This window comes from Apodemus sylvaticus, chromosome 10 (assembly GCF_947179515.1).
Source record: "Apodemus sylvaticus chromosome 10, mApoSyl1.1, whole genome shotgun sequence".
Taxonomy (NCBI): Eukaryota; Metazoa; Chordata; class Mammalia; order Rodentia; family Muridae; genus Apodemus; species Apodemus sylvaticus.
In genome coordinates, this window is record NC_067481.1 from 78,869,020 (window position 1) to 78,996,175 (window position 127,156).

Here is a 127,156-nt window from a genome sequence, read left to right on the forward strand (position 1 = left end):
TACCACCTACAGCATTTCAATTGAAAAAAGTCTCTTTATATCTTTAGTTAAACCTCTTAAGACTGTCTGAGAGAAAATAAACTAATATATGATGCTACTTACTAAATAAAAGGAAAAAAAGGAATACTCTTCATGGCCTTTCATTCATTTCATCAATTAGCACACATAAGGCAGCATCTTTTTCTATAATCTGGTCTCTTCTGTGACCTGAACTTTCTCTTTGTTGTTCATTCTGTCCAGGACAATTGCTGTTATCATCAGTATCCATCGGCTCAGCTTTAACTCTCATCCCTGCTTCTGAATGGGGCAAATCATCAGGCAAAGAAGCCAAACAATTTTGAATCATTTCAATTACTCGTTCCAGATGTTTCTGAAACCTCTCAGCTGTTTCAAGGCGCTGGCGTTTCTGGACCTCCATCATGACTCTCAAAGTCTCTCTTGCTTGGTGGGGTCGATATTCATTTATAAGATGATGCACATGTACAAAAAGCAGCTTAAGATCTTCTAGCTTTTCTTCTCGTTTTATACTCCCAGGACTCCTTATTAAGATGTCTAAAAGGTCTAAAAAATTAATCAGTATAGACATGTTGAGTTTTCTCAGTTCTTTCTTATGATCAAATTGCATGGGATGAAGCCGTTCAATGCCCTGACTTTCTAAAGGGCGAATGATAAGATCATCACATTGGAACTGGTTGCCAAACATCATGTAACTGTCTTTAATTGGAGGGGGAGGCTTGGGAGCCAACCCTTCCTGAATATTTTCATCTGTATATTCCTTGATGTACTGCATTGGAGGCGGTGGAAGTGCACTCACTTGCTGTGGTTCACCCATTGTAGAAAATCAAGAACCTAAAGAAACAGAACATGATTCAGAAAAGAATCATCAACACCATCTCCCCACTGCTGCCCCCAATTAGTGACTTCAGAATATGTTCTTCCTTGTTCTGACAGTATAGGGTCCAAGACAAGATGATCTTAGAAATTAACATTTACAACAGGGAATAGCTAGCAATTCTTTTCTAACTATCCCATATATTTTCCTTTATCGCCTCAGTGCTTTCAACAGCAGTTACTAAAACAAAAGCTATACCTTTTCCAGCTATAAAGAAAATCTGAGGGAACTGGAAACTGGGGCAGCCCACATCAGCTAGGTAACTACTAGGGCATAAGAAAAAAACCTTCAGATGGAGGCCACATTTCAGTGGAAAGCAGGCACCCACAATAACAGTAATGGCAAAAACAAAACAAAACAAACAAGCCTTCCAGAGCACAGAAGATCTATCAATTTCTCAAAAATAGACCTGAGCAAATACTGAAAAGGGGGGGAGGGGATTAGGGCAAGGTGGGAGGGGGAGGATCTTGTGACATTTGTCACAGTATCATGAAACTACACTAATGAGAGAAAAAAGTACCAACCTAAGACCAGAGCAGTCTGATCAACACAACTACGATGTTCAGAAGTTCGCTGTGGGTTCAAACCATATTATCTTCAAGCTTCCTGATGGGAAATATGCCTTGAAAACTGAGAACTTGTTGAACAGCCAAGACAACCGGTATGCTAATTTCACCCTAGAGGGACAGATGATCCTGGCAAAGAAGGAGGAAGCAAAGAGAAAAATAAAGCAAAACTATGGCTTCATGAAGATCTGATTTAAAAAAAAAAAAAAAAAACTTTAAAAAAACCTTCCTTATATAGATAATGGGATAGAGCAGGAAAGGTGCAGAAAGTTGCACACCAAAAACTCTGCCTTCCAAAAACGTCTGCCCTATGTCCACTGTGTGATAGCACCACAGTTGTAATTCCAACATTCTAGTATAAAGGCAGGTTCTGTAACTGATAGTGGACAAAGGCAAGTTCTTTTACTGTTGAATCACCATTTAATCCTACTTAGTCATTGACTCCTAAGTACCATGTCTTCTTCACAATACTTGCTCTGGTCCTACGGCCTGCTGCATCCTGGCTCTTACCTCTATTCACCCAAGACTGCAGATCAGGCTTTCATCAGATAGTTTGTTGCTTAACTGAATCAGACTCAGAAATGCTGAATTGCCATGCTCACTGCAGCGGAGATAACAGAAACAAGGACCATGAAACAATGTCTAATATCTAACTATACGCCCAAGTTGAGGTATGCAAACTTTGTCTACGAAGGAAATTCTGAGAATATGAAACAGCATCACTTGGAAATCCTACAATTATTTTTAATTCCTTCAAGTCCTTCTCACCTGTAAAAGAGCACTCTGTTTGTCAGACTTTATGTGATCATTAAGGAAGAGCTGTTCTGCTTATCTAGAAAAGGATGCATTAGGAACTCACATATTCTAGGAAATCTGACAAATGTAAAGCATAGAGTGGGAAAATAAGCAGCAGAGTCCAGCACAGGTTTGGCAGAGGACTTTATTTACTGTTATTTTTAAACAGGCCTAAACTGCCCTAGGCATGATGGCTCACACTGTAGTCCTAGTGATTGAGAAGCAGGATAGCTGTGAGTCCAAGGCCAGTTTGGACTACGTAGTGTGTTTTGGGCCAACCTGTGCAAAGACCCATCTTTGAAAACTAAGTAAATATTTTAAAAATATATGAAGTTGGGAGTAAGATATGGAAGTGGCCTTCAAGGTATCAGAGCAGTGGGGAAGAGGGCATCATCAAAACACATATGTGTTGGTGTGTGTGTTTGTGTGTGTGTGTGTGTATAAAATTCTCAGAGAACAAACATTCTAAGCTAAGAAAAAAGGGTCTGTTTTGGGGTGCTTTTATATGGTACATGATAGACTATTTCTCATGTCTGACTCCTTTTGGTAGGCATATGTTGGAACCTACTCTGGGAAAGAACATTTATATCCAAATGTCACCAATCTCATATCATTCACTTTGCTTTTTACTGTACAGTGGTTCCCGAAACCAAACACGTAAAAATTCTATATACATCTTGACAAAAATCATCGTCGTTAAATTTCATATTTCTAGTATTTTCCAATGTTACCCTATCTTAAGAGTATAGTGGTTTTATTAACACGTTAGTGTTTTTACATCTTTTCTACATAAATTTAAAACCTAAATGCCAACACTTCAACAGATATGGTCAAAATAACATCTGCTTTTCCCAATTTGAGTTAAGTACATTATACAATGAGAAGATTCTTGAGTGCTGTTTCACACGATCTGAGTGAGATTCAAGGTAACACTACTGTCGACTACAGGGGCAAGTAACACACAGGTTCTGTGCTACTGGAATACGTTATTAAGTATGAGGGAAGCCACTTCAAATTCCTCTGATTGTCCAACTGAACTATTTCAGGGTGTATAGACCTAAAATACTACTGTCTGTTTGCAGCCACATCAAGTCAACACCCGACCTAGATTTCATCCCTAAGGGCTTTTCCAGTTGGGGATCTGCGCTTCGCTTCCCTTGGCCACACCCACACCAAACCCGCAGTTTCCCAAAGGTTTCTAATAAGTGACTGGTTTCCTCACGTCAATCTTCATAACGGCATGACTATTCCCAATTTGATTGTAGAGACAAGAATTCCCAACGTGAACAAGTGGGTAAATTGTACAACGAGAATCTGTATTTTTTTTTTCCGGCTGTTTTGTTGCGCCGAAGTGCAAACTCCCATAACTTAAGCATCCCGTGTTAGAGCCCGCTACCTTACAAAAACCGCCCATCACCGGTTTAAACTGAACTTCTCAAGGCCGCTGGAGGTCGTAACTCGCTTGCACTGACAAAATTTAGTTTCTAGTGTGTGCTTTTGCGGGGAAAGGGTTGCAAGCTCGGACACTTAGGGCTCATTGTCCCCGTGACTGGGACCCCTCGGAAACTCTGGTCCGGGACGAATCCGGGTCCGCCCGAGGTCCGCCCTCCCCTCCCCCAGCCCCCGCGCTCCCAGGGGCTACCATCTTTTCACCAATGGCGACAGGGCAGGCTAAGGCCAGGGCACTTTAAAAAGCCCGTGGCGTGGGGACGAGAACTCGGACCTTCCACCCTCCAGTCTGGCTCCTCGACGGGAGCGAGCGGTACTCGGCGTACCTTCGGCCGGCCGCCTGCCTCAGGCCCCGGGGAGCTCCGCGGAGGAACGTGGGAGGACGGCGAGCCTGGGCTTCCCAGGCTGTCCCGCGCCGGACTTCAGCGCTCCACACCGAGAGAGACGCAACCGCGGGGGCGGAGAGACAAACTCCGACTGCGGTCGCCAACCGCCGCCGCCCGCTCACCTCAGCTCTTTCTTGCTTTTCCGGTAGCGACTTTTCCTCAGCGCAGCGGAAGCACAAGTTCCGGTTGCCTTCTCAGGAAGAAGCCTCCGACGCCGGCCTTTAATTGGCTACCGAGGCTGTCCTATAGCAGGTCCTACTCCCGCCCTAAAGATACTGCGCATGCGCACTTCCTCATCTCCCGCGTCTCCCGGGAAAGAGCTCCTGTCTGCTTTCTTGGTCAGGTCAGGAGAGGACTTCTTCATACTTTTTGTTAGTAGAAGAAAGTACTCTCTAGTAATTCTATTCCTCGCAGGCCCCACGTTTATACAAGACTCTTAAAATTAAATACTTGCCTTATGTAAAAGTCAGAAAATACACATAAGCAATATATTTAAAAATTAAATCAATGCTAACCTCATCAAAAAATTTTTTTCTAAAAAACAAGATTTTACTCTATTATATATTCAGATATGCGGAGATATTTGTGAGCATGGTTAGGAATAACATCCTAAACCTTCCTTTTTACCCCTTCCATTCACTTTTAGTTTCATTTAGGAATTCAAAGATGTCTATGACAATTCTTCCACAAATTGACAAGGGAAAAAAAAACTTAATGTGATTTTTATAAAATGGAGGGAGTGGGCAGTTTCACCGTGTAGCCCAGGCTGGCTTCAAATGTCTCTTCCCAGCCTCATGAAAGCCAGAGGTACAGAAATGAGCCATCTGTACCAAGAAGAAAACTTTCCTTTGAGGCCTTTCCCCACCCCACCCCACCCCACCCCACCCCACCCCCACACACACAGAGAAGAATTGTTAACAGATATGGGAGTCTTAAGATGCAGTGTTGCAAATTAAAAGTAAGATAAGAATGTTCTGATAGAACAGCTCTGCTTCACAAACAAGAATGTCCCAGTTTCTTCCTTTTAAATATGTGGAGAATTGCAGACATAAACGCAAAAGAACAGTCTACTCACTGTACCAACTTCCACAACTATATGTACTCCACCATTTCGTCTCTAGTCCAGTATGAACCTCTAAAAGGTAAGGGTTCTTTTTATCCTATGCGCACGGAATTGTTATCTTACTGAAAGTATGCTAGGGGTTATTAAAGGAACAAAACTGGGAGAACGAATGTGTGTATACATATGGATATAATGTGTATATGACTTGATAGAGTGGCTTACAAGATGCAGTTCAAGTAGTCCAAAGAGGGCTCGCTCACTCGCTCGTTCGCTCGCTCAGACCTGATAGGCTGAGAATCCTGTAGTGGCTCAGTCTAAGAGGATGGATGTGTCAGCAGACCCCACCGGTTGTTGGAGGCCTGGAGGGTTCCTGGAGAGCCGCTTGCTGGTCTTCAGTCCATGTTGGAATCCCAAAGGAGTTTGGTTCTAATACTGGCAGAGGAATGGCACAGCAGTGAAACAGATGAAGTTGCCAGTGAGAGAGAGTGCAAGCAAACAAACAGCAGTTTCCTTTCTTCTTGTCCTTTTATCTGGGCAGCTACAAGAAAATGCCATTCAGTCTTTTTGCTTCTAAGGATTAACTCTGTTGGTAGAGGGCTTATAAAACATGCCCAGTAGTACATAGGGGATAGCCGTGTCATGACAGTTAAAAACATGGGTGTAATGAACACTTAATTTTGCCTTATTGACTGTACTTGCAAGATCTGAATGTTAAAAGGGCCATCTGTGGCCTTGGTGCATAGGGGGTAAAAACAGAAGGATCTGAAGTTCAGAAACTCAAGGTCATTTCAACCCCATAGTTTAAAGTCAGCCTAGGTTGTGAGAATTTGGAGGGGGGAAAGGGAGGACTTTCTAGCTTTTAAATCAACTGCCTTATCAATATTCGAATTCAGATCGTCTCTGGTTCCAATTAAGAGCTACCCTTTCTAACTACCAGTGCCTTTTAATTGGCTTGTAATCTTTGCATTCTTCCCCCCACCCCATAATTGATCTTTTTTAATAAATTCATTCATTTTTAATGTGCCTGGATCAAGTGTTCCCCTGACTCCTATGTGTTCTACACGAGAGACTGGTTATTTCCAATCCTCATTGTACTCAATCTGGCTCAGTACTTGGCATATTTGGTTAAGGATCACCCCAGGGACTTAGAGCTGTGAAACCACTTTTCAGTAAGAAGCCATCCACGTGACATAGATAATACCATCCAGATCCTGGAGGCCCCTCATCTCTGTACACCAGGTCCTAACCCTGTTTCAGCTTTACCCAAATGCACTGTGTCCATTTGCAAAAAGTTAGTGTCCCCCTTCCTCTGTACTCTGCTGAGTCCACCACACCAACCTCTTGCATTGGTTTTATTTTATAGTGTTTCAGATATGAGAAATTGCCACCACACCCATTGTCTTAGTTAGGGTTTTACCGCTGTAAACAGACACCATGACCAAGGTAACTCTTAGAAGGACAGCATTTAATTGGGGCTGCCCTACAGGTTCAGAAATTCAGTCCAGTATCATCAAGGCAGAAGCATGGCAGCATCTAGGCAGGCATAGTACAGGAGGAGCTGAGAGTTCTATATCTTCATCTGAAGGCTGCTAGTGGAAGACTCTCTTCCAGGCAGCTAGGATGATGGTCTTAAAGCCTGCACCCACAGTGACACACCTACTCCAACAAAGCCTCCTAATAGTTCCACTTCCAGGGCCAAGCAATACAAACCATCATACCCATGACTGTTGTCATTCGTACTTACCTCAATTTCTGCAATAGCCTCCCAAATGGTTTCTTTGTTTCTACTTTTGTCCCCGTAATCTTCTTCCCAAGCTATTCTGCCATAGAAGATCGGACTCTGTTCAAAATTCTCCAAGGCAGTTTTTGTTTCATATAAAATAAAATCTAATGCCCCTACTATGGACTATAGAAAGCTTTACAAAGTAATGGTTTCCCAAGCCTTTTAATATGTACAAAACTACCTTCATAGGGTTTGCCTACAACTGAAATCATCTTGACGTAGCATGTTTACTCTATTGTATTCTCCATCAGATACAGGTTGATTAGCATAGAAGCATTTTCCATTTCATCCACTGTTGTATTGTCAGCACCTAGAACAATGTCTGAGATGGGCAAGTGTTCAAGAACTATTTAATGAGTGAATAACAAAATGAATCTAACTGTCTCCTGTAATTTGAGAGGATATATTTCCTAATCCCTAGTGAATATCTGAAAGCACAGATAGTTCCTAACCCTGTAGATAATAATTTTTATTACACCCACCTATAATCAAATTTAATTTATAAATACAGAAAAATGAGCCACTATAACTAATAACAAAATAGAATAATTATGAAAAGATATTGTAATAAAATTTTGTAAGTGTGGTCTCTGTCTTTAAGTATTGTATCACTAATTCACTTAAAGGAAAATACTTCATGACTTCCCATTGACATATTCAAATAACCAGATTGATTCCTCTTGCACTTTGGGGTCACTATTAAGTAAAAGAAAGATTGCTTGGGCACAAACACAGCAGTAATGTAACAAAATCTGATAATTTACAGTGTCTATTAAGAGGCTACGGGGCAGGTAGCATATAATAGAATCCGTACTCTGGTCAAGGGGGTAATTCACACCTTTGACAAGCCAGACTGGATACTCTATACCCTTCTCTTCAAACTGATGGACCCTTCAAAATGCAATATGAGTTTATGTATGCCATTTCAACTTAGTACCTTTATGTCACATTTGGCCATGAGCAATTGAAAACAAACCCTTAGATAAATGAGGACTAGTATGTGGTCATCAGTTTCAAATGAAGCTATCGTGTGACTTAAATAGAGAGGCCACATCTACGTAGCCATAGCTCCACAGTGTGACTGAATTTCCTCTCAGCGTTTGCTGTCACAGTCACTGGATTGTGAGCATCTCAGTCCACACTTGAGTTTTTGCTCTTGTTTTTGCGCTCATTTTTTTCATCCTGGGATAAAATTCTGGATGTGGCCCGAAATGTCAATGTCTGGCAGCTAGTGACATCATCAAGGTAGAATGTCTGCCTCTTGAGTCTCATTTTGGTGTTCCTTTCAGTAACATACAAAGGATCAGTGCCTAAGAAATCCGTATCTTGATAGGAGCTGGTGAAAATATGGCTGTGATAAACACTTATTTTTATGCAAAATTTAAACCTTACATCTAACAAGGAATACATCTATTTAATACATTTTTATGGTGTCTCTATCATGCCAGGTAGTGTTTTAGAAGGGTAAAGACATATATCCAGCCTTCCAACAGAGAAACACAGACAAACAGGATGCAAATATGAGAACCTCGAATAGTGATAAGAGCTCAGGCGACAAAATAATGCACATGTGTGACGATGGCGTGGGCTAAGACCAGCTGCTACTCAGGGGGGTGACAGATGGTGGCTTTGGCAGTCAGCTGTGAATATGGAAAGAGGTGAATGTGGCAGGGGTGATGGAAACAGCAATTGGAACAACACCAAGGTCCCCATGATGGTCTTGAGTTGGAGTCTGAAAGGAACTAGGGCACCCCCTGTAACATGCACACCATGCCCTCTCCGGGAGCACTGGAGCGAGTGCTGTAATGTTATGTTGTGTAATGTTAAAGCCTTTGGGTTGTAATGGCTCTGCATCTCAACCTGCCCTGGTTAACTGTGGTTTTACTTTGCCATCCCAATAAATGAGCAGCAGTTGAATTCATCATTATTTAGTATTATTTTCTGTATGCATCTTGAAAAACTGCTTGAGTTTTTTCACTCAACTTGAAAAAGTGGCTTGCCTTCTCTATTGAGTTGTGTGAGCACACACACACACACAAACACACACATACATTCTAGATGTAATGACTTATTTAATGAATATATGTGTCATAAATATTACTTATAACTTATGACTGATCTTTTAACTTTTCCTAATAGTATCTTTTAAACAGCAAGGGTTTTTAGCTTCAGTGAAGTCCTATCAATTCTTTTTTTTAAGATTTATTGTTTTATTATTTATGTGTATACTTGAGTGTTTGCCTACATGGATGTATGCATACCTCATGCACGCCTGGGACCCACAGAGGCCAGAAGAGGGTTTCGAATCCCCTGGGACTAGAGATACAGATGGTTGTGAGCCACCACATGGGAATCAAACCTAGGTCATCTGCAGGAACAACGTGTGCTCTTAACCCCTGAGCTTCTCTCCAGCTGATTGTTTAGTTTCTCTTATGGTTCCGACTCCATGCATCCTATCCAAGAACCTATGCTTATCTGAACATTGTAAAGGGTTTTTATGATTTTAAGCTTTGCATTGGGATTTCTAACTTTGGGCAGATTTATTTCCATGCATAGTTTAAGTAAGACTCAAGGTTCCATTTGTTTGTTTGGTTGGTTGGTTTTTTCTTATGTAGGAATCTAATTTTTCTCAGCACCTCAGAATCTTACCAATTCTGCTGGTATTGTGGTACCAATAAATAATAATCTATGGGTTGTTTGTCAATTATATTGCAGTTTTGGCCTGTTAATTGATCTCAGAAGAAGAATTAGAAGCTAGCAGATGAAAACAGTTGCAGCCAGCATCTGCTTATTCATATCTTACTATATACATAACATATAGTGTGTGTTTATGTGTGTGTGCATTTTATTTATACATACACATACATTCATATATATGTATATATAGTCTATATACAATATAAATAAAAATATAATATAAAAATAAAAATTATATATATATATATATATATATATATATATATATATATATATATATATATATATATATAATCTGAAGGATGCACTTCCAGTGAAAATTGTTGTTAATGAGTTTTCCTATTAAATATACAGTATAGTTTCAATCCATGATAATCATTTTTGTTGTTGTTGTTGCTGATGCTTTATTGGTGTAAACAAACTTATCACTACTAACAAAGGAGACCTGGTACAGCCTGATAGAGAGGGGCAGTTTGCTTTGCTCCTTGCATTTTCTTACCAGCAGGGGGCAGCAGTAACTAGACAGGCTAAGTTAAGGCTCTGTGGCTTCGTGCTCATCTCCCCCACGCAATCCCACTTTCCATCTGTCCCGCACAGCCCTGCCAGGCTGCTGTGTGCTTAGTGTTGATGTGTTATTTCTCACCTTCTATTCGGATAACTAGGCTCTCCGGGTCTCTCCACTGTCTATCCAATAATAGACTTCAGGCGCCCATCTCACAAAGAAGTCATTTTCTAGGGGTTTTTTTGGTTCCAAATGCAGGAACTGGAAAGTGCTAGATGCTTCTGTGCCCGTCGTGGCTGCCTGTGTTGTCTTTTCACCTCGCTCCCCTGTTTCTTATGAGGCTGTAATTGCAGTTGTGCACCGTAGCCACTGTAGAATATTTCCTAGTGAGAGATGAATTTCGGATAAAGGGGAACGCAAGAGGAAAACACTTCCATGTGTCCTGAATATCAGGTGTGTATAAAGGCGAGCTACCTGGCCTCGGTATCACTCTACATCAGGATCCATCTTGCCTCTGATTAGGGAAGGGACAATGGAGATGGAGCTTGTGGCACTGTTGGCCACCTTGAGGTTCTGAGTTTACTCTCCAGCACAACTAACGAGGGGGACCAGGGGCAACACGCAATAATCAAGGCAAGCCATATTTTAATTAAAAATTCAAACAATAAAATTTAAAACAAGAAAAATCTGCAATAGACAAAATATGACCATTTTAAACAAGGAAGGGTTCCATGTTTAGTTCGATGCCACCACTAAAGGCAGTCCACACAGCCCTTTACATTTGAAGATTAGAGCTGTTTTCCAGACTAAACGGGTGACGGGGCTCTCAGGCTTTTAGAGTTTCATAATATACACTGATCTTCCAGTGTTGGTTCCTCGAGGATTTATAGGTGTTTCAGAGACAGTGCCCCAGGCTCTACAAGCCAGTAACATTTTTACTGTCTGAATGAATTTTTAAAAAGTTGTATTTATTTATTATGTGCACAGTGTTGTCTGCTTATATGCCTGAACACCAGAAGAGGGCGCCAGATCTCCTTATACATGGTTGTGAGCCACCATGTGGTTGCTGGGAATTGAACTCAGACCTCTGAAAGAGGAGTCAGTGCTCTTAACTTCTGAGCCATCTCTCCAGCCCCTGTCTGCATGATTTGGCCATTACTAAAATATTATATAGTTGGAGTCCTATATGATGTTTTCTTCTACTTCATTTAGGACTCTTCCACTTCTTTTGTAACTTCGTATCTTCCTTTTTGCCATTTAATAACATTCCATCATGTGAACACACTTCCTCATCCATTCACCTGGGGAAGTGCATCCCAGTTGCTTCCAGGTTTTAGAACCTGTGGATAAAACTTCTGTAAATCTCAGTCCCTGCGTTGTTATGTCAGTGTATGTTTTCACTTTGAGACTGATGGGTGTGACTGTTGAACCTCATGGCAAGAGGATTCTTAGCTTTGTTAAAAAACAAAACAAAGCAAAACAAAAACCAAAAACAACTACCTGAACTGTTCCAGAGTAACTGTACAGCTCCATTCCCCACACAGGGAACAAAAGCTCCCGTTGTGTTTGCTGGCAATGTTTAGAATTTTAGCAACTCCAGCAGATCTACAGTTGCATCTCCATATCCTAACTTGGTAACATCCTAAGATGCTCACCGTCTTTTCCTGTGCCCACTCGTCACATTTCTGTGCACTACAGGGGGTGAACTCAGGCCAGCAAATTTGCACAGCAAGCACCTTTACCACTGAGCGGTCTCCCCCACACTTGCTGTCTGTCTTTGAGTCCTTTAATATTGTGGGTAATAACCTTTATCAGATGTGCCTTCTTCAAGTTATTTCTCCCACTCTGTAGCTTGCCTCATCATGTTTTGGAAACTATCTCTCACAGAGCAGATTCCTTCTGTTGCTCTAACAGAGACTGGCTTGTGTTTTCACAGGTTATGTGTTTGGTGGTAATGCAGTTTCACATTTTACAGGCAGGTGTATGGCTTGGGTTTTGTTCATTTTTATGTTGAGTTAAGGTCTTTGGGTGCCTAGTTGCTTCTGTTATAAGACTCTCCTGCCTCCAGTGAGTTGCTTTTGCTTCTTTACCAAAATCTAGGCTCTTCCCAGGCTTTCTCTGCTCCCATTGGTTTGTCTAGTGTCTGGACAATGATAGACTATTACAGCAATTTGTGATAATCTTAAAATCCAGTACTGTTCATTGTTTGGCTTTGTTTTCTCCAAGTATTGCACTGGGTTCATTCAAGATTTCTTGTCTTTCCTTATAAACTTCATAATCAGCTTGTCAGTATCCACACTGTAACCTATAAATAAACTAGTTATGAAAATTGGAGATGATTATAGGTAATTGCATGAAGTGAAGCAATAAGGTCCCTTGTATGCCTAGTCCAGTTTATCCTGATGGTTCATCTTTCAGATTGATAGTAGAGCACATTTATTATGGCCACGATATATTACAGTCAAGGTCCCTTTCCATCACCTCTCATGGTCCCTTTTCATATACCCATTTCCATCATAGCTCCTGGCAACCACCAGCCTGTTGTCCATTCTGTAACATTTTAATTCTGAGAACATTGCATAAGTGGAACCCATCAGTATGTAATTAGAGCTAGCTTTCCAATTAGAGCAGTTCTCTGGAGAGGCACGCAGGCTGTTTCATAGATAGCCTGTTTTTTTTCCTCTCTGAGTATTATTCTATGTCATGGTTGTGCGAGGCCATTTTAACCACATTTGTCAAAAGCTACCATAAACATTCATGTTGAGATTTTTATATAGAGATATGCCTTCACTTCTCAGGGATAAATACTCAGGAGTGAAATTGCTATATATTTCTCTGTTTGGTATTTAAGCAACTACTTAATGTTTTCCACAGTGGCTGTGCCTCTTTACATGCCCACTATTGATATATGACAGATAAGTGACATAATTTCTCCTGCATACTCTTTTGTGTTTTCCCTATTTATGTATAATTTTTAACTATTTTAATAGATACATGGAATTATAACATTGCAATTTTTTCTTCTTTTTTATTTTATATATTCTTTATTTATATTTCAAATGATTTCCCCTTTCCTGGATCCTCCCTCACCGAAAGTCCCATAAGCCCTCTTCCCTCCCCCTGTTCCCCAGTCGGCCCCTTCCCACTTCCCTGTCCTGGTATTCCCCTACACTGCTGCACTGAGCCTTTCCAGGACCAGGGGCCACTCCTTCCTTCTTCTTGGGCACCATTTCATATGTGAATTGTGTCTTGGGTATTCCAAGATTCTAGGCTAATATCTGCTTATCAATGAGTGTTCTTTTGAGACTGGGTTAGCTCACTTAGGATGATATTCTCCACTTCCATCCATTTGTCTAAGAATTTCATGAATTCATTGTTTCTAATGGCTGAATAGTACTCGATTATGTATATATACCACAATTTCTGTATCCATTCCTCTGTTGAGGGACATCTGGGTTCTTCCCAGCTTCTGGCTATTATAAATAGGGTTGTTATGACCATAGTGGAGCATGTATCCTTATTACATGCTAGGGAATCCTCAGGGTATATGCCCAAGAGTAGTATACCAGGGTCCTCTGGAAGTATCATTCCAAGTTTTCTGAGGAACCTTCAGACTGATTTCCAGAGTGGTAGTGCCAGCTTGCAACCCCACCAGCAGTGGAGGAGTGTTCCTCTTTCTCCACATCCTCTCCAGAACCTGTTTTCTCCTGAGTTTTTGATCTTAGCCATTTTGACTGGTGTGAGGTGAAATCTCAGATTTGTTTTGTTTTGCATTTCCCTGATTACTAAGGATGTTGAACATTTCTTTAGGTGCTTCTCAGCCATTTGATATTCCACAGGTGAAAATTCTTTGTTTAGCTCTGTACCCCATTTTTAAGGGGGTTATTTGGCTCTCTGGAGTCTACCTTCTTGAGTTCTTTGTATATCTTGGATATAAGCTCTCTGTGGGATGTAGTGTTGGTAAAGATCTTTTCCCAATTTATTGGTTGCTGTTTTTGTCCTTTTGACAATGTCCTTTGCCTTACAGAAGCTTTGTAATTTTATGAGGTTCCATTTGTCAATTCAGGAACTTTTCCCCTGTGCCCATTTCCTCAAGGGTCTTCCCCAGTTTCTTTTCTAATAGTTTCAGTGTGTCTGGTTTTATATGGAGGTTCTTGATCCATTTGGACTTGAGCTTAGTACAAGAAGATAAGAATGGATTGATTTGCATTCTTCTGCATGCTGACCTCCAGTTGAACCAGCACCATTTTTTGAAAAGTCTATCTTTCCCCCCCCCCCCCACTGGATGGTTGTAGCTCTCTTGTCAAAGATCAAGTGACCATAGGTGTGTGGGTTCATTTCTGGTTCTTCAATCCTATTCCATTGATCTACCTGCCTGTTACTGTACCAATACCTTGCAGTTTTTAACACTATTTCTCTGTAGTTCTGCTTGAGGTCCAAGATACTGATTCCCCTGGAAGTTCTTTTACTGTTGAGGATAGTTTTAGCTATCCTGGGTTTTTTGTTATTCCAGATGAATTTGAGAATTACTTTTTCTAAGTCTATGAAGAATTGAGCTGGGATTTTGATGGGGATTGCATTGAATCTGTATATTGCTTTTGGCAAGATGGCCATTTTTACTATATTAATCCTGCCAATCCAAGAGCATGGAAGATTTTTTCCATCTTCTGAGGTCTTCATCGATTTCTTTCTTTAAAGACTTGAAGTTCCTGTCATACAGATCTTTCACTTGTTTGGTTAGACTCACACCAAGATACTTTATATTGTTGTTTGTGGCTATTGTGAAGGGTGTCATTTCCCTTTCTTTCTCAGCTTGTTTATCCTTTGAGTATAGGAAGGCTACTGATTTGCTTGAGTTAATTTTCTATCCAGCCACTTTGCTGAAGTTGCTTATCAGCTGTAGGAGTTCTCTGGTGGAGTATTTTTGGGTCACTTAAGTAGACTATCGTATCATCTGCAAATAGTGATAGTTTGACTTCTTCCTTTCCAATTTGTATCCCTTTGACCTCCTTTTGTTATCTAATTGCTCTGGCTAGAACTTCAAGTACTATATTGAATAAATATGGAGCAAAAGGTCAGCCTTGTCTAGTCCCTGATTTTAGTGGATTGCTTCAATTTTCTCTCCATTTAGTTTGATGTTGGCTACTGGTTTGCTGTATATTGCTTTTATTATGTTTAGCTATGGGCCTTGAATTCCTGTTGTTTCCAAGACCTTTAACATGAAAGGATGTTGAATTTTATCAAATGCCTTTTCAACATCTAATGAAATGATTATGTGGGTTTTTTTTTCTTTGAGTTTGTTTATGTAGTGGATTACATTGATGGATTTCCGTATATTGAACCATCCCTGCATCCCTGGGATGAAATCTACTTGATCATTTTGATGTGTTCTTGAATTTGGTTGGCAAGAATTTTATTGAGTATTTTTACATCAATATTCATAAGGGAAATTGGTCTAAGGTTCTCTTTTTTTTTTTTTATTGGATCTTTGTGAAGTTTTGGTATCAGCGTAATTGTAGCTTCATAGAGCTACATGAGAGTTGGGTAATGTTCTGTTTCTATTTTGTGGAATAGTTTGAAGAGTATTGGCATTAGGTCTCCTTTGAATGTCTGATGGAATTCTGCACTAAAGCCATCTGGTCCTGTGCTTTTTTTTTTTTTTTTTTTTTTTTTTTTTTTTGGTTGGGAGACTGTCAGTGGGTTATGGGACCATTTAGATGGTCTATCTGATCCTGATTAGATTTTGGTAATTGGTATCTGTCCAGATAATTGTCCATTTCACCCAGATTTTCCAGTTGTGTTTGTTGAGTATAGGCTTTCGTAGTAGGATATGATTTTTTTTTTAATTTCCTCAGTTTCTGTTGTTATTTCACCCTTTTCATTTCTTATTTTGTTAATTTGGATACTGTCTCTGTGCCCTCTGGTTAGTCTGGCTAAGGGTGTATCTATCTTGTTGATTTTCTCAAAGAACCAGCTCCTGCTTTTGTTGATTCTTTGTATAGGTTTTTTTTTTTTTTATTTCAACTTGGTTGATTTCAGCCCTGAGTTTGATGATTTCCTGACTTGTACTCCTCTTGGGTGTATTAGCTTCTTTTTGTTCTAAAGCTTTCAGGTGTGCTGTTAAACTGCTAGTGTAAGCTCTCTCCAGCTTCTTTTTGTAGGCACTCAGAGCTATGAGTTTTCCTCTTAGCACTGCTTTCATTGTGTCCCATAAATTTGGATATGTTGTGCCTTCATTTTCATTAAATTCTAAAAAGTCTTTGATTTCGTTCCTTAATTCTTCCTTGGCCAAGGGATTACTGAGTAGAGCATTGTTCAGCTTCCATGTGTATGTGGGCTTTCTGTTGTTTTTGTTGCTTTTGAAGACCACGCTTATTCCATAGTGATCTGATAGGAGGCATGGAATTAGTTCAATCGTCTTATATCTGTTGAGGTCTGTCTTGTGACCAGTTATATGGCCAATTTTGGAGAAGGTACCATGAGGTGCTGAGATGAAGGTATATTCTTTTGATTTAGGATGAAATGTTCTATAGATATCTATTAAATCCATTTAGTCCAAAATTTCTGTTAGTTTCACTGTGACTCTGTTTAGTTTGTTTCCCTGATCTGTCCATTGAAAAGAGTGGGGTGTTTAAGTCCCCCACATTTATTGTGTGGTGTGTGATGTGTGCTTTAAGCTTTAGTAAGGTTTCCTTTACAAATGCTGATGCCCCTATATTTGGGCTATAGATGTTCAAAATTGAGAGTTCTTCCTGGTAGACTTTTCCTTTGATGAGTATAAAGTGTCCTTCTGTGTCTTTTTTGATGACTTTTGATTGAAAGTCTATTTTATTGACTGTTAGAATGGCTACTCCAGCTTGTTTCCTGGGACCATTTGCTTGGAGAACTGTTTTCCAGCCTTTTACTCTGACAGTAAAAGGCAGTGTTTGTCTTTGACACTGAGATGAGTTTCTTGTATGCAGCAAAATGTTGGGTCTTGTTTATGAATCCAGTCTGTTAGTCTATGTCTTTGTATTGGGGAATTGATGTTAAGAGATATTAAGGAATAGTGATTGTGGCTTCCTGCTATTTTTGATGTAATTTTTATGTTTGTGTAGTTATCTTCTTTTGAGTTTGTTGAAGGAAGATTACTTTCTTGCTTTTTCTTGTGTGTAGTTTCCCTCCCTTTATTGGTGTTTTCCATTCATTATCCTTTGAAGGGCTGGATTTGTGGAAAGATACTGTGTAAATTTGTTTTTGTCATGAAAAACCTTGGTTTCTCCATCTATGGTAATTGAGAGATTTGTTGGGTATAGCAGTTTGGGTTGGCATTTGTGTTTTCTTAGGGTCTCCATGACATCTGCCTAGGTTCTTCTGGCTTTCACAGTCTCTGGTGAGAAATTCAGTGTAATTCTGATAGGTCTGCCTTTATATGTAACTAGACTTTTTCCCTTACTGCTTTTAAAATTCTTTCTTTGTTAATTACATTTGGTGTTTTAATTATTTTATGATGGGATGAATTTCTTTTCTGGTCAAATCTATTTGGAGTTCTGTAGGCTCCTTGTATGTTTATGGGCATCTCTTTCTTTAGGTTAGGAAAATTTTCTTCTATAATTTTGTTGAAGACATTTACTGGCCCGTTAAGTTGGAAATCTTCACTCTCTTCTATACCTATAATCCTTAGGCTTGGTCTTCTCATTTTGCCCTGGATTTCCTGGATATTTTGGGTCAGGAGCTTTTTGCATTTTTCATTGTCTTTGACTATTGTATCAGTGCTTTCTATGGTATCCTCTGCGTCTGAGATTCTCTCTTCTATCTCTTGTATTCCGTTGCTGATGCTTGGAGCCATGACTCCTGACTTCTTTCCTAGGTTTTCCATGTCTCCCTTTGTGATTTCATTATTGTTTCTACCTCCTTCTTTAGATCCTGGATGGCTTTGTTTAATTCCTTCACCTGTTTTGTTGTGTTTTCCCTTAATTCTTCAAGGGCTTCTCCCTGTTTACTTGTGTTCTCCTGTATTTCTTAAAGGGGGTTATTTATGTCCTTCTTGAAGCCCTCCATGATACCCTCCATCAGCATCATGACCTGTGATTTTAAATCCAAATTTTGCTTTCCTGGTGTGTTGGGGTATCCAGGACTTGCTGTTGTGGGAGAATTGGGTTCGGATGGTGCCATATTACTTTGATTTCTGTTAGCAATGTTCCCACATTTGCCTTTTGCCATCTGGTTATCTCTGGTGTTAGTTGGGCCTGCTGTCACTGGCTGGTTCTTGCCCCTCCTGTGTGGCTGCAGGCCTATCTCAGCAACCCTGGGTGACCTGCTTTCCCCTGGCACAAATTACTGTGGTGCTACCGAGTTCCTGGGTGCAGGTGGAGTCCTGGTGGGGTGTGTCCCAAGCAATCCTCTACTCTGGTGAAACCTGCCTACCAATCTGTTACAGTCACAGAAGCAAAGATGGCGGCCGAGACCCACTCTCTTGTATTTGGGTATGTAGCCCTGTGGCCCGATCAACTCTGAATGCAGGCTGTGCTGGCTCTCTCTTCCGTGCTGGCTGCTGGGTGTATAGCTGGTTTGACATTGCAATTTTAATTATCATTTCCCTAAAGAGTTTTATAGATTTATTTACATTTATTTTTGGTGAATTTTTTGTTTTTATCTTTTACCCATGTTTTATTGGATAGTTTGTTTTATTTTTAAAAATATTTTATTTTTATTTTTGGGTAAGTTTGGGTAAGGGGATTGTGCAGGTGAATACTGCACAGCAGCCAGCAGAGGGCCTCAGAACCCTTGAAGCTGGAGTTGGTGGTGGTTGTGAGCCCCGTGAAGTGAGCACTGGGAACAACATTCAGACTCTCTGATCAGTATGGGATCTTAACTGATGAGCCATCTCTACAACCCCAGATGGCTTTCTTAATGTCGATATCTGACAATTTTAAAATATAGAAACTATTCCTTTGTGGGCTATTTGATTTAAAAATAGTAATATTTTTCAAGTTTTCAACTTGCTTTTATTTGCTTACTAAGGTCATTCAAGACTAGTGTTTTTGAAGAAGTACAAATGATCAATGTGTTTTCCTTTATGGGCTGCATTTTCAACATCTCCTATGTTGCTTTTTTCTTGTAAAATTACAATTTCTTGTAATTTTATGTTTTATTTGAGTATATCTTGAATGAGTTTTTGACTAACTTTGGGGGCCTTTTAACAAGCTCTGAAACTAAATCAAAAATGAATGTTTTCTTTGTTGCCATCTAGTACCACATGTCGAAAAGGCTTTCTCTCATTGAATTGCTTTTGCACCTTCATAAGGAGCATGCCAGCCGTCTCTACACTCATGTCCTTCAGAGTTCCCCATTGTGTTCCTTCAACACTGTGTGTAAGCCACACAGTCTTAGTGACTACCACTGTACAGTGTCTTAAGCCACATAATCTTGGTGACTACCAGTGTCTTGAAATTGGGTCGGCTTGGCCTGGAGAGATGGCTCAGTAGTTAAGAGCACTAACTGCTCTTCCAAAGGTCCTGAGTTCAAGTCCCAACAACAACATGATGGCTCACAACCATCTGTACAGCTACAGTGTACTCTATACATAAAAATGAATAAGTAAATCTTAAAAAAAAAAACAAACAAACAGGAACCTTATAAGAAAGGAAGGAAGGAATAAAGGAAAGAAGGAAATAAAGAAAAGAAGGAAATGAAAAGAAAAGATAGGAAGGAAGGAAGGAAAAGAAAGAAAGGAAGGAAGAAAAGAAAGAAAGAAAGAAAGAAAGAAAGAAAGAAAGAAAGAAAGAAAGAAAGAAAGAAAGGAAGGAAGGAAGGAAGGAAGGAAGGAAGGAAGGAAGGAAGGAAGGAAGGAAGGAAGGAAGGAAGGAGGGAGGGAGGGAGGGAGGGAGGGAGGAAGGAAAGAAAGAGGGTAGGTTTATCCCTACTTAGTTATTTTTTTTTTATGTTTTTTCTGGGTGGTTGTATTTATTTCTCATTTGCATAAATTTTATGTAATTTTATACATGCAAAATATCTTGTTAAGGTTTTAACTGATAGCATATCACACCTATAAAACACTTTGGGAAAGACAGAAATTCTAAAGCTTTGAATTCATGAACTGGATGTATCTCTTCACTGGCTGAGATTTCTTGATTTCTTCCCTCAGTGCTGTGTCCAGTGTTTTAGATTCACGCGTAAGTACCTGTATTTTGTATTCTGTGAACTGGTGAGCTCTCTTCTCACTTCTTGGAACTTCATTGTGAATACCTGTGGAGTCCCTATATGGCACTCGGGTTATCTCCACCTGAGGATGCTGTGTTCTTGCCTAGGGCGCTGCCCACAGCTCCAGGCACTCTGTCAAGGGAGGGAGTGTGGACATTCTTCCTTGGCTTTGATCCTAGAAAAGCATGGGCCTTCCTCACTAAGTAGAGTGTTAGCTCAAGTGTTTATGTGTTGTTTCATATTGAAGTTCTATTTCTGTTATATGAGAGTTCATCGTGAACAGGTGTTGAATTCTGTCATTTACAATGGTTGATGTGATTGTGTGATATATTTTTTCTGTGTCTATGTAGTGAATTTAGCAATTGATTTCAGACATTTCTAGAGTAAAGCCCACTTGGTCATAGTATAATTGCTGTGTATGTTGTTGAGCCCTATTTGCTAATAGTTTGCTGGGGACCTGTGTCTGCTGTACTCATGAAGGACATTAGTCCATTGTTCTCTTCTTTCTCCTCCTTTTTTCATCTCTAGAAAACTGATTTACCTGCTTAGATTTTTTTAAAAAAAATTATGTGTATGAGTGTTGTACCTACTTGTATGTGTACCACATGCATGTCCGGTGCCTAAAGAGGTCAGAAGAAGTTTCAGATACCATGGTGCTGGAATTACAGATGGTAGTGAGCAGTCACATGGATGCAGAGAACCATCCACAGGTCTTCTACAAGAACAGCATGGGCTTTGACCCACGAGCCATCTCTCCAACTCCTTTTCTACTTTGTTGAAACAAGGTCTCACTGTGTATCTCTGGCCTTTAACTCAACGTCTTGAAACCTCAGTCCCCTTGATGCTGGGAGGGCATATGTGTGAAACCATACCTAGCCCTTCTTTTTATTGCTCTCTTTGAGATAAATGAACAGGTATTTTACCTCCTAGAAAGCACCTTGTTAAGATGGTCTCCCTCCACATTTCCCCTCCCTACCTCAGCCTCCAGAGCGCTAGAATTACAGGCGGCTGGCGACTCTGTCCTATGCTTATTTCTTTAAACTGGTTGTAGAATTGTCCATCGAAACAATCTTGGTCAGGTTCATTTTCGAGAGCATTGAATTGAAACGACAGTTTAGTATCTATTTTGTGGATGTGCACACGTGGCAGGTCTTGTTGTCTCACTTTTGGCTTCACTGACTTTGCTTTCGTCACACTGCATCTTCTATGTCTGCGCTTGACTTTATTTGACTTCCTTGGGTTTTCTCTTGAGGTTTTCATCTTGGGATGAGAACATAAGTCATTTATTCGAGCCTTCTGTCTTCTATTGTATACAGATGATGTGTATATTTGTCTCCACACTGATTGGGCTATATTCCATAAACTTCAATGTTATTTTTATTTCAAGTCTTTGCATTTCTTATTTCCCTGCGGGCTTTATAAAGACTGAGGAGGCAATAGCTCCATGATAGAATAAACTCAGTCTCCAACACTGAAAACACATGAAACCTTAGACTTCATGATCAAGGATAGTTAGAATTGTGCTGTTGAGATTTTGAATGTATGGGATGTTTGGTTCCTGTTATTTTTCTGTTATTGATCTCTAGCTTGGTTTCATTGCAGTCAGGTAATATACAGCATAATTTCAACTCTATTAGGTTTCTTGAGCTTGTCTCTATTGCTTAGAATCTGAATGTCTTATCCATGCTTTGTAACACCTTTAAAATAATGCATTTCAGCCAATGGTGAGTGGAGTGATCTGAAAACACTGCCTGGATCCTTGTGGTAGATAGTATTGTTGATGTATTCTACATGCATGCCAATCTTTGTCTAGTTGTTCATTATGTTGTCGAGAGGGGACTGTCGAACTACAAATCAAAATCCAACTTCAACTGTAAATTTGTTTCTCTCAGTTCAGTCAAATTTTGCTTCCCATATTTTATGGCTTTCTTTTTGATGACTACAATGGTAAGATTGTTATTTTCTTAGTCCCTTTAATGTCCCTCTGCCTTTCTCCCCCTCCCACGTGTCTCACATTACATAACCCAATTTATAATTGGCTTGTGGCTTACCTTACATGGATCTCAAAGTTTTACATTTCCTGTCACCTGCTTCTCTCCCCCTCCCCCCAGCATCTCTCTCACCACGCTCACTCTGATAGCCACCTTGCCTTGCCTTCAGTGCCTTGCCTGTGCAGTGCTTTCAGCTTTAGGCATCCGTTCCATGGCCAATATGGTACAACATGCTTAAAATTTCCACCTTTAAGAAGCTTAGATGACAGGTCCATGACTTCCCAGCTACTCTGAACTACATTCATAACAAGTTCCAGACCAGCTTTGTCTATGCAATAAGAACTGTCACAAAGAAGCCACACACACACACACAAGTAAAGATACCCTCCAACATTACCTCCTGTGAGTGGTCTTACTGCTCTTGGTAAAAGACCCTCTGGCCTTGTGGAATTTCTGTGAGTCTGCACCTTAAGTTTGGAACACTGGTTGGTAATCAGCTACCTGTTGCTTCACTGCCTTTGCAGCAGAACTGTTGCCATGGTGATAAATATTGCTGTTAAGAAAATCAGCCTTTATCTGATGAGGATCTAACTTGATAGCCCGATTGATATCTCTCTCTCCAGAGGAAGAGACCTGTTGCTTTGAAATACATAGACATTTGTGCGTGTTTCCTGTGATGACTTATCAAGATAGAAGACACTGGGAGGACACAGAGCAGAACATGCTGTGGTGAGCAAGTCTCCTGCCTCCACTTGCCTTTAGTGATTTGTGTGTTACTTGTGTGTCTGCTTGGCATCCCTGCATACTGGATAAAGTAGAGCCAGGTTTTTAAAAGCCCTATCGAAAGGCAAGAGTGCCAAAACCAGACTAGGAGAAGGAGAAAAGATGAACTCAAGAGACAAAACTGTTTATAGCTGAGACAGTTTAGCCTCTGTAGATCTGGATTATGGACTGAAGCCTTGGGAAAGGCTCCACTTTATCTTCTCCTTCCCCCTCCATACCCACTTCTCTTACTCCCAAAGACTTCTCCAAAGCCCCGCTCAGACCTTTAAAGTACACCTCTCTCATTCCATCTGTACCCACTGATGAAGGATCAATTCCACAACCATCTAGGTTTCCAGTATTGTTGACCTTTGAATGTTAAAAATCACAAGGTTACATTTTTTTTGCAAGAACCTCCCCCATGCAGCTGCTGAAGTCTTGTTACTGCACATCCACCATTGCCCTCCAAATACGTTTCTCTCTCTCCACCTCTGCAAACACATTTGTTCTTTTTTTTAAAATTTAGATTTATTTTTGTTGCTACTTCATGACTATAATTTTGCTACTGTTATGAATCATAATGCAAATATTTGTGTTTTCTGATGGCCTTAAGCAGCCCCTGTGAGATGGTCATTTGACCAATGGGGGTATGACCCTCAGATTCAGAAATGCTGCTTTTGTACAATTATGTGTTTGTACCACGTGGTGCCCTGGAAGCCAGAAGAGGGTTTTGGCTCTGCTGAAACTGGAGTTGCAAATGGTTGTGAGCTGCTATGTGGGTGCTAGGAATCAAACCCAGGTCCACTTCAAGAACGAGTGCTCTTAAAGCCATCCCCCTGCCTCGACACATTCACTCTTCAGAGAAGGTCCCCAGGTTTCCCTGGAAACCCAACTTCACCGTGCAAACAATATGAGCATGTGTTTGTTTTAAACTTTGTATTATGCAGTTTGAAAATTAAATAAGGCAGTGTATACTAAAGGTTTTTAAATTTTCTAATTTCATGTATAATATAGCCTACTTTTGGAATTACTTGTGTTACCTGTGTGGTATACATAATTTATATACTTAATTAGTATGCATTACTGTGGAGTATTCAGTTTCCTTTAGAAGGGGAGCACCGTGTACTGATCACTGGACTTCACTCTTGCTAGGCAAGAGCTATATACCTCTGAGCTCTACTCCCAGGCCTATCTTGTCACTTATAAATATATTATCGCAGTTACAAATTATGACCATTCCTTTGTAATGCCACTTAAAATTTTAATTTTATATTTATGAAAGACACTTCAAACTAATGTGGTTTGTCATAAAGCTCTCTTCTCTCTAATCAACAGGGATAAGTTTTGTTGTTTATTTGTTCGTTGTTATTCCGTTTTCAAGACAGGGTTTTTCTGTGTCAGGGAGCCCTGGCTGCCCTGGACGCCCTGCACTTCACCCCGTCTCCGACATCCCGCACCCCTTCTTTTCACCCTGTAACTCATTTCCATTCTGAGTTTTGTGTTCACCATCCCTTTGTTTCTCTATGGGATCCCAGCAGAAAGTGTCCTCCAGGCACGGAACGCTCTCATTTATTTTTCACTCTAAAATGTCTTTTATATGTACGGTGTTTCGCATACATGCATATCTGTGTCACATGCATGTCTGGTGCCTGCAAAGGTCACCTGGAACTGGAGTTACAGATGGTTACGACGGGACGCGTGGCTGCTTGGCGTTGAACCTGAGGCGACAGAAAGAGCAGCCAGTGACCTGAACAGCTGGGCCATCTCCGCAGCCTCTGTTTCTGTTTTGGTCTGCTCTACAAATGGAATGCCATGGAATCATCCTGTCTGAATTTTATTAGTCTCCGTTATATAAAATTCACTCGTGCGAGCACGAGTAGCAGCTGTTTGTTTTCACTGTCGAATAATAGGGCCCTGCAGGCCATAGATCACAGTTTATGAATTCTCCTGTCTGATGAATATTTGGTCTGTGTCCAGGCTCTTGTTACTACAGATTGTTTTTTTTCTACAAACCTTTTTTTTCTGGCTGGATCCTGATAAGTGTTTCTCAGAGTTTCTCCAGGGCATGTATACATCAGAGGAAGGAGAATCATTAGCATATCCTAGATCAGGGGGACAACAAACTTTTCTCTGAAGGGCAAGATAGTAAATACTTAAACGAGGAAGGCTGTAGAATATACAGCAACTCGAATCTTCCATTTTAACATGAAAACATCCGTAGACAACACTGACTACAGTTGTATCCAATAAAACATTATTCAGGACCAGGGAGGTGACCCAGTAAAGTGCTGCCGCTCACGCGGGGAGGACCTGAATTTGGATTCAGTGAACATACTAAAAGCCAGGTGCAGAGACAGGGAAGCCCCTCAGGCTCCCTGGCCAGCTAGTCTCTATACAGATGGGCTTCAGTTTCAATGAGACTCTGTCCCAAAAGTAAGGTGGAGGAAGATTGAAGAAGACACCTGACCTCAACCTGTGGCCTACATGCACACACACGCACACATATGTAGGTACTTATTAAACACGTGTACATATAAACTTGGTTCACCTTAATCAAAAATCCAAGTGCTCTGTATTAAGCCTCAAACTCAGGACATATGGCTAACCCAGGTGCCTATTTAACATATCAATGTGGACCTGGCTGCCAGGTTCTCCCTGCATCCCTCAGTTCCTTCCTGTTACAGGGTATGGCTGACATAACCTGTCCCCCATCCTAAAATTCTCCAGCCCAGGACCTGAGCTGCCATCCCCCAGCTGCTCTTTCCTATATAACCCAGCCATTTTGGTCCGCAGGCCCTTTTTGTTCCTGTCCTTTACCTTCCTGGCCTCTTAGCCTCCTGGTCTGCTGGTCTCCCGGTCTCCCCTCGCCCCTCTCCTCACATGACCCCCGCTCAAGGTCATGTTCACTCTGCTCCCTCTTGAATGTCTCTGCCTCTGACTATATCTACAATAAACCTTCTCCCTTCCCATACCTAAGAGCAGTCATGTCCTTTCTTTTCTTATTTTTAGTTTTTCATTCAATCTGCGAGATTTGGTCATCTTAAACATGGCCCGCCAATCCTAATCTAGATGAAGCCTTATTAACTCTTTCTGCCTTTTTACCAGGAAATTCTTATGAGACTCCAATTAAATAGGTGTTGAAAATAGGTGTGTATGTAAAATTATTGCCAAAAATAATTCAATTAGTTGTGAGTAGGTATGGTGCATTGATGGGGAAACTTCTCTCAAAGGCACGCGCATTTGAACATCTGGTCTCTTGTTGGTACTGTCGTTTGAGAAGGTCATGGAACCTTTCAGAAGATGGAGGCTTGCTAGAGAGAGAGAACATCAGTAGCAGCGGGCTTTTGAGATTGTCTAATCTCACCTCACTTCTCCCTCACACTGCTTCCTGCTGTGGCTGAAAGATGTGATCAGCCAGCTTCCTGCTCCGGCTTCTGCTCGTCCAGCCCCAATCTGTGCCTTCCCTGCCTCTAGAGACCCTCCCTCCGGAAGGGCAAGCCACAATAAACTCTGCTTTCTCTAAGTTGATTCTAGTCCTGACATTTCATCACAGACTCAAGAAAGTAACCAATACAGTGTGCTAACCAAAACCCAGGATGTAGGAAAAGCCTTACGGAAAACCTATGCGTTATTAAGCTAATTTCAATATATAACTTTATAAAGCATTAATGGAATTGCCCTGCCTTGGTAGACAATTTGCTTCTAGAAGACAAAGGGTTTCTGAATGCAAAACACAGCACAAGGCATAAGAATATCTCCCTTCAGGTTGCTGGTCAAGAAAGTCCGTCCCAGAAGTCTCTAAGTGACACAGACGATTGCCATCAGCTTTATTTGTCTTTCCTAACTATACGGTGAAGCCCTACTGCTGAAGACTCCATGCTGTGGCTACAGGACAGAGAAAAACCATTCCCGAACTGACTGAGAAGCTTCCTCTGTGCTGGCTGGCTAGCTAGCTGAATGGCAGCAGAAGGTGCTATTCAGGCTGCTGGGAGAGAAAACACACTAGTGGCCTCACCCGGCACTGGACTCTATGCCCCTCACTCACCAGGCAAGATGTACCCACTGCTACCGTAGTTACACATTTGTGATGGAGTGACTGGTTGCTTTTTGACTGGATTTGAGGCCTGACCCACAGGAGAGATGTGATAGCTTGAATGAGAACAGCCTCCACAGGCTCACCCACAGGAGAGATGTGATAGCTTGAATGAGAACAGCCTCCACAGGCTCATCTGTTTGAACACTTGGCTCCATGGTCCCAGAGATCTGGGCCGCTATCAACCTTGGACAGAGAAGCTTCTTTATGCCATGGGCAGTAGTCAATGGAGAAATGCCGGACTAGTTAATGTGTTCAGAATAAGATTCTGAGTGCTCAGTCCCATATGGGGCATACATACCACATACCCCACCATGAATGCTCAGGGAATCTGTGTACGAAGAGGCAGAAGCATAAGAGCTGCAGGATGGGGAAAAGCACTGTGGAATGCAGTCTTCTAAGCACGGCACAGTGATTCCGTCTGTAAACCCGCAGCAGCTGTGGTTCCCTGCACACGGTCACGCCACATACTCAAGGCCTAGGTGCAGTGAATGATCTCCCGGCCCCCGCTCCTAGCTGAAGAGCTACTGACAGTTGATAGCTGCTTGGAGAAGGGGAGTTGTTACTTTCGGAGGATTATACTTTCGTTATGGAATGACTGATTGCTCTTTCATAGGCTTTGAGGCATGGTCTACAGGAGAGATGTGGTCCTTTGAATGAGAATGGCGCCCAAAGACTCAGGTGTGTCACCTGGTAGGAGCATTCCATGCACCAGTGGATGGCCCCACACCCTTGCAGATGTGGGCAGCACTAACTAAACTTACTAGATTATTTTTTAAAAAGAGATAAAATTGAGAAAGTGACCTGTTGGGAAAGATATGGGGGGAGTTGGAGGAGAAAATAGGCAATAGATGTCCCATTTCATCATATACAAGTAGGAAATTCTCAAACGAAAAATTAAAACCTTTTTAAAGAGTTCATTGGAGCCCCCACCCAGTGCCCCAAAGCCAGGCGAGCAGAGCAAGCCAGAGGCCACCCCCATCCCATGCCGTATGGCTCAAGCAAGTGGAGATGCCCGAGAAAACCCTCACCGGGTACCACATGGTACAGGCAGGGAGGGCATAGCACTCCTGAGATGACTCCAGACACCCAGAGGTCCTGGGTACCTCTAAGATAAGCAAGTAATTGGGGGAGAGATGGAAGAGAAAGAGAAGCAGGATATGTATAGTCCTGCAGTTGAAGGTCTGTTATCACCAAAGGCCAAGGGGACATCCCTGGTCTGAGCTGCTGCCTGGGGCTGTGTTGATGTCTGAGGGCTGTGCAGAACTGGCCCCACCCATCACCAGTCATCTGGCAGCATGGGGTCACTGGAGTGATGCCCCCCTCACCTTCATCCCTTGAGACCCCTGCAGCAGACTGGAGAGCTGGCCCCACCCCTCACCAGCTGCAGTACTTCAGAGAGTGGACTCTGTACCCCAACTGAGCAGCACAGCCCTGGTGGCAAGGGTAGATCAAGAGAGCTGGCCTTCTGCTTTTGATCAGCTAGCTGGGGCAGCGCAGGAGAGCTCAGTCTGGTGGTGTGGGTGTGGGAGAGCTAAAGGACTGGCCAGCTTAGCTACCACCCAGGACTCTAAGTTGACCTGTCCCAACATCTACCCCATGGACGAACTGCTGGAGCACATGAAGCAGGCGGTCCTGCGGATCCAGGCTGCAGAATCTCCATGACACAGGGCAATAGCAGGAGATCTGAGAGAAGTCCTGGTGAGGATCCAGTATTGATAGTGTAGCAGAAACCAGAGGCCTCGAACCAGACCAATGACTCGTTGAAACGCACATTTGCAAGTCAAGATGTGTGAACAAAGGGGTGTACTGTGTGACACACTGCACCTTCCACGATGGGATGTTTTTTGGTTGGGTTGAGTTTTTTGATATTTATTTTTCTTTTATTATTTGGAGAAGGTTGCAAGGGTGGAGGGTAGAATGGAGAGATGAGTGGGACTGGGGTGCAGGATGTGAAATTTGCAAAGAATCCATGAAAAGTTCTTTGGAATACATTTAATTATATTGTTTATCAGAAAGTAAAACAAATTTGCATATGAATGAGATTCTTTTTTTTTATAGAAATCAAATACTGGGTCTGGAGAGATGGCACAGTGATTAGGCACTTCCTGCTACCCAGAGGGCCTGTGTTTAGACCCCAGCACTCATGATGGGTAGCTCCCAACGGCCTGAAACCCCAGCTCCAGCTCCATGAGGATCTCACCTCTAGTCCCCAGGACACCTGCACACACATGCACATACCACCCACCCACCCCCCAACACACACACACACACACACACACACACACACACACACACGCATGATTTAAAATAATGAAAAGAAATCTCTAAAACGTCAAGTCTTGACTGACCCTGTGATACTTCAAGAAGGAACGTCTTCACTTTTCAGACTTGACCTGTCCTTTGATTCAGTGATTATCATTGTCAGATTGACACCTGGTATAAGTATATACTGCAAAATGACATGACTAACTCCAGGGCTTTTTCAGAAAGTATGAGGAATTGGTCCCTGATCTCAAGCCCACATGCATTTGCCAATATTTTCTAAATCTCTTATCAGCATCTCAAATAGTGCCTTTCCAAGCCAACCACGTTCACAGAATACAGTCAGCAATATTCACATACTAAAGGGAGGGAGAGAAAACAATTAAAGGTCTTCTTTTTTCTGTAATTTCTTTTTTTTAATGACAACAGAAAACTGCTATGAAAACGCTGCAGCTCCTAACGTGCAGTGCCCTTCGCTCTGGCGTTGCAGGCACCTTCCATTGGTGAACGCTGTGACAGCGTGTCCAATGAGAAGTGTGCCGGGTGTCCAGACTCAAAGCTGCTCTGCAAAGTTATCTCAGGTTCATTCATTTTGATTTCGCATTCTTTGTCTTTACAAATTCAGAAAGCTTTAGCTGTTGCCAGATTGTTGTTGTTGTTGTTGTTGTTGTTTGTCTATTTGCCATTCTACATTTAGGATTTGCACCTACCATTTAAGAGGCATTGATTTATATCACAGACTTCCCTATGACAATTGCATGGTAAGGCTACAGCATCTTCTTGCCCCATATCCCCTCAAAGACAGATGAGACTCACCTTTCCCACTCATGAATGACCATTTGGGAAGGAAGGGAGAATGGGTACACAGTTCCCCCAGTGACCCATGACCAAAGATAGAAGGGGCTAAAACGCTCTTACCTCGGCACTGGCTTACCTCACTGGAGCAGTTAATGTCACAGAAGCTACTGTGAAGTCACTGACAGGGTGTGTGACACAGAAATGTAAACAGAAGACAGAATTCTTTTGGAGTTATGTAACCTTTATTATTGAAACTGCCATTTCGGAAGCTGGAACTGGCTCACGGGTGTTTCTCTGAGGCCTGGTCTCTGTCGCTGCTTCCTGCTCTGGATCTTATTTAAATGGATTTGGCCTCAAGGATGATCTTCTCCATTGTATCAGAAATTATGGTATCACTGAACTCTAAATCCTTGCTTTTCTCCACCGTTGTCTCTACGTCATGCTTCTCCACCAACTTCGTCACAATGTCTACCCCTCCTCTATCACACGAGATGTCCCCTGGTTTTGAAGTAGGCCTTACTAGGAAACTCCTGAAAAAAGATCTAATCTTAGTAGCTCTCTTACTCACAGTCCCCGTGCTAGGTGGTGATCGGTTCTTCCTGGATTTGTGACCACTCCTGGACTCACTTTTGTAAGAGGAGCTGTGTCTCTTGCCCCTTAAGCTGCCGTGCCCTTTCCCCTTTTTGTCCTCTCTTGTTTTCCCATGGCTAGATGCAGACCTTTTGTCCTCTCTTGGTTTCCCATGGCTAGATGCAGACCGGTAGGAAGATGGCTTCCGGTTCTTGTCCTTGCCTGAACTGTGGTGACTCGCTCCTGTTCCTGGCCTGCGGTGATGGGAACTTTTCCTACTGCTACCCTTTCTGTCCTTTTCTCCCCGTCTCTCTCTCTTTTCCTTCTGTGTTTCGGAGCTGGTGTGGGAAACCTTCTGGCTCCCATCCCTTTCACACATGTAGCCTTCACTCTGCAAGGTTGACACGAGGGGAGCTTCAGGTTTATCCTCAGCAGGCCCCTTTGTCTTCATGCTGCCTGCAAATGCCACATTCAGGCTGGTGTCTGGGTAGCCACTAGCATCACCCTTTGCAGAAGGGGACTCTGAAGTAGAACTGGCAACTCCTGCCAAGACCACATCTATTCCTCCCGAGGTGATACTTGTAGCAACTGCTATGGTCTTGCTGGATTCACTTCCTACTTGTTCTTTGCCAGCTGTTCCTGCCATGGCTACCTGGCCTGAACCTGGAGACTTGGTTGTTGTTGCTGCCATGCTTATGACACCTGAGGTCGGTCTTGTAGCTGTCCCCGCTTTTGCCATACCTGCCGAGGGGGCTGTTACTGCTGCCGCTATGGTGCCACCTGCTGCCCTTGCCGCCCCTGCTGTCCCTGCTGTCCCTGCTGCCCCTGCTGCAACCATTGTGCCACCTGCTGCCCCTGCTGCCCCTGCTGTCCCTGCTGTCCCTGCTGTCCCTGCTGCAGCCATTGTGCTACCTGTTGCCCTTGCTGCCCCTGCTGCCCCTGCTGTTCCTGCTGTCCCTGCTGCTGCCATTGTGCCACCTGCTGCTCCTGCTGCCCCTGCTGCCCCTGCTGCCCCTCCAGCCTCTGCTGCCTCTGCTGTCCTTGGTTTGGCAGGTCCTGGGGTAAGAGCGACTGCGGCAGCCGGTTGTGTTCTCTCTCCTCCTGCAAATGCAGCAGAAGTGGCTTCTGACACTTCTTGGGATGTTTGAAACCTAGAATCCTGATCTCCTTCTTTTTGGCTCTCTGAGACCTGTGCCAAAGGGAGAAGAAACAGTAAGACAGTGGTAACAGGGAGGCCAGAGTGCTCAGTTCTTCTCTCATGCTGGAGCTCAAACCCAGGGGCTTCTTATTAAAACTGTATCTGAATTCCCATGACAAGATCTCTCCCACTGCACTGCAGTCAATGGCCACTTAGACTCAGCTGTGCAATTCTAGGGCAAAAGGAAACACTGTTGCAGAATGTATTTTCCATATTTGTGTTTGTCTTTGCAGGACACATTTCTACAAATGGAATTGTTGGCTCAAGGGAATACACTTGACATATTGAAGGCCTTGAAACTAGTTGTCCATGTGCACACATGGGATTGTGCTTATTGAAACACACACACACACACACACACACACACACACACACACACGGTACAGGGTAGTAGATCCTGGCTCAAGGAAGGGAAGCAGAAAGTGTTCCACACTAAAAAACTGATTTCAGAAATAGATTAGTGGCTACCAGGATCTGGGCAGGCTACTGGGAACCAGGAACATAGAGAATATAACTAATAGATAAGAGGAATAACTTCCTATTTCCTATATTCTATAGATGTCTATGTTTGACAGTCATTAATCTTATCTAAATAACAAGAGGATTTTGAATATTCTCAGCACAAGGAAAGAACCAATATCTGGGGTGATAAACATAACCAATCACCCAAATTTGATCATTACATATTAGATACCAGTATCAATGCCACACTATATCATATTAATATGTATAATTAAATACATTAATCAAAATTAAAAATCATTTTGGTCAGCTGTGGAGGCACCTGCCAGCAACCTCTACATTTGAGAGACTAAGTCAGGAGGATGGCTAATCCAAGGCCAGCCTCAGCTACATAGTGAGTTGAGTTTCAGGCCAGGCTGGACTACATCTTAAGAACTTGCACCCAACAGAAGAGAATACATATATCTGCTTCATTTTATATATTACATAATATATAATACTATTCCATAACGGTGGTAACACATTTCCCAGGTGGGCCTACGAACGCCCTACCTAACTCTCTGTGGGGCCTGCTGAGATGCTCCCCAAAGCTCCCCACACTGAGTCGTTAGAAACTTACGAGTGTGCTTTTGGTGTCAGTGCTTGTGTCGCCAGTGGGAAGCGTTGGGTTACTGGTGCAATTGTTCACCGGTGGCCTCAGGAGATAGACGAGCTTTTCCCAATAACAAAAGAGGTCTTCTCGGGCGTCAGAAGAGGGACACAGCTGCAGGTAAAAAGTACGGCCGGTGGCAAGCTTCAGACGCAGCTGCTGTTTCTCGTGATCATGAATGGAGATCTTGACAAACTTCAAAGGAAGCAGCCTGGTGAGCTCTAAATTCTTCAAAGGCTTGCAGCCTCTCCCCTTGATGAACCGGGCCCGTTTGGTATGTTCTTCACAGACTTTAGCTGGTCGGGCCAGCAACATGACATCAGGTAGTGGAAGGACAGGGCTGGTAGATGCGATGCACACAGTCACCATTCGGACACGGTTGTGAACATCAATCACCTCTCCTTTTTTGCTAATCTGGATAAAGTCGCTCTCAAACATCGGTGCATACTTGAAAATGTCATACTCTCCTCCCTTGTACAGCTGTCGTTGTAGGTTTCCCATGGAGGTGTTGAACACGCCCATGGATCGGTAACTGTGGGCAGTGTAGTAAGGTAGCAAACAATCACTGCTCCCGGTTCTCTTCATCCCAGGCATCTCTGCCAGCCGCAAATCGTGTTCCCAAGAAAGGGAGGGAGTGAGGGCAATTGCCCATCTCCCAGCAAGGTTTCTGCCCACATGCGCTCACACAGGCACAGTTATCCTCTGCCGTCCTTTGTGACCTGTCACCAGCACACACACAACCCTTTGTCCAGCCCTCTAAGCAGTCACCCCTCAAATCAGACCCACAGCCTCCTCCATACCCCAGCCAGCTGCCAGAGTACAGGTGTGGGTGTTCTGGGCATTTCGGAAACCAGACTGTTGGAATGCCTAAGTTATGAGCCGTTCTGCTCTTGTCAGCATCTAAGACGGGTACTTCAGCTCTATTGTTAGTCCGATTACAGATGCTCTTCCCAGGACTGTCTTCCTTTTCGCTTCACCTGAACGACATCCTGGGGATAGAATTCTCGTGGTGGGGGTGTGGTTCGCTAGTGGCAGGACCCCATGTGGATTCTCCTCCGCCAAGACCTCAGTGTGTAACAGCACAGTCTGGGCAGGCTTTCCACGGTTGTTAAAGGAATGGTCCCCAGCAGTTCCTGTGACGTATCAAGGCTGGAGTTTTATCAATACAGTTGGGATCTCTTCAGCCTTTCTTGGTCACTTTTCCATCTGGAGAAAGTTAATTTTTCTCAAAGCAGTAAGTTACAACAGGAAACCAAGGCTGCAGATTCTTGCTTGGGGTCAGGGTTCAGCGCCAGATCCTAAGCCAGTCTTGGGGGCTGCTGCCAGAGCTTTTCTCCGTGCCGGGCTGTGGACTGTCCAACCCCAGCTCTTCACACATAGAGGAGCAGCTTGAGGGTCAACAGCGTGTGGGCTTGGGTGTTACTAGGAACAGCATGGACTCAGAGGTGACTGAACCACTGTAGGATTCCCCGCATTTCGTGCCTTCTACCTCAGCCCCGTGCCTACCTCATAAACCACTGACGTTTGGGTTCTTGGAATAGTTTTTCAGAGATATTGTAGCAAATGTATCTTTCTTCCCTTGGCAGAAGGTCATAAAGCTGAAATCCCCCTCCTCCAGTTAGAAAAGTACTTCTGAAGTAAACCTGCACCCACCTACCCGCCACCCTACCCCTCAGTAATGACTGTGTAGTGATCTTGAAATAAACTCCAGCCACAGAATGAGTTATGTTCTGCCCTCACGGTCACCTTAGTATGGAGTGCTCCAGAGCTTCTCAGTAAACGTGGACCTGGACCCACTGAGGCTGACTCTCCCACGCGGTTATGCCACGAAGATCTCACCAACAAGCACTTTGTTCATTACCAATAAGGGAAGGGAATGGAAAGGAAAAAGCAAAGTTGTTTACCACAGAAGAACTAAAATATTTTTCCTAGGGATATTGAGTTACTTCTCCAGAAAGAGTGGCAAAGTGACTTGTAAGGGGCTAATGATTAGGATTCCATAATATCAGATATTATTGCCTAAGAAATAAGTCACTAGATTCTCTTTCACTCCTTATTCACTTTCTGTTGTTTAACCCTGTCTCCATATAGTGTACATTATAGATTCTACCATTCATATTATAAAGTATATATTCTCCCAAGTCCATCACAGATGTATTACTAAAATGGGAGATTTGCCTAGCATGTATGAAACTGAGTTGGATCTCTAGCACTGAACATTTTTATTATTTCCTTTTTGATTGAGACATGGCTGGTCAGACAACGCAGTAGATAAAGGCTGCTGTTGCTAAAACTGGTGACCTGAGTCAGATCCCAGGAACCCACATGATGGAAGGAGAGAACTATCTGGTAGAGGTTGCCCTCTGACCTCCACACATTCATCATGGTGTATACACACACACACCACATATCACACACACACACACACCACATACCACACACACACTCACACACACCACATACCACACACACACACACATACACACACACCACATACCACACACACACACACTCACACACACCACATACCACACACACACACACCACATACCACACACACACACTCACACACACCACATACCACATACACACACACCACATACCACACACACACACACCACATACCACACACACTCACACACACCACATACCATACACACATACACAGACACACACCACATACCATACACAGACATACACCACATACCATACACACACACCACATACCACACACACACACACACACACATACCACATACCATACACACACACACCACATACCACACACACACACACACACCACATACCATACACAGACACACACACACACCACATGCCACACACACATCACATATCATACACACATACACACACCACATACCACACACACACACACACACCACATACCACACACACACACACACCACATATCACACACACACACACACACATACACACACACATACCACATACCACACACACACCACATACCACACACACACACACACCACATACCACACATACACATACCATATACCACACACACACACACTACATACCACACACACACACACACACACAACATACCACACAACATACACACACACACACACACACACCACATACCACACAATACACACACACACACTCTAAAGACTTTAAAACTGAGATAAATCATAGTAATATTGAGAGTTTAACTGTGAACCAAGCATGGTCAAAATCAGTTTATGTTAAGAAAAGATTTTTCTTCATAATATTCTTATAAAATGTAGGTCTAACTATCATTCTTATTGTATGGGGGTGGGGATGGGGTGACATCAAGGCTCAGAGAAATTTAGACAACTTCACTAAGATCACAAGGGAATGAAAGAAATGAAAGTCCCCAGTCATACAATGGTTAAAATTATACCAGATTTGGTCGTACTGGTGAAAGGTTAAATATAAGCAGTATGCAGCATAAATGTCCCTAGGAGTGCTACCAGGGAGAACTGAAGACAGCTCAGCAAGACCTGGCTTTGGGTTTCTATGGGATTCCTGAGTGTGCAGAAATTAGTGTTTCAGCATCTATGTGTACTTCTTGGGCTTTTTCCCCCTTTGGATCTTTTCCTTGTTTGGTTGTTTTGCCATACTTTAATCTGTTCATTTTTATTTATCTTATTTTATCATTCTTTACATGTCTATTTATTTTTTAATGAGGGACAGAAAGAGCTGATCTGAATGGGAGGGGAGGGGGCAGGGGCTGGGAGGGATGGGAAACCATAATCAGAATATATCGTATGAATAAAATCTATCTTCAATAAAAGAAAAAAGAAGGATAAGAAGGTCGAGGAAAGGGAGGATAGGAGGAGAAGGAGGAGGGGGAAGAAGAGAAGGCGAGGGAGGAGAAAGAGGAAGAGGAAAAAACCTTTGAGCAAAGGGATAAAGAGGGTCAAGGGAAAGCCAGGCAGGAGCCAAGCTTGAGGAAGAACTTCCTGGAGGCACAGTGAGAAACCACAGCCACACAGAAGAACGTGCTTGGCATGCTTAAGGAAACTCCGAGGAGCCTGGGGCCAGGAATGGAGCATAGCTGGGACACGGGGTTGGAGTTGAAGTCAGGAGTCAGATAGTCATAGGACTGCCAGACTGCCAGGAAGGACGGCCTGCATCTGCTGCAGCCTCAGCATGTTCCTTCCTACGCAGGCAAAGCTGGGTCACTGTATGCTGCAGAAGGCCTTCAGGATGAGCCGTCGTGAAGCCAGTGAGTGGGTTTACTAAGTAGTTAGGAAGTCACATAGGAAAAGGGCAGTGGACAAACCACTGCCCGGGTGTAGACCCTCTGGCTTTTCAAGATTGAGCCCTGCTTGGGTGAGCATTATAATCATCATGTCTGGGGTCCTGCGGCTTTCTAAGTTTAATTCCCAAGGCACACAATTACACGAGTTAATAATTAAGCAAAGACTAATACTTAAGCAAAGCTTAATATCTATTGAAATTCTAAAAATACGTGAGCTGGTAAGCATCTTTTACAAAAACTCTTACGTGTGTGTGGGCCAGTTTGCCACACTGTGTGTAGAGGCCAAGGACAACTTGCAGAACTCGGCTTTTTCCTTGTATCCTGCTAGGTGGACGTATTTTGTTTCACTGTGCCTAGAACCTACACAAAAAGCAGTAATAGTTCTGGTTTTCAAATGTTCAAGACCTGTAAAACAGCATCCTTAGAACAACAGTGACTCAAGCATAGATACAAGAAATAGCTTCATTCAGACCTCACGCTTGCACAAAATTCCATAGCGTGAGAATGAAAATCCAAATTCATACTTAAATTAACTCCCTGAATTTTAAAGCTGTGTGAAAATGTCCTCTCTCTTGCAGAGCTGAAAATCAAACAGTTGGCCCAGCATTGAGGTACATGTGTTGATTGCCCACCGTGTTGTGCCCGTCACTCTGCCAAGAGCGTACAGGTTGTCAAAACACATTTCAGGAAGTGTGAACCATGACTCTCAGGCAAGCATAGGCATCAGTGTAATTCACTAATGGGGGAACGTTCTGGATGTTGAAGCTGGTTCAGGTGAGAATTAGAAAAAGACACCAGCATTAGAGAAAAGAATTTAGAGTGCTGTTGCTAGGTTAGAGAGAAAAACCAGTTGATTGTCTCCAGCGCACTGAAACCATGAGCCTTGAGGTTGCCATTTCTGCTGAGTGAAAATCATTTGTGTCTCTTGAATGAAGGTCTACAGGTTATTAAGGAACTTCACAGAACTGAAGCTTCAGTCAGTAATGTATAGCCTTCACAGAAGGTTGAAGTGTGAAGGCTTGGACAAGTTATAAATATGACACAGATTATTGGGTTGTACATTTTCACTGGTTCAACTTTTTGGCATGTGAGACATATTGTACTAATGTGTTAAAAATAATAGCTGCTGGTATATGTTTTTACCTTAACTAAATAATTTATACCTGTAGTCCCTAAACTTAGTGTGTCTTTCCAATCCCACCCGTCTGTGTGAATGTGTGTGTGTTTTGTATCTGCACATATGTCCATATACGATATGTGTACTTAGGGTATATGTGCACTCATGTAAGTAAATGTGGGCACACATATGTTCTTGCATCCATGTGGAGGTCATAGGACAACCCAGCTCCCCCAGTTTACACAGAAAGCACCTTTCCCTGCTGAGCCCTCTCCCTGGCCACTAATGTTATTCTTAATAAATCATGTTATTCTAAAAAAGGGTAATAGAATTCAATCCTTAAGTAATCAGTGCAATACCATCATTTTCATCCATTCTATGGGATAATATAAGCTTCAGGGTGGGAGTGTTAAATAACAGTTTAATAAGTTACAGTAAGTGCACACTGTCTACTCTGCATGTTTTTAATGTACTTTTTCTTTAAAAGGAACCTGGTGGCACACATACGGGTTATAATCTATCCTCAGAGTCTATAAGCTGCAGAACATTCACAAAAAAAAAAAAAAAAAAAAAAAAAAAAACAAGAAAAAGAGGGAGGCAGATAGACAAATGACAGAGTAATCGTGGATGATTGAGCAGATGTATCTAATATTTATCACTGCTTAAAACCAACAATAACTTTTTGTAAGGAAATTCCTTGTCTAAAATCCCTTATCCATATGTTTTAAATTTGGCTAAGGTATAAGCAAGGTGAAGAAAGGGAGACAAAACCGTACGTAGCATGTTGAGTATGGACATGCATAGCTATAGACAACTGGATTCTGAACATTGACTGTGCAAAGAGGTTACAGATCAATAGAGCTTATTCCCCATTAGTATTTTGAACAGTGGGTAGAGAGGCTGCTATATATAGCCTTTTCAATGAGTCTGCAGCCTGGGGAGGAGGGAGGAGATGTTGTGGGCTAGGCAGGATGTGAAGGTGGGGAGATTTCCATACTATACACAATGCACACCTACTGGGTAAACCCCAGGCCTAAAATATAATCCACAGTACTTTCATCGTGGGCGCTGCAGGGTGGGGTAGGGTGAGCAGCACTTTGCCTGGGCACTAGGACTTGAGGAAGCCGGCTTGATTCTGCATAGCCTTTGTGCTGTCTGGAAAGACCACGGGGTACCTAAATCTTCCCCCAGGGTCAGCATGCAAATCAGCTCGCTCCCGTCATGCCCGGCTGAGAGGAAAGAAGCTGGTATACCAGAGCAGGCAGCTGATGGAAAGAATTGTAATGCTCAATATTATGTCTCCCTCCTCTTCCTTCCTTCTGCCCTGCTAGTCTTACTCAGCTGTCCTCTCAACCAAAACTCTTCCCTGATCATGAGTTTTAGGACTAGTCCCTGAATTTCTTACTGTGCTCTATTTAGGCAATGTAAGATAGTCCATCCAAAGTCATACATCTGTCTACTTGGCATTAAAACTGAAGAAGACTGCAGATAAATACACACACACACACACACACACACACACACACCATATCACATTAGAGACTGTTGTGTCAAGAAGCGTTCATGAACCCCAAAAGACCACCAAGGAGTCGTTTCTGATGCATTCATATTAGGGTCTCTCTATTACAAAGCTCTGGCTTGGGGTCTCTTCCAACCTAGCCCTGACACACAACAGGATCAGAAGGTGGAGCAGCCTCAAGCCCTCATCAGGACAAGGTTTTATAGGAAATGGAAGCCAGTGAAGGGGGGGTCTAGCCTGGCAAGCCTCTAACAGAATGACTATTGTAAACTGGCAGGTGAGTGCCCGGAAGCAAGGCTGTGAACAGTCCCAAGCGGCTGGAAAGGACATCTGAAACAATCAGACTGAACTTTGATTAACTCTTGCTAGGCAATGGCTAGGGAGTAACTCTGGGGTACGGGCCAAGGACAAGGACAAGGTCCTTCCTGGTACTTGGGTGCAGCTTGGGTGCAGCTGCAGGTCAAGTTCTCAGGGTTTTTCATTTTAGATGGAGGCCAGCCAGGCGGTGATGGCACATGCCTTTAATCCCAGCACTTGGGAGGCAGAAGCAGGCCGGATTTCTGAGTTCGAGGCCAGCCTGGTCTACAGAGTGAATTCCAGGACAGCCAGGGCTACACAAAGAAACCCTGTCACAAAAAACAAACAACAACAACAAACAAAAACAAAAACAAACAAAAAAACAAAAAGAAAATGGACAGTCCCAAGATGGAGTAAATTTGTCCTCTCAAGATAAAATAAGCTATCAAGAGGTTAGAGATGTGACCAAGTAAATAACTCTGGAAAAAAAAAATCAGAAAATGTAAAACATTATCTCTGAAAAGTGAGGCTAGAAGTGACTTTAAATTTCATTTACTGACTTGATTATTATATCAGAAATATGAAACACTTGTAACTATATTTGTATTTAGATTTTGTTTTCCATCTTTATTTTTAATTTACATGTATAGGTGTTTTACCTCTACGTATGTCTATGCACTACATGCATGCAATACCCTCAGACACCAGTAGAGGAAACTGAATTTCCTGGGACTGTAGTAACAGACTGCTGTGAGCCACCATTGAATGAAACCAGGGAACTGAACCTGGGCTCTCCGAAAAAGCAGCCATTGCTCTTCATAGATAAGCTAGCTCTCCCGCTCCACTTAGATTTATATGGTGGGCACAGTTTTAATCCCAGCATTATGGAGGCAAAAGCTGAAGCATTGCTGTGACTTCCCAGCTTTGTCAACATAGTGAGTTCTAAACCAGCCAGGATTCCATACTGAGATTCTGTCTCAGAAAATAGAATAAAATAAATAGTTTTAACTTAAAAAAAAAACAACCCTTAATTCTAAGCTTCCTGGTCATTTCAGCTATCACTAACAACAACTTCTCTACCGTCTGAATCTCCTTTTCCACTTCTTCCTCCCTCTTCTCCTTCTCCTTCTCCTCCTTCTCCTTTTTCTTCGTCCTCCTCCTCCTCGTCCTCCTCTTCTCTCTCCTCCTCCACCTCCTTCTCTTCTTCTTTATTCTATTCATATGTCTGCATACCTATATGAAAATATGCCATATGTGTGTGAATGCTCGTGGAGGCTGAAAGAGGTATTGGATCCCCTGGAGGTGGGGTTACCAGTGGCCATGAGCTGCCTGATATATGTCTGGGAATGGAAGTCAGATCTGCTGGATGCCCCATCACGGACCTCTAGTCAAACTGAAATTCTCTGACACTTTATTCTTTTAAGTCAGAAATTTAAATATTCTAACATTATTTTAATTTATGTACATCGAAAAGATGTATCTACCATTCTGATTCCATTTGGTAGAAATGTGCTATGTAAATTTTCTAACATTGAAGTGTGTGTGTGTTTGTGTGTGTGCACACATGTGTGTGTGCATGCATGTATGTGTATGAGCACTCTGGTGTTCTTTAGAGAATTACCCCTCCCCACCCTCAACCCAGACAGCTGGATAGAGTCGACTCCTACTGCACCTCTAATCCAGGAAGATTTAGAATTTTATAACCAAATTCTATTGCCTTGGCTGGATTGACCATGGTTGTAGAGTCCACTGAAATCCAACATAAATCCAACGTAATTCAAATATCAGGTCCATCCAGACAGCAAAAATTCATTGTAATCCAGCCACTGCTGATGGATCAGGCCACAGAACAGACTTGGAAGGTGAACCACGACCCTGAAGGGAGTTGTATAGCATATTTAAAGGATGAAACCATAAACAGATGGGGAGCTAAGTAAACTGTAGCACTGTCCAGTGGGTCCTGGCATAAGGGATTGAGCAAGGGAGTTTCCATCCATCAGGATAGGAGTTAGTTCCTGAGCCCAGGAACTTAGTTTGACCCTGCCAGCAAGATGGAGGAGTCTCTGTTTCCTTATATTAGAAACTTTTCATCTATTGGGAAGGTCTCAGCTACCCTATGGCCTGGGACCTTGAAATTAGTTTCTCCTTATGATTAAATGGGAGTCTGAAAACGAACTGGTAGTACTCAGAGTAATTTTCTTTTGCTTGATCCCAATACAAGCACACTCCCCAAGCTAAGCCAAGGACTGGAGGAAGATACTAGTGTTACCGAACCAAGTGGATAGGGGCCTTTCGCTCTGCCCAGGTAAAAGTCACAGGTAGTCACGGAGAAGCACTTGAGGACCAGGTCTTGAGCAGCTCTTGTACCCTTGGCATTTGACAGCAGCAGGCAGGTGGGAGCAGCAGCCGGTGGCACTCTCTACTGTCACAGCTCCCACGCAGACCTCTGGGAGTAAGATCCTTAGCTCTACAGAACTGACAGTTCTCCTTAGAAGTCAGGATTTCTCAGCTCTTAGAAGTGATCAGTATTACAGTTTACAGGCGTGGCCTATGCAAGACACTGACCTTAAAGGCATGAGAGGCCCCTGGAGTCCTTTCAGTAACTTGAGCCTGCAGTCTCTCTTCTCTGGCCCTCTGCCCATCGGCAGGCAGCCTCAGCTCTCTTCTATATTCATACTTTGTCTGTCCCGCTTCCTCCTGCCCAGGAAAGTCCCTCAAATGGTCAGCCCCTTCATGTGGCTTCCATCCTTCTCACAGTTGCCACCACCTGGGAGGCAGCTGCTGCTGCTCCTTCACACTGCTGCCGCCGTCCATCCATCGGTCTTGTGGTTCTCTCCCTTCTTCAGCTGTGGAGCCTGTCAGTTCTGCACCCGGAAGCTACTCTGAGGCTGCAGCTGCTGTTGCCCTGCAGCCTTCCCCACCGTTGCTGCTCCACTGCCTACAGCATCTTTCTTCACTTTGCTAGCTCAGCTCAAGGCAGTTCTGTAGAAGTGGTCAAGAAAAGACCACTGCAAAGAAACCATTGCGGGGCCTAGTGTTGCAGCAGCAAGGAGAGCAAGCAACCTGTGGGGGTGGGGGGAGGGGATGCAGCGCTGCTCACCAGTCCACTCTCCAAGTGAGGTTAGGAGCTTATTTATATAGCTAAAGATGGGTGTTTGAACCAACTTCAGCAAATTTCCCATGCAGATGAAGGCTTGGGTTGGCAACAATCGCAGCACCATCCCCTTGGTCCCAGCTGCAGCACTAGGCCACTGTGGTCAGCGCTTTCCCTCCCTGGCCTAGGTAGAACGGGTTAAGAACCATCTAGCAGTCACCACGGCTTGGGATATAGCAGACAAAACAGAACAAAATAAAACAAACCATGGTACAAAGTGAACATCCATGTCTGGAGCTCCACCTCCAAGAACCAGTGCAAGCAGCTCTGTGTGCAGGGTGGTTTCTGCCAGGTAGGTCCTGGCATCTGTACAGGATCAGAACAGCTGGCGCTGGCAGCAGAGCAGACCAGGTGGGTATTTAACGGATGCTCTTTTTGCTCAGGGCAGCTAGAGAAAGAGCAACAGTTGCAAATTAAGAAGTTGAGTTGCTATAAAGTGAATGCAGATGAATGCAAGCACGTAAAATGAAGGGGAATGAAAAAAATGAAAAGGAGATAAAGAAAAATGTAGACATGCTTGCAATGAGAACGTCAAGGGCATATGATTAGCACCAGCAGTGATGTTAAGAGTGTTGTTACAATGCTTAGCCTCTACCTAGTGTCCCACAGTGAGTGAGTGTCCTGCCTCATTGTATCACTGGGACTCATTTCCTCTTTAATTAAAAAGTAACTTTCCAAAGCAATGTACAAAGTAGTGGTCTCCACTGACATTTCCACCCCTGCTGGTTCTTATTCATGCCTTTCTCCCATCCTCCTACACCCCGTGTTTCTTGACGGTCCCTTTGGCCACCTCCCCCAGTAGCCACCTGCTGCCGTCCTGTCACGTGTGTTCATCCCCCTCCTTCTAGACCTTTTCTTCATGGCTCCCTCTCCTTCAGACCCGCACCCCTCATAACTCCCCCGACACACACTCACCCCTCATAACTCCCCCGACACACACTTGCATTTAAATCTAGGATCCACTTATGAGTAAAATAACCTGTGCCATTTGTTTTTTGTTTTTTTTTAAAAGGGAAATAAAAACACTTTATGATAAAATTAAAGATTTACGTGGAAAATATTTCAGATAAACACGGTAAAATTGAAATTTTTCATGGAAAATTAAAGTGGTAGACATGTAAAACATTGCTAAATTAATTGAAATATGAGATAGAAACATTTTATGATAGTATTGAAGATTTACATTGAAAATATTTCTGATAAAATTGTAGAAAAATGTAGAAAAACATGTTAGAATTGAAGATTATCATAGAAAATTTTCTATAGATATAATAATGGTAGGTATAAAAATATTCCTAAATTGATTGAAAGTGGAATTATAAACAATTTCTGATAAACTTGAAGATTTACATGGAAAATATTTCTGATAAAATTGAAGAAATATATAGAAAAACATGTTAAAATTAAAGAGTATCATGGAAATTATATAGATAAAATGATAGGCATAAAGATAATTCTAAGTTGATTGAAGGTGGAATTATAAACATTTTCAGATAACATTGAAGATTTACATGGAAAATATTTCTGGTAAAATTCAGGAAATAAATAGACAAATACATTAAAATTGACTATTTCATGGAAAATTTTACATATAAAATGGTAGATATAAAAACTCTTTCTAAATTAATTGAAGGTGGAATTAGAAACATTTGTGATAAAATCAAAGATTTACATTGAAAATATTTCTGATAAAATAGAGGAAGTATATAGAAAGACATTAAAATTGAAGATTATCATAAAAATGCAGATAAAATGGTAGACATAAAAACATTATTAAACTAATTAAAAGGGGAATTACAAACATTTTCTGATAAAATTGAAGATTTACATGAGAAATATTTCATTAGTCTCTGTCTTTTTATTGGGGAGTTGAGTCCATTGTTGTTAAGAGATATTAGGGAATAGTGATTGTTGCTTCCTGTTATTTTTGATGTTATTTTTATGTTTGTGTGGGTATCTTCTTTTGGGTTTGTTGGAAGATTACTTTCTTGCTTTTTCTAGGGCGTAGTTTCCCTCCTTGTGTTGGCATTTTCCATCAATTATCCTTTGTAGGGCTAGATTTGTGGACAGATATTGTGTAAATTTGGCTTTATCATGGAATAGCTTGGTTTCTCCATCTATGATGATTGGGAGTTTTGCTGAGTATAAAACCTGGGCTGGCATTTGTGTTCTCTTAGGGTCTGTATGTGGTCTGGCCAGGATCTTCTAGCTTTCATCATCTCTGGTGAGAAGTCTGGTGTGATTCTGATAGGTCTTCCTTTATAAGTTACTTGCCCTTTTTCTCTTACTGCTTTTAATATTCTTTGTTTAGTGAATTTGATGTTTTGATTATTATGTTCCAGGAGGACTTTCTTTTCTTGTCCAGAGACGCTCTAGTCTATACCTATAATTCTTAGGTTTGGTCTTCTCATTGTGTCCTGGAGTTTCTGAATGTTTTGGGTTACCAGCTTTATGCATTTTGCATTTTCTTTGACTGTTTTCCATGGTATCTTCAGCGCCTGAGGTTCTTTTTTCTATCTCTTGTATTCTGTTGTTGATGACTCCTGAATACTTTTTAAGGTTTTCTATCTCCAGAGATGTCTCACTTTGTGATTTCTTTATTGTTTCTACTTCAACTTTTTGATCCTGGATGGTTTTGTTCAATTCCTTCACTTGATTGTTTGTGTTTTCCTGTAATTCTTTAAGTGATTTTTGTGTTTCTTCTTTAAGGGCTTCTGCCTGCTGACCCATGATCTCCTGTATTTCTTTAAGGGATTTTTGTGTTTCCTCTTTAAGGACTTTTACCTGTTCACTGATGTTCTTCTGTATTTGTTTAGGGGAGTTATTTAAGTCTTTCTTGAAGCCTTCTATAAGCATCATGAGATACGATTTTAAATCTAACTCTTGCTTTTCCGGTGTGTTGGGGTATCTGGGACTTGCTGTGGTGGGAGAACTGGGTTCTGATGTTGCCATGTGGCCTTGGGTTCAGTTGGTAGGGTTCTTGTGCTTGCCTTTTGCCATCTGGTTATCTCTGGTGCTAGTTGGTATTGTCTCTGGCTGGAGTTTGTTCCTCCTGTGGGCCTGTAAGCCTGTGTCCTTATTCCTCTGAGTTCAAAAGTGAAAGCACTGCTGGGAGATCTCTCTCTCTCCTGGAGGGCTATGCACAGAAGGCTGTGGAGTCTCCTGACTCCCTGATGCAAATGGCAGTGGGAAGACTTCAGTCCCAGCTGCTCCACTGATCTTATGCCCTGTGTGACCCTAGCTGGTTCCCTCCAGAGAGAAAGTGGACATCTCACCTCTGCGCCCAGAAGTGAAAGCACTGCTGGGAGATCTCTCTCTCTGGGCGGGCTATGCACAGAAGGCTGTGGGGTTTCCCCGGCTCCCTGGTGTGACCATTTATCTTTCTGAATCTCTTTTTTTTTTAAACATGGTGATTTCCAGTTCCATCAATTTCCCTGTAGATGTCATTTTTCTAGTGCTAAATAAAATCACTTTGTGTGTGTGTGTGTGTGTGTGTGTGTGTGTGTGTGTGTGTGTGCTTGTGTGTTATTCATTTCTTAATCCATCATCTGCTAATGGACATCTAGACTTTTTACACTTTGCCTTTCTGAGATGTTTTCTGGAAGTATTAGGGGAAAATTCAGGCCCTGTAATAAAACGTCAGACTGTTACTCCTGGCAACCATCTTGGTGCCACGGAAGGCAGCTCTAGTTAGCGCAGAACCAAGGGACAACAAGCAAAACTCCACAGTCATTGTAGATGTTCCTGGACCCCACAGAATTGAGTTGGATTGTTTTTTTTGCTTTATTCCCCATCTCTCTTGAAAGACATTAAGTGAGGCTTTCTTGATTCAGCTCAGCCTCCAACGGCTCATAAAACGTATAATTAGAGGAGTGAAATATTTCTGTATCCCAAAGCATGGGTGCTGTCTCATCCACTAAGACACAGAAGAGGCAAAACCAGTTCTGCTAACAAATGTCCACTGCCCCCACCCCCAGCCTTCAGAAACCAAGGCTTAAAGAATCAGGGGACTGAGTTCTTAGGGTACTGTAGATTTCTTCTTACCATCAGACAAGAGTCCTGAATGTTTGTATTCCTCTGAGGTCAGGTAACGGGGACTTTAAAGGTGGTTTGATTATGCCTTGAAAATGTAACAGTTATGTATAAATCCCATTAAGACAATAGCAAAAGCCTATGGACAGCTGATTATTTTTCAACAGAGAGAATGGGTGTCCTTGGGACATGTGACACATCTGCAGGGTGTCCTAGGGACATGTAGCCCATTAGCAGTGGCAGGGTAGGAGTACTGGAATTGTGGGTGAGACATAAAAGTTGGTGGACATCAGGACAGCTCGAGGAGTGGGACCAGTGAATGACTCTCATCAGAAAAATCTTGAAAACAGCAAAACTTGGAACTTGATTTGTCACAAAGAAAGAAAGCTTGTATACCTACATCATACCTCAAGGGTGCCAGCCCCGGGTCACCAGTGCCATCATATTCAGTCCCTTGCCTTTGCTTCTCCCTCCTCTTCTTCTTCCCTCTAACCTGAGCCTGAACCCGTGCAGCAGAAATGCAGCTGGTACCTCAGGGAGGAGGAAGTGGAACCAATGGGAGAGTCAGTGTGTGTCATGTGGCAATGGAAAAGTCAGTGTGTGTCAGCTGATACTGAGGAAAAGCAGTCCACGGATATGGAGTTCCTTTATATTGCTCAGAGTTCTTTTATATTGCTCTCTCTCTCTCTCTCTCTCTCTCTCTCTCTCTCTCTCTCTCTCTCTCTCTGTGTGTGTGTGTGTGTGTGTGTGTATGTGTGTGTGTGTGTGTGTATGTGTGTGTGTGTGTGTGTGTGTGTTGGGGCTCTCTTTATGTGGATATGTGAATGTGGAAGAGGGTGCCTGATGCTTTGGAGATGGAGTTGTGAACCACCTGTCCTGGATCCAGATCCAAGAGTAGTGTATGCCGTTTACTGTTGAACCACTTCTCCTGCCCTGGGCTTAGGGTTTGGATGAGCAGCAGGAACTAGTCTGGCTGTTCTTCAGTGTTCATTATAGCTGCCAGCGTATGGACTACAATAACAAACCCCAGCATTCGTCACCCGGTCACAGCAGTTGTCAGTCCAGGAACGTCATTTCCTGTGTCTCCTCCCTGGCCTCCACGGCATTCTAGCAAAGCAGGTCTCAGACACTGGATCATTGTATCAGTCATTTAGTGCACACCTATAAAACACACAGCAATAGCGTTGGAAGCATGGCTCAAAATGTAGTAATGTTTCCTCGATTTCATCACATACCCAGTCAGCATTTAAATTCCCCAAGATGGGGAATTTATCTTTAATAATATAAATTATTAAATTTATCTCATAATATCTTTACACTGTTGATTTGTTTGGCTCTGAATTCTAAGTCTTCCCATGTTGGAACCATCTCCTAAGGTCTTTTTCTCATCGACAGATTCCCACCCACTTTATTTGATGGGGATTCTGGTTCTTTTGTCCTTAGCATTTTGTGTATTCTGGACTTACCCAGTTACGTCTCTTCCTGTTCTCTTCCATGTTCGTTCATCTCTTGAGCTTCCTGGCAGGTCAGATTTAGATCTAAAGCTCTGACCAGAGTCATATGTGACTCTTTTCTCTCTGTGTGTGGGTGGCTTGTTTGCTTCCTAGAAAATTACAACAGAAGCCACATGGCGTCTGCTTGTTTCTGTCGTGTGAAGAATGGTCAGCCTGTCACTGTGCAGTCACCTCTTACTGATTGCGTATTTCCCTACTGACCTGTAACAGCAAGTTTAACAGTCACTGGGGTCATTAGCCACACTCAGATTGTGAAGTAGCCATGCTCTATCTTTCCTTCTTCACTTTATTAAATATTTGATGACCAAGCTGGAGTTTATTCCTTCATGAAAACCAGAAGAACCTAGTCTATTTGTGTTTCCAATCTCCAGAATATCAAGTTGGTTATTCACCACCCTCCAGAAGATAGTCACTGGGTCGAATTATTTTCAGTTTTATTTTGAACTAACTCGTAATATAAAACACTTATATTTTTTGGTGCTTGAAATTGTTCTATCATTGGCTAGTAGGAACACATTTGTATTGTTTAATTTTTAGTTATTTAGTTGTTTAATTTTTAGATCATTTGTTTTTTCTCCTGTGTGTAGTGCATGTGTATTTGTGTGGTGTATGTCTACATGGACAGGTATACATGCCTGCACATGTATCATGCACAGGCCAGATGAAGGCCTCAGGTGTCTTCTATCATCCTATCTGTTCTTCACTGGCTGCAAGGTCTTTCTCTGTTTTACATCTAAGCTGGCCATCTGTGGTTCTAGAAACCTATCTGCTTGTCTCTACCCTTCACAGCGCTGCGGTTAGAGGCATGTAGTAGACCATGCCTGACTTGTCCTGTGGATGCTAGGACCTGAACTCCAGTCCTTATGCCATAAAGCAAGTGCTCTTAGCCACTGTGGCATGTCCCCAGCTTCCTTTGCATTATTGTTTGCTTTTCTTTCAGACAAGGGCATCACCATGTAGCCTCGTGCTGGGTACAGGCACTAGTATGGGCTTTTAGAATTTGTAAACCAACTTAAAACTTTTAAAACCAAAATAAAAACAAAGAGACTATTAATATTACAGAAAAAATATTGGGGGTTCTAACATTATATCTAAGAGTGGGTATGGAGCAGTCCCTGAAGTGGTTTACAGTGCTCTGTGTTGGAGAAAATAAGATTATTGTTTATTGTACTACATAGAGACTCGGCAAATGAAAGAATTGTGCCCCATATTCTTGCTTTTCCATATAGTCTGTCAATCATTGCACCTGAATCAATCCGGCATAAACCTACCCTTTCCAAAGTAATTTACAGTAGCTGAGAAGGCAGTACATGTAACTACATGATGTTAGAGTTGGGTGTATCAACACCCAACTAGCATAGCAGGGTCCTAGAACATATTAATGTTGTATTTCTTTTTATGTAAAAAGAGACGATCCTCTGCTTCTCGGCCTCTTGTCTAAGAGGGAGTGCGGAGAAGGCACTCCACAGCTAGCATGAATGACCCAGACTGTGGCCATTACAGCCCCAGATTCCTCCTATCATGGGTCCATTGCTCTCACGGGTAACCTCCACAGAATATAGTATAAAATCGTTCTTCCGGCTCCAACCATCAAGTCAACACCTTAGTCGGCACCTTAGGAACAGAAAGGGTGGAGATAGGACGGTGCCCACTAAGGAGCCCCGTCCTTTGCCTGAGCGGGCCTCCTGAGAACTAAGAGTATGGGGGTACAGCATCGCACCCCGCCAGGGTTCGTCCATTTCTGCCACAGTCTCTTCTTCAGAGAAGAGTTGCATGGCTATAGCAAGTTAAAGAGAGGGCTAGCAATAATGTAGTCTTCAGGAGAGCAGCAGAGGGAGAGAATCCCCGTGGCCATATTTGCTGCCTGCCGGAGCAGAAGAGCATCACTAGGTACTGTATCACCCCGAACTTTAGATCTCTGGGGGGTGCAAACTGCCAGGGGTCTGCCTGTACCCAAGAACTGAGCACATAGGTGGTTTGTCTGCCAGTCCACCTGGTGTGGGGCCTGTGTACTGCCTGGAGAGCAGCAGAAGAAGAGAATCCCCGAGGCCATATTCGTTGCCTGCTGGGGCAGAAAAGCATCACTAGGTACTGTATCACCCTGAGCTTTAGATCTCTGGGGGTACAAACCGCCAGAGGTCTACCTGTGCCCAGGACCTGAGCACACAGGTGGTTCATCTCCCAGATGGTAGGTCGTGGGGCCTGTGTCCTGCGCAGAGAGCAGCAGAGGGAGCAACTCCCCGTGGCCATCTTCCTGACCTGCCAGGGCAGAAAAACATCACTAGACACTGTATTACCCTGAGCTTAAGATCTCTGGGAGTGCAAATCTCCAGGGGTCTGCCTGCGCCCAGGTCCTGAGAACATAGGCGGTTTATCAGCATGCTGGTCGGTCATGGGGCCTGTGTCCTACGTGAGAATCAACAGAGGGAGTGACCCCACACACACACCATCTTTGCTCCATAACAGAGCAGTCTGAGAACACCTGGTTCACCTTGACAACCCAAGTATAACATTTCTTGAGGCAAGACTGAGCAGGGCTCCAAAGGCATAAAAGAGGAGGGCAGCATATCAGTAATCTGTGCCAGAGGAAACCCAGTCATCTAGTGTCACGGAAATAGCCTTAAAGGTCCACAGTAGGTTGAGCACCAGTCAGTGACAATAAGACCATCTAACACTAGTGAGAACTAGATGGCTAAAGGCAAGGTAGGAAGGTTACTAACAGAAACCAAGGCATTATGGCAGCATCTGAACCCAATTCTCCAACAATAGCAAGTCCTGGATACCCCAACACACCAGAAAAACAAGAGTTGGATTTAAAAGCACTGGTAAGGATGCTGTTAGAGGAACACATGAAGGACATAAATAAATCTCTTAAAGAAATTCAAGAGAAAAATGATCAAAAGCTAGAAGCCCTTACAAGGGAAACACAAAAATCACTTAAAGAAATTCAGGACAATATGGGTTAGAAGTTTGTAGCCAATAAGTAGGAAATGCAAAAATCACTTAAAGAAATACAGGAGAACTTTGATCAACAGGCAGAAGTCATGAAAGAGGAAACACAAAAATCTCTCAAAGAATTAGAGGAAAACACAAACAAGCAAATGACAGAACTGAGCAAAAACTTCCAGGATCTAAAAACAGAAGTAGAAACAACTAAGAAAGCACAAAGGGAGACAACTTTGGAGATAGAAAACCTTGGGAAGAAATCAGGGACCATAGATGCAAATATCAACAACAGAATACAAGAGATAGAAGAAAGAATCTCAGATGCGGAAGATACCATAGAAACCATGGACTCAACAGTCAAAGAAAATGCAAAATGCAAAAGGCTTGTAACCTAAAACATCCAGGAAATCCAGGACACAATGAGAAAGCCAAATCTAAGGATTATAGGCATTGACGAAAGTGAAGATTTACAACTTAAAGGGCTAGCAAATATCTTCAACAAAATTATGAAAGAAAACTTCCCTAACCTAAAGAGAGAGATGCCCATAAATATATAAGAAGCCTAAACAACTCCAAACAAACTGGACCAGAACAGAACTACCTCCCATCATATAATAATCAAAACCCCAAATGTACCAAACAAAGAGAGAATACTTAGGGCAGTAAGAGAAAAAGGGCAAGTAACATATAAAGGAAGACCTATCAGAATTACACCAGACTTCTCACCAGAGACCATGAAAACTAGAAGATCCTGGGTGGGTTCATGCAGACTCTAAGAGAACACAAATGCCAGCCAAGACTAGTATACCCAGTGAAACTCTCAATCACTATAGATGGAGAAACCAAGATATTCCATGACAAAACCAAATTTACACAATATCTTTCCACAAACCCAGCCCTACAAGTGATAATAGGGGGAAAACAACATTACAACAAGGGAAACTATACCCTGGGAAAAGCAGGATATTAAACTTCTTTCATCAAACCCAAAAGAAGATAACCACACAAGTATATAATTAACATCAAAAATGATAGGAAGCAATAACCACTACTCCTTAATATCTCTTAACATCAATGGACTCAATTCCCCAATAAAAAGACATAGACTAACAGACTGAATAGGGAAACAGGACCCTACATTTTGCTGCATACTGGAAACACACCTCAGTGTCAAAGAAAAAAACTACATACACATACACATGGAAATTGAACAATATTCAATGATACCTTGGTCAAGGAAGAAATAAAGAAAGAAATTAAAGATTTTTTAGAATTTAACGAAAATGAAGGCACAACATACACAAATCTATGGGACACAATGAAAGCAGTGCTAAGAGGAAAACTCATAGCTTTGAGTGCCTCCAAAAAGAAATTCGAGAGAGCATACACTAGCAGCTTAAGGACACACCTGAAAGCCCTGGAACAAAAAGAAGCTAATTCACCCAGGAGGAGAAGACAGTAAATCATCAAACTCGGGGCTGAAATCAATCAAGTAGAAACCAAGAGAACCATACAAAGAATCAACAAAACCAGGAGCTGGTTCTTTGAAGAAATCAACAAGATAGATAAACCCTTAGCCAGACTAACCAAAGGTCACAGAGAAAGTATCCAAATTAACAAAATTAGAAATGAAAAGGGAGAGATTACAACAGAAACTGAGGAAATTCAAAAAATCATCAGATCCTACTACAAAAGCCTTTACTCAACACAACTAAAGAATCTGGAGGAAATGGACAATTTCTTAGACAGATACCAAATACCAAAATTAAACCAGGATCAAATAGATCGTCTAAACAGTCCCATAACCCCTAAAGAAATAGAAGGGGTCATAGATAGCCTTCCTACCAAAAAAGCACAGGACCAGATGGCTTCAGTGCAGAATTCTATCACCTTCAAAGAAGACTTAACACCAATACTCTTCAAACTATTCCACCAAATAGAAACAGACTGAACACTACCCAACTCCTTCTATGAAGCCCCAATTATGCTGATACCAAAACCACACAAAGATCCAACTAAGAAAGAGAATTTCTGGCCAATTTCCCTTATGAATATCGATGCAAAAATACTCAATAAAATTCTTGCCCACTGAATCCAAGAACACATCAAAACGATCATCCACCAGGATCAAGTAGGCTTCATCCCAGGGATGCAGGGATGGTTCAATATAAGAAAATCCATAAATGCTATCCACTACATAAACAAACTCAAAGAAAACCACAGGATCATTTCATTAGATGCTGAAAAAGTATTTGACAAAATTCAGCATCCTTTCATGCTAAAAGTTTTTGAAAGGACAGGAATTCAAGGCCCATACCTAAACATAGTAAAAACAATATACAGCAAACCGGTAGCCAACATCAAACTAAATGGAGAGAAAGTTGAAGCAATCCCACTAAAATCAGGGACCAGACAAGGCTGCCCCCTCTCTCCATATCTTTTCAATATAGTTCTTGAAGTCCTAGCTAGAGCAATTAGACAACATAAGGAGGTCGAAGGGATACAAATTGGAAAGGAAGAAGTCAAACTATCACTATTTGCAGATGATACGATAGTCTACTTAAGTGACCCAAAAAACTCTACCAGAGAACTCCTACAGATGATAAACAACTTCAGCAAAGTGGCTGGCTACAAAATCAACTCAAGCAAATCAGTAGCCTTTATATACTCAAAGGATAAGCAGACTGAGAAAGAAATTAGGGAAATGACACCCTTCACAATAGCCACAAACAGCATAAAGTATCTTGGGGTGACTCTAACCAAACAAGTGAAAGACCTATATGACAAGAACTTCAGATCTCTGAAGAAGGAAATCAAAGATCTCAGAAAATGGAAAAATCTTCCATGCTCTTGGATTGGCAGGATTAATATAGTTAAAATGGCCATTTTGCCAAAGGCAATCTACAGATTCAATGCAATCCCCATCAAAATCCCAACCCATTTCTTCATAGAGCTAGAAAGAGCAATTCTCAAATTCATCTGGAGTAACAAAAAACCCAGGATAGCTAAAAACTATTCTCAACAGTAAAAGAACTTCAGGGGAATTCAGTATCCCAGACCTCAAACATTACTACAGAGCAAAAGTGATTTAAAAAAAAACTGCATGGTATTGGTACAATGTCAGGCAAACAGATCAATGGAGTAGGATTGAAGACCCAGAAATTAACCCACACACCTATGGTCACTTGATCTTTGACAAAGGAGCTGAAAGCATCCAGTGGAAAAAAGATAGTCTTTTCAACAAATGGTGCTGGTTCAATTGGAGGTCAGCATGCAGAAGAATGGGAATCAATCCATTCTTATCTCCTTGTACTAAGCTTAACTCCAAATGGATCAAGGACCTCCACATAAAACCTGACACACTGAAACTAATAGAAAAGAAACTGGGGAAGACCCTTGAGGACATGGGCACAGGGGAAAGTTCCTGAATAGAACACCAATAGCTTATGCTCTAAGATCAAGAATTGACAAATGGTACCTCATAAAACTACAAAGTTTCTGTAAGGCAAAGGACACTGTCAAAAGGACAAAACGTCAACCAATAGATTGGGAAAGTATCTTCACCAACCCTATATCTGACAGAGAGCTAATATCTAATATATACAAAGAACTCAAGAAGGTAGAACCCAGAGAACCAAATAACCCCATTAAAAGTGGGGTACCAAGCTAAATAAAGAATTTTCACATGAAGAACTTCAGAGGGCTGAGAAACACCTTAAGAGATGTTCAACATCATTAATCATTAGGGAAATGCAAATCAAAACAACCCTGAGATTTCACCTCACACCAGTCAGAATGGCTAAGGTCAAAAACTCAGGAGACAGCAGGTGCTGGCGAGGATGTGGAGAAAGAGGAACACTCCTCCACTGCTGGTGGGATTGTAAGTTGGTGTAACCACTTTGGAAATCAGTCTGGTGGTTCCTCAGAAAACTGAGCATGACACTTCCGGACGACCCTGCTATACCACTCCTGGGCATATACCCAGAGGATTCTCTGGCATGCAGTAAGGACACATGCTCTGCTATGTTCATAGCAGCCCTATTTGTAGTAGTCAGAAGCTGGAAAGAACCCAGGTGTCCCTCAACGGAGGATTAGATACAAAAAATGTGGTATATTTACACAATGGAGTACTATTCAGTCATTAGAAACAATGAATTCATGAAATTCTTAGACAAATGGATGGAGCTGGAGAACATCATACTAAGTGAGGTGACCCAGTCCCAAAAGATCAGTCATGGTATGCACTCACTAATAAGTGGATAATAATCTAGAAACTTGGAATACCCAAGAAATAATCTACATATTAAATGATGTCCAAAAAGAACAGAGGAGTGGCCCCTGGTTCTGGAAAGACTCACTGTAAGAGTATAGGGGAATTCCAGAACAGGGAAGCGGGAAGGAGTAGATGGAGGAACAGGGGGAGGGAAGAGGGCTCATGGGACTTGCGGGGAGTGGGAACCCAGAAAAGGGGAAATCATTTGAAATGTAAGTAAAGAATGCATCAAATAAAAAAAAGTAGTCTTCATTCAGGCCGCCCAGATGTCCAGTTAACCTTCGGGCAATCAGTTACCCAGAAAGAAAAGAGAATGAAAATAGTAATCTTTGCTACAAACTGTATTTTAAAAAGTCTACCTCTTTGGTACATATTTTCCTATCTTAAAATCTCAGCTTATCTCTCTCCCCTCCCCTCCCTTACCCCCTCTCCTCCCCTACCTACTCCCCTCCCCTCCCTCTTCTCCTCCCCAACCCCCTCCCCTCAGCTCCCCTTCTCTTCTCCCCTCTTTTTGCCTTTATTATTCAGCAGCATCCAATATATGATGTGAAAGGAGGCTATAATTAGCAATTTACATATAAAACTACACAGGGAAGTTGTCCTGCCTCCCTCCTTTTGATTCATCCTCTGACCCTCCCTGCTGAGCTGCCTCTGCTTGCACTGGGACTTCTTGGTTATTAACTTCCTGGTCACAGTGAACCTCACATAAATCCTACACCATAACGTTGTCCTGACTCGTGTAAGGCCAGACCCTGTGCATTGTCCACAGGGAAGATGAGGTTCAGTTCCCAAAGAACCCTTACCAGGGGGCAGCTTGCTGGCTGTCTGCATGCCCTGCCTCCTTATTAGGGTCCTTATGGCAAAGGAAACTAGGAGAGAGGGTTCCATGTGGGAAAGTCTAAAAGGTTTCCCAGAGAAAGTTGCCTGTCATCAAAGGCTGGTAGTATCACTTAGGTGTTCACCAGAAAAGAAAGAGACAGGAGAGTGCGTTCAGACACAGGACACTGCATTTGTGAAGTGGCTTACACAGAAGGGTAACGGGGCACCCTGGAAGCCAGACATACCGAAGGTGTCAAAAGGGGGCCCTGCAGCCCCCATTGCTTCCTTTCATAGATGAAGGAACTGATGTTCGAAGCCACTGGGCAGGCGGCAGGTAATAAAGATGGAATTCAAACCTATAGGTAGAATAAACAGCCCTGTGCAGATCTCTGCACGTCCTAATCCCCACAACCTGTGATCCTGTGAGGTTGGGTGACAAAGGCTGATTTAGATTCCAAATGGAGTCACAGCACCCATCTGCTGACCTTAAAATAGGGAGCCTGTCCTAGATGAGCACTGTGAGATGGACCCAGTGTGGTTCTCAGGACCCTTTAATGCAGCACAGGTAGGAGAAGTTGGCTAAATCAGGAGCTAAAAGAATTAAAAGCAAACTCCTCTTAAAATTCTAAGTTTCTTCAAACCTCATTTTCAAACCATATAGCTAAGGGTGCGCATGTACCTCTTAGCTTGGTGAATGTTGAAAGGATGTGGTCGTGGCCTTTGACATCAGAGGAGGGAGCGCAGCGGTGAGGCTGGCTGATACAGATGGAAAAGATAAGGTTAGAGGCAAGCTGCCTTTGAACGACTCTCTAAAGATCAACTGCATCCTGCCCCGGTCCCGCTGCTGTTCCTCCCTTTCAGTCGCACTGAGGGGTGATGCCCAAGGCGCATCCCTTTTCAGAACTGGACCATGAACAACTTCATCCTCCTGGAAGAACAGCTGATCAAGAGGTCCCAACAGAAGAGAAGGACTTCACCCTCAAATTTTAAAGTCCGTTTCTTTGTCTTAACGAAAACCAGCCTGGCGTACTTCGAGGACCGCCACGGGGTATGAGAATATTTCCTTTGTGATTTATCTATTTACCATTCCGTGTTTGGACGAAGCTGATTCGTGAGATACACTTGAACACTTGGGATACAGGCGCAGTGTGTCTGGAAGCCGGAAGGTTGAATTAGATATCAGAACAAATGCGGAGAGTTCTGAGGCTCCAGTGTCAGTTAGATTTGGCTATTTCAATTCTAAAATCTGTAGGTTTCACATCATCCATTTCTCTTCTCCACAAGGTTATGTTAAATTTTAAGCACAGAAATATCTTACGTGGTAAATGTTGTGGATATAACTTGAAGTTTATGTGAAAGTGAAGTATATGGCATTTACAGTCTGTAGGACAGTAAAATATTAATTATTGCTCATTAAGACATAAGGGGCAATGTAGCCCAACTTCCCTGTTTTACAAAAGAAGTGGTTCTTAGAATATGAAAGGAAGGTCCTATGTAAGATTTTCTTGACGTGATCTCTCCTTGTCTCAATGGTCATCACTCCCCTGAGGCCAAGTGGTCATATTTCCGTTCTTGTAACATTCTAAAGTTTTAAGGCACGTGGCAGTCCTATTCTTGGCAAAGCATCTCAAGAGACTAGGGGTGTGGAACATAAACTTTCTGCCTGCAGCCCAGGGATCCCCACTAGAGTGTGACTGTTCACCTAGATGTATCTAATGACATCTTCATGCGCAGCAGCAACAACAAAAGTGTGTGTTAATAATGCAGTGTGACAGAAACGCTGGGTGGTACCCAGAGCTTAACCCTGGGCAAGTCCTCTCCGAAGCAGCCAAGGGCCAAGAGCATCACATGGGGCAAGACCTGGTCTTGCGAGAGAGTAGGGTTGCTTTCTAAAATAACTTATGCCTATCTTGACTTGATGTTACTCTGAGGTCAGAAGCTGAGGGTCTCTGGTTCTATTGACACTTGTTGCTAACAAGGAGGGTGATTAGGTAAAGGATTATTGCTATCATACCCTTCTCTGCCCAGGCAACCAGAAGCCTCTGGCTAGGCTGGTTAACTCTTTGTGAGCCAGAAAGGAAGGAAAGGAAAAGAACCAAGATGCTTTCCACAGCCAAATATGCACAGACACACATACATTCACACACATATTTACATTTACATTTACATTCACATTCTTATTTGCACATTAACACACTTCACATTTTTGTTGGGCCCAATCACCTGTCTTACACACTCCACAAGTATTCATGCATGCTTACATACACACGTACATATAGACAAATAGACATATACATTTGAATGGATGAATGGATGGATGCATGGGTGGATGGATGGATGCATGGATGGTTGCATGTGGCAGACAGAGCCCTTTAAACCAAACTATCCAACTAACAATTTTATTTCTTTTCTGTGGCTTTTTAATACTTTCTCAGACAAAACGTTCTTTAGAAAATTACCTCAGAGATAAAGTGTTACATAGAATGGGAATTACAGAAGGATGCTGATATTTAAGTTCAAAGCAGTGTTCATTCTATATGCTTGATATGTACACCTGCAGTTGTATCCTTGAACCTAAACATTTTTCCTTGAACACAAATTTGTCCCAAGTCTATTACTCTACTTATGAAAGCTCATTGTATTTCTTATTATGCAGCCTTTACTTACTATTCTGAGGAATGGGCACATTTTATTCTTGGTTCTAACCTTGTTACTTCTGGCAAAGCAACTAAAACCATCTCTTAAGACTTTCTTCCTAAAATTATTTTAATCAAATCAGGAATTCTATAAAATCATTGTTAATTCATCTAAACAGCATTAATTCATGAATGTTCATCTTTATGTCGATCTGCAAGAAATCTGATCAATAGGGTGGGCTAATGCCTAGGGACTGTTAGTTGAATAATGACAGGAAATCAGCTGCGAGAAGCAAGCCTGAGATGAAGTCTCTTTGGCCTTACCATCCAGCTCACCCATTGCACACAATGCCAAAAAGAAGAAGAAAAAAAAGCAGCCTGCCTCTAGGACTGCACCTGCTAGCCTTAGCCTATCCTATATGGCTGCTGACATGGTGGGTGGGTGGGGGGTCTCAGAGTCACTGTGCTTCCCATGGAGTGAGTCAGCCTGGGCAAATGTCCTCCATCAGACTCTTCTCCTTGGTAAATACAAGGACTAGACATCAGTCCCAAGCCCCACTCTTTGGTTCAGAACCTTTTGTTTTTACACAGTGGCTTTGGTTACAGTGCTTTTCAACACTGGCTTGATTTCTTACCATATCCTTGCAATATTTTTACATCTTTAGAGAGGTAGGGCAGAAATGAGTGCCTAGGTTTTAGCTTGGTGCTCACCAAGACAAGGGTGCGTCTGTGTCTCACTAGAAAAGCCTCATGAGGAGAGGGAGATCCAGGCTTTGAGTGTGGAGCAAAATACTCGGAGCGGGGAGATACCCAGCCTTATAAGTTTCAGGTAAAATAATGCTGCCTCTCTGTACTCTTGGAGTGAAGAGAATCACTTGTCTTCAGCAGGGCCTCACTGACAAATTACCCATAGATTAGCAGCAGATAGAATGACATATGTTTAGGCCCCATTGGCCAGTGGCCAGGGTCCAAGCTGTGGACCCGGAGGATTCACCACACAGAACTGATAAATTACATGGCATCGGCTCTTGTGTTTCTGCGAATGGAACATGAAATTCATGTTTCATAATGAAAGCATAGCCATGCACCTTTAAATAACTTTTCTCCAAATGGATTTTACACTTTAACCAGTTTTTTAAAAATAGGTTTTAGTTTTTCATATTATAATATAAACACATTATAATATAACTATAATGTAATCATATTATAATGGAATTCTTTTATAATTACATTATTTCCCCCCTTCCTTTCTCCCTCCGAACTCTTTCATGTATCCTTCTTGCTCTTGTTCAAATTCATGGACCCTCTGTTTCTTTAATTGTTGATGTTATTGTTGTTGATGATGATGATGATGGTAGTGGTGGTAGTGGTGGTGGTGATATCTGTGATAATGTCAATATATAACCCAAGCTGGAACTTGAAGTCTTCTAGCCTCGGCCTCCAGTATGTCTCAACTATGACACCACACCTGCTTTACCTCATAAGAATCATAAAAAAGAAAATCTCACACAAGCTGGATATATTGGCACTTGCTTGTAATACCAGCACTAAAGAGACTGAAGTAAGAGAATCAATACAAGTTCAGGCACAGCCTGGGCTCCATGATGGCTTCCAGACTAGCCTCAGCTACCTAGCAAGACTTGATCTCAAGAAAGCAAACAAACAAAGGATTAGAAAGGGAAAGAACAACTCCAAGACAATCCGTTCTATAGCCCTTGGCTATATATAGTATCTAATGTTCCCATGATGGACAAATATATTTTCATTTCTTGCTTTCTAATACCAGTTGTTTATATTGAACATTTTGAAACTTTTCTTTAAACATTACAAAGTTTATGAGTTAGTTATTCAAGGTCACTGAGCTATTATTGCATATTCCCTGCCTATAATATATTACCCAGGGCCATCAATGAGCACAAAATGGTGCATCCCTTATGAATGGATAACACTGTACTTGTGTGAAGAACTTGTTTGTTTTTTTTTCCATAAAAACTTCAATCCTAAGCCGGGCGGTGGTGGCGCACACCTGTAATCCCAGCACTCTGGGAAGCAGAGGCAGGCGGATTTCTGAGTTCGAGGCCAGCCTGGTCTACAGAGTGAGTTCCAGGACAGCCAGGGCTATACAGAGAAACCCTGTCTCTAAAAAACCAAATCCAAAAAACAAAACAAAAAAAAAACCTGCAAAAACTTCAATCCTCCTCATCTGTGAAGTGGGTATAATCATAGCACCCATTTCATGAGAATATGAGCCAGACACAGATAACATGTGTGAGCTGATCTATTGAAATTACCATTTACCAAATAGAAAAAAGTCAGTCATTGGCAAGTTCACACAGCTCACATTAAGACATGGCCTACTGTTGCCCCATCAGCACCTAGCAAACAGTCACCATTATTTGTTTCATGTTCACATCTCTGAGGGAACTAGCAGGCTAGCATGAGTTACTCATCTTCGAACAGTGGGGAAAATTAGAAGGAAGGATCAGAGCCAGTTAAGAGGAGGGCCCCAGCTGGGAGATACACACCCAAAGAGAGCTACAGGAGCCGGAGTCACCCCTCTTAAGACCCTAGCTTCTTTCTCACTCAAAATTGTGTGCCTTAAAGTTCAGATCTATCTAACTGCAACACCACGTGAGAAACACTCAAGAACGAATGCACAAACCAAGTGTTCAGTCCAACTGTAACTAGCCATGCCCACTGTCCTGCACGCTGAATGGAGCAAACGTCTGTGTAAATATGAATATGGCTTGGGGATCGTATGCCTGTCTCCCTGAGTTGTGCTGTGGAAGTGGATCTGGGCTTCATCCTGCTGAAGCAGAGGCTCAGAGAGACACAGGGTGCTTGCTGGTGGCACCCTTCACACGCACACAGCTTCAGATGCTCCCAGGCTGCCAGGCATCTTGTAAAGCAGTCTCCAGCATCTGCAGTTCCTTAGCCTGGGAGCAGCACACTGGCACAATGTGACAGTCACTGTGTTAGTAGAGGGGAGCTGTAGGGCCCTGATTTGTAGAGTTTGTTGATTTCTCTGTTATAATAATAACTCCTTCTTGGAGCTGGGGTGTAGGGCAGTTAGGAGAGTATTTGCTGAGCAAGCATGAAGCCGAGGTCAATCCCTAGCCCTGCATAAAGAAAGCCTGGGGGCGCACAGTTACCACCCCATACTCAGGAGGCAGAAGAAGAGAACCGAAGTCCAAGGTCATTCTCGGCTATATAGTGAGTTTGACGCAGGTCTTCAATACATGAGAGCCCATTCAAAAAAAGAATCCTTTGGCGATTTCAGTTAATCAGTGTGGACCATAAGTTCCTGAAAACGTAGGAGCTTGCTCTCGTTGGCCAGTATGAGCCAAACCCAGCACACCACTGGCACACTTAAGTACAATCTCTGGGGAGGCTGGGGACAACTGAGCTATAAACAAAAGAGAAAAGTCAGAGGGCCCTGAGCACAGATGGAAGGGGCAGCACAGATGGAGGTTGGAAAACCCCAATATAAATGTTAAGAGCTGGGTTCAAGTCCTACCTCTCTCACTTTCCAGGTGTGGTATCTCTGACATTTCATTTCATGTTAAGGGCATTTTCCCATTCGCAAAGTCAGGGCCCTAATGGATCTCCCCATCTCACAAGATGCTGAGCACAGTCTTAAGAAAAGCCCATCGCAAGCTCATGCTCACCTTAGGGTGAGCATAGATGGTTATTACACACCAGGCCCCATCGTCATACACCAAAAGGCCCCAGGGAAAAGGGGGATTCTTTATTCTAATGACTTCCTAACAGGGGACAGACAGAACAGTTGAGATCACTACCCCGGCTGTTGCCCAGAGCTATCCTCTCACTGAGCTGCAGTCTGACCCATGCAGCATCCCTGACTGACGAGGACAGGTCGGGAGATGGCCCCTTCCTGCCTTGTGTAACCATTATGTAACATCATCAAAAACATCATTTCTGATATCAGACAGATCTGGGTCAAAGACCAGCTCTAGTGTGACTTGCTACAAACCTCATAATGCTATGAGATCTCAAAACAGCCGTGTGTTTGACAGATTGGATGTTCCCTTTGGTATTCTTTTTAATGAGGTGAAGGTCACCATTCTTCTAATGCTAAACAGTGACTACCATGAAGCACTGCCCGTGGGTTAGTGTGTTCATGTGGATTGTCTTGAGTAAACACTACGATCATCCTGTAAGTAGAAACTTGTTCCCTCATTTATAAATCAGTGAAGGAAGTGCAGAGGGTTTAAATAACTTCTCTGAGGTCCCTTATGTCTCCAGAGCTCACACAGTTCCATGGTGAATGGTGCTTCTTACAGCTAGTGTTACTGCCTGCTTATTACGAAGTGCCATGTTCTCTTACTCTGTAAAGTGTTCGAAAGTTCACCTCGCGTTCTCTGGATCGGTCACAGTGAAGCACATTATGAGCTCTGTCTCTTCTGCGCACACTCCAGGACAATCTCTCCCTGCCTCACTGTCTGGAGCTCTGTGCCGTGTCTAAAATAGCATGAACACATTCATCACATTTGCTGCTGATGTTGCTGCAAGCCCGCCAGCATTTCCATAGTCACCTTCCCGGCACAAGTCCACATGTCCCATCTAGCACTGCTGCTCCTGTGATGGTCACCTCGCCCCGCCACACTGCAGGTAGCAGCCTGGCTGAGTGCTCGTGTGTGGCTGTGATAGGTTGGCATGGCGCTCATCATAAGCAGACATACTTATGACACACTTATTCCCATTCACCCAGGCCACCAGAATCCAGGACACATGTCCCTCTTTGTCTTTGCTCTGGGCTCTGCTCACACCCACAGCTGTTCAGCTCTAAATGTCCCTTCCTTAGAGAAGCCATCATTAAATTATTTAGACTGGGTTAACCTGTTAGGTTCTGCCATAGCAAGGTGTGCCTTCTCTTGAGGGTCCAGGCCAAAGTCATAATTGCCCATTGACTAATGTGAGCCTCCATTAGACAGAAGCTTTATAAGGACAGGTATCTGATGACATCCATCTGTTTCCACAATGCTTCCTGCCTCTTAACAGTCATTAGCTTTTTGTTTGTTTAGTTTTGGTGTTGTTTCTTCCTGTGGTGGGAGTAGAAGGAGAAAGGAAGAGAATGAAGGAGTAAAATGTAGATTCAGCATGGAGCGGAGTTAGTGGAGCACAGATGAGCCTGGTTAGAAAAGGGCTCCGTACTAAAGAGTCAGCTCATGACATGGACGATCAGAAGGGTGGGTTTAGGATATAAGAATATGTGAAAAAAGTTCCATGAAAGGCACAGTCATGGCTGTGTCTTGAGCAAGAAAGAGGAGTTCGGTGGTCGGAATTGTCAGCTAGGTCAGATTGACGCCTATGGGAAGGCCCCAGCTGTTTCTGGAGAACCATTGATTCTGTTCTTTTCCCCTTCACCCTGAGTCTTTTGGTTTATCTTTCTCCCTTTGGGTTTATAGTTAGACCTTCTGTGATCTGGTATTCTTTTGTTTGTTGGTTTGATTTGGTTTGGTTTGGTTTGGTTTGGTTCGGTTTGGTTTGGTTTTGGAGTTTTGAGGTAGGGTTCTCCATGTAGCCCTGGAGGTCCTGGAACTCTTGCTATAGACCAGGCCAGCCTCAACCTCACAGAGATCCACTTGCCTCTGCCTCCTGAGTGCTGCTGGGATTAAAGGCACATACCATGTGTGCCCGGCCATAGGCACTATTGTTAAAACTACCTGAGCCTTTCTGCTGGAGACTTTTACCAGTCATGATCCCCTCCCCACATCGTCCCAATGTGATTTCATTGATGCTACTTTGGGTCCAATGGACAGTTGAGGTTCTATGTGAGCCTGTCATCCCCACAACACCAAGAGTGAAGTTTTAAAATTAGCACTCACATGCCACTCTCTACCTCGAAGCTCTGTATGACTGGTTCAGAGTACTTACTTCTTAGCTATGGCCCCCAAGAACCTTCTCTACCCGTCTTTCCAATTTCTCTTGACACCACACTTGCTCTCTGTGCCTCCTGCACAGAGGAGCTTCCTTCCTGAACTGTCAGTGCTTCAAGTTCACTTTCTCTTTGGGGCCCTGGTGCCAAGGACTGCAGTGTGGCGTTGAGACACGTACTATGGGGATGTTGTTTCTCTGCCAGCCACAGACTGCAGCAGCTTTGGGAACAGCCATGGTTGCAGCAGGGCTGGCTGCTCCTATCTTCCCTTTTCATCTTTAAAAAGCTTACAAAGAAGCTGGGTGTGATGGTGAATGTCTTTAACCCCAGTACCCAGGAGGAAGAGGCAGAAGAATCTCTGTGAGTGACCTGCACACCTTTCATTATTCCCTGCAGGCAAACGTCAGCCTCAGAGAAATACTACCAAGAAGAACACTTAGTTTGGAAGAAAAATTAACCGGAACGCTCAAGAGCTTAGTTCCTATGGGTTCCAAACAAGACTCACACATTGAGGTCCAATCGAGAGGTCCAACACACTTGAGTCTAAGGAAGTTAGCTTAAAGCTCCTCTCAAATTTTCATGGGCCACCTGCTCCATCTTTACCTGCTCATCCTTAATGATTAATAATAAAATTGCCCATCTGTCAGTGATTTATTCAGACATCAGAAAAAGTAGGTCTCCCAGGATGTGATTTTTGCCAGGAGGTGAAAGGCAACCCAGAGGAGGGAACTGCTTCTGAATGCACAGAAAACGCCCTGCGTAGACCTCCTAGCTGCCCTTGAAAGTTAATACAGGTTTTATAGATTTTAGTAGAATGAGACCTTGCCATGAGATGCCATGTCTCCACATGATTTCTACAGTCACTCATAAGCTGTTGATATTTACAAGCTTATATAAGTCATCCAAAAGGACATTTGTATACAGACTACCTAAACACTTTAACAGTAAAACAATTTAATTTTAAATTGCTTAAAGGACGAGAATAGATCCTTCTGGAAAGAATAAATTCAAATAATCAACAAGTTTATGGGGGGAAAGTGCTCAACTTAATTAGCCATCAGAGAAATGTAAGTCAAAAGCACAATAAAGTGTGATTGCATTCCAGCTTCATGTCCATTTTTATTCAATTATTATTTTGAGAACTTCATACCTGCGTACTGTGTCTCCATCACATCTACCCTTCTTTCCCCTTCCAATTCCTTCTGTGCCCTCCCCCAATCCATGGCCTCTTCTTTAATCATGGTTGTTACATACAACCTAATGAGTCCACTTAGCATTGCTCCTGTGAGCATGTACAGGGCTGACCACTTGGGATTAGACAACCTATAGAGGAACTCAACCCTGGAGGAAACTGATTCTCTGTCTTTTAGCGGCCACTTACCACCAGTAACTCTTATCTAGAGGTGGAACCTGGTGGAATCCCCCCATCTACGTGGGCATGTCAAGTGGTCTTTTCTCACCATGCTTGTCTTGTCCAGGCAGTCGTGCTGCTGAGAGTTCACAAGTGCATTTTCCCTGCCGTGTCTAGGTGACACTACCTAGCAGCAGTTACATTGGTCCTCTAGATTTTAAAATAATTCTGTTCCCTCTTTGATGACATTCCCTGAGCCTCAGCAGTAGGGGTTGTGTTGCAGATGTATCAATGGGGGTTGAGTAGCATTACTGTCTGCATTCTGACCAGTTGTGGACTTCTGTAATAGTGTCTATCTGCTACAAAAAAAAAAAAAGAAGAAGCTTTTTTGATGAAAGATGGGAGCTATTCTTATCTGTGAGGGATAAAGATAAGTATTTAGAATAGAGCTAGAAATTACATTAAGAAAATGGCAATGCTAGGTTCTCCTCTAGGTTCTGTGCTTCTCCAGCTGGCTAGTTGGCTAGGTTTGTAGTACTAAGCATGGATTCTCTCCCACAAGTGGGCTGTAAGTTCGACTAAACAGGTGTTGATTACTCCTAAGATAAAAGTGTCACTGTTGCACCAGGGGCTATCTCCCTACGCTAGTCATTGTTGTGGTTTGTAGGCTCTAACAGCTGGTAGGACTACTGAATCCTCCTCTCCCTTGGCAGCTTGCATAACACCTTCTGAAAACACTTTTTAATTTTTATTGTTTGTTAATCATTTCTTAATACCCACTATGTCAAAACCAATGAGGTGGGTGTGAGGACAACAGCGGTGAAGAATGCAGGCGAGGTGTTTGCCCTCATAAGCAGGTGGAGGAAACAGCCCATTCACTACATGATAGCACGAGGTAGACTCCAGATCAGCAGGCTCTCTGGTGGACCTCAGCTGCACCTGGGCAGACCTGGAAGGAAGTGTGGTTAAGAGGGAATCTGCATCTAGGCCAGAGTCAGGGTTTGAGGCATGATGGATGTGCCAGTCAAGTCAAAACACAAAACCCGGAATGTCATCCTGGGCAGTGGGAACAGCAAGCTCCAGGACCCTGAGGTAAATAAAGTCAGAGAGAATCCGGGCATAGTTCAAGAGAAGGCTGCAATTTGAGGGTGCAGAAGGCACGCTAACGAGCTATCGCGGGGCACGGCAGACTCTCTCCAGCACCAGAAAGCTACCAAATGGTGGGGGGAGTTCAGGCAAAGTGTTTGTTCTGCAAGTGTCTGTTCTGGCTGTGGTATGGACAGCAGATCCCACAGGAAAGGCCAGGACGCAAGTAAGTCGGGTCAAGGCCGGTGACCCAACACGGGATAGCTCATTCCTCATGATGCTTGGTAATTATTTCATATTTTAACTCTACTGTGCCTTCCCGAGGACCTGCCTAGAACCAAGGATAGGTGGAAATCAGTCTGTTTTATAACCTGGGTCAGCACCAGGTATTGTCTAGCAATGAAGACAGAAAACAAGTTAGGATTTGAATAAATCGATATTGATTAATACCACAAAACAGAATAAAAAGTCTTTAGATTATTATACTACCAAATGTAGTGAATTAAACAACTAGATTAAAAATATTTTGTATAACTTTTTGTCTAAAGCTATCAAATCACTGTATGGATATCATTTTAAATATTTATAATATAATTATAATTTATAATATAATTATAAATATTTATAATTACAATGACAATTTTATATTCTACTTCCTGCATTCATTCTTTTGCATAAATATACTTTTGTATGTCTTCAAGGACTCAAAACTAATCACTTTCTCATATATCTGAATTTTTAGTGGTTCAGTCCATTTGTTGCAAAGATAAACTTATTTGTTTTATGTACCCAGATATATGAATGAATATTTCAGTTGTTTTCAGGTATAAAGAAAACACATATATAATAGAAGACTGTTCCTTTTTCTTTAAGGTTTTAGGATGGATTTCTCTGTGTAGAAATCATAGGATAAGACATTTTTTACATTTATTTATTTAGCATAGCAGTAGGTCCCTGCAGGCCACAGGCCACGAGTGAAGTCAGAGAACAGTCTTTGGAAGTTAGTTCTGTCCCACTGTGGGTGGTGGGGACCAAATCCAGGTTGTCAGTTTGGGGGCCCGTGTTCTGACCTGCTGAGCCATTCCAGCCCAGCAGAAGAACATATTTTGGACTCAAGCATTTGTTGCTGTATCATTTTCCAGGGATGAAACAATGTGCAAGCCAACAAATCTGGTCCCGTGTTTGTTGCAGAACCATTCCTATTTCCTAAGAATCATTTATTTTTCTGAAAAGGAATTAATTTTTAAAGAATTCCACTGCTGTGGTTTCCAAAGACTTCGTTTTTACAGGCACCACTCTGTCCTGTAGTTTTGTGTGGATGAAATAATTCGATTTCAAGTCAGTCACGTATTTGCACCTGTGCAGTAAGATTGAAGGGATACCCCAAAGCCTGCTCATCTGCACTGGAGGAGTCTCACTAAATGACCAGTGACCCGTTGATCATCTTAGGCCTCAGAGAGGTTCACATGGACAAGATCTTGAGCTAGATCAATCAGCACTTGATCAAGGAATGAATAAAAATCAGGAAGTTGTCATATAAGTCATTCTTTGTGTTTTATAGCGGTGTCTTGTAACATTGAACCAAGTTTCCAGCTCTGAGAGCGGCTAACAAGATGTAATTCTCGGTGTGTGGCATAGGTAAGCAGCAGCAGCAGCAGAGCTACCTGCCAGGAAAGAGGGCAGCTCCTGGTGGTCCTTGCCACTCCCTCACTATGTGGGGGTTCACCTTTGTTTCCCATAATATCAAGGATTTGAACTAGATCAGTGGGGTCGGAAGCTTTTCAAAGTCTCCTCCATGCCTTTAATTCCTTACAGTTTCTGTGAGGAATGACTCTGTAAATTGTGCAAGTTTATTTGAAGTTTCCTTTGGAGTAAGTCTGTTTCTGTGTGTGGAGTCTGGGGTATGTGTGTCAGTTTATAAAATGCTCTCCAGTCTTGTTTGAGGGTATGAAAGAGCAATAGAAATTAAAGTCTGGAAGACAGAATTCAGACATGAAGACCAGGAACCACAGTACACTTATCTGTTTAAATAGTTCAGAGGGGAAAGTGCCAGATTCCAGGACACTTTGATGTGTAAGGACAGGGTCAGGGAAGACGTGGGAAGGTGTTCCTTACCCACTGTCAGCTTGAGATACCTGAGTCCCAGGATGCAGTGCTGCCCCAAGCTGGCCTCAGCTCTTTCTCAAGAACGGCAAGTCTAATGACAAGAGAAAGGGTGTCCTCCCTTTGTCAGCACAAAAACCTGGAGCAGCAAGGAAGACAAGCCTGGCCCTTGTACCAAGAAGCAACCCTTAGCCCTTATCAATTGTAGCATACTGAGAAAATAAAATATCTTTGAGCCCTAAAAACCAAAAGATCCACATCAGAGCTTAGGGCATTAGGCCAGGACTTCTCATGGAGCCTTCTTACCTGTTTCAAACTGATGCGGCCAGATTCTATAGCAGACTGGCTGTTGGGGCCTGGGCTCTGCCCTGGGCCTGTCGGGCCTCTCACCTGCGCGCTCCTCATCGCCATATGCCCACTTTCATCTCCACAGAAACAGACAAGCAGAAATGGTGTGCTGACAGGGTATTTACAAAAACTCCCCAAGTACCTAATATATCTGCATAGTTTTTAAGGTTACTAAATGCTACATAATAATAAAATTTCCCTTCCTTGTCCCAAACCCCATTTCTCTAACCCCACATCAACCAGTATGAGCCAGCAAGGTGGCTCAGCAGGTAAGGGCATTTGCTACCATACCTGAGGTCAAGCTCCAGGACAGATGATGGAGAGAGGGAAACAAATCCCATAAATTGTGCTCTAACACACACACACACACACACCACTAAATAAATGTGAAAGAAATTAACAAATTTGATAAATTTCTTTTTGGAGATCAGTCCATAGTAGACTCTGTGTGTGTAAGGAGCCTTTTCATCTTTAATGAGTGGAAAACAGCTCATTAAATGGATTAAACATTTCCATTGTACATTTACTGTGCTTCTGTTTTGTTTGTTTGTTTTTTTTTTTTTTACAAGCAACAGGAATGAATAACCTTGTAAAGTATGTCACTTTTAATGACTATAGCCGTGACCGATAGAGGTAACCTGTGGACATTTGGTCTCACTGGAGATGCAAAGATGAGGTTGCTGTGGTGTCCACAGGGTAGAAGCCTGGACTGAATGGTCAACGGTACAGAGGCCGAGAAGCCCCACTGAAAGAAAGCACATCCAGATGCGGAGTTACAGAGTTAAAAGATATATACAGTTGTTATTTAGTGACCAAGTCGCTGTCCACAGAATTTGCACTTTCCCCAAGGCCATGTGTGTGAACCTTATTCTCAAATCCTCAACAACTATCATCTGATGCTTCCATCTTTTCCGGTCTGATAGGTTTAAAATAATCTAAGTGGAATGTATTTGCATTTCTGTTGTCATAGTAACCAAGTATCTCTTCATATGTTTGAGAATCATTTGGATTCCTCCTGCCCATCTTTCCATCCAGCTGTTCATACCCTGTAGGATTGCTTGGTGTTCTTGGACTAGCCTAGCGTTCACTCCCCCTTCCACTCCCAGAAGATCTTTATTCATATGCCACTTATTCTGGAGCTCACATCCTAACTCATTTCCATGAGAGTCTCACACACACCACCGTCTGCTGCAACACTCTTGCCTGCTGCTCCTCAGTTGGCCGATTAACAAATACCATTAAACACTGCCCCTGTGACGCGGTCTCCGGAATTGCCATGAAGCTGTTCCCCATCTACGTTAGCTGCAGAATCTTTAGGGCTTAAAAATAAAATAAAGTAATATGTTTTCCAGACTCACTAAACATCCCCCATGCCCTCCCCTAGAAAGATGGAAGGCTTTGGAAGAGAAGTCACAAACTAGACATGCCGAGAGACGGTGCCCAGGGCTTGGAGGACCTATGCTCACTATGTCCTGTTTTGGAGCCCAAAGTAATCGGGGATTGATGATCCTGCCTCAGTCCCAAATGCTGGGATTGCAGGCTCGCTCCAACATGCCCAGCAACACACACTTCTTATAAACAGATCCAAACTAAGATTTTCTGTTGTTGTTGTTCCATTCTCTGTTTTTTAATCTAATGTGAATTGGGCTTAAAAATTATCGCTGAATCATCGCCTCACTTACAAGATACACATGTCCACACAAAGCTCTGTGATTTTTTTCCTGAACAAAATGAATAAAAAAAAATGGCCACCCATATAGAACATCAGAGGAATGGCCGTGAGCTTGACCATCCAAGGATACAGAAGGGCAGGTGGCAGCTGATGCCTGGCTATAGCTTCTTGCAAATGGGGTTATGAGGTCACCAGGGGAGAAGTCATTTTACACACCCAGCTTTTTATTTAGAACCCCTTTACTATCTATCCCTGCTGTACTATAGTGTGGGGTTTTCAATGCTTCTGGATGCTTTAAAATACTCTTTTGAGTTTTCTTCCTTTTGTCTTTTTTTCATGCTTACTATTTTAAAAACTCCTTTAAGTATTGTAGAAATATATTATTTCTGCTATGAAATTTTTCTATTTTGCCACATGAGAAAACCAACATTAGCAGCTTGCAATCTTTTTTACTTTCTTTTGTATCTTTTTCCAAAAAAAAATGTGAGGATTCAGCCATTGCTTTAAATCTTCTCTTTTAATTTAACGTATGTTTTTGTGCCTTTGTAGAGAACAAATCTCTCCCTTGTTAATTGGCTATATAATTGTTGCAGGATGAATGAAGAATGTAACTAAGTCAAGCATTTGCCTGTTGATGAGTGTCTAAGTCTCTCTTGATTTTCTAGTGCAGTAAGTAAGACTGTGGTGAGTGAGCACAGTTTCTTTCATGTCTTTACACATTTGAGTGGCCATTTTCATGGGATAAGTCCCACACGCAAAGCATATTTGTGTTCATTAACTTAATAAATAAAATAAATGTATGTTTTTGGTAAAATGTTCAAACATAAGAATGAATATTCTTATAAAATAATAAATATAAGAACATATATAATAAGAATACACACACACATATATATACATATATTTTATATATATTCTTATTTTTCTTATATATTGCTCTTTTTCTGCCCCTTATTTTCAAACCTCAGCTCCACCCCACTGGTTTCTTTTCTTTTCTTTTCTTTTCTTTTCTTTTCTTTTCTTTTCTTTTCTTTTCTTTTCTTTTCTTTTCTTTTCTTTTTTTATTTTTTCCAGACAGGGTTTCTCTGTGTAACCCTGGCTGTCCTGGAACTCACACTGTAGACCAGGCTGGCCTCAAACTCAGAAATCTGCCTGCCTCTGCCTCCCAAGTTCTGGGATTAAAGGCGTGTGCTACCACCGCCTGGCACCTCACTGGTTTCTATTTTTAATATTTTTATGAGAAAATATCATAACGTGATTAGGGAAACCTCAAGTGTCCTCTGAAAGTTAAATGAGAGCATACTTCTGTCTCTTTTTTGTAAAATTCTCACCTTTTGCCTAGTCAGAGCAATACTATTGAGAAGATGGCTGACATTAAAAGAGGCAAGGTGCTTTCAGCGCATACAGCCCCACAGTAAACCACAGGAAGAAAACATGGCTGAAAGGAAAGCCAGGGGACTACAGCTAACTTCTGAGAGAGAGGTCTCCTGGAAACAAGGGAAGAGAAAAAGGCAGCGTGGGAGGAGGCTGAGCCCCCGCAGGACAGTTGCTGCAGCCTTGCTGTCTGCCTTAACTCATCCCTGGCCTCCAGCTTCACTCCTGCAGGCTCAGGGAAAAGAGGTTGGAGGAAGGAGAGCAGCAGCAGTGGCAGCTAGTTACTGATGTTTGATACGACTGCGCCTCTTCCTCCAGGACAGTAACTGTCTGGTTTCTCCCAGGGGCCTTCCCTAAAGCACAGGCCGCACCGATGCTCTGTGGCAGCCGTCAGCAGCCCCTCAGCCCCAAAGGCCAGGCCTACTGAGGTAGGGAAGTGACCAGCAGGCCCAGTGTCACTGTCACTGTGGGGACCACGATAATCCTGATTCTCCACCCTGTTCCTCCCCTCCTACCACTTGAGTGGAAATATGAATGTGGGGATTGCCCTGAGCGCGCGCCACACGGAAGACGAAACAATAGTTGAGAAAGCCTCACAAGCCAACCTTAGAACTGCTGCGAGTGGGGAAAGCAGCACCCCCTAAGCCAGTCGTTTAAGCTCTAATTCACGTGACATCAGGTTGAGTGTCGTGGCCCACTGCAGATTTTCAGATGGCGCATTAGCTAAGGTAGCCCTGGATGAGGCCCTGAGCAGGACACGTGAAATGCCTTGTTAAAATCCTGATTGTATCTAAGAACTGAACGCGCTGCCGGCGGGCCCTCTCTTACCCTGACACCAGGGTGGGCCAAGAGAAAGACACACTAAGGAGGCCAGGAAGCCACCCTTCCATGATTTTGTCCTAATTTTACAAATTACGAGGGGGAAAAACTACTCCAGCTGTCACAATTTTCCTTCTCACCAGCTAAGTGTGGCCACTGTCTTCCCCAGTGATGTGTCCTGATTACATATGCACCCCAAAGAACATTCATGTAAAGAAAGTATGGACAAGAGGATGCAGGCTTTATTTGTGGATAGGGAAAGGAAAGGAAAGGAAGAGGGGAGATGAGAAGCATTTGAGTGAAGGCAGTTCATCACCTGAATGGTATCAATTCTCGGACCTGTTTGTGTAGGTGTTTCCTCTCCTCTGAGTTAACTCAATGACCAAGAAACCATTATTTGCCATTTTTGTCAAAACAAGCTATCAAAGGGACTGGAAAGATGGCTGAGCAGGTAAGAGCACTTTTCGCTCTTGCTGGCAAAACCGCCCTGCACATAAAATAAAGAAATCTTTAAAATATTTTTAATACAAAGTTGCTAAGAGGTTGAAACCCTTGCTACGGATGTGAAGTAAAAAATGAGCCAGGGTTGGAACCCTCCTAATCTGCCTGACCTGAAAACATCCCTTCTCCTCCATTTTGCCCTACCAAAGTAGAAATTCTATCAGACACTCGTAAATGTCCTCTTGAGGACGTGTGACATGTAACTTCACTGGGCTCAGCAGGCAGGGACAGCACAAAGAAGCTGTCATGCTGGGAAACCAGGGGTCATATCCAAACCCAGCTCTGAAGAGGCCAGTACAGCAGAAATGACACCGCACTGAGCTACGGCTGGGAGAAGGGGCTGTGTGACTACCCTGCCCTGAGTGTGGGCAATGAAAGTGTCCTGTGAGCATCAGAGCAAGCACAATAGTCAAAGGTTCCTCTTCACTGTGAATGAAGGAAGCTGGCCTTCCTGAAACTCAAACTTCTCATCTATGTACTAGAGAAACAGCACTTGGTTGGGTCATGTTAAGTGCAGTGGAGCATAGAAAGAAGTTTAAAATAGTATTGTCTTTTATTACTTACTTTCCTCTGTCTCTCTCCAAAACTCACAACCCAGTTCTATGTTATATAAACTACTGAATCAAACAGGGCTTATAATCCACTTACACAGTCTTTGTGCAGTTTTGTACATAAACCAGGTTGGATTGTGTTTGACACATAAGCTATCTCTATAAACACATGGAGACAATGTAGCACTTCTTAAAATATTATGTCCTTATGTTTTAAAACTTTTTTCTGTTATTTGTTGTGCAAGGTATTATGTTGTGAGAACGGTTTCACACAAGTATGCACTGTGTGGTGTGCATGCACACAACCCTCCCCTCCCTCTACCCCTCCCCCACCACCTTTGTTCTCTGCAGTTTCATTTCTACTTTCATTTCCTATATGCACACGCGATTTTATGTGACTACATAAGAATCCAGGAACCACATATGAGAAAAAAAGTACAACCTTATCTTTCTGAGCCTGGCTTACTGTGGCTGTCTCCAACTGCACCCACCTTTCTACAAATTGCATAACTTTGTTTTTCTTTGTAGTTGAAAAAATATGTTCTGTCCTGTCTCTAGAGCCTTGTCTTTCCCCTTCCCACTGTTGATGGACACCCTGGTGAGTCCATAACTTAGTTGTTGTCAACAATGCTGTGACTTGGGTTCCCCCGTGACTTGGGGACCTTCAGGTAACTGCTCAGGAATCACTGGCTCCTGTGTTTAGATCTACTGTTGGCTTCTAGAGAAGCCACCATGCTGACTAGCACAGTGGCTGGACAGTTCACATCCCTCCCAGCAGTCTGTAAGGATTCTCTTCCCCTGCTCCCCTGCGTTTCTTTCATTTGTCTCCCTGATGTTGGGAATTCTGACTGGGCTAAAGATCAAATCCCAACAGAGTTTTAATTTGCAATTCTGTGACAGAGAAACTGAGCATTTCCTCATGTGTTCCATGACATCAGAGTCTCTCTTCTGGGGATCTGTTCATATACGGGTCACATGTATTGGGTGCTTTGTTTACATTTCTGTGGTTGGGGGCTTTTAGTTCTTTATACATTCTATATATTAGTCTTCTGTCAGGTGTATGGCTGGCAAAGATTTTCTCTGAGACTCTCTCTTTATTCATAACTGCACTCATTGACTGTGCTGAGCTTTTAACTTCACAAAGTCCCATTTGTTGACTGTTGGCATCATTTCCTGAGTCAGTGTAGCTTGGAACATAGCAAGAAAAGAGATGATGCTACCCAAAGTCTTACAATCTTGTCTGGTGAGGACAACCAGAAAACAAGGAAGAGTGGGGCCAGACTGACATGGTCTCTCCCTCTTCTGGTAGCTTTTGTGTGGTTTTCTTGGCAGGCCTCACCCTGATGTTTTATCAGAAATAGCACAGTTGTTTGGGAAGATTACAGGCAACCATCATTTCCCAAAGACCGAACTGTGTTTAGCTCCTGACCCGCAGCTCCCGTTGACTGGTTGGGGAGGGACCATCCATGTAGGCTGTTTCCGGATCCAATCTTGTGAAATCCAGGGAAAGCTACTCTCAAGGTCTCCAGAGAGACTGATAGGATAGATGGATTGGAGAGGAAACACAAGCAGTTCCCAGAGACTGAGGATGAGGTTAGTGGTGAGTAGTCAGGTCTCTCTGACAGAAAAGACTCATTTGAATGACGGTTAAGGTGCAAAGGTCTTTTCAAGCCCTTGTGTGGAATGAATGGATACTAGAAAGCGTCTGAACAGAAAGGAAGACTCCTCCTTGGAAATCATGTGACTTCTGAATACTTAAATCTAGCAAGTCCAAGCTGAGGTGTGTGAAAAATACAGGATCTCAAAGGTTAGGACTAAAGAGGAATGCAGCCGATCGATTTTATGTTCAGTTTAAAATGATAATAATTGATATGCTCAATTTCCATTATTATTAGACACTGATACTTCAGATTTCACATGGAATTTTTGCCCTATTTTTGACTCCAGATACATTTCCCTCCACTTTATGACCTAACTACAAGGAGATACTAAATCTGCACCCTTCTGCCAGGCACTCTGCTCTAGGGGCCCACCTTGTAGAGAATATTCACCCCAACTGGCCACCCCTGCTAGACTTCCTGCTCTGTTGGGAGCGCCCTCTCTCCAGAGGCCTGTCCTGAGGACATCTACCCATCCCATTGTCTTTTACAACCTTGCCATGTAGACCCAGCTGGCCTAGACTTCACTATGTAGGGGAGGCTGGCATTGGATTTGTGGTAATCCTCCTGCCTCTGTTTCTTAAGTACTAGAATTACTACAGCGTTAACTGTGTATTTCCTTTTTGAGACAAGGTCTTGCCATGTAGCACAGGCTGGCCTAGAACTCTCTGTGCTTCTGCTTCAGCCTACACAGTGCTGTGACTGCAAGCATGCACCACTATGCCTGGCTGCGATGTATGGTCTTCACACCATAGTGGAGTCAAAAACTAAGTGAGCACACCATCAGTGAGGGCCTGTGTGTGACCCCATGAGAGGGGACAATGTTTACTGCTTTGTTTACTGGACTCAGAGCCGTGGCTTGTTCATCTCTGGCCTCCAACAAACATTTCCAGAATTGCCAACCATATTAGCTTTAAATCTGATTGAGATTGTTCAAACTGAGTCTGGTATGACGTCCTAACCAAGCACCATAAGAGATCAGCCACTGTGCTAGGCACTGAGCATATGCCACAGAACTCAGTAGTTTTCATAGAGAACGCCTGAGGACTTCCATCATGGGCCACAGAGGGCCTCTTTTCTAGCTGTGGAAGCTGGAGTTTATAGGGTGGGCCTTTTAACACAACTAGATTACCAAAGCTACCATGAGGCTAATATGTAAAGGCTTGTTTTTTGTTTATATGCACCCTGCACTTGTGCTGGGGAAAGACAAATGCTTCAGGAAGGCAACTCCATCCGTGAAGTGCTTGTCATGTAGCCATGAAGACCTGAGTTCCAATCCCCTGGCAACCATAAAAAACACTGTGGTAGTGTGGGCCTATAATGCCAGCACCGGGGAGTTGGTGACAGGAAGGGCTCACAGGCTAGCTAGTCAGGTCACTGGGGAACTTTAGGTTCAGTAAGATATCCTGCCACAAAAAATGTAAGGTAGACAGCAGTTGAGGAACTCATCTCATTTCCACCTCTGACCTCAAACACACACACACACACACACACTAGGCATGGAAACAAACTGCCTATCTTGACTGCATCAGGATCATGCAAAGGGATAGAGTAACAACATCCCTATAAATATTTACCTCACATGTAAGTTTCCATATTGTTTTATTTGTAACCATAAATAGATTTGTTTTGTATTTTAAAAATGATTAAACCAGTTTTGCAAAGAAAATTGGAAAAGAAGCACCATGCAGTTTCCCTGCATTCAACAGGGTCTGCTTCTCACATCGAGATTGTTTCAGCCATTCTGTGCCTCAGCTAGAAAATGAGGACTGGCTTCCCAGGCAGAGGATCAAAAGAACAAAGATGGATCTCAGTGCTGCAGAACTTGATGCTGCAACAACCCCCAGTGCTAAACAAGTCTACCCGTGTGTCACTCTTTTCTTGCAATAGCCAGCCCTTCCTCAACCTCTTTGGAAAGTGCTCTTTGTTAAGTACACCTGTCACAGGCAGTATAGTGACATCCTCCTCTCTTATGCTCTAGTCAACCCTACGGGGCAAGAATTGTAGTCAGGAGCTATAAATAAAATGGTTCTTGGGTTAGATGAACTACCCAAGTTCATGGAGCTAACAAGAGGCAAAGCCTCTTGGACCCCACCCCACCTCTGTTGTGCTGCTTTTACCCCTTCAGAAAGAATGTAATCTAATGACGCATTTCACAGATGATTCCACAGTTGACTAAAACTCTGTTCTCAGTGGCATCCACATTCTAGGCACCCAAGAAAGGCTCTGCGATGCAAAAGCATTTCCCAAACTCATCTTCCCTAGAGAGGATAGTCCCACAAATAGACTGTCTCACTGGTTAAGGTGACCCATTTCCTAAGGACAATGGCACTTATACACAGATAACATTGGACATCATTATCAAACAACATACCATCAGTTATTCAGAAAACACATCTAGCAAGCTCCCAAAGGACTGATGCCTGGGACCAGCACAGTTTTATGGGGGAAGGGCAGAGTGTCTGGCCAATGGGCGTTACAGAACAGGAGTGTGGTACAGATGTGCTGCTGTGGAACTTTGAACAACCTAGGGACATGGCAAAGCCAGAGGTGGCAAAGACATCACTAACAGTATGTCTCACTATCCTACCAAGCCTGCGCACCATTACTAATTAGCTCATAGTACAGAGCAGGGAATGTCATCATACACGTGGCTCTGTTCCCACCGAGTACATAACTCAGCTCAACCATGAGTTTTACAAACATCGCTGTGTCAACAGAACCATGGCGTATGGCACTATGGCTAACTGACTAGCAAATCAGTCCCCATCATGACCCTTTAAAGGCCCTTCTCCCAAGAGCTTGCTCAGAGTCACCTCTCAGACTGAGTGAGGGAGCACTTGGGGATATTTGTTTGGGAACACCGCGGTTGATTTACAAAGGGAAGGGAAACTTCTGAAGAGTAAATTTCTGGAAACAATCAGCATTAAAGCATCATCTTGTCTCTCACCTAAAGGGACTTAATGTCTCTAATAGTAAATCTCTGAAAACAATTGGCATGAAAATAGTGTCTCCTCTCTTACTTAAGTGGATGTGATGTCTCCTCACAGAAGAAGCGCACATTGAAGGGCTCCATTGAACTCTCCAGAATCAAGTGTGTGGAGATTGTCAAGAGTGACATTAGCATCCCGTGCCACTATAAATACCCTTTTCAGGTAAGCCCGTCAGGATCGCACCCTGGACCATGGTTAGAATCCTCGGCTCTTGTGAGAGAAGATGGCGAAAGGGTGGTTCTCCCCCACGCTGAGGGCTTAGAGCAAGCCCACAGGAAAGCTTCTGTGTTCTTCTTCCAACCAGTGACATTCATTCAGCCATTCCACAAAGGCATAGACTCTTGAAGAGAAAGGTTCTTGGTTTTCCGTGGTGCTGGGCATTGAACCTGGGCCTTTACACTTGCTGTGCAAGCCCTCTGCCACTTATTACAGCCCCAGACTTGAAGAGGACCTAATTCCTGTTTCTTGCCTGGAAGTTCTGAAATTTCACAATCTGAAAAACATCTGAAGATGGTTGTGCTGTTGCAAATAGCAGCCACCTGCAGAAAGTGAATGTTTACATATAAATGTAAGAATATAAATGATAATTAAGTAGTATTAAATAAGCAATAATTTTCTTTCTTTCTTTTTTGTTTTTTGTTTTGTTTTGTTTTGTTTTTTGGATTTTGGATTTTGGTTTTTTTGAGACAGGGTTTCTCTGTGTAGCCCTGGCTGTCCTGGAACTCACCCTGTAGACCAGACTGGCCTCAAACTCATAAATCCACCTGCCTCTGCCTCCCAGAGTGCTAGGATTACAGGTGTACGCCACCACCACCCAGCCAAGCAATAATTTTCAAAGGGTCAGCAAAATGGCTTATCTGGCAGAAGCACTTACGTGCAGGCCTGGTGACCTGAGCTTCATCCCCTGATCTCAGAAAGAGGGTGGAAAGAACTCTGAGAATTGTCCTCTGACCTCCATATCCATGCACTGTCATGGTGTGTGTGTGGGGGGGGGAGAACAAAAGAAAGATTGATGGAGTTTAGAATTCAGCTTGCCGGTTGCTACTTTGGCCACATTGTAAATGTTGCGTAGCCACTTGCTACTCGAGAGCACTTTGTCGACAGCACAGGTCACAGATCTGTCTCCACTGACAGGTGAGTGTCTATCTTTTAGTCCTTATCTTGCTCACTAAGCTTTGTAGTTATCTCCTCCCACGTCCCAGAACCTCTCCTTTGCCCACCAGAAGGAAGTGATTCTTAGGCTATTTTTTTTTCCAGTGCTGGGAATTGAACCTAGGGCCCTGAGCATGCACCAGGCAAGTGTTCAAGCTCTGAGCTCCATCTCCAGCCCGGTTGGTCCATATAATGAGACACAGAAAAGAGCTTTAAAAAAAACTAGAAAAGTAACCCCCATGAGTTGGTCGCCCCCCCCCCCCATCTCTCTCCCGCCTGTCTCTTCCTCCCTCCCTTTTTAATTCTTTTTTGTATCACTGGACTGGCTTGGAAGTTGGAATCCTTCTGCCTCAGCCTCCCAGTGCTGAGATTATAGATGCCCCACCACACTCGGCCTGAGGTGGAAGTTGTAAAGACTAAAGTAAAAGAAACAGAAATCCCCAGTAATGAAACGTGCCAATCACAAATGACTTGGGGGGGGGGGCGGGCACTAATGACATTTCAGAGACTCTTGGTTTGGTTAATAGTTTCCTGCTTTAGCCTCATGCTTGGATTCTGCAAGATGCCACCAGAGAGGAAAGGCAAGCTAACACACAGGCTTTACTAAGAATTTTAAGAAAATCTTCAATTTTTGTCATCTAATACCTAACTCTTCCATACACCGGGAAGGTTTCTCTAATGACTGAAAAATTACGATCAGATATAAACATGATATCTAGTCAGGAAACCAACTTTTCTCTCTCCTGTGTATACCCACTGGTGGCATGACACCCAAGAGAAGCTGTCTACACTGGAAGGCCACAGCACCCAAGTATTTTGGTGAAAAGCACACTGGCTCCCAAGTCACCCAGATAAATGATGCTGAATACCAGAATGGACCTGACGTGGGTTCCCCATCTCTCAGTGCCCTGCTCACCTTGGACTCTGTGCTTGCAGGTCATGCATGACAACTACCTCCTGTACGTGTTTGCTCCGGACTGTGAGAGCCGGCAGCGCTGGGTGCTGACCCTTAAAGAAGGTAATTAAACTCCTGCGCTGAGTCACTGGGGCTTTGATCCTGTGCCGGGCTCCATGAAGGAACGCAGGGGACTCTGTGAGGAGCTGGTGTTCAAAATGTATCCATTTATCGTTGGTCAGTGTCTGTCATGGGCCCAGGAGCAGCAACGAGGGATTGGCCAAATCCAGCTCAGCACCTGTTCGTGTAAGGCTTCATGTAAAACATTTCAAAGGACTATATAAGCACCCACATGATCCCCTTGATTTTTGCCTCTTGGCTAGTCAAAACTAAAATATTTACTATCTGGCATTTTACAAATGGTTTGCTTACTCTAGGGGAGCAAAGAAGGTTAGGGTGAGGGCCCCTCTGGTTAGATCGCAAGGGTTGGCATCCTGCCTCTTCCTTCTGTTCTTAAGCAAGTTCCTAACTGCAGTCTCCCTAGCTGTTAAACTAGAGAGAGAAGGCACTCAGAATCTCTCTACACAGCTGCAGTGGGCAAAACACCTAGAACTAGCAACCATGGCCAATGCCCAAGAACCATTAGCATGTTTGTTTGTTTGTTTGTTTATTTGTTTGTTTGTGGAATTGTTATTTCAATTTTCTAAGTAGCCAAGGCTGACCTGGAACTCCTGATCTTCCTGCCTCCATTTCCCTAATGCTAGAAGTACAGGTGTGCACCCCCATGCCTAGTTAGCTACTTCCTCAGCCTCATGTTCCTGACAGCATAATTAGAACCCACAGCATAATTAAAACCCACATGGTGTTTAAGTCCGTGGGATGTGGAGACAGGCTGCTGTAGCGAAAATCTGGAAAGTGCCAGTTGTTAGGGATTTACCTGGACCTCCGTGTGCCTCCGTTTCCTCGGCTAGAAAGGTTATCTAAGTACAGTCTTAGGGCTGTTGTGAGAATCAGATGAGTTAGGGTGTGTACAGTGCCTTTAAAACTTTCCCTTGAGAACAGTACCTGCTCAGTGTTACTGTGCTTTACCCTTTAGCCTGAAGCCCCAGTGTGTCAGGAAACCTGCCTTCAAGCAGCCTTGAGCAGGAGTAAGGGAGCAAGCCCTTACTATGTCTGGAGCCACAATACCTTTGTCTAGAAAATGAGACTAATGTGATAACTTACAGGCTTCCAGGGTCAAATTAATCTCAAATGGGATAGGACCCAGCAAGCGCTACACCAGCCACAAAGCACGCTCAAGCCCGGTAGCCATGGCTCGCAAACAGACACCAGGTCAAACTCAGTAAAGAACCCCAGCCACACTCATTTTCCTGTTTCCTGAAGTGGGGTTTTGATATGCATTTCAAAACTGGAAGGAGCGCTAGAGATCAACTAATTTTGAGGGTGGGCTCTTGTTTTTCACTAACAGAGACCCGTTTATTCCTAACAAGTTTTACTTCAAAGTCATAGCCTAGAGGGAACAGAAGCAAATTTAGAGGGCCCCATGGCAACTCAGTTGGTAGAGTACTTACCTACCATGCATGGAGCCCTGGGTTATAACAAAGCACTATGCAGACATGACATGACATGACATGGTGGTTCCTACCTGGAATCCTGGGACATGAAACATAGAGGCAGAAGATTTGAAGTTTAACTATACCTTCAGTTTTAAAGACATGGAACCTTTCCTTACAAAAAAAATTTTTTCAAAAAAAAGGCAAAGTTGCTGTCATTCAAACAGAGATTTGGAAATGCCCACCCTCCCAACCTTCCCCTTAACCCTCAAGGCTTCATTATAGAGCCCACTCATCCAGTTGATGGCATAACAGAGAAATCTGGGGAAACTGAGGCTCAGACAAGAGTTCCCCATCCTAAAGACACACAGACAACTGGAAGCAGGTACAGGAAAGAGGCTAGATCTACTGCTGCCGCCTAATGTAGCCCGTGCTCCTTGAGTAAACAACATAGGGGTTGCCTGACTGTTCTAGTTAGGACTCGGGACACACGCGACAGACCAGTCGCAGGGAGTGAGAAGATGGGCGATGCTTCATCAACTGGCCTAGCAATGATTGCTCAGTTGTTACCAACTCTTTCAGAAACGAGGAACAACAACAGCCTGGTATCCAAGTATCACCCTAATTTCTGGATGGATGGGCGGTGGAGGTGCTGTTCCCAGCTGGAGAAGCTCGCAGGAGGCTGTGCTCCCTACGACCCAACCAAGAATGGTAAGGCTTTGGTAAAGAGTTAAAGAGGAAACCATTTCAGCTTCCCATCAGCAGGGCATTAGAGATGGACGGCTAAATTCTCTGTTTCCAGAATTCTCATTGGGGCACCTCTGTCTACCACCACCACTTTCATTCTTTTCCATGTCAAAATTGATGCACTCGAAGTATGGTCATTGGTCAACCATCTATACTAACTAGGAGCTAGTTATAGATATAATGTATATGGCACTGCCTAGTCTACTAGATCAGAATGTTCATGTTAACAAGATCCATGGGGGACAGTAAAATTTGAGAAGTACATCATTAGCCTGTTGGGGAATTCGAACAGTCTTAGACTTCTTTTTCTTTTTGTAGCTCGGACTGTCCGAGAATTCACTCTGTAGACCAGGCTGGCCTCAAACTCATAGAGTTCTGCCTGCTTCTGCCTCCCGAGTTCTGGGATTAAAATATGTGCCACCACTGTCCAGGCTGTCTGCTTAGATAGTAAAGTACACAATATTTATTTCTTTTATTGATGTCATACCATGCATATGTCTAATTATATAATTCAACCCTAAAGGTTTAAAGGGAGAGATAAAAAAAACCTCTCTGAATTTTAACTCTGGCTTCTTCTTTCCTGGTCTTCAGACTTGCCTTTGACCTACTTAGTCTCAGAGAAAAGGAATCCATAGTTTAAATGCAAAGTAGAAACAAACAAAAGTTTGTTCTTCATTTTTCCATCAAACGCTCAGTCCTGGGGTTTAGACTGTGTCTTGATTTTTATCTAATGCTGTGGTGGCTTGGATACCTCCACCTCCCACTAACTGTAGCTCTACTCATGTGCACTTCAGAGCATCATACTTTGAGCATTTACTGCTTCTGTCTTACATGAGATGGACAACCTTGAGCAGTTCAAGGTCACAGTTAGAAAGGGATAGAAAGGATTGATTACTGAACTTGCGTTTTTCTCATCTCTCAGCCTCTCCTACCACTGATACTATTTCTCATCCTGTGGTTTTTACTGCCCTGACACAATGCGGATATAACACATAGTTGGGTTTTCCATGCCTTCCTGAGTCACAGACTCTACGAGACACTTTAAAAACCACGGCTTTTCACCTTGCACTCTGGAAAGAAAGAATCAAGGTCATCAATCTGCTGACCTGCATGAATAATGTTTAGCGTTGTAGAGGTCAGTGCCTACTCTTTGGTGCTGTTGATCCTGCTGGCTGTATCCAAGCAGAAAGAATAGAAAGTTTTGTTGTGTGGATCTCCTTACAGGGTTGGCAGGATGTCTGGCTCCTGAAGGGAAGCCCTCCCAGAGACAGAGCTGGTCTCTGATTGCTTCCAATTTTTTGGACCCTCAGAGAAGTCACCTGGTGACCTAGGTCCCTAATGTCCTCAGTGCTAGAGTGGTATGAGAGAGGTCTCAGGACCCTAAGGTAATGTAATTCCCCACTGGATTCCCTTCTAATCTGCTTCCATTTTGTAGTTGTCACCATATCGGCTGCAGAGTTCATCAGCAGGGTTCATAGGCTTTCCCTCACCCAGAGACAGGTGGCTGAGGTGCTACTAGTCATCGAGTAACTCACTGTTACTGCCTCAGGGAGGGCTGGTCTTTGCAAGCTCTTCCTTGCTGTCCCCAAGAGCTGAACAGCTCTCAGCCATTCAGCCAGGGCCATGCATGTGAGGTGCAGCCATTTGGCTGATAACTTTACTGTAGCACAGCAAGCCACTGCCATCCCTTCTGACTTAGTTAAATAGCACCACTCCCCATAGTTTTAGCAGAATGGCAAGCAGCTTTGAGAAGCACACTTCACTGTGCACACAGCACATCATATCCCTGGGATAAAGGCTCATAAGATTCCTAGTGTTGAATACATCAATAGTCTATAGGCATAGGGCTTTGGGATTAAAAAAAGAAAAGAAAGAAGTCCTAGCCACATCCTTTTCTTTTCTTTTTCTTTTTATTTATTTATTGTTTGGTTACTTCTCTCATAATTGTTTTTTTTTATTTTTATTAGATATTGTCTTTATTTACATTTCATATATTATCCCCCTTTCCTCATTTCCCCTCTGAAATCCCCATATCCCATCCTCCCCTCCCCCTGCTCACAAACCCACCCACTCCCACTTCCATGTCCTGGCATTCCCTTACACTGGGGCAACAAGTCTTCACAGGACCAAGAGCCTCTCCTCTCACTGATGTCCGACAAGGCCATCCTCTGCTACCCGGCTGGAGCCATGGGTCCCTTCATGTGTCCTCTTTGGTTTGGTGGCATCCTTTTCTTGTTGTATAACTTTATGTGTTTCTTAACTTCTCTGAGCCTCTCAGGTAATTACATCATCAATGTATAGAATAATGGGCCGCTGCTTTGAACAACTGCTGGAAAACTCATTAGACTGTTAGAAGGCTCTTAGCTCACTGCCAGCCCTTGATGAGCTCTCAGTGATTGGTAACCGAGCCCGGTAGATTTTCTTATTTGTGATGAAGACATCTGAGTCTGAGATCTAGCAGCATCTGAGAAACAGAAGAATGGTTGAGAGGAAATGACTTGACAACACACGTTTCTGCCACCATAGCCAGTACTAACTACGCAGAGGGAGAATGGGAGCAGAAAGAACAAGATCACCACGGAAAGAGAAAGTGACCGATCACAGAGAATGGGCTCATTCAGGTCATTTTAGGGTTAATCCATTTTTCTGGTCCAAGTCCCATGCTAAATAGAAACTAGATGTGACCACACACGCACACACACACTGTGTGTGTGCGTGTGTGTGTTTGTGTGTGCGTGTGTGTGTGTGTGTGTGTGTGTGTGTGTGTGTTTTGCTGGTGATTAAACCTGCTATTCTTGGATACAAATGATCAACCATTGAATTTTTAATAACCCCAACCCAGAAGCCTAAGCTCTGGTTGTATATGATTTCTTTGTCTGTTCTCTGTATACACCAGCCAATGAGATTGAGCTCTAGTATCCACATGAGTCTTACCTGCGACATCTGTGCTGTGGGCTGTCTTCAGATCTACCATGTGTAGGGATGAAGGCTTTCTAGCCTGCCTATACAGCCCGTTCTCTTATCTCTAGTGCTTAAGATCTTCCTACTGAACTATAAGCTATGCACATACCTCTATGGCCTCACCTCTCCTCTCTCTCTCTCTCTCTCTCTCTCTCTCTCTCTCTCTCTCTCTCTCACACACACACACACACACACACACACACACACTACTTTTGGTCCATTTCAAGGCCTGGCCTGTGATGTGTATGACATAAGGAATATAGTCCCCAGATCAACCAAGAGACAGAGATGCAGATAGGGATAAGAAAGGAGAAAAGAAGCAAGAAGAATGAGAGCTGAGTGAAAGGAGACATGAAGACACAAGTGAGAGAAAGAGAAAGATTGATTTGAAAGTGTATAGTTTGAGTGAGACATCGAGGCCATATATTTAAATGCCTCAAGACAACTAAAAGCAATCTCAGCCCACTCAGAAAGCGCAGAGCCCTCCCACCTCATCAGACCTGCAGTGGCATCAGGAAGGTGGTGAGTCACTGTCTCTGAGTCACATATTCCCACTCCTGATCTCAGAAGGTAACATGAGTATTCACGAAAGTCTACCCGCAGAGAAGAGCCCAAATCTTGGCTCTTCCCCAGTCAGAGGATACAGAAGAAAATCCCAAAATACTGACTTCTGGAAGTTTCTAGTATCTTCTAGAAAAGGGAATTGGAAACTAGCAAGTGCAAGAGATGAAAGACAGGTTCTACCAAAGTTGATTCCGGACTCTCTATTTCATTATCCCCTTCTGCCCCTTTCTCTGTTTCTCTCCGTGGGCCCCTTTTCTCTGAAAGGCTGTGGTTTCATGTTCATTTTCTTTCTCTGTTTTTATTGTTTCAGCTTCAAAGAAGCCTCTTCCTCCTACTCCTGAAGACAACAGGGTAAGTGACGTGGGCTTATGTCTATAAGCCCACCTGTGGTCTCTGTTAGGTCTGTTTGGTTGTGGTAGACAGCTATTGGGGTATGTTTAACAAATTGGGTTTGGGGGTGCTATGTAGTGCAGTGGCTCGCGACTTCCCTAATGCTGTCACCCTTTAAAATAGCTCCTTATATCATGGTGACCCCCAACAATAAAATTATTTTCATTGCTATTTTATAACTGTAATTATGCTGCTATTATGAATCATAATGTAAATATCTGATATGTGACCATTGTGAAAAGGTCCTTTGGTCCCCGAAGGGATCAGGACACGCAGGTTTAGAACCACTAACTAAGTGACTCTGTCCACTAAAAGGACCACTAAGGCTCTGAGCCACCACCTTGCTATACACAGTCCACAAACACTGGTACCAAGCTGTTTTTATGCCTCACCATACTGAGCATTACTCAAGCAGCCTCCTGGCAGCCGGGGCTTGCAAACCCACTGCCCTCTTTTTCCCCTTAGAAGGCCCACCCACTGCTCTCTCTGAAGTTACCCTGTTCCTCCCTTGCCCTCAATGTCAGTGAAAGTAAAGCCAGAATTTGCTGTTTGTCCGTCTCTCCTCCAGCTCCACCATGGACTTTAGGGTTCCTTAGAGATGCAGTGCCTGTGGTGTTTTGTGAGCACTTTCATCTCAAGGGTTTGGATCCCTCCATGTCGTCCACATGTCTAAATCCATTGCAATGTTTCTCTTATTCCTTGCCACTTGAAGTCATTTCCCTCTTCCCCTCTTCCCTGCAGGGCAATGGCATCTTGGGTTGTCATATAGAGAAACAACATTTAACATCATGCTTTCGGGCCCTGTGGTCCATCCCAGCTTCATTTCTCTTGCTGTTGTAAGATAACCTGACCAAAAGCAGCTTAGGGGAGGAAAGGGGTTACTAGGCTTAAATTCCAGGTCATAGTCTATCCTTGAGGAAAGTTAAGGCATTCACTCAAGGCAGGAACTTGTAGGCAGGCTGGATTGCTAGTCCACACAGCCTTACCTCCAACCAAGGAACCTACTTCAAAGCCAACCACAGATGCGTGTTACCTAGCTAGTTTTCTGATGTTTTTCACGCTTACCTGCCCAAGGAATGGTGCTGCCCACAGTGAGCTGGACCCTCCTACATCAACAAGAAGGCAATCCCCCACAGACATGCTCATAAGCCAATCTGATCTAGGAAGTTCCTCAATTCTCAATCTCTTCTAAGATACTTCTTAGTTGTTATCAGGTTGATAGCTAAAGCTTCTTGAGACTCTGGCCCTCTTTTCTACGATACCAACCCTTGATTTAATTTAGTGATTCTCAACCACATCATACCTAATGTCCACACTTTATGAGAAATGCTGTGTAAAGATTCTTCTGTTACCCTGAGGGGAAATCCATTAAGTAGAGGCTGGAGAGATGACTCAGCAGTAAAGAGCAATGACTGCTCTTAGAGAAGATCCAAGTTCTGTTCCCACACCTGTATAGGTTATAGCCAGCTGCCTGAAACTCCAGCTCCAGCTGATCTAGTGCTTTCTCCTGGCCTTGGCGAGCACCACTACTCACACACACACACACACACACACACACACACACACACACACACACGCACACACGCACACACGCACACACACACACACATGCATTAAGAAAACGAAAAATAAATATTTTTTAAAAATCTTAAATAGGACAACATATATAAACAAATACCTCTAAAGAGAATCAAGAAATATATTGTAATATTGAAAACAGAAAAACAGAATAAATTGTATTTGTTAATGTAAATATGGCGCTATGAGTGTATGGGAAGTCATGATGCAATAAGCCACTGCCAAACTCATTGACAGAACCCACTGTTTTTGGCAACTTAAGTGCAGTAGATGCAGGGATGTTTTCTTGATGGTTAGTTCTACTGTTTCCATGAGTAATAATATTTTCCAGAAGGGCAAGCAATTCCCCAAAGCAGTCTAAGTTAAACCAAGGGTAAACCCTCAAGGCAGAGGTAGTGGCACTCCTGGACAAACCGGCCCTTTGTGTTGGGTTAAAGTGAGACCTACCCTTTGGGTCTTTTTGAATATTGTAAAAGTCCACTAAGCAACAGAGGCCTCTTGTATATTATAATCCTATGCAGGGTTTCCCCCCATGTGAATGTCTGTTAGGACATTCAGAAGTTGGAAAGTCTGTGAGCCACTGCAGAACATTTTGCCTTCATGGTGCTTGACTTTTAAATACCTGTAGTACATTCGTTAACATCTGACTCCCCCACTAAGTGTTCTGCATGACCCCTGGGAAGTGTACCACCATTGTCTGAAACTCCAGCTTAGCCTTTTGCCTTTTCCTCTTAAGGGTTAGTTGGAGAGTTGGATCTACAGTACCATGAACAGCATGTCACTTTGGTAGCTTCTTCCAGTGCCTCGAACACAGTTCATCCACTGTTGGTTCTCCAAAGAGCAAAGAGCCCATGGATCTGAGTTCATGCACTCAGATCCATGGGCTCTTTGCTCTTTGGAGAACCCAGCCCACCACCTTACTTCAAGCCCCACAAAATCCCTTCAGTGTACTCAGAATCGTGGCTTCTCAACACTACATCCCCTTCTAACCAGTAGCTCAATCTTTTCCCATATTTACCCTGTCCCTAAATCTGTCACTCAGTACTCAAGTGTGCTCATCTTGATCTCTGGCAGTTGTTTGTCTTGTGAGCTGTTCGTATCATTAATATCTTGTGCTAGTTGAAATATGGTTTGGGACAGAGGCATAGGCGAAGGTGTCTGCGAGTGGAAGAGAGGCACCATGTGTTACTGTGGAGGGAACACTGAGATGAATTCTCCAGGAGTGGACTATGTCTGTTCCCTGCCATGACATCTGATTTCCCATTCTGAATGAAAGCATCGGTGGAATGGACCCTTGAGGCCCTCCTAGCCTCTGGTTTGACGGATTTGGGCAAACCCATGAATCAGATGAGCCAACATAGAAACGAATAAATTTGTGTGAAAAGTGAATGTCTTCTTGGAATTCAGTGAGATCAGCATCTGCCTCACAGAATGCAGGAAGTGGGGACTGCTGATGTGTGTATCTGTTCACCTCCACAATTCTAACCCGTACAGAACGCCTACTTGACAAAAACAGCTGCCTCTACAAATGACCCCAGTGATAGCAGGAGCTAACAAGTTGACCTAACCCAAATCCAGAATCCCAGGGACTCAACCCCTGCTTGTGTCTTTTCTTGGTTTTGTTGTCTCTCCCCCAGAGGTCATTTCAGGAACCTGAAGAAACCCTGGTCATTGCCTTGTACGACTACCAAACCAACGATCCTCAGGAGCTGGCGCTGCGGTGTGACGAAGAGTACTACCTGCTGGACAGCTCTGAGATCCACTGGTGGCGCGTTCAAGACAAGAATGGGTAAGACAGCCAGGCCGTGGTGGCACACGCCTTTAATCCCAGCATTTGGGAGGCAGAGGCAGGCAGATTTCTGATTCAAGGCCATTCTGGTCTACAGAGTGAGTTCCAGGACAGCCAGGCCTACACAGAGAAACCCTGTCTCCTAAAAACAAAAAAACAAAAAAACAACAAAAGAAAGAAAGAAAGAAAGAAAGAAAGAAAGAAAGAAAGAAAGAAAGAAAGAAAGAAAGAAAGAAAGAAAGAAAGAAAGAAAGAAAGAAAGAAAGAAAGAAAGAAAGAAAGAAAGAAAGAAAGAGAAAGAAAGAAAGAAAGAAAAAGAAAGAAAGAAAGAAAGGGTAAGGCAAGCGCATGGCTACTGTAGGGACAAAACAACTTCAGGAAGGAATGTATGTCCCATCTCCTGCTGCTGCCCTGAGGCTGAGCAGGGATGCTTCCAATGCCATACACACTCCCTCCACCTCATCTTAAGCCACAGTCTTCAACCTGTCTAAATGCCCATTTATTTTCCACTCATTCTGTTATGTCCTTGAGTTTTAAAATACATTTTAAATACACCACATTGTGATGTAAGTAGAAAGAAAAGGCAGGTAAGATGACCCAGAGCAGTGGTCATGGTAGAAAGTCCCAGACAGCACCAGTGACTCTGTTATGAGAACTGTCATTAAATCATGTATGGACAAGGTTCTGCAAATACTAACGACTTACTCTGGGGCATGGATGAAAAACATCTCAAGAGTCCTTGTCTAACATGAAACAATTACTGTGACCAATATACTAATACAATATACAATATTCTAATATACTAATATCAAGTGTTAATATTATGAAGTACTGTGTGTACCATATGTGTGCATTGGGTCTGGAATTACAGGTGGTTGTGAGCCACCATGTTAGTGATTATGGGAGTCAAACCCAGGGCCTCTGTAAGAGCAACAAGTGCTCTTAACCACTGGGCCATTTCTGCAGCCCCTTCTGTGTTATTGTGAACAAAGTTTGACTGAAGACCAGGCATTGTTTACATAGCATAACATGCATACATACATGTGCACATGCATCCCAATTCTAAGTATGGAAAGGTTGAGTTATGGTAAGTCATAGTAGATGAGAGTTTAATTTTACCAAATTTACATACCTTCCAACAAGATTATAGAAAAGCAAGCATTGGCTATCATTAAGCTTTGAGAGCACAGAAGAAGGATATCTTTCTGTATGTTGGCAGAATCTGGAGACATTTTTACATGACATCAAGTTTAAATAACTCATTTTACCGGTTAAAACTGGAAACCAAGAGAGATGACGGGACTCTTTATCAGCTTTCTGGTGCTGTGGGGTGAATACAGAGCACCTTCAGGATCTACAAAGCTATCACAATGTAAAAATGTATTGGGAATGTGGATTGCTTTTGCCATGCTGTTTTTCATTTCTCTATGATTAATTTCAACACAAATTAAGGTGGTGCTTCACCTTGGCATCCAGTCTGCCCTTGACCTTTATTTGTAATCCTGTACAGGGTCTCAAACTGTAGCTCAGGCTGGCCTGGAACTCACCAGGTAACCCAGGCTGGCCTGGAACTCAACGTGTAACCCAGGCTGGCCTCAGACTCACAGCTAGCTTCCTGCTTCAGCCTCCTCAGTGCTAAGGAGTGCTAAGATCAGTGCTAAGATCACAAACAGAGGCCGTCTGCTTGCTTGACCTTGTCCTCCTTCTCCTGGTTCTTTATCCAAAGGTGCTCAAGCAGGGAGGTTTTAAATCCAAACATGGATTGCACCAGCTGGGAACAGTCTTAAAGGCCTGTAGGTGGAAAGTTGGGCTTTTATATCTCAATTATTTTGATTTCCATACTGGGAAATGATTGTATAAATTGGAAAATTACTGATTATCACAAAAATTAATTATAGAAAATACAATTTGAAAAGTATTTTTTTCCAGTAGAGGAAATTTCCTGTTGAGAGCAGGCAGCAAGCAGAGAGACTTTTAAGTAAAATAGCCATTCATTATTTTATATATATATATATATATGTGTGTATGTGTGTGTGTGTGTGTGTGTGTGTGTGTGTGTGTAATTAACTAATATATATATTGGTTTTTAGTAAAATAGCCATTCGTTATTATATATATATATGTATATATATATATATAATTAACTAATATATATATTGGGGTTTTTTTTGGTTTTGGTTTTTTCGAGACAGGGTTTCTCTGTATAGCCCTGGCTGTCCTGGAACTCACTCTGTAGACCAGGCTGGCCTCGAACTCAGAAATCTACCTGCCTCTGCCTCCCAGAGAACTGGAATTACAGGCGTGCACCACCACCGCCCAGCTATATTTTATGTTTTTGCTGGAGCACATTGCTTTCAACCAAAAGTGTTACTTTTATGAGCTATCTCACTTCAATTTCTTATGCCTTTTGACAAAAGCCAAATACTGTGAGGGTTCCCATTCTTAAATGACATCTGTGGATTAAATCTATTAAATGAAGATATGAAAATCACTCCTTTGCTAATCAACACCTGTTTTCCTTTTTACAGGCATGAAGGGTATGCACCAAGCAGTTACCTGGTGGAAAAATCTCCAAATAACCTTGAAACCTATGAGTAAGATAGTGTACTTTTTTGACTCACTTATTTGTGTATTGCTTATCTGTTTTTGTTTGTTTGTCTGTTTGGTTGGTTGTTTTATTGAGTCAGGGTCTTATTGGGTAGCCTTGGCTGGTCTAGAATTCACTATGGAGACCAAGGTGGCCTAAAGCTCAGAGATTGGCCTGTCTCTGCCTCTTAAGTCTGCAGATAAAGGCATGTGCCACCATACCTGTTACAATTAAGTTTTTAGAACGACAATACTAAGGTTTTCTTCCCAAGTCAAGCATAAATTATTGATTATCTATAAAAGTGTCCAGTGGTTCCCCTTTTGGCCTGCTTTCTTTTCTTCTAGTCGCTGATCACTGAAACAATAAGGGTTTAGTGAGTGTAGTTAGTAATATACCTTCTCTTTCTATAATGGGATAGTTCTTAGGGGCCTGGAGAAGAGTCTGTAGAAGAGGAGATCCTGGGAATCCCAAGTGTTGGTGTCATTTGAGAAAGAAAATCCCTGTGAATAATGGATAATATATCTATCACCTGACTTAACGCATGGTTAAAAACAGTATTGCCGATAACAGAACAACATTCAAACCTACAGACATTCAGAATCTCACTGGGCTGTGCTGAGTGTTTATTACTAAGCTGTAACTTCGAAAGAGTTTATAGATTTAATTTTGGTAGAAATATCAAATGTGTGTTAGATAAAATTTGAGACTGCATACCAAGTACCCGCCTAGCTCAGAGGCTGGAAGGTCTACCCCAGCGCTTAGCTCTCATTCCTGATGACATTCCCCACTAAAGAGAACTGTGATTTCTGGAAACAGCCGGGAATGCAGGCTCCAGGGTCGAGGCAAGGGAGGAACAAGGTGAACTTGGGATATCTTCTTGTGCTAAAAAGCAAAGAACTAATCTTTTTTTGAAATTGTGTTTCAGTGATGTAATCAAGTCAAACAGGCACAGAAGTGAGGTGTTTGTTTTTTTAAAAGCTCCTACTGACCACCCTGAAACAGTTGAGTATCAAAATAAAGAAGGATAGTAGTAGACTATAACTCATAATAAATAATACCTAAATGGATAGGTAGGCAAATAACTATACAAATAAGACAAAGTTCTTTCTTAGGAGGGTTCCAAGCAGTGGGGGTGGGAGGCTGACAAAGCTTGAAGACCAGGATTTGTCGCTCAGAGTGTCAGTTCTGGCAAAATCAACGGATGCTGCATCCAGGGGGTAAACTATCATACTCCCTGGTATGATATTTGTAAGATCAAAGGTACCCCTTCCTAAATCAATTGTAACTACAAAATAGAGCTAACTGGTAGACTCCATCTTATGACCAACATTCATCTCAACATGACTCCAAAATATTGCCCATTATCCCTGCCCCAAAGCATGCACAATATGAATTTAATCACAAGGATACAGAAAACAGTCCGAATTAAGTAATACTTCTATAAAATATTGCCTTCATTCTTCAAAAGCAATTAAGTATGATGAGGCTGCAAGGGGCTGAAAAACCCTGTTAAAGGAAACGAAGGAATGTAGTGACTAAATGCACGAGTAACCCTGGATTGTGTTTATAACCATAAAAAATGTTTTGTTACCAACACAATATGGGGGAAAGTAATACAATTTTGATAAGGTCTGCAAGTAGACAATACATAGAGATATTGATATTAAAATTCAATAATTAAATTAAAATTCAAATTTTTTTTTTGGAAACAAAAAAAAAATCATGGAAACATACCATGGAGTACTTAGGAGTAAAAGTCTGCTCTCAAGTAGAAAAAAGTTGCCAGGGCCGCTGAGATGGCTCATTGGGTAAAGTGCCTGCTGTTCACTGGCAACAATGTCCTGGGTGTGAATCCCAATGTGCATAAAGATGAGAGACTATAGTTCCATGGCATTGTCTTCTGACCTCTGCACTCATACACCATGGTGAGTGTGCAACACACACACACACACCATATACACACAATCATAAATAAATACAATGATTAAGTATACCTAACCATCTTTCTAAATTATCTACAGAGAGTAGCAAATATGTAAGCATTCAGCCACTGGTTCATCTAGGTAAAGGATCAATAGGAGTTCCTTTATATTATTGTCTTATAACTTTTCTGCAAGTTTGAAATCTTTCAAACTTTATTATTACTGTGCACACAAGAGCGTGCTTGTGTGTGCCATGAAAGCTATGTGGAGGTCAGAGGACAAATTCCTGGAGTTGGTTCTCGTCTCCCACCCCTGTGATCCAGGGATTGAACTCATACTGTCTCAGCAATCGCCTTTACTAGCTGAGCCAGCTCGCCTGCCTTGAGTTGTGGAGCCCAGTCCAAGTGAGTACATCCACAAAACACTCCCCTCCCTACGGTTCAGGGAACTTTGTAAGAGATGAGGCAGAAGGATTGTAGGATCCAGAATATTTGGGAGTTTACTGTGAGACAGAATCTCCTAGTACTGGCAAAAGCTACACCCATAAAGTCTCACCGACACAACCGTTCAACCATGAGCTGAACAAGGGTGACACCAGTGAACCTGCCAAACCGGATGGAGGGATGCCCACAAGGCCTCAACCCTACCAAAGAACTAGGGGAAACTGAGGAAAAAGCACATCGGTTGGTCATCCAGTGCCAAATGGGCAATCTTGAAAGCATACACACAGCATTATGCGCACTGAGTAGGTTTTAGTTAGGATGAGGTATAAAAGCAGTGAAAAAAAAGAGACTTTGAATTTGAAAGAGATCAGGGAAGGTATATGGAGGAGTTTGGATGGAAAAGAAGGGAGAAATGTCTTAATTAAATTATAATTTCAAAAATTAAAAGAGGGAGAAGAGAGAAGGAGGAGAAGGGAAGGGAAGGGGGAGGGGTGGAGGGAGGGATGGAGAGGGAGGAAGAAAGGGAAAGAAGGATAGCTAAGTGCTAGCCTGAGACTAAGCTAGTAGGCAGATGCCCCTGTGGTGTCTGTTTTACGCTCCTCCCCTGAGGTCCTCCCTTGGCTTCTCTTGATGATGGACTGTAACCTAAAGATGAAACAAATCTTCCCACGAAAATATAAAAATTAGTACTCATTAAATGTAAAACATAAGAGAAGAAAGATAAGATAACCAGAACCTCCGCTAACCCATTAGGATTCGATGGCCAGTGCAATGGTTTCTGCAATGTGAACAGATGCCAGGAACCAGTGCTATCATTTCCTTAATAGTGTTTTGATCAAATATGTGTGAATAGCCTCTCCCTGAGATGAGAGATGATTCATCCTTTCCAAGAATGTTTGTGCTGAGATGAAACATAGATGAGAGATACTTAGCTGAAATAGTTGTTTTATAGTCACTGCCTTTGAAGGGGAAAAAAATGGTTGTTTATTTCAAACGACTGCTGCCTGACTGAATAGCTGTGTTTGTTTTGGCCTCTGATCAAAATCCCTTTGTTTAGGATTTGAGGAGCAAATTTAAGGCCTCAACAAAATAAAGCAGCAGCGGGGGAATTGATGGACCCCTGAGGGCAAGTAAAAATGTAGATCCCCCTACCTAAAGGAATCTTAAGTCATTTTCATAATAAAAACCATATGGTCTGTGAACCAGTTTGCACCACGCACTACCAATTTGCATTTCCTGGGTTATGACGTCCCTGCTAGAAAATGATATAACATAAGGAAACATTCTGATATTTAATATATAGCTAGATATAGGAAAGCTACCCACACTTATTATTCTTTAACTTAATTTTGACTACTTTAAGGTGAGTTTTGCATAAGAACTCAAAAATATACCACCTGCTAAAATCTCGTGGGTTGATAATTTAACTGGATTCAGGTTTTCTGCCTTAGCCTAAAAGCAGGGCTTTGGCCAAGTTCCAGCAGCTTACTAGTTCTTGGGGGTGGGTTCCATGACCTACAGTGTACCCCGAAACTGCAGATAGTTTTGAACTCAGTATGTCCTGTGCTTTCCCTCTATACACAGCCTGTGGGGAAGCTCACTTTAAATTGGGTACATTGAGAGATTAACACTAATGGCTCGGGATGAAATGGAAGTCATAACAATATACTGACATAAAATTGCCATTGTAGCTACTCTTGCACAGAGTAAGTGGTCACTTGAACACAAACACAGCAATGTTGTGGCACTGTATCTGGTGACCCACACAGCGACCAAGTGACTAATAAGTAGGCATTGCATGTAAGTCGGTTTGCTGTTTCAAGGGTGACTTACACCCTAGATAATCACGATGAGATTTCATCATGCTACTCAGAACTTACAATTAGACTTGATAATTTCTAGAATTGTCCCTCTCATATTTTCTGGGACCATGGGCTGAGCGTGGGCAACTGAAATCACAAAACAGCAAAACTGCAAAAGAAAGGCCACTGTACCCTGGCCCTCTGTGAGCTTTGATCCCTCCCCGGGTGAAGAAAGGATCAGACAAGACAGAGGCAAGGGAAACACTTCACTGCAGACATCTTTTCCCTCCCCTGTGCACTGAACTTAAGCAGACCTCAGTCTATGAGCGTGACACTATTGTCTGCTGAACCCAGACCTGGCTCACACTCTAGAGCCCAGACCTAGCGACCCGTATGCATTGCTTGGCGCTTGGATGCGGTGGAGCAGACTTGCTGTTCACCCAGGAGCCCATGGTGGAGGTGTCCAGTCTGCTCTGCCACAGTGCGTTAAAAACTTAGTGGAATCCCCTGGTTCACTCCTTCTTGGATGCTCTCAAGTAGCCAAACAAGTTCCGTAGACACTATTTCTTCCCCACCTAGAGCTCCAAAAACAAATTGTCAACTGATGGCCATTCTCCTTTTGTTGTAGGCTTTCTGGTGCAGAACTGAGACCCTGTGGGCTTCCTTTACCGGGAACTAACTTATTATGCCAGCCCTCATGCTTCTAGAGAATTATTATCCAAGTGCTAGAGAACGCTGAAAGTTACTGGGCTGAGGCTTTTATTCATGTCTCCTTTGGCTTTTACACATCTCGTATACGAGAGCACATATTCAGTTGGATACGTTACACTACCGTTAATGGCTGGAATGAGGAAGGATGGGGGAGTAAGGGGCTGAAGGAGGGATGTGCTGCGCCCACACATCCCCACAGGACTACTGACCAACTTGCACGTCTGCACATCCTCCCGCCTGGGCTACTGATGGTGCTACACACACACACACACACACACACACACACACACACACACGTGCCCGGACAGTGAAGAGCCTGCATGGCCATTGCCTGCCTGTCTTCTTCTTAGCCCTGGGGAGCCCCTCCTCCCCCACCGCACTTCCTCTTCTCTAAGTGATTGGGATGGTCAAGCTATGTCTCCGCATTTTAACAACATTCAGAAACTCCATTCTTAAAAATTATTCCTGGTTTCGCCATTTACTAATTACACTCATCAATTACAAAAGCTGTGCAAAACGTCTGCCCCCCCCCCCCCCGATCTTAAGAAGAAAATACAACAACTGTTTTTTTTTAAAGGATATTTGCTAAACTTGCAAATGAGTCTTAACATTTTTTTACAGCTGCCTGTCCCCCTCCCACCTACAGCCGCCCACTGGCATATGAAATGGGGGAGGTGGATGTTTTCTACAACACTATCATGGAAAATGTCCAGTTTTCTACCAAAGAAGAGAGCATAGTGCAAAGAAGGCCCTGAAACTCAGCCTCTACAGCTGCCAGTCTGAAGTCAACTCCTGCTTCACTCTTTTTCTTCTCCAGATAAACACCTTACTTCCTGGAACCGGTCATGGCTCTCCTGTAGAGTTTGAAGGCACTGATAGAAACAGAGAGCAGACACATGACTTCTGAGCATCGTCTTTTACAAGTAAGCGATGATGTTTTCAAACTGTGACCCATGGCTTGTTTTTTGTTTTCAGGTGGTACAATAAAAGCATCAGCCGAGACAAAGCTGAGAAACTTCTGTTGGACACGGTGAGTGTCTGCATCCTGGCTAAAAAGTATTTGTACAATTCCCAGCCGTGTTATGGTTATGCTGGTGAGGTAGATTCCTGTGTCGGCTTAACCATGGCTTTCATGTCTGAGGACAAGTGTTCTGGGGTTATTGGGGGAAGACAGCATAGGAGAGGAGGCCTGGGGAAGCACTAGGCCTGGGTGCTAACACTGACTCTTCTGCCATCAATTCAGGGGGTGACTATGGGCATTTCTCTTCTGCCTTCTGGGCCTGCGTGTGTCAACAAGGACAAACTGAACAGCAGAGTCTTTCAGGATGCCAGTGACCCGTTAACCCCATGGAGGCTGCCCCTGTGTGCTCCTGGCCCTGTGCAGTTAGTCACTGCCATTGCACCCAGAACCCCCTGGGAACCAAGACTCACTGAATAGTTACAAGTGAGTGGAAGGGAGACCAGGACTAAAGGCCTCGGAACGTGTACCCACAGCGGGAGGAACGAAGCTGAGTCCTTCTTGAATGCTTCAGTCTCCTTGGTTCTCAGCAATTAATCATCTCCCATGGTTCCCAATAGACCTCATATCTGAATTGCTGCAGGGGTTTAAAACGCAGATTCTCAGCGGCCTGTGATATAACTTAGTGGGTTTAAGATTGTGCCATCAAGCCCGACAACCTGAGTTCAGAACCCAAGACCTGCACAGCAGAGGGAAAGACCTGATGCCCACAGTTGTCCTCTGACCTCAGCATGTCTACCATGGTGCATACATCCTGCCCCTCCAATACATGAAATAGATAAATGTAACAAAATATATATTCTAAGATTCCGTGGCATATCTATAGAAACAGGACCTCCAAAAGTAACCTAAATTTTGTTTTCTCTCACCCCACCCAGTTGTTTGGTTGGATTTTTTTTTTTCAAGACAGGGTTTCTCTGTGTAGCCCTGGCTGTCCTGGTATTCATTCTCTAGACCAGGCTGACCTCAAACTCAGAGATCCACCTGCCTCTGCCTCCTAAGTACTTGGATTAAAGGCGGGTTCCACTATCACCTGGCTCCATACTTTCATGAACTGGACTTAGGACACATATGTAGCCAGGTCCTCTCACTCCTCAGCCTGTGTTGCTGGAAAACAGTGAGGCTTGGCAAGAACTAATTACAAAGACCCAGGACCCTGAAGGGTGCGGTGTCTAAACAAGGACATTTCCCTTACATTCCGTCACATCCTTAATGACGTCAGGGTAGAGCTTCAAACAGCCCACATCAATGACACAGGAAGGCAATTCTTTGCTGTTGAGAAGTTCTTTTGAGGCATTTAAATGTATTTTTCTTTCTCAGGCTGTTGAGACATTCTTTTTGGCTAATATTTTGAATTCAATTACCAAATGTCCTCTTCCTTCTTAGGTAAGTCTGAAGGCAAACTTCAGAGGGGCCCACTAAGCTTTAGCCTGGGGTCTGGACAGTCAGAATGGAATGAGGTTTTCTTTCTGTTTTTTTTTTTTAATTTACATACTTGCTATCTGACTCAATAGTGCTGCTTCTCTGGTGTACTCAGAGTCTTCTTGTCTCAGAAGTATTTGCCTCTCAAGAGGAAGATTATATTCATTTCCCCTGTTATTATCTAAACTTCTAGGTTACAGACTATGTATGTATATGTGTGTATATTTCTATGTCTTACTTTGTCCCTATTAAGTAAGCTTAGATGTAACTGTATCTAGCACAAAACACTTACTCAACAACTACTTATTCCGTCAATGAGTTCACCAAATGCTTACTGTGTTTTTTAGCTATCATGGCTGGGCAGGCTATGAGTATCTATGGGGAAAGTTTAAAAACACAAACTCCAGCCTAGAGTTATGACCCAATGGCTAAGAATACTTACTGCCCTTGTAGAGAATCAAGGTTCGATTTCCCCGCGCACATATGGCAGGTGACAGGGGATCCAGTTCCCTCTTCCGGCCTCTGCAGGCTCCTGTATGTAAACTCATGTAAGAGCATACGCATAAACATTAAAATGTAAAACAACAATCCTCCCACAGAAACTCCTGGACTCCAGGCCTATCCAGTCAGAGCCTCTCCAGGGCGCACTGAAGTGATTATGTGACTTAAATTGGTTAGTTACATGGGAAAATCTCCAACGTGTTCTGTCTGTTCTTCAGCTGACATCTCCTTTAATAATCCAGCCCTCTGCCAAGCTGTGAGATGTGATTTTTTTCTTGTTTGAACATTAAGACGAAATCTCACTTCTCCCATGGTTCTGTCTGTACTCTGCCTTCAATTTCAACATTTCCCCTCAGCTTTAGCCCCTCTAGAGAGAGGGTCAATCCCTGTGAGCAGCTTTTCTGCAACTATCTTCATTCATTCAGCAGCATCTTACACTTTGGGGGACCTGTACTTTAGACAGGAGCCTAACCTAGGTTCATTATACTTCTGTGATTCCAAAATATCATCAAAGACGCAATGTCGACTTAAAATGGGTTTGTTTTGAGAGAAGAGCCTCACCCCCAATGAAAGAGATGTGTCGGAGACATTCTCTGAGCATATTTCAGTGTGACAAAACCACAAAGCATCAGCCCGTCTTTGAATAACATACCTTTGCGATTCCCCTCTAGAAAATCAGCTTCAAATCCTCTGTACAGAAAGGTACAGAGTACAGAGTACAGGAAAAAAAGGATACACACACTGAAACATGTCTCAGATGAAGACAAATAATATAACTCATGCGTCCATCAAATGCTACCCTATAGCATGTGGTAATAATGAGAACTAATAACCCTAATAGTCATTGTCCTGGGACTGTGTTCCAGGGACTGTTCTGTGCATATTAGTCAAGTCTACCATTAGCCTCTACAGAGGTCATTTTGCAGATGAAGAAACTGACACATATACTTCTAATCAGGAAACATCTGGAATTAACAGGACTGCAAGCTGCTGCAGCTCAGATTCCCTCAAAAGACCACCTCATCACTCTCCTTTGTACTAAAGGCTGATAAGCCGGGGTCACCTTCAGAGAGTGGATCAGTGGCGTGGCCCTCCACAGCAGGGATATGTCTGCAAACAGAGAGCATAAGGAAGTACACGAGTGACTCTTTTCTTCCATCCTTCCAGGGTTATACACGTACTTCACTCCTAATATAATCTCTTTTGCTATTGCTTCTTTATTTCTTTCTAAATGAAGGAGTAAAAATCTCTCTGAGCTGTGGACTGTGTTGAGAGGAAGTGAACCCCATCTGGCAACACTATTCAAGTCAGTGCCCCTGCGACACTCTTCAGGGGCTGTGCCCCCGAGGCTGCCTCTCAGCCCCTTGCAGGAAGTGTGTGGTAAGGCACATGCTTTCCTCAAACTCTTAGCTGCTTCAGCCCCCAATGAGAGTCCACATTGCTTTCACCAAATGTAGCCCGCAGTGACTACAGTGGAGAAAGAGAGTGTTGGGGGAGGTGGGGCTTCCCATGCTGTGCAGACCTGACTATGACCTTACCTCTGTCACCTGGTGTTTATAGAGTACTTACATCCAAGGACTGCTTGTTTACAGAAAAACAGTGATGTCTTTGAAATAGTAACAGCAACACAAACAGCCAGATCTTATTAGTTCAATAAAAGAGATGTTTATGCTCCTCTCTTTAGATAGTTGGTGGTGAGCTTCTGGTCTTTCTGGTCTGTTTCTTCCTTTAGAATAACTGACATAACCAGATAAAATCTGTCTCTGCTTGAGGTCTGTTTCTTCCTGTCTCCTGTTTAACCCATCACATTCCAACCAGCCAAGAGCCAAAGCTTGGCAAATGGTAAAAACCTGTGGATAACACCTGTTGAGCAAAGCCATTGAACAAAAAGTCTACTCCCAGCAACCAAAAGGTGGCGGTCAGCTGATGAGTGGAAAACAAGTGTGGTCTGTCCCTAAAGTGGAATGTCACTCAGCCACAAGTAGGAAAGAAGTCTTTACACCTCTTACTACCTAGGAGGTCCTTGGAAACAATATTATACATAAAAGGACCCACTCACAGAAAACCACATGTGATTCCGTTTACAAAAAAAATGTCTCCACAAAATGTCTACAATAGGCAAATCTATTTTCAGAATGCTTATTAGAATGGATATTAGCATGTTCATTCTGTGTGTGTGTGTGTGTGTGTGTGTGTGCGTGCGCGCACACACACACACACACATGCAAAAACACTCTTTTGGGACTGATAGATGGTGGGGGGGCTTCTGTTATTCTACGCTGTAGATACTTTCCCTGTGTATATAAACCATGTAACTTCTATGTAAGGTTTCTGTCTAACTGTGACCTTCACTATGACCGTCACAATATCTAATGTAAGTCATAATTAATAAGCTCTGCAGACGTTTACAACTGATAGAAGGGCTAGGGATTCAGTTCTTCAAACAGTTCAGATTTTACTGTTCCCATCAGGAACGTGTGAACCAGCATGGTCGATTGCTTATGCTGATTCCATCAGAGCAGGCAAAACTGTCAGCACTTCCTTCTACCCACCCACCTCTGTCTCTGTCTCTCTGTGCCTCTCTATGTGTAAGTGTCTCTCTCAACTAGTAGCATCCCACTGTTTCTCAATCTGCCCTTCAGTGAAATCAGCTTTGTGAGCAGGGCTTGAGAAATCAAGCCCTATCCAGAAACGGAGGGAGCGTTTGTGCTCTGAGGAGGTGTAGTAGAGGCTGGAGCATCACAGAGCAAGAAAACAACTTTGCTCAGGCGCCAAAGTTCAAACTCCAATCCCACTGCTCACTATCTGCAGACCCATGAGAAATCTACTTAATCCTTCCGGCACTCACTTGCTGACTTTATTGTCAGAGAGGATAATGGTATCCAGATCCCAATGCTGAGGGTTGGGAAATGTCTGTAGAGTCCAGTGCCTGGTGAACTGTAAGGGAGAGGGCCCGTGTCTGTCTATCTGTATAGGATCTCACACGAACTGCTGCATGTGTAATTGAAATGGTGGCCGTCACTACTGAAGGTCTGTGCCCCTCAGTGCTCCCCCTTCCCAAAGCAAGGAAGTGGACTTAGGCACCGGAGTCTGGTTTTCAGATCACTAATCTTCCATTCTTTCTCCCCAATCCAGGGTAAAGAGGGAGCATTCATGGTCCGAGACTCCAGGACGCCCGGGACATACACTCTCTCTGTTTTCACCAAGGCCATCATAAGGTATGTCACTCATTTGTCACAGAGGAACAGGACAGCTGCTTTTGTATGACAGCGCAGGGCAGCAAGATCCGCCCATACGTCATACAGAGCCTCACTAGCTGTGGTGTGGCTTCCACTAATGCCCCTGTAAGTCAAAGCCCCAAGTTCAAGAGTAGAACTAGAGAGATTTAATAAGAGACAGGCTGGATGGATACAGAGCCTCTTCTTGGCTTTGTCAAGGCCTGATAGCCAGGCTCCGAGGACATCACATACTTGCTTCTGTATTTGGTGAGCTTATCAGGTCATGTATGGAGGAGAAGAAAGCATGTTCATCTACAACTGGAAATAGACAAATGCCAGTTCTTGATGTGCTAAAAATAAAACCTCTCTACCATATTGAGAGTCCTGTGTGCTGGAGACTCCTGAGTGTGTGTGTGTGTGTGTGTGTGTGTGTGTGTTTATATCAAGATTCCATGTATGAGAGAAAGTATTTGAGACTTGTATTCCTAAGTCTGGATTATTTTGTTTAACCCACTAATCTTCAGTTCCATCCATTTATTTGTGAATATCATAATGTCTTCTTCACAGCTAAATAAAATGACAGTATATATATGGACCACAGTTTCTTTATCCATTCCTCCGTTTAGGGACCTCTATGCTGATTTTGTATTTTGGCTATTATATAGTGCAGCCATATACATGCATGGTCAAAATCCCTGTGCTGTTCTGGCCCAAAGTCCTTCCGGTACAACTCATGAGTGGACAGCTGGAACCACATGGTAGTTCTAGCTTTAGTTTTTGAGAAACCTCCATACTAAGTTAAATTAGTTTACAATCCCACCAGCCAGGTTCTCCACAGCATGTGCACACATGTATACACACACACACACACACACACACACATCAGCATCTGTTACCAATTTAGTTGATGACAGCCATTCAGTCTGGGGTGTATGGGAGGGGAAGTCCCCCGTGTGGTTTTCCTTTGCACTCATAGCACATACAGCGCTGCTCCTACACCTTGTAGCTGTAGCTGTGGCATTACCAATACCAACACATCTCAGCGCCCTTGCCGCTTACATCCAGGTGCAGCCTCAGAGTGCTTCTTCATACAACACCAACGCCAGGGCCAACATGCCGAGACTGATACACACACTGGAACACTGCATGCCTCCCCTCCTGGCAAGAGCTTCCAGACTAAGACAGTGAGAATCTGATGCCAATAGCTATCTTGATGTATCACTACTGCTTCCTGGTAATGACTGTGTGTGTTCATTTGTTCCAAGCGAGAACCCCTGTATAAAACATTATCACATCAAAGAAACAAATGACAGCCCCAAGCGGTATTATGTGGCTGAGAAGTATGTGTTTGACTCCATCCCTCTCCTCATCCAGTATCACCAGTACAATGGAGGAGGTAAGTTTTAGGGACCAAGCCAGAAGGGGATCCCTACAAGGGGACTTGGGAAGAAATAACAGAGTCCCCACTGATGCAGCACCAACTGGCCATAAATAGGAACTCAAGATGCAAATCAAAAACAAAACAGAAACAAACAAAAACCTTCCAAATGCCTAAAACCCCATGGCTACCACTAGGGACACCTGCTCTGAGATCGCCATGTCATTGTCCTTTGGTGCTTAAGGATCCTCTCAAGGGCACTGTGAAAGACATGGTGGGACTTTGGGATTTGGAAGTACTGTTTCACATACCATTCTTTTCCTGCTGATTCAACGGTTGCCATAGCAAATCCCTAACCACAGCCTTTGGATTTTCTATCAACCTAGGTTTGGTCACTCGACTCCGGTATCCAGTTTGCTCCTGGAGGCAGAAAGCACCTGTCACAGCAGGGCTAAGATACGGTAAGCAGAAGATGTTGGATATTTGAGGTAAAACTCACATATTGAAATGCCTAGGACAGATTCTAAGAGGATTCGCTATTAGCCTAACTGTTCTTCAAATGTTAGATGACTTGGAGAGAGATGGCAGGAGAGTGATTGTATGAACTTGTGTAAGAAACATGTGTGTCCAGACACATTCAGGAAGACCAGAGCAATGTCCTTTCGCTTCAATGAGGCATTCATTGAGCACTGCTTTATATAGAGCACTCTACTAAATGCTGTTGGGAAATGTCAGAAATCAACCCCTTAGCGCTGTGTTCTATCTACCCTTTGGGACTTTTGTTATAATCTAACTTGTTGGGTCTGGGTCTTCTACAAGGGTTACCAGTTGTCATCCTTCAGAAGAGTTTACATAGAATAAAGTTAAGTTTTTGAGATCAAGGACTTTAACCAGTGGCAGAACATTAGTCTAACATGAGTCAGGTCCCCAGTTCAATCCCCAGCACCATTTAAAAATAAATAAATAAATAAATAAATAAATAAATAAATAAATAAATAAATAATAGGACCTGTACCTCCAGGGCTCTGGGGTCTAATATGAAGTCTGTCCTCCAAAAAAAAAGGTTTCTTTCTTGACTATCTACTAGAACCTAAGGCATCTCAGTTCACATCCCTGGGTCCAATGCTGTTTGAAGAGGAGACTAATCTAATCTTCATGCTGTATCCATTGGTGGTCACAAACTTCAGTGTGCATCAAATCTTTCCAAACACTTGTCAAAGATGCTGGTCCCGGGACACTCCCTGCTGCTTACCGAAACACTCCTCGAGGGTGTGACCTTGGAGTCCAAGCAACCTGGGGGCTTTGACCTAGGTGGGCGGGGAAATACTCGGAGAGACACTGGCGTGAACTCCTTGTAACCAGCCACCAGCACACGTGGCATACAGTGGATACCCGTGTCCTGTTTGCTCTTGAGTCTGTACCTCAGCCTGATAGGTGTGTGGCTGTACCATACACCAGGAAAGCATAATTCATCATTATCCTCTTATGAAAGTAAGGCTGCCCTACTAATTGTTGAATCCTGAAGTGTCCCACTGGATGGGATCACAGAGATTATCCAGTCAGCCCACTTATTTTGTCAGTGGGAAAATGGAGGCTTAACTCCTTTTATTTGTTTATTAAACACTTATCAAGAGCCTGCCCCAGGGCTAGAGAAGTGTCTGGAAAGTTCACAGAGCTTACTGCTCTTCCAGAGGAGCCAAGTTCCTTTCCCAGCACCCAGACTCACTTAGAACTCACTCCAGGCTCACAGCCACTTAAAACTCCACTCAGGGAGATCCAATACTGTGTTCTGGCCTCTGCCCGTACCCGCATGTGCCTTACACTCACACAGATATATCCACATAAATAAAAATAAAAACTGCCGGAAACAGTTCACTTGTGCCTCTGTGCAAATCCCCCGTGAGCCTGCAGCCTGCATCCTCAGGCTCCGTTCCTGTCAAAGCCTGGCCCAGTGCTGTATGCACAGACGGCCTGTAAGTAAACCAGTGAACAACTGGGAAACATGAAGAAAATTTCCTCTGCAATAATGGCATAAAATTATAGGTCTGGCATTTGTGAATTTCTGTGTACTCTAGAGACTGACGGGATAGGGAATTACATGTTTGTGACCAGTCTGGGTTAGATGGTGAGTCTGTCTCAAAAGAAAAAAAAGTATAATAAAAACTTTTTCAATAAGATGCAGCTTAAAAACAAATGTTGTAACCCTGCAATGGTCCTCTTGGTTACCTTCTTTATCATAGTTAGCACCATTGTCCTTTTCTCTCTCTACTCTCTCCTCCTGCATCACGACAATTTCAAAGCCATATCCTATGTTACCGTAACTACCTATGACACTCTAAGCCATCTTTGAGTTACAGTGTCCATAGGCTAGATAAGACTGTATATGTTTCTGAGATTCCTATCTAATTACTTTGCCCTCTCTAAAAGCATTCCCTCTTTCTCTGTTCCAGGGAAGTGGGTGATCCAACCGTCAGAGCTAACTTTCGTGCAGGAGATTGGCAGCGGGCAGTTCGGGCTGGTGCATCTCGGCTACTGGCTTAACAAGGACAAGGTGGCCATCAAGACCATTCAGGAAGGGGCCATGTCAGAAGAAGACTTCATCGAGGAGGCAGAAGTCATGATGTGAGTTAGAGCAGGGGTGTGCAGGCATGCTGGGAAGGAGGGGCCAGGCCATGTTTGTAAAATTCCACTCTGATGTATTGTCATGCCCCAGTAGTAGACTCCTACTACACAAGGGAAAAAAACAAAAACAAAAACAAAACAAAAACCAAAAAACCAAACCAAAACAAACAAACCCCAGAACCTTGTTATGGCTGAGGAGACAGAGATGGCTTCGTTGGTGAAACACTTGCTGCACAATCACCATGACCTGAGTTCAAACCTGCAGAAGTCATGTTGTTAAAAAAAAAAAAAAAAAAGCTGGACATGAAGGCAATGTACTTGGTGCCCCAGTGCTGGGGAGATGGAGATAGACAGATCCAGCTAGCATGCTCCAGACCACTGAGTTCCTGTAGAAAGGCAGCTCCCAAGTGCAGGCACACAGGCAGTACACATACGTTCATGAAGCCATAAGAAGAAGACAAGGCCTCTAAATCAGCATGAGAAGACGCGCATGAACTCACAGAGAGGGAGGCGGCGTGCACAGGGCCTGCACAGCAGGCCTTCTGCATAGGCACTGTGGCTTCCACTTTGTGTTTTTACGGGGATCCTGGTGCGTGGACAGGCGGGGTCTCTGATGCCTGTACCTTCTCTTGGCTTGCTTCCCTTCCCTTCCACTCTTGTCCAACTCTGATGTGTTTGTTTTTGTTTATCTTATTCTGTATTTTATTAGCATCCCCTAGATGCCTGTTTGTTTTCTCATGAGAGAGAGAAAGGGAGTGGATCCAGATGGGAGGGGAGGTGGGGAAGAATGGGGAGGAGTCAGTGGGGGGAACCATGATCAGGATATGATGTGGGGGAGGTGCTATTCTCAAAAAAGAGAAAGAAATTAAACAGAAGGAAGGGTTGATAATGCCTCGGGAATAACACCCATGGTTGACCTGTGGCCTCTACAAAGAGAAGGTGAGGGAGGAGAGAGGAAGGGAGGAGAGAGGGGAGGATGGAAGGAGAGAGGAAGGGAGGGGAGGGAGGGGAGAGGGAGGGGGAGAGGGAGAGAGAGACTTCGGCATGCTCTACAGGACTGCTGCACGGCTGCCTCTCTAGTGTCCTCTATTTCCCATCTCTGCTCTGGCCCACAGAGCCGTCCCCACAGAGATGGCCTCTGTCCATCTTCACTCACACCTGCGGACTCCCTACTACCTTCAGACCTTGGCTCCCAGGACCCTCTTTGGTTTGGGTTTCAGGTTTGGTTCTCTTGTCAGAACCGTGAGCCGGGTGAAGTGGCTCTCATCTTCCTCAGTGCCATCTTATGGTCAGCACTTTTGGAATGCCGAATTTAGGTCATCTTATCTCTTGCCTTTTTCTTCCAGGAAACTCTCTCATCCTAAACTGGTGCAGCTGTACGGGGTGTGCCTGGAGCAAGCCCCCATCTGCCTGGTGTTTGAGTTCATGGAGCACGGCTGCCTGTCGGATTACCTTCGAAGTCAGCGGGGTCTCTTCGCTGCAGAGACCCTGCTGGGCATGTGTCTGGACGTGTGTGAGGGCATGGCCTATCTGGAAAAGGCCTGCGTCATCCACAGAGATCTGGTACGAGCAAGTGCGAGGGGCCAACACCCACAAGTACAGGACAAAGGACACATGTTCCCCTGAAATGTAGCTCTACCAAGTCTGAGAGAGCATCGCTAAGTAGCTTGTCTCACAGGGCCTCCCTCCTCTCAGCCTCCTCCTGTTCCACGCACTTCAGGAGGTCCCTGGTAGGGAAGTGTTTCAAGAGTGCTCAGCTCTGAGCTACACCCGGCCGTTCCTCTAACGCGTGCCCTCAGAGTTTCAATCCACATTCTTCAAAAGTGGAACTTACAACCACTACTAGTTACCTTTTCTTTGCCTCAGTTTCCCCTGTAAAAGTGAAGGAGATGGGCAAGGACAGTTTCACTTTGTAAAGCATATTGTTTGCATATGTCCGAAGCAATGGTTTCCTTATGACTTTTTCCTCCGTGTGCATCCTATGCTCAGATCATATTTAAACTCTCAGGCACCGGCTCTTGTCCCTGATCTCACTGGCTTCCTTCCTCTTCCCAAATACTTCCACTTCTACCTGCATGCTTGCCTGCTTTATTGATTGATTGATTGATTGATTGATCTCATGTATGAGGAAAAAATCCATGCCGTTTGTCCTTAAAGGTAGCTGTTTCACCTAACCAGATGTTCCCCAGTTCCATCCCCCTTCCCAGTAAGTGACATTATTTCATTCCTCCTGTGGCTGAGTTTCCCTCCCCACCCACTCCCTTGTCTGTGTCTATACACACCACCTTTTCTTAACCCCTTCTCTCATTAATGGGCACTTGGGCTGAAGCACTGGTTTTCTATCAAAATTGCACCATATAACCTGAGAGGGAGCCTGGGAACCTCTAACAGGCGGGGATTGTGAGTATTCATGTGAGTCCCCAGGAGAACATGGAAGTACTTTGCCGTGTGAGACCTGCCCGCCGGTTCTCTTGTCTCCCAGGACTCTTCCGAGACTACCTAATGGGATACTGAGCAGGGCCAGGTACTCTCCCTACTTAGGATAACTTTAAAGGGATTGGCTTTCATATTAATCTCTTTCATATTAATCACTTGGGAGGCACTGCAGACAGCCCCGAATTCAACACTGTCTACCTCTTCCGTATCAGGCTGTATTCCAGTGGTTTACTGGCTGGAGAACGCTGGACCTCTCTAACAACTAGGAAATAAACTCCTCATGCTGATGAAAGGGCTTGCACATTCAGCTAGCTCAGCAGGCTGTGGGTGATGCTCATCATCTGTAAGGCTCTGCAGTGACAGGGACACAGAGAAACAAAGTCTAGTGACAGGAGGCCTTTCCTCTCCTGGCTCTCCACTCATCCTAAGTCTCTCTTTTCCTGCATGTCTCTACTCTAGGCCGCCAGAAACTGTTTGGTGGGAGAAAACCAGGTCATCAAGGTGTCCGACTTCGGGATGACAAGGTAATGCAGGGGTGTGGTGTCAGCCACTGTCAGTAAGGAGACTCAGCCCTGCACCATTCTGACCTCTTCCTCACCTCTTCCCAGGTTTGTCCTTGATGATCAATATACCAGCTCCACGGGCACCAAATTCCCAGTGAAGTGGGCATCCCCAGAAGTGTTCTCTTTTAGTCGCTATAGCAGCAAATCAGATGTGTGGTCATTTGGTAAGTGTCACCCTGAGCCCGCCCCTGTGTGACCTGGAACTGTGGACCAGCTATTTCTTTCTCAAATGTAAACAAGTCTGATTTGCCCTGACCCCTGGATGGAGAAAGAACCCACTGCAGGCCTGCGTGAGAACGGCCTGAAATGTTCAAACGGGCGCTTTTCATTGCATTTATTTCTAGATATCTTTAGAACAGCTAAGAAATTAAAAATAATAGTGGGAAGGGAGTCTTGTGGCAGCTGCTGTGAGCTGGAAGGCTGGAGGAGCTGGGAGATGGGGGCACACAGTCTTGAAAGCAGGGCTGTGCTGTGTCCAACATCCCCGTACTCAATCCTCTGTAAGCTCTTGTTACTCCACAGTGGTTTACTGAGTGTCTTAGACTCCAGCACTGCTCGGGTGCTGAGGAACGGGAGGGCACAAGGCAGAAGACTTCTCTTCTTCTTGTCCTCTTGAAGCTAAACCTTTGGGGAAAGGAACCAGACAAGACAGCAGATAAAAAGGCAGTGGAGTGTGGGCCTCTGAGTGCTGTGGCTCAGAAAAAGCAGCATTGGTACAGAGAGCATTTAGGGCAGGGAGAGGGTCTGCTTTGCCTACTGTGCTCCGGGAGAGGCTTTTCTAGAAGTGACTCTTAAACAAATGTCTCCATTCAGATGTTCATGAAGTCGTGTCCCTGGCAGGGACTAGCATGTGTGAAAACTCAACTAGTTCAGAGAACAAGAGTTACTAAGTTAGAGGGAGAACAGAGTCAGTTACAGTTGGTGGGAATGAATGAATGAATGAATGAATGAATGGCATTAACCTGTAGGAAAGGTTACTAGGTTTGACATCAGCCTAACTCATAATTTCTGCATGCTAACAGTGTGCACAAAAGTGAACCAAATAACTTCTTTGATATGATGACTGTAAAGATGACACTTTGGAGAGAAATTGCTTGGGGTTGACCTTGCCATTCCATATGAAAGATTTGCTAGGGCACAAACTCCAGCGGCACAAGCAAGGGAGATGGTGGTGAATCGGATCTCCCAGGGTTAGAACCAGTGAGACGACCTTCACGTTAGAGCGCAATTCTCACAAGCCCAGAGCTCTGTAATTATGAATCTTTCTGTTCTGTCCCTTAGTTCAAAACACACACACACATACACACACACACATACATATCTCTGAGCTTCGCTGTTACTCTGTTAACAGGGTAGACATTACAGAATGAACTTGGAGGAAATTCTTCTGGCGCCATCCTTGCACAACTATCCACAAGTATGGAGGAAGGCTAGGGACAACGCGTAGCCATCGCTCTGTGGGTTATAGAGCCACTGACATAGCGGGGCCCCACAAAGATGTTTAGAGTGCAAGCCATATCTGCACCTTCACCTGCAGATGCAGAACAGAGTTTGGGAAGCCCTGGTATGCCAGCCCAAGGATAGTCTCCTGTGTTTTCCAGAAGATTAGTCTAGAATGCATCCCTTCCAGACATGTGTGATTTGAAGATAGTCCAGTAATGAGGTTGATAGACAGATGAAGAACAGAAACAGGTAGGAGCAGCGGGGCATACTGGTACACACCTTTAACCACAACACGTGGAAGGCAGAGGCAGATCTCTGAGTTCCAGGCCAACATGGTCTACAGAGAGAGTTCCAGGACAGCCAGGGCTTTTACACAAAGAAATCATGTCTTGGGGAAAGATGACTGACTGACAGACAGACAGACAGACAGAAGACAGACAGACGGAAAGACACAAAGATGGATGGACAGATGGACAGACAGAAAGGAAAGAGAAAGGCAGCCAATTGCTTGTGCAAACCACAGCAACCTGCAGGCTAAGAGTCTCCTGCCTGCCTCAGCCCTGTGGGTTTTGTCCCAAACGCAGTCTGTGATTTACCCCATTGCTTTCTTGAACAGGTCAGTAAGTAGCCCCTAGGAACTCTGTGTCATCCATGACTCAGAAGGTTCACATTAAAGCAGTCACTACCCAACAGCAGCAACAACTCACTTTCAAAAGACACCTCACTAGAAATTCTAGTAGCACCTTGGGATACTGAACAGTCTTCCTCATAGTCAGATTCTGAATTTCCAGGTCTTCAGGTGCCTCAGAGGAGCCTTCAGGTTAGTGACCCCAGGAGGAGAGTATTAGGATGAGGTTCAGAATTCTCCCATTCAAACAGTGTAGGAGCTGACTTGTACTGAGGATTTGGGGATCAGATTTTGGGGAGCTCCATCCTCCAGGCCAATAGTTTTATACCTTGCAAAGCTCTGGTTAGGACACCAGCAGCCTCCCCTCCTTTCTGAGAGTCTGTGATCTGTCAGTATGCATCAAAGACAAAACTGGTCAGCCTTGCTGTGAATGGCAGAAGTGGAGAAACGTGCTATGGGAAGATGCTTTCTCCGCAGTGTCTACAAACAAGTTTCCGTCTATGAAATGCCTGACACTTTAGATTTGGGATCTTTGCATATATGTGTATATATACATATTTATAGCTATGGAGGGTGTAGGGGAGAGCAAGAGAGCTTAGAAACATGAGCCAAATCTAGATATAAATTCATTTTCTTCATATATACCTCAGAACCTCTCCAGAAGATCTGGTGGCCTCCTCTAGACTCCTCAAGCACATGCACACACACACACACACACACAAAGTACACAAGTAAAAGAATAAATAATAGTTTAAAATAGAGCAGTCAATCAGCCAATGAAAAACATTATGGGAAGTCCTGACTCATGTGGGCCTGAGACTGCACTTCTGGAGGTCTAGAGTGGACTTAACCCTCACTCCAAGGGCTTGCTGTTGGTGGGCCTGAGTCTCTCTAGCACCTGTGCAGTTTCCCCTTAGCTGTTGTTCTGCTCACTGCTGCTTCTAGGTGTGCTGATGTGGGAAGTCTTCAGCGAAGGCAAAATCCCGTATGAAAACCGAAGCAATTCCGAGGTTGTGGAAGACATCAGCACCGGCTTCCGGTTATATAAACCCCGCCTGGCCTCCTCTAATGTCTACCAGATCATGAATCATTGCTGGAAAGAGGTCAGTACCCAAGGATCCTAGCACGCATTTTCAGGACCTCCTTCACCAGAGAAAGGGATAGGGATCACCATAATGATGACCATAATAAATTCTTGTTTATATGTGCAATTATAGGTTTTCATTATGCATGCACATGGAGTACAGTATGATCTTTTAGTGTGTGGCTATCAGTGTGTACTGCATGTGTAGCTTCTTGGTTTTTATTGTTTCTTTTTTATTGTTGAGTAGCACTCCATTGTATGGACATATCATAGTTTGTTTATTTATGTGCTTACTAAAGGAGCTTTCTTGGTAGCTTTCAGTTACCAGGATATTTATGAATAAACCTGCAAATGAATCTATTAAGGTGAATCTATATATGGACATAAATTTTCAACTCAGTTGGATAAATCCCTTAAGAGTGGTTGCTAGATTATATGTTAACACTATGTTTAGCTTATTTTAAAAACTAAACACTGTCAGGTTGTCTTCCTAAGTCATTTCTGCATTCTTAGCAGCAATGATGACTTCTAGTGCTTTTGTTTGAATTTCGTTTGTTTGTTTGTTTGTTTGTTTGGTACGATGTCGCCCTAGCTTTCCTGGAACTCACTATATGGATCAGGCCTTGAACCCACAGAGATTCACCTGTCTCTGCTTCTGCCTGCTGAGTGCAGGGACTGAAGGTGTGTGCCACTATGCCTGGTCCTGACGCTTCTCATACACAGCAGCACTGGTTGTGTTGGACATCGCCCTTCTTACAAAGGAGGGGGCAGTTATATTTTCTGTCATCTCAATTGCCACTTCTTTAATCGCTTGCTGTGTTGCACACCTTTTGATGTTTGTTCGCCATCTGAAATCTTAGCGAGATGCCGGCTCAGATCTTGGCTCCCCTGTCAGCTGTTTTTCCTAGAGTTGGCTTTAAAAGGGTTCCTTATTATTATGTTTCCCAAATGTTTTCCCTCCTAGCCTACAGTTTATCTTTTCATGGTCTTAATAATGTCTTTAAGTTTAATTTTAAAAATCCCTGTGTATATGGGCGTGCTGCCTGTAAATGTGTCTGTGCACCACATGCACGCTGTTCCACAAAGGACAGAAGAGGGCTTCGGAAGCCCCGAGACCGTGCTTTCAGACAGTTGTGAGCAGCTCTATGGGCACTGGGAATCAAACCCTGATCCCAGCAAGTGCTCTTAGCCACTGATGCATCTCTCCAGCCCTTATTGCATCACTTAAATGACGTTATTTATTTATTTTGTGTATATATGTGTACAGTCACGAGGGGGTCGCACATTGTTAGTATGTGTTGTGTCTATGGAGGTCAGAGGACAACTTGCAAGAGTCAGTTCTCACCTTCCTCCTGTGGGTCCTGGAGATGGACCTCAAGTTGTCAGGCTTGGCTGGCAGCAAATGCTTTGGCCTTCGGAGCCATCTCCCTGTCCCTCTGCACAGGGCCTCTTACTCAACAGCAGTTTTCCAGTTCTAACAAGTTTGGGATCATGTCCCCCCATGAACTTTTGAAGTTGTAGCTAACAACTCATCACAAGTAGAAGTCACCCAGATTTCTTTAGATATGATCTCGTGGACGTTTAATTTTATTATTTTTGTATTCTTTTAAATCTTTGCTCCTCTTCAAAATCATGACCACTTTTTAATTGTGATTGCTACACACACGCGCACTCATGCACCCCCCCCCCACACACACACATACACACAAACTTAAATATACAAACAAAACCTACTCCATTCACTTAATGTGATTTGTATGTATAAGATTTTGGGCATGATCATTTGGGGGACACATCCCTGGGCAAGACTACTTCTCCCACTCCCAGCATTCCTCATTTGCCTGTAGCTCCCAGTTCAGGGTTGAGGCCCAGAGAGAATCTCCCTGTTCCGTGTTTGTGTGTGTATTGGGGTCTTTCGTATGTCTTCAGATCTTGCTTAGGCAGCCATATTGTTGAGGTATGATGGCTGAAGCTTCACTGTCATTTCTAGAAGACACGGTCTCACAACAGATTTCCTGGTCCTCTGACTCTTGCGATCATACTGATCCCCTTCCACAGTGTTCCTGAGACGTGGGTCCAGAGGTCAGGGTATAGATTTGTTAGTTGGGGCTATATACGCATTCCCTATGTTTGACCACTTGTGGATTTCTCTAACAGTCTCCATCTGTTGCAAGTGGATGCCTTTTGTGTTTCTTTTCTTAATGAGGAGTGAAAGTTACACTTATCTGTCTAAGGATAGAGTACAGTTAGGAATTAAGCTGGTTCATAAAGTTCATAGATATTCTCTAAGGTCTATGACATCACCAGACCCAGGTAGTTGGGTAAGTTTCCAGTGCCAGGCATGATTCCCCTCCTTTTGAGTAGTCTGTAAATCTAATAGGAGAGCTTTTGGCTACTGCCAGGATATGAGTGCCTCACCTGCACCCACAGGGTTATTGTGCTGTGCTCAAAGCCCCGTGGTCTATAGGCACCATATCAGGAAGGACTGCCCATTGCTTCCCTCTCTTGGAAGATTTCAAAGCACCTTTCAGAGCAATGAAAGCTAGACCTAAGGGAGAAGGCTCTCAAGTCACAGCCACTTGGCTCCTCAAGGTCTTCTGTCCAAAGTTTACAGGTCTTCAGCAATAGGCGGTCGCCTTTGATCTCTGGGAGGCAACCAAGGGCAACAGCAAGGCTATATTGTTTGGGGGAGGGGGAATCTCATAGCCTTTCATGACGAGAAACTCTAAGGGAATTTCTCATGACTAGTATCTAAGTTTCTGTAGTTCTTGATGAGGGAGTATTGTCAGCCCAAGCAGTATAACTTTATTTAAACTATATATGTATGAGCAGACTTAAATGTATTGCATGTAACTTTAGGTAACTAAATGATATGATTCTTGATGGCCTTTTCCAGACATCCTTAGTGTTGTTTACTGTCTCTCTCCCTATTACTGACCTCCCTCTCCCTCCCCCAATCAAGGTTGCCTCCCCTATATCACCAGAGAAACTACTTGTGCTATGGTTTCATCTTTGACCTTTAGGTTCATGGTAGACCTGTTTTTTGTGAACCTGTTTTTTGTCTAGGTCTGTTGCCTGAATTTCTGGTTCCTGTGTTTGTTGTTCCTAATTCATCCCATTGTCTGTTTGCTATACTTATCAGGATCTCTCTGGGCCCTCTGTTCTGTCCCTCTGATCCATCGTTTATCCAAATGTTACCCCATGATGAACACTCACTTCAGAGTGAACCCCAAGGTTGGTGGTATCAGTCCCCCAACTCTGCTTTTCTTTGTCTTCAGGGTATTTGTTCCCTGAGACTTTTATCTCTTCATACACATTTCAGAGTCAGCTTTAAACATAAATGTTTATTTAATTCTCAAAACCATCTTATGAGCTAAATTTCATCTCCTTTTTACTGATGAGAAAACTGATGTTCAGAGAGGTTTTGGCCATCTGTACAGTTTCACACAATAGACAGGTGGTGGAGCTCAGATTTAAGCTCACTGTCACATATGTGAGGTTCTGGGTCTGATCCCCCTTTTAAAAAGGGGCTGCAAGTTTAAAACTAGGCTGTCTGATCTCAGACTGTGTTATAGAGAGTAAGGGCATCTTGCCTCCAATACAGCCTGCGTGGAGTCATATTTTGAACTTAGAGGGGATGTCACTATTAAATTTAGGTCTGCTTTAAGCTTAGCTTGAATGCACAGATGTGAGGAACTTACACACATCTCTTTGTTACTCTCCAGAAACCAGAAGACCGGCCACCCTTCTCCCAGCTGTTAAGTCAGCTGGCTGAAATCGCAGAATCTGGACTTTAGCAGGGGCTCATTGACCATCCACAGCCATGAATCCTGAGTGAAGGAACAATGTCCTTTTTCCAGAGCATTAAAAGCTACCAGCCCAGGACCCCCACAGGTGCCTGGACCAGGGTGCTCGCACCTATGCAGCCACAACTGCAGCATCCTAGAAGAGGCTGGAGGGCCAGCCCTGAGCCAACAGCTGGACCACAGCTGGAGCAGTGTCTCTGTGTCCACCCCATCCAAGCCTCTTGTCATATGCTACACTCAAAGCTCCATCGCCTGCTCTCAGGGCATCCCTTCCCCTTCTTGGCAGTCAGGAGAGGCAGACGTGGGCCACGCTCTTCTTTTTATTCCTATTTTGAGAATAGTTCAAGCAACCTTTCATTTGACCAAAGAAGACAATATGCCCATTTTATGGGTGGAAGAATAGGAAAGCATCATTCTTTTTCTAAGAAATGCAAGAGGTGATTAAACCAGGCTGCTCTACTACTGCAAGGCTGACAGCCACAGCTTCCAGCCTCACATGAGGTGGAGTGGATGCTTGTGCTAGAGGCTGGATGTCATAAGGTGTCGGAGCACACTGCCACCTCGCTTTGATGGGGCACAGTGAGCTCCACTGGGTGGATAGAGTGGGGGTGACACATTCAGGCCCCACAGCTGGACCACCGGGTGTCTGAGGTTGGTCAGGAATGAGAGGACCTCTGATGTGAGAATAAACAGGTACAAAAGAAGTCTTTGGGTAGTTACTGATCCAGTGGCCTTGTGTCATGGTGAGCCACGTGCATGATGGGATATCCTGTTCTGCGTAGAATGCTGAGGCAGTCACTACAGAACAGCCATCATCCAGCCTCTCAGGAGCGGCACTACCCATATGAACCAAGAGAGGGCTGCACTGTGATGGTCCACGTCACTCTTGAGACTTTGGGTTCTCTAGGGACTTAGGGGTTTAGCAATCTTAAAGTTGCCACATCAAGGCTCTCAGGATCCTAGAAAAAGAAGGAGTCTGCTCTTGTGCCAACTTTTGGGAAGGAAAGAGAATCAAGAACTGGGAGGTGCTTCCAAAATGCACAAAATGTCCACTGCCGTCTGGCACTTGCACAGGTGACATGCGTATATCCTGCATACAGGTTATTCCCGTGAATCACAGTTCATACCAACCCAACCACATGGTATTATTCATGTTTTACAGAAAGTGGACTTGGTCTTTTAAAAGCCAGACAGCTGCCCCGGTGACAGAACTGGGAAAGATGGCGATTGAGATGCCACCCAACTATAAATGCAGTGCAGCCTCTTAGTTTTCTCAACACTGCCTCCTGCTGAGACTGGGCTGCTGAGCACTGGAACACAGGAAAGTCAGTTCTCAGGCAGCACGCCACCCAGCCATGTCACTCCTACACGGAGCACTGGGGGGCGGGGAGGGGACCCTCCAAACTGAAATAGGCTGTTCTCTCTCTTCACCTTCATCCTCACCTGGATCTGAGTTCACAACCTCAGAGCTACTCAAGATTAACCCTTTCATTCTCCCAGCCTACCAGAGTCACATCGCCTGAGGCCGCAATACAAGAGCTTCAAAGGTGCTTTCAACTAGTCTCCAACAGACTGTTTCCCGTAATTATCCCTTCAACCTAGAGCTGGATCTTTTGTGAGAAGGAGGATTCCCTGGTACCAGTCCCACTTGATTTTCATGCGGTGTTCAGACAAAGCTCCTGGAAAAATGAGTAGAGTCACAGATCCCTCTTCCTAAGCCACATGGCGTTTTGACTGGCTTGAGAGTCACAAGCATCACTCCCGGTTGTAATCACCATGTCTAGATAAAACTCTGTCATTCAGAAATCGACCTTCCTCAACCGGCCCACAGTCATGTCTGTTTATTTCTCAGTCTACTGTGCATTTTCTTTTGGGAACCCTTAATTAAGAGATGGTTTCTGGAACATTCAATCTAGAAGATAAAGAGCAGAACTGAGAGATGTCTGTGGTGTGGTTTAGCCATACAGCTCTCTTAAGCTCAGATGCACAGAGGTTTTGGCGACGACGACTTGTGTGCAACGCTTACTCCAGTGTCCTGCTTGGGAAGCAGGGATTCTCTTCTGCCGGTTCCCGTCTTACATTTCTGTAAATGGTGCCCTGTGTTCACAGAAAGGTTTTGGTTTGAAATGTATTCTGTAGGTCTCGCAGTGTTGGGACCATGTATGTATGCCTGGATCAGGAGAGTATTTATTGCTTGGGTTCAAGATAAAAATACTGCAGATATGTCTTACCCTCTGTAGGGGCCACAAGTCAATAGTTGCTTATGGCAAAAAATAAAGGTACATATTTTACCAATTTATAGGCTCTGTGACTTGAGCTCCAGGGTTCTGACACCTCACTGTGCTTAAATAAAAATGGCCACATGGTTTCTGAATGAAAAAAAAAAAGAAAAGAAGAAAAGAAATAAAAAGGAAAGACATGACTGCTCCGGGGTTTGGTGGAGGAGGTTTACTGTAGATATGAGGAAGAGCCAGAGGCAGATGCATCTGGGAGAGTCCAGAGCAAACGTGACCCTGAGCTGGGCCATATGAGGGGAAGGGAGAGGAGAGAGGGAAGAGCCAGGAGAGGGGAGGTAGAAGAGAAAAGCTGGGTGACCAAAATGGTTGGATTATGCAGGGAAGGGCAGCCCAACACATAGGCTGGAGAAGGTTAGGGTAGGGGGCAGGGTACGCCAGACAAGGAGGGACTGAGGGATGCTGGGAGAACCCGGAGGCCAGGTCCACTTTGATATGTTAAACAGGTCTTGAATTTGAGACCCAACAGTTTCATATTTTACAAATAAAAACTACATAGCCCTCAGCATGTCACATGCACCCAACATAGCATCATGTGTTTTCTGATTGTCGTGTACTCTGTCTGCCCAGGATACAGACACTCACAGAAATTAAGACAGACTAGACATTCCTAGCGGAGACGTCAGGCCCAGCATCTGGTAAGATTAGAACACAGCAGTTGAAATAACAATGGAAGTGATGTCTGTGAATAAAGACTCTAGGAAAAAAGTGATACAATTGGTCTGAGCAAGGCTGACATGGGGAAACTTCCTGGCACCTCATTCCTCAAACTGTCACCTGAGGGCCAGCAGGCAGGTTACGAGCAAACGGTCTAAGCCTAAGGCTTCATCTTCATGCATTGAAAAGTCTTCATTTTAACAAGATCCAGGCAGGAACTGTGCACACTAAATTTAAGAAGCACTCTCATCGAGAATATAACATCTAATTCAGCTCAGGAGATAAGTTATGGATACTTTTAGGAAATCAAATGGGTAGAAGTAATAAAAGTAGTTTTCAAATTGAGGGAATAGACTATTCAGGGATGTTATTAGTTGTTTCTGGGGCATCAGTGTGTGTGTGTGTGTGTGTGTGTGTGTGTGTGTGTGTGTGTGTGTGTGTGTACAAACATACACACTCACATTTGCTGTTGGATGGCAAGAAATGACCAGTAGTGGCTAAATTGAAACAAACTATAAATCTAGGTGTGTTTTAAAAATTGGGGAACATGAACTTTTATGCTAAAAATGTGATCGATCAAAATTTTACTCTCTAAGTAAAAATCTCATTAATCAGGAAGAGAGAATCAGATTTGCATTTAAAATACTTTCTGATAGCAGTAGAATAAGTTAAATCTAGGAAAGCAAACTCGATGGAAAAGAAGCAAACTTGAATTCCGGTACTTGTTCACAGCGCAGGGCCGCTGACCATACTTACACACTGTCTGCTGTGTGGGTGATATGGAGCTACTGTGAGTCAGAGGTCCTTGGTCATTGCTGACAGTGATAAGCGCTGAGTCCTCTTCAAATTCCCATGGATTACAAGCTTGGTCATTAGGGGTTGAGCACCTGATAAGTCTCGTTCACAGATGCCCAAGTCCACTGCCAGCATCAGTTCCTTCTCTGTGGACCATTAGGCATGGGAGGACAGCATGAGCTGTGTGGAGGACCCAGTTCTGGGCTTGGTCCCTGAACTAAGATCTAATCACATGTAGAAGTTCTAATGGAGACTGAACAGATTTGTTCCTTAGAATTCTTCCTGCAGGCCCCCTTCTCCCTGCGTCTCCAAGCACACACCGTTCTAAAGAAGAGACAGAAGATATCCTAGAAACTAAGATGGGAAATGAGTTTACAGAAAGAAGCCATATCTGTATGCTAAGCATGTATTTTGAGGTTAGGATTCATATTAATTTGCAATGGCCTTAAGAGAAGTACTGGACATTTAGAGCACCAAAACCTACTCCCTAGAACCATCATCTCCAGAGTGATGTAAACACTGTGTGGATATGGGTGGGTGTCTTGAGTATTTTAATGAGGATATCAAGATCCGACCCTAGCCTCCCATCCAACTCACCCTGCAGAGACCTGACAAGGCCCCAGAGTCATTTGAACTTGCTAGATCCCAGACCTGTCACCACCAGGAACCCTTTACCCTACCCACCTGGTACAGAGACATATTAACGTACCTCTCAACTCCCTTCAGAAAGGTGGCTGTTTGCAGTAGGTGATGATTAACACAGGGACTCACAACTGGTACAAAGAGTAGAGACTGCGGATGCTCAGCCCCAAATGGGATGCCCATATCACATTACCTCCTCCCCAGACACAGGGATCATTGTGGAAGAGGTGATGGGGGACTTTAAGAGCCAGAGACAGCAGGTGTCTAAAACACATAACAGCAGCTATACCCATGAACTCCCAGCACTTACGACAGCATGCACAAGCCCCATGCAAGCCCAGTCCAGACCAAAGCCTGACATGTAGCATGGAAGCAGACATAAAGTCTCACCCCAAGCAGAGTAGCTATTGGCAAGTAATAGTTGCCGGGTTAGGGAGAGTTATAAAAGCTTTGAAAGTGTCCCATGCTCCAAAGGAAGGTCACATATACCCAAGATTGCATAGGTAGCACAAAATGGTCTTGAAGGGTGGAAACCAAAAGGGGCAGGAGAGAAAGGGTTGGATCAGGGAGGGGTGGGGGAGGGGTGGATATGATTAAAACACATTGCATGAAATCCTCAAAGAACTAATGGAAGAAATAAAAAGATTCTTCCTGCGAGAGGGGTCTGCTTGGAACTCCCGGCTGAACTATGGGCTACTGATAGAACTTGTCTTTAATTACAGGCCCATTAGGAAGTGCATGAGGTCTCAAATGGACCAAACCTATGGTCACCCAGATGGCCCTGGTTAAACTCAGTGAATCACAGAACGAAACAAAAAGACAGGACTGTGGGAAAGAGACCTGTAGGGCAGGGGAGGGGTGATAGGCAGGAAGGAGAGAAAAGAGCAGGTAACAGTAATTAGAATGCACCATACATATGTATGAAGCTGTCCCAATTAATAAAAGCATTATTATTATGGGGACATGGAACCCGAAGAGGCCACCTCCTGTAGCCAGACAGGAACCCCAGTGGAGCGATAGGGACACCAACTCACCCAGCAAACTTTCAACCCCAAATTTATCCTGTCTATAAGAAATGCATGCATGGGGATGGAGCAGAGACTGGGGGAATAGCCAACCCATAACCAGACCAACTGGAGAGCCATTCCCTGGGCAAGCAGCATCCCTAATACTGTTAATGACAGTCTGTTCTGCTTGCAGACAGGAGCCTGTTATTCTCTGAGGGGTTCCACCTAGCAGCTGACTCAGACAGATGCAGACACTCCCAGCCAAAGAGTGGAGAGAACTTGGGGATTCTAATGGAGGGACAGGAGGAAGGATTGAGGTCACAAGGGGCAGAGGGACTCCACGGGAAGACCAACAGTCAACCAACCTGGACCCTCGGGGCTCTCAACCACCATCCAAAGAACATACACTGTCTGGACCTAGGCCTCCCCACACATATGTAAGAGATGTGCAGCTTGGTCTTCATGTGGGTCTCAAATGACTGGAAAGGGGCGATCCCCAAAGCTGTTGCCTGTCCATGGGATATGTTCTAGCTGGGGGAAAGGATGTGCCTAGCCTTAAAGAGACTTGATGTGCCAGGATGGGGGGGAAGGGGGAACCCAACTGCTCAGAGGAGAGGGGAGGGCAGATGGGGGAAGGATTATGGGAGGGGTGACTGGGAAGAGGGGCAGTGAGTGGGATGAAAAAATAAATAAGTAAAAATTAAAAAAAATTTAAGCATTTTAGAAAAGCTTCTCCCCAAGAAGTAATGTAGTTTGGGCTTATAGAGCAATGGAATTATGCAAATATTGTTAGCAGCATTGTTAACTTATTTAATGCCTGAGTATTCACCTACTGTAGTGGTTTGCATAAGAATGCCCCCTTTAGGGTCAAATATTTGAGTGCTTAGTTATCAGGAAGTGGAACTCTTTGAAAGGATTACAATATATTTGTATTGTAAAGGAGGTGTGGCCTTAGTGGGTGTGGCCTTGTCACAGAAGTGTGTCACTGGGGGTGGGCTTTGAGGTTTCAAAAACCCATGCCAGACCCAGTCTCTGTCTGTCTGTCTCTGTCTCTGTCTCTGTCTCTGTCTCTCTCTCTCTCCTCAGTTGCCTGTGCGCTGCCGTGCTCCCAGCAATGATGACAATGGACAAAGCCTCTGGAACTGGAATCAAGCCCCCAATCAATGCATTCTTTTATAAGAGTTCCCATGGCCAAGGTGTTTCTTCACAGTGGTAGAACAGTAACAAAGACAACTACTATGGTTCTATGTTAGGGGTGGGGTTCAAAAGGACCGGCAAGGCATTTTATCAGGGACCAAAGAAGCCCTTCAAATTAGGACAGTGCAAGGAAAGTCACAAAGTGACTATTTGAAATGTGGCTGGATTTAGGAATAGCTTAGAAGTTATGTAGAGGAAAGTAACAACCAAGGAGTACAGCCACTTTTTAAAACTGTGTGTACCTCCAAAATTCCTATTGAGACTTAACTCCCAAAGTGATACACTTAAGAGATGGGACCTTTCAGAGTTAGAGGTAGCTAGGTCATGAGGACTCTATTCTTACAAATAGGGTTGGTGCCTTATATGAGGATTGGGGGAGTCTGTTGGTTTCTTCCATCTTTAAGTTTCTACTCCTGTTATAAAGCACCATGATCATAAGCAACCTGGGGAGGAAGGGGCTTACAAGAAAGCCAGGAACTCAAAAGAAGGAGGTCAGGGCAGAAACTCAAAGCAGGAGCCTGGAGGCAGGAATTAAAGCAGAGGCTGAGAAGGAATGCTGCTTACTGGCTTGCTTGCCCTGTTTTCTTATAGTACCCAGGGCTGCTAGCCCTGAACTGGCACCAGCCACAGTGAGCACACCTAGACACGTCAATCATCCATCAAGAAAATGGCCCCACAGGCTTGCCCACAGGTCCATCTGATTGGGAACATTTTCTCAGTTGAAGTTAGCTGGCCCATTTCTGTTCCCTCACTCTTCCACAGCCCAACTAGAGGCTAAGTGATGAGAAAACCCTTCTAGAACAGTCCAGAGAGGTGAGTCTCAGGGGCAGCAAGCAGAGCAAGAATTCAGGAGTGGGCCTGAGGGAGCTAGACACAGGTACAGACAACAGGCTTTCCTGCACACACACACACACACACACACACACACTCACACACACACACTCTCACACACACACACTCACACACACACACACACACACACACACACACACACACGCGCGCGCGCACGCACCATGCACCCACTCATGCGCACAGCTGGGCCTCATTGTTTGTGGATTCTCTATCTGAAGCTTATTCACAGCTATGAGAACTCTGTGGTGTTCTTCATGCAGTTCCCAACTGATGAAAACAGAACATTCTGCTCCTTGCGCTCTCTCCGCTCTCTTGCTGTGGTCTTTTTGTGATCTACTTATGCCACATTATTGTGTTTTATGTTGGTGGATTTAGTGCTTGGTATGGCCACATACTGGAATAACAAGGGATTGGTTTTTTTCCCCTCCCAAAATGCAGGGGAAAAATCAGGAAAATGTATC

The 127,156-nt window shown here is 43.5% G+C and overlaps 3 protein-coding genes across 10 annotated transcripts in view; 1 reads left to right on the plus strand and 2 right to left on the minus strand.

Annotated features, from left to right (window-relative positions):
• Med7 (mediator complex subunit 7) overlaps positions 1–4,281 on the minus strand; it is a 4,407-nt gene extending 126 nt beyond the window's left edge. The window contains exons 1-4 of one of the 4 annotated variants that reach the window (XM_052196441.1): positions 4,029–4,281; positions 1,969–2,059; positions 1,417–1,587; positions 1–849 (exon numbers count right to left, since the gene is read on the minus strand). The exon at positions 1–849 is cut by the window's left edge and continues 126 nt beyond it. In XM_052196441.1, coding sequence (XP_052052401.1) covers positions 131–832 — 702 coding nt within the window. In that variant the 5' untranslated portion in view covers positions 833–849; positions 1,417–1,587; positions 1,969–2,059; positions 4,029–4,281 and the 3' untranslated portion in view covers positions 1–130. The remainder of the gene's footprint in view (positions 850–1,416; positions 1,588–1,968; positions 2,060–4,028) is intronic. The other 3 variants (XM_052196440.1, XM_052196442.1, XM_052196443.1) reach the window with 3 other exon arrangements.
• Positions 4,282–5,083: 802 nt separating this feature from the next.
• On the plus strand, positions 5,084–121,546 carry Itk (IL2 inducible T cell kinase). 4 transcript variants are annotated; one of them, XM_052194776.1, is made up of 17 exons: positions 5,084–5,230; positions 80,096–80,200; positions 82,127–82,208; positions 84,221–84,349; positions 88,221–88,261; positions 91,516–91,667; positions 94,196–94,261; positions 100,108–100,162; positions 105,209–105,291; positions 106,557–106,687; positions 107,056–107,130; positions 109,120–109,291; positions 110,638–110,854; positions 112,187–112,251; positions 112,336–112,454; positions 115,307–115,464; positions 119,171–121,546. In XM_052194776.1, exons 3-17 carry the CDS (start codon positions 82,130–82,132, stop codon positions 119,240–119,242), a joined length of 1,614 nt encoding a protein of 537 aa, XP_052050736.1. In that variant the 5' UTR covers positions 5,084–5,230; positions 80,096–80,200; positions 82,127–82,129; the 3' UTR covers positions 119,243–121,546. The 4 variants fall into 4 exon arrangements, with proteins under 4 accessions (XP_052050736.1, XP_052050738.1, XP_052050739.1 ...); XM_052194778.1 differs by lacking the exon at positions 5,084–5,230 and adding an exon at positions 57,811–58,095; XM_052194777.1 differs by lacking the exon at positions 5,084–5,230 and adding an exon at positions 58,046–58,095 and having other exon boundaries at positions 80,074–80,200.
• On the minus strand, positions 30,473–43,164 carry Garin3 (golgi associated RAB2B interactor family member 3). Of its 2 annotated transcripts, none has more exons than XM_052194775.1 (3): positions 42,875–43,164; positions 33,074–34,951; positions 30,473–31,983 (listed from the first exon to the last, which is right to left on the minus strand). In XM_052194775.1, the coding sequence occupies exons 2-3, from the start codon at positions 33,695–33,697 to the stop codon at positions 30,562–30,564; spliced, it is 2,046 nt and encodes a 681-aa protein (XP_052050735.1). In that variant the 5' UTR covers positions 33,698–34,951; positions 42,875–43,164; the 3' UTR covers positions 30,473–30,561. The 2 variants fall into 2 exon arrangements, with proteins under 2 accessions (XP_052050735.1, XP_052050734.1); XM_052194774.1 differs by lacking the exon at positions 42,875–43,164 and adding an exon at positions 37,622–38,959.
• Positions 121,547–127,156: the final 5,610 nt, after the last annotated feature.

What these genes read in the sequence shown, in the direction of transcription:
- Garin3 (XM_052194775.1), bottom strand. Translation starts at nt 33,697, where the DNA reads ATGCCTGGGATGAAGAGAACCGGGAGCAGTGATTGTTTGCTACCTTAC. An exon ending in CTGACACCAAAAGCACACTC is followed by an intron (nt 31,984 to 33,073) that starts GTAAGTTTCTAA and finishes CCTTTGGCACAG; the next exon opens with GTCTCAGAGAGCCAAAAAGA.
- Itk (XM_052194778.1), top strand. Translation starts at nt 57,958, where the DNA reads ATGAACAACTTCATCCTCCTGGAAGAACAGCTGATCAAGAGGTCCCAA. An exon ending in TTCACCAAGGCCATCATAAG is followed by an intron (nt 105,292 to 106,556) that starts GTATGTCACTCA and finishes ATTTGTTCCAAG; the next exon opens with CGAGAACCCCTGTATAAAAC. An exon ending in ATCAGATGTGTGGTCATTTG is followed by an intron (nt 112,455 to 115,306) that starts GTAAGTGTCACC and finishes TGCTGCTTCTAG; the next exon opens with GTGTGCTGATGTGGGAAGTC.